The 142,821-nt window shown below is 32.1% G+C and overlaps 18 protein-coding genes across 25 annotated transcripts; 9 read left to right on the top strand and 9 right to left on the bottom strand.

Annotated features, from left to right (window-relative positions):
- Positions 1-5,220: 5,220 nt before the first annotated feature.
- Positions 5,221-6,517, top strand: LOC114423255. The gene is made up of 2 exons (XM_028389942.1): positions 5,221-5,325; positions 5,403-6,517. Exons 1-2 carry the CDS (start codon positions 5,272-5,274, stop codon positions 6,429-6,431), a joined length of 1,083 nt encoding a protein of 360 aa, XP_028245743.1. The 5' UTR covers positions 5,221-5,271; the 3' UTR covers positions 6,432-6,517.
- A 3,621-nt stretch (positions 6,518-10,138) lies between these two features.
- LOC114421318 lies at positions 10,139-13,381 on the bottom strand. Its single transcript, XM_028387189.1, has one exon. It carries the CDS (start codon positions 13,373-13,375, stop codon positions 10,139-10,141), a length of 3,237 nt encoding a protein of 1,078 aa, XP_028242990.1. The 5' UTR covers positions 13,376-13,381.
- A 1,242-nt stretch (positions 13,382-14,623) lies between these two features.
- Positions 14,624-15,661, top strand: LOC114421329 (aspartic proteinase CDR1-like). The gene has a single exon (XM_028387203.1). It carries the CDS (start codon positions 14,624-14,626, stop codon positions 15,659-15,661), a length of 1,038 nt encoding a protein of 345 aa, XP_028243004.1.
- A 3,625-nt stretch (positions 15,662-19,286) lies between these two features.
- On the top strand, positions 19,287-23,152 carry LOC114424545 (putative rRNA methylase YtqB). Of its 3 annotated transcripts, none has more exons than XR_003669013.1 (3): positions 19,287-19,941; positions 21,272-21,345; positions 22,341-23,152. XR_003669013.1 is itself a non-coding variant. In XM_028391402.1 (3 exons), the coding sequence occupies exons 1-3, from the start codon at positions 20,937-20,939 to the stop codon at positions 22,432-22,434; spliced, it is 285 nt and encodes a 94-aa protein (XP_028247203.1). In that variant the 5' UTR covers positions 19,952-20,936; the 3' UTR covers positions 22,435-23,152. The 3 variants fall into 3 exon arrangements, 1 of the variants encoding a protein (XP_028247203.1); XR_003669014.1 differs by having other exon boundaries at positions 22,373-23,152; XM_028391402.1 differs by lacking the exon at positions 19,287-19,941 and adding an exon at positions 19,952-21,053.
- Positions 23,153-30,892: 7,740 nt separating this feature from the next.
- On the bottom strand, positions 30,893-32,718 carry LOC114421338 (transcription factor bHLH52-like). Its single transcript, XM_028387218.1, has 2 exons — positions 32,008-32,718; positions 30,893-31,117 (listed from the first exon to the last, which is right to left on the bottom strand). Exons 1-2 carry the CDS (start codon positions 32,716-32,718, stop codon positions 30,893-30,895), a joined length of 936 nt encoding a protein of 311 aa, XP_028243019.1.
- A 2,439-nt stretch (positions 32,719-35,157) lies between these two features.
- Positions 35,158-36,998, top strand: LOC114421341 (transcription factor bHLH52-like). The gene is made up of 2 exons (XM_028387222.1): positions 35,158-35,858; positions 36,783-36,998. The coding sequence occupies exons 1-2, from the start codon at positions 35,163-35,165 to the stop codon at positions 36,996-36,998; spliced, it is 912 nt and encodes a 303-aa protein (XP_028243023.1). The 5' UTR covers positions 35,158-35,162.
- Positions 36,999-40,705: 3,707 nt separating this feature from the next.
- On the bottom strand, positions 40,706-48,881 carry LOC114422089 (thiosulfate/3-mercaptopyruvate sulfurtransferase 2-like). The gene is made up of 12 exons (XM_028388287.1): positions 48,619-48,881; positions 47,519-47,716; positions 46,810-46,869; positions 46,471-46,533; positions 45,506-45,630; positions 45,227-45,389; positions 45,021-45,080; positions 44,028-44,086; positions 42,755-42,836; positions 42,157-42,220; positions 41,994-42,061; positions 40,706-41,252 (listed from the first exon to the last, which is right to left on the bottom strand). The coding sequence occupies exons 1-12, from the start codon at positions 48,718-48,720 to the stop codon at positions 41,157-41,159; spliced, it is 1,140 nt and encodes a 379-aa protein (XP_028244088.1). The 5' UTR covers positions 48,721-48,881; the 3' UTR covers positions 40,706-41,156.
- Positions 48,882-50,928: 2,047 nt separating this feature from the next.
- On the bottom strand, positions 50,929-54,982 carry LOC114422626 (release factor glutamine methyltransferase-like). 4 transcript variants are annotated; one of them, XM_028389084.1, is made up of 3 exons: positions 53,992-54,982; positions 53,055-53,300; positions 50,929-51,200 (listed from the first exon to the last, which is right to left on the bottom strand). In XM_028389084.1, the coding sequence occupies exons 1-3, from the start codon at positions 54,697-54,699 to the stop codon at positions 51,069-51,071; spliced, it is 1,086 nt and encodes a 361-aa protein (XP_028244885.1). In that variant the 5' UTR covers positions 54,700-54,982; the 3' UTR covers positions 50,929-51,068. The 4 variants fall into 4 exon arrangements, with proteins under 4 accessions (XP_028244885.1, XP_028244884.1, XP_028244883.1 ...); XM_028389083.1 differs by lacking the exon at positions 50,929-51,200 and adding an exon at positions 51,826-52,660; XM_028389082.1 differs by lacking the exon at positions 50,929-51,200 and adding an exon at positions 51,826-52,663.
- Positions 54,983-55,997: 1,015 nt separating this feature from the next.
- On the bottom strand, positions 55,998-57,616 carry LOC114421353 (putative cysteine-rich receptor-like protein kinase 32). The gene is given in 5 exon segments (XM_028387235.1): positions 55,998-56,433; positions 56,547-56,688; positions 56,775-57,009; positions 57,304-57,352; positions 57,443-57,616. Coding segments are annotated over 5 exon segments (909 nt in total). The 3' UTR covers positions 55,998-56,124.
- A 641-nt stretch (positions 57,617-58,257) lies between these two features.
- LOC114423536 (G-type lectin S-receptor-like serine/threonine-protein kinase At1g67520) lies at positions 58,258-59,778 on the bottom strand. Its single transcript, XM_028390333.1, has one exon. The coding sequence runs from the start codon at positions 59,451-59,453 to the stop codon at positions 59,040-59,042; it is 414 nt and encodes a 137-aa protein (XP_028246134.1). The 5' UTR covers positions 59,454-59,778; the 3' UTR covers positions 58,258-59,039.
- A 2,831-nt stretch (positions 59,779-62,609) lies between these two features.
- On the top strand, positions 62,610-67,777 carry LOC114421359 (G-type lectin S-receptor-like serine/threonine-protein kinase At1g67520). Its single transcript, XM_028387241.1, has 8 exons — positions 62,610-63,233; positions 64,146-64,431; positions 65,134-65,250; positions 65,351-65,544; positions 65,859-66,069; positions 66,185-66,422; positions 66,515-66,665; positions 67,469-67,777. The coding sequence occupies exons 1-8, from the start codon at positions 62,610-62,612 to the stop codon at positions 67,775-67,777; spliced, it is 2,130 nt and encodes a 709-aa protein (XP_028243042.1).
- A 2,782-nt stretch (positions 67,778-70,559) lies between these two features.
- LOC114422090 (proteasome subunit alpha type-2-A) lies at positions 70,560-78,105 on the top strand. 3 transcript variants are annotated; one of them, XM_028388289.1, is made up of 12 exons: positions 70,560-70,706; positions 70,976-71,035; positions 71,140-71,216; positions 72,247-72,311; positions 73,261-73,307; positions 74,106-74,181; positions 74,991-75,058; positions 75,404-75,473; positions 76,007-76,092; positions 76,767-76,829; positions 77,401-77,466; positions 77,742-78,105. In XM_028388289.1, exons 1-12 carry the CDS (start codon positions 70,582-70,584, stop codon positions 77,788-77,790), a joined length of 852 nt encoding a protein of 283 aa, XP_028244090.1. In that variant the 5' UTR covers positions 70,560-70,581; the 3' UTR covers positions 77,791-78,105. The 3 variants fall into 3 exon arrangements, with proteins under 3 accessions (XP_028244090.1, XP_028244089.1, XP_028244091.1); XM_028388288.1 differs by having other exon boundaries at positions 70,641-70,706; positions 70,964-71,035; XM_028388290.1 differs by having other exon boundaries at positions 70,659-70,706; positions 70,959-71,035.
- Positions 78,106-80,443: 2,338 nt separating this feature from the next.
- Positions 80,444-83,684, top strand: LOC114422582 (triacylglycerol lipase 2-like). The gene is made up of 9 exons (XM_028389013.1): positions 80,444-80,741; positions 80,825-80,932; positions 81,268-81,408; positions 81,498-81,608; positions 81,929-82,072; positions 82,175-82,215; positions 82,348-82,427; positions 82,534-82,629; positions 83,298-83,684. Exons 1-9 carry the CDS (start codon positions 80,556-80,558, stop codon positions 83,615-83,617), a joined length of 1,227 nt encoding a protein of 408 aa, XP_028244814.1. The 5' UTR covers positions 80,444-80,555; the 3' UTR covers positions 83,618-83,684.
- A 1,149-nt stretch (positions 83,685-84,833) lies between these two features.
- Positions 84,834-89,909, bottom strand: LOC114422583 (style cell-cycle inhibitor 1-A-like). The gene is made up of 4 exons (XM_028389014.1): positions 89,802-89,909; positions 89,480-89,605; positions 86,038-86,090; positions 84,834-85,481 (listed from the first exon to the last, which is right to left on the bottom strand). Exons 1-4 carry the CDS (start codon positions 89,848-89,850, stop codon positions 85,254-85,256), a joined length of 456 nt encoding a protein of 151 aa, XP_028244815.1. The 5' UTR covers positions 89,851-89,909; the 3' UTR covers positions 84,834-85,253.
- A 2,505-nt stretch (positions 89,910-92,414) lies between these two features.
- Positions 92,415-96,136, top strand: LOC114422093 (transcription termination factor MTEF1, chloroplastic-like). The gene is made up of 2 exons (XM_028388295.1): positions 92,415-92,762; positions 95,200-96,136. Exons 1-2 carry the CDS (start codon positions 92,580-92,582, stop codon positions 96,031-96,033), a joined length of 1,017 nt encoding a protein of 338 aa, XP_028244096.1. The 5' UTR covers positions 92,415-92,579; the 3' UTR covers positions 96,034-96,136.
- Positions 96,137-98,768: 2,632 nt separating this feature from the next.
- On the top strand, positions 98,769-102,136 carry LOC114424469 (putative Peroxidase 48). The gene is made up of 4 exons (XM_028391325.1): positions 98,769-99,227; positions 99,754-99,951; positions 100,702-100,867; positions 101,317-102,136. The coding sequence occupies exons 1-4, from the start codon at positions 98,883-98,885 to the stop codon at positions 101,805-101,807; spliced, it is 1,200 nt and encodes a 399-aa protein (XP_028247126.1). The 5' UTR covers positions 98,769-98,882; the 3' UTR covers positions 101,808-102,136.
- A 4,696-nt stretch (positions 102,137-106,832) lies between these two features.
- LOC114424406 (transcription factor MYB63-like) lies at positions 106,833-109,830 on the bottom strand. Its single transcript, XM_028391245.1, has 3 exons — positions 109,434-109,830; positions 107,970-108,099; positions 106,833-107,847 (listed from the first exon to the last, which is right to left on the bottom strand). The coding sequence occupies exons 1-3, from the start codon at positions 109,570-109,572 to the stop codon at positions 106,956-106,958; spliced, it is 1,161 nt and encodes a 386-aa protein (XP_028247046.1). The 5' UTR covers positions 109,573-109,830; the 3' UTR covers positions 106,833-106,955.
- Positions 109,831-126,421: 16,591 nt separating this feature from the next.
- LOC114422094 (ubiquitin-NEDD8-like protein RUB2) lies at positions 126,422-130,615 on the bottom strand. The gene is made up of 3 exons (XM_028388296.1): positions 130,347-130,615; positions 128,495-128,754; positions 126,422-127,002 (listed from the first exon to the last, which is right to left on the bottom strand). Exons 1-3 carry the CDS (start codon positions 130,437-130,439, stop codon positions 126,891-126,893), a joined length of 465 nt encoding a protein of 154 aa, XP_028244097.1. The 5' UTR covers positions 130,440-130,615; the 3' UTR covers positions 126,422-126,890.
- Between the last annotated feature and the right edge of the window lie 12,206 nt (positions 130,616-142,821).

Here is a 142,821-nt window from a genome sequence, read left to right on the forward strand (position 1 = left end):
TGGGGGATATTATTAAAACTCCAATTCCAGTTCCATGTTTGTGTTTCGAACCATCGAAATACAAAATCCATGGCTCTGTATCGACATAGTCTTGCGACATTTCGACCACTGAGTGATCTACAATAAAATCTGCCACAATTTGACCCTTAACAGATTTCAAAGGCTTGTACGTTAAAGAATATTCTGTTAATGCTAAAGCCCATTTTCCAATTCTACTGTGTAAAATCGGTTTTGACAACATGTGCTTAATAACATCATAATGAGAATACACATAAACATCAACAGGCTTTATATATTGCTTAAGTTTTGCACAAGAGAAATACAGACAAAGACAGAGTTTTTCTATGGCAGTATATCTAGTTTCTGCATCATTTAGTACACGACTAAGATAATAAATTGCATGTTCTATGCCATCATCATCTTCCTGAGCCAACATGCTACCAATGGTCTTGTCAGACGCAGCAATATACAATTTCATAGACTTGTTTCGACTAGGAGGCATTAACACAGGAGGCTTGATCAGATATTCTTTAATTTCATCGAAAGCCTTTTGATGCTCTTCATTCCATTTGAATGGTTCATCTTTCTTGAGTCGAAGTAATGGCGAAAAAATCTGAGCTTTGCCACTTAGATTCGAAATGAATCGCCTCAAGAAGTTGATTTTTCCTAGCAAAGACTGAAGCTGTTTTTTAGTCGAAGGAGGCTTCGTCTCAAGAATAGCCTTTGTCTTATTTTGATTTATCTCAATGCCTTTTTTATGCACCACGAAACCAAGGAAATCTCCTGCACGCACACAAAAAGCACATTTTAATGGATTCATTTTAATCCATGTTTCCTCATTCGTTCGAAAGATTGCCTAAGATAATCCAAATGGCTATCTTCTGAGGAGGATTTGATGATTATATCATCAATATAAATTTGCATAAATGTGTCAATAAAATCATGAAACATGGAATTCATAGCCCTTTGATAAGTGGCCCCAGCATTTTTCAACCCAAAGGGCATAACCACCCATTCATAAGTGCTAAAGCACCAGGGCATCGAAATGCTGTTTTCGACACATCATTTTCAGCAATAAATATTTGGTTATAACCAGAATAACCATCTAACATGCTTAAAAACTCGAAACCAGCTGCCGAATCTACCAACATTTCCGCTACTGGCATAGCATATTCATCTTTAGGTGTAGCATTATTTAAATCCCTAAAATCTATGCATACTCTAAGAGTTCCATTCTTTTTAATGACAGGGACTATATTTGCTAACCATTCGACATACCTGGCAGCTCTGATGAATTTACACCTCAGCAGCCTTTCGATCTCTTCCTTGATCTTGGACATGATTTCTGGTGCGAATCTTCTTGGTAGTTGTTTTACTGGTCTTTTTCCCTCCTTGATAGGTAACTTCATTTCGACCAATTCTCTGCTTAACCCAGGCATTTCGTGGTAATCCCAAGCAAAACAGTCTTTAAACTCTCTAAGAAGAGGCACCAGCTTTTCTTTTAAACTTGAGGTGATATTGGCACTGATATAAGTTGGCCTTTTAATCGAGCCATCTCCCATATCGACCTCTTCCAAAGGATCTTGAGCCTGCATCTTTGGCACCTCACTTACGGGATTTTCTCGAAACCCGCGGCTCATCGTCATATATGCAATCCAGTCTTCGATCCTTTGTTTCTTTATTCTCATGATCTTCGATCTTGGCTTCAACTACCATATTTTGTTGAGACTCAGCCTCGAAGGCCGTATTTAGTCTATTTCGGCCATATAAGCCGTAATTCTGGCCCATGCAGCGGCCTCAGTCATATTAATCTTCATATATATTCCACCCAGTTGGTGGAATGACTCCATCTTCAGAGGGAACATCATTAATTTCCTCCCTCTCCCATATAAACCCATAAGTAGGATGGAGTTTGACAGAGTGGACAACATTGTCACTCGATTCGACAACAGCCTCCTTGTCACCACAAGGCGCTATGTTAGCCAACTTTTTGTCAAAGGTTTGTGCAGTAACATTATCGACCTCTGACTTATAGAAGCTTTGATCCGCCTCTATATTTTCCACAATCCCATCTTCCCTCCAGATAATGAGCTTCTGGTGAAGGGTAGATGGCACAGCTCCAACTCCATGAATCCAGAAGGCCTGAAGGCCTTTAGTGATCTCAACGTAGCAGATGAGGCGAGACATGGAGAGTGGCTGACCAGGTTTTAAGCAAAGAGATGGCCACCTTGAAGAAGCTATATGAGGATTTGATCAGACTAGTAGAATTTATGATTTTTTAATTTCGAATTCTGTATTTCCGATTCTACTCTTGATGTAATAGACACATGCCCTTTTCGTAGCAATTTATCTGTTATTGCCATTTTTAATGTTTCCAATCACTTGCTGTTTATTCTATGCTATTTTAACTTACGAGCAATGTGGTTTATATTTTTTCAAATATTTACATTTATCCAAGTACGTTTCGAGGGGTTAATTCCTCTAATTCATAAGCACCATTCGAATAGATCTGAATTATTTTAAACGGTCCTTCCAATTTGGGGACCATTTGCCAAGGCTCGATCCTTACTATCCATGGGCAGAGATAACCTTCCAAACTAAAATCTCCAACATTAAAAGTTTTCGACGTATCACTTTCTTATTATAAAGCTTTAGCAACCCTTTCTTTTTGTTTAGTCAGACTTCTATGCTCTTATCTCTCCTCGTCTAAATCAAACTAACTCATCTGACACATTTTCCAATAATGGTCGATCGAATGTCCATTTGTTTTTGTACCTAGCTGATTGCAATGTATTTCGACGGAAGTACAGCACTGGCCCATAAGTTAGCGAAATTGGGGTAGTATTAGTTGATGTCCTTAGGAGAATTTCTACATGCCCATAGAACTTGATCTAACGTTTTATTCCAATTTCTTGGCTTTTGGGCAATGTGTTTTTTAATCAAGTTAATTACAATCTTAATTGGCTGCTTCGACCTGACCATGTTGCTTGCGCGTATATGGTGTTGAGGTTAAACAATCGAAAGCCAGTTTTTTTGGGGCAAATTCTTTCATTTTCTCGTCCAGTAAAAATGAACCTTGAAATCAGTGGTAATTGTTTCGGGAATACCACACCTATAAATAATATAAATTCTTGAATAAACTAATTACTGCTTCCTGATCAACATTTGGCAAGGGACTGCCTTCGATCCATTTTGTAAAGTAATCGATACCAAACTAGATAATATAGACGCTGGTTCTTAGAAGAGGCAGGCTGATTTCACCAATTAAGTCAAAGCCATCTCTCTGAAAGGCCAAGGTTTGATTATGGAATTAACTACTCACTAGCAGGTACATGCTGTATCCCTGCATGCTTTTGGCATATCCTGACAGGCCTTTAGCGAATTCTATGCAGTCTTTTAACATCGAAGGCCAATACAAACCTTGTCGAAATAAAGCCATTTCATTTTATGGCCTGCTTGATGTGATCCACAAGCCCCACTGTGAACATGGGAAACTGCCAAGTATGCTTCTGATTCACTTAGACATTTTAACAACACTGCCTTCTGCAGTCTTTTTAAACAAATCATTTCCACATATCACGTAATTTAAAGCCCTATATTTGATCTTCGAGCCACATTGCCTATTGGATTTTCCAAATATTCAATATGGACTTTCTCCAATCATTTATCTAACATATTGTCATGGCCAAATATTTTGAATTTTTCCTGAAGAATCATTCATACTTTCATCTTCATTATTTTGTGGTATAACTTGCCCCCACAGTTTTGGCATTGGCAATTTAGTGCTAATGGCTCTGGTAACAGCTTGGTGAGGCATGCGATGACCTGAAGAAATCGAAGGATGGGTCTTCCTTCTAGTATCTGGGCCTATGTGGCTTCTCCAGTTGTGGCTTAATGCCACTTTCGAACAAGAAAATGGGATTAATAATCCCACAAGATTATGCTGAAGAAGTTGCCAATCGCTCGATCGAAGGCCAGAGAGCACTTCGATTAACACCCAAACCTTCGATCAAAACCCACAAAAGCTGTTCCTCAAGTACATGAAGATTTTTCTGAGTTTTGACAAGTTTCTTCCCCAACATGCTCCATTCATTAGTCGAGAGGTCGGCCCGGCCCTGGTTCACTGAGATTTTCCTGCTGTCGATCCGGACAATGAAGAAGAAGTGAATGAAATATGGTCATTTTATTTGAATCCACAGATCCTGTCCTGTCGTACAGGTGTTCAATCGAACTATTTAGGCCTGGTTGGATACCAGCCAAATTTGGTTTCAAGACAATTTGGCCTCTCACAGATCCGTCCCAAAAGCTTGTTCGAAGATCCTAGAGACGTCATAAGAGGGGCCAATCTTCAGAAAAGACTTTCAAGAAATTTTGAAGATTTCTCTTGATGAAAATTATAACCTGCATCCTTTTGAGTTCAACCATTCCCACTTCTGCACCATGGGATTTGTTACCTGGTGGGAGAAATATTATTCGGGCCGTTCGGTCGAGACACAACTATCATGATTTCCAGACTTGAGAGTGGTTTTACCCAACCAACGGTCGAAAATATCCGCTCAAACCTTCAAGCTCGAGGTATTAATATTACTTTTGACTTTCTAAATTGATATGTATTTTTTGCCTTTTCTAATATTCTTACTTTCAGGCAAAACAATCATGACAAAGAAAATTGTTGAAACGTCTCGAGCTGATGTGAGACCCAAGAAACCCACTGGGGTGAAGATCCAAGAATGGAAACAAGAAGAGAAGGTAACTCTTCTGAACTTATCTTTTACTCTTAACGTCTTTGCCTCATATTTCTTTATTTTTTCAGAGTCAAAAGAAAGATGATAGCACCGGAGACTACCACGACCTCAAAACGCTCGAAGCGTGTGGTCATCGAATTCGACGAAGAAAAAGATGCAAGTTTTATTTCTAATGTCAATATTATAACTCTCTTTCAAGTCTATATTCTGACATTTCTCTACCCTCATAACACAGGAAGAAGAGGAAAGACCTCTTGTAAGAAAGAGAAAATCACCTGAGACTTCGACCAAATCTGCTGTCCAAACAGAGGCAGGCGATTCCCAGGCTCAAATGCCTAAGAAGAAAAGAAAGTGAAGCAGATCGAGCCTGAACCTTCTGTGACGGTCGAGGGTGGTGAGCCAATCAGGAAGAAAAAGAAGAAGACAAGTCTTCAAAAGAACAAGGTGAGAATCAACCTGTTGACGTCCACCACCTTCGACTGATGTTGGCGGCGCTGAAACAGAAACTACTCCCTCTATTGCTGAGATGGGCAACCTTGTCGAACAACCGGACTTACCACAAGAACACCCTACCGTCGAGGTACCATTCTTAATATGATTTTAATCATAGCTAATACGAAACTATTTGTTAACCTTTTTCATGACAACTCGAATCAGGTACAACAAAATGTTTCTGTAGAAGAAATACCCTCATGTGCTCGAACCTCTCCTGCTCCTGAGACGGATGCAGTGAATGTTGAGGAACAGGGTGAAGGTCAAGGTATTGGACCCAGCAGTCCTCAGGGATCGAGTCAGAGAAGTTCATCTGAAGAACACTTTCCCGATGAAGAGGCCATACAAGAGGCTGAAGCTGGAGGTTCAGACATTTTCCCAGTGTCTTCGACATCTAAGCTTTCCGCTAGCATAGGGATCGCAGAGGATACATTCATTCAAATGCAAGACGAAGACCCTGCTGCAGCCCTTCGACTCCTGCTGAACACCAGTCAAGCCAACACCTCAAGTGAAAAGAATCCTGGTGCTTCGTCCTCATCTGATGCTGATATAACCTCTACAGTACGCCAAGATTGCCTGCTTTTGAAGTTATCAATGGAATACGCACGGGCAGACGTACTTAAATCCATTGAAGAGAACCCTTCTGCTGCTTTTGGGCACCTGAACTTTTTGAAGAAATTGCATAACCCCCTTACTTCTGATGAAATTCTGGGCAAAGTTATACAAATCGAGTCCATTATCGATCAATTTGCAAATACTGTGCAGAAAAAACGCGAAAATGGCGCCAGACTCGATGCCCAGAAACAGGCACATATCCTTCTGCTCGAGAAAGCCCGAGCGGCTCAACGTGAAGTCGAGCGTCTCACCAAAGAGGCGAAAGAAGGATCTTCTGAGATCAAAGCCTGTGATGATAATATCTCCTCCTGGGAGGCAACTATTACAAATTTGCTGTCTCAGGTCGATGATCTAAGGCAGAAAATTGTAACAGAGCAGGCTAAACGCAAAGAACTCCAGGAGAAGGCCGCTGATTCGATTCAGAAGCTGGTTGCCGAAAAAGGGAGGGAAGGCCTGAAGGCCTTTAGTGCATCTCAAGCGGTAGCAGATGAGGCGAGAGCTATGGAGAGTGCTGACCAGGTTTTAAGCAAAGAGATGGCCACCTTGAAGAAGCTATATGAGGATTTGATCATGACTTAGTAGAATTTATGATTTTTTATTTCGAATTCTGTATTTCGATTCTACTCTTGATGTAATAGACACATGCCCTTTCGTAGCAATTTTACTGTTATTGCCATTTTTATGTTTCCATCACTTCTGTTTATTCTATGCTTATTTTAACTTCGAGCAATGTTGGTTTATATTTTTTCAAATATTTACCATTTATCCTCAAAGTACGTTTCTGAGGGGTTAATTCCTCTAATTCATAAGCACCATTCGAATAGATCTGAATTATTTTAAACGGTCCTTCCCAATTTGGGGACCATTTGCCCAAGGCTCGATCCTTACTATCCATGGGCAGGATAACCTTCCAAACTAAATCTCCAACATTAAAAGTTTTCGACTTCACTTTCTTATTATAAGCTTTAGCAACCCTTTCTTTTTGTTTAGTCAAGACTTCTAATGCTCTTAATCTCTCCTCGTCTAAATCAACTAACTCATCTGACATCATTTTCCAATAATGGTCGATCGGAATGTCCATTTGTTTTTGTACTCTAGCTGATTGCAAATGTATTTCGACCGGAAGTACAGCATCGTGCCCATAAGTTAGTCGAAATGGGGTAGTATTAGTTGATTCCTTAGGAGAATTTCTACATGCCCATAGAACTTGATCTAACGTTTTATTCCAATTTCTTGGCTTTTGGGCAATGTGTTTTTTAATCAAGTTAATTACAATCTTATTGGCTGCTTCGACCTGACCATTTGCTTGCGCGTAATATGGTGTTGAGGTTAACAATCGAAAGCCAGTTTTTTGGGCAAATTCTTTCATTTTTCGTCCAGTAAAAACTGAACCTTGATCAGTGGTAATTGTTTCGGGAATACCACACCTATAAATAATATAATTTTGAATGAAACTAATTACTGCTTCCTGATCAACATTTGGCAAAGGGACTGCTTCGATCCATTTTGTAAAGTAATCGATACCAACTATAATATAACGCTGGTTCTTAGAAGAGGCAGGCTTGATTTCACCAATTAAGTCCAAAGCCCATCCTCTGAAAGGCCAAGGTTTGATTATGGAATGTAACTCACTAGCAGGTACATGCTGTATCCCTGCATGCTTTTGGCATTCCTGACAGCCTTTAGCGAATTCTATGCAGTCTTTTAACATCGAAGGCCAATACAAACCTTGTCGAAATAAAAGCCATTTCATTTTATGGCCTGCTTGATGTGATCCACAAGCCCCACTGTGAACATGGGAAACTGCCAAGTATGCTTCTGATTCACTTAGACATTTTAACAACACTCCTTCTGCAGTCTTTTTAAACAAATCATTTTCCACAATCACGTAATTTAAAGCCCTATATTTGATCTTTCGAGCCACATTGCCTATTGGATTTTCCAAATATTCAATAATGGACTTTCTCCAATCATTATCTAACATATTGTCAATGGCCAAAATTTGAATTTTTTCCTGAAGATCATTCATACTTTCATCTTCATTATTTTGTGGTATACTTGCCCCCACAAGTTTTGGCATTGGCAATTTAGTGCTTAATGGCTCTGGTAACACCAGTTTATCTTTTATTTCGATCAACTGAGTTAACTTTTCCTTCGACATTTTGTACCCTGAAGCTATTTGGGCTAAATCATTTGCTTCTCGGTTTTCTTGTCGAGGTACATGCTCAATGTTGATATAATCGAAATGATTCAGAAGAGAACTTGCTATAACAAAATATTTTGCTAAGTGTTCATTAACACATTTGTATTCTTGTGTTAATTGCCTCAACACTAATTCTGAATCACCTCTTATATTAACATTTCTTGCCCCCAGGCTAATTAAAATTTCAAGGCCTGTAATTAGAGCTTCATACTCAGCCTCATTATTAGAACAAAGCCCTTTGATTTTATATTTGAACTTAGTTGGAACTTTATTGGGGGATATTATTAAAACTCCAATTCCAGTTCCATGTTTGTGTTTCGAACCATCGAAATACAAAATCCATGGCTCTGTATCGACATAGTCTTGCGACATTTCGACCACTGAGTGATCTACAATAAAATCTGCCACAATTTGACCCTTAACAGATTTCAAAGGCTTGTACGTTAAAGAATATTCTGTTAATGCTAAAGCCCATTTTCCAATTCTACTGTGTAAAATCGGTTTTGACAACATGTGCTTAATAACATCATAATGAGAATACACATAAACATCAACAGGCTTTATATATTGCTTAAGTTTTGCACAAGAGAAATACAGACAAAGACAGAGTTTTTCTATGGCAGTATATCTAGTTTCTGCATCATTTAGTACACGACTAAGATAATAAATTGCATGTTCTATGCCATCATCATCTTCCTGAGCCAACATGCTACCAATGGTCTTGTCAGACGCAGCAATATACAATTTCATAGACTTGTTTCGACTAGGAGGCATTAACACAGGAGGCTTGATCAGATATTCTTTAATTTCATCGAAAGCCTTTTGATGCTCTTCATTCCATTTGAATGGTTCATCTTTCTTGAGTCGAAGTAATGGCGAAAAAATCTGAGCTTTGCCACTTAGATTCGAAATGAATCGCCTCAAGAAGTTGATTTTTCCTAGCAAAGACTGAAGCTGTTTTTTAGTCGAAGGAGGCTTCGTCTCAAGAATAGCCTTTGTCTTATTTTGATTTATCTCAATGCCTTTTTTATGCACCACGAAACCAAGGAAATCTCCTGCACGCACACAAAAAGCACATTTTAATGGATTCATTTTTAATCCATGTTTCCTCATTCGTTCGAAAGATTGCCTAAGATAATCCAAATGGCTATCTTCTGAGGAGGATTTGATGATTATATCATCAATATAAATTTGCATAAATGTGTCAATAAAATCATGAAACATGGAATTCATAGCCCTTTGATAAGTGGCCCCAGCATTTTTCAACCCAAAGGGCATAACCACCCATTCATAAGTGCCTAAAGCACCAGGGCATCGAAATGCTGTTTTCGACACATCATTTTCAGCAATAAATATTTGGTTATAACCAGAATAACCATCTAACATGCTTAAAAACTCGAAACCAGCTGCCGAATCTACCAACATTTCCGCTACTGGCATAGCATATTCATCTTTAGGTGTAGCATTATTTAAATCCCTAAAATCTATGCATACTCTAAGAGTTCCATTCTTTTTAATGACAGGGACTATATTTGCTAACCATTCGACATACCTGGCAGCTCTGATGAATTTACACCTCAGCAGCCTTTCGATCTCTTCCTTGATCTTGGACATGATTTCTGGTGCGAATCTTCTTGGTAGTTGTTTTACTGGTCTTTTTCCCTCCTTGATAGGTAACTTCATTTCGACCAATTCTCTGCTTAACCCAGGCATTTCGTGGTAATCCCAAGCAAAACAGTCTTTAAACTCTCTAAGAAGAGGCACCAGCTTTTCTTTTAAACTTGAGGTGATATTGGCACTGATATAAGTTGGCCTTTTAATCGAGCCATCTCCCATATCGACCTCTTCCAAAGGATCTTGAGCCTGCATCTTTGGCACCTCACTTACGGGATTTTTCTCGAAACCCAGCGGCTCATCGTCATATATGCAATCCAGTCTTCGATCCTTTGTTTCTTTATTCTCATGATCTTCGATCTTGGCTTCAACTACCATATTTTGTTGAGACTCAGCCTCGAAGGCCGTATTTAGTCTATTTTCGGCCATATAAGCCGTAATTCTGGCCCATGCAGCGGCCTCAGTCATATTAATCTTCATATATATTCCACCCAGTTGGTGGAATGACTCCATCTTCAGAGGGAACATCATTAATTTCCTCCCTCTCCCATATAAACCCATAAGTAGGATGGAGTTTGACAGAGTGGACAACATTGTCACTCGATTCGACAACAGCCTCCTTGTCACCACAAGGCGCTATGTTAGCCAACTTTTTGTCAAAGGTTTGTGCAGTAACATTATCGACCTCTGACTTATAGAAGCTTTGATCCGCCTCTATATTTTCCACAATCCCATCTTCCCTCCAGATAATGAGCTTCTGGTGAAGGGTAGATGGCACAGCTCCAACTCCATGAATCCACTCCCTTCCTAATAGCAAGTTAAAATTAGCCTTAGACTGTATCACCAGGAAAAGAGTTGGTCGAACTATACTGCCTACAGCAACATCTACTTGAATGGCTCCCAAAGAATAGCCAGTTTTACCCTCATAATTCGAAAGCACAATGTTGTGGGCAGATAGATCAGTGTCATGTTTCCCGATCTTGTAGAGCATAGATCGAGGCATTAAGTTGACAGCCGCTCCTCCATCAATGAGCACTTTGTTGATTCCAACATTCTCAACTTTTGCTCTGATGAAAAGAGGTTTGAGATGACTTTTCATCTGAAAATCTGGCTTTTCGAAATAAGCTACTTGCTCTTCCACACAGCCATTATTCATAACATAGTAACATACTGGCTTTGGGTCAGCCATATCAAAATGATCGAACTCACTTTCGATCTCAGTAACTTCAGATTGGACATCATATTCAGATGGCAAGATAGATACCACACAGATGACATCGAAATCTGGCTCAGAATCCAGTAGATCCTCATCCTCCATCTTATCTTCATCCACCGGAGGCAGGAGTCTCTCCTTTACTGGCCTCCTAAATACTTCTTTATATTGGCCCATTTGCGGGTTCTGCTGGGCCAATTTCTTCTGACGCTGGAACCTACGCCATTGGGTCCTCGTCATAGGATTCTTTCCTTTGTAATTGTTCCTATACGAGTACCTATTGGCCTCCTGTGGGCCAATTTGCTTCGTTCCACTCGAACCACCTACTTCCATAATCCCTTTGTTGAACCTTATGAGTCCCTGGTGCATCCATTTTTCGACCGGCACTGAACCAGGAGGAGCGAAAGTATTCCTTCGACCTGACTTCTGATTAGTATTCGACTGCACCATAACTCTTTTGCCTTTATCGAAACGTTGGTTCTGCCTTGCCCCCTTGTTAACAACTTGGTATTTCTTGAGGCCCTCAGTAGCCTCCTTATCACATACTGCACTGCAGCGAGGGCAGAGCATCACAATCTTATTTTCGAGTTTGCATCTGTTCAAGAAATCAATTAACTCCTCCTCAGCCTGAGGATAAACAACCTTCATCTGTTCGTTGTAATCCTCTTCAGATACATCCTGAACTTGCACATGGGACACCTCCATTGTTTCGACCATCATTATTTCTTGGGGCTCCGCATAGAGAGTTTCGGCAGCTTTGGATGTTTCAGCATTTGCCTGAACAACCTTTGGTTTCTCACCAAATTTTAGCCTTCCTTCGTCAAGAGCCTTTTGAACCAAATCCCTGAAAAGAACACAACGTGAGGTTTTATGGCCAAGGAAATTATGAAATTTACAATAACCCCTTTTTTTCTGTTGTTCGATTGGGGGTACTTTCAAGCCCTTAGGAACAACAATCTGGCCATCTGTGACTAATAAATCAAATATTTCATCACATTTAGTTATGTCAAATGTATAAGTTTTAGACACAAATTTATCATTTTTAGGTTCAACAGGGTTTTTTCCATTGGAAGGTCTAAGGAGTTTACAAACATAAGGAGGTCCAGGTTTTAATTCTGCTAAATCAACCTCACTGTCTTCGATATCTTCATAAATAATATCGAACTCCTGGTCACTGTCATTGGTTTCGACATATGCAACCTTTTCCTTCTTGTGGAATTTAGAATTTCTAGCCTTTTCGGCCTTCAACCGTTCGAGTTGTCGAACTCTATCAGCCAATTGAGCCATATCCCTTAAATACTGGGTATCTAATTTCTTTCTAATCGAATAGTCTAGGCCACCAGCAGCCATTTCGACTAATTCATGTTCAGGGACTTGGGTGAAACACCTTGCCTTTAAGAGTCTGAATCTGTTCAAATAATCATCAATTGATTCAAGTGCCTTGCGTCGAACGCTGGCTAACTCTTTAAGGCTGATCTTAGACTGTCCCATATAAAATTGCTCATGGAAAATCCTTTCCAATTGGTTCCAATTATGTATGGAATGAGGAGGAAGGGTTGTAAACCATGTAAAAGCATTTTTAGTCAAGGAACTAGGGAAAAATTTCATTCTTAAATTTTCATTATTAGCCAAATCCCCTGCTTCGACCAAATATCTAGCAACGTGTTCGACAGTGGACTCATTTGTCTCTCCCGCAAACTTGGTAAACTTAGGGATTTTCACACCCCTTGGTAATTCTGTCTGTAACACATACTCAGATAATGGAGACACAAAATTAGGCCTATGTAAGCCTAAGTTCAAACCATTCTGCACCAAAATCGTTTCGACCATTTGGGCTAGGTTATTCTGCATATCGAAACGGTTTTGTTGAATATTCCCTATTACTTCATCAGCATTTTGGTTCCTATTTACCAATACTATACCAGGGTTTGGTTCGACCTGTTGGACTGGTGGCTCTATGCGTGCCGCTGGTTGTGGTGCTTGAGCCATTTGCATCCCGGGGTTATTAGGCATCTGTATCTCTTGGACAGGCGCCTGTATTTGGATCTGTCGAATCGGTGGTTGCTGTATGGGTGGTGCCCCAAAAAAGTCAGCAATTCGACTTATTTGATTTGTTAACGTTTGGTAACTGTCATTTGTATTTTGAATTAAAGGGTTAATAACAGTTCCTATTTGTTGTGTTAACATGTTAACCATATCATGGTTACTTTCATCCATTTGTTGTCTGAGTGACAAAACGGATGTATTAGTTAAATGTTGCGGAATTACCCTACCTTGATTGCCCGCTACAGATCCTGATGGAGAGGCCATATTAAGATTCTCTATGTTTGGTTGAGAATTTTGCAACCCTACCATCAAAGATGTAGGCATGCCATATAGAGGATTTTGAGGCGGTCGAAAGGGACTTCCACTGGGATTCCCTAAACTAGGATTGTTCCAAGGGGCAAAAGCAGACGCTGACGTGGTCGAACTTGCCAACGTCATGTTGGTCATGGGAGAGGTTACCCCTGTCTGATTCATAACCGTCGAAGCGGTTGAACTAATTGTGCCAACAGTTTGGTCAGGAATTGCTCCTATACCAGAATTTATATTGGCATTACTGACAGATGTTTGCGTTGGTTGCCCCTCCATATTTGGAAGGTCATTGTTTCGATTGCTTGGGGGTGGTCTAGCCATCCTTGTACGAGTTTTGAATTCTGTTAAGTGTGGAACAGATTTCCCACTTCTTAAATGCATACAAAATCAAAACAATTAAGAAGGCAATAAACCAACTGCAACAAACAAAACTTTAAAAATAATTTAAAACCAAAACACACAATTGACCGGTCCCACTGGGCGTGCCAATTTGTTTACACTGGAATTTGGTAAACAACCGCTAGTCTAAGTTAATTGCTTGCGAGATCAACTAGTGAATCTCAGGAGCATGTCACTTGTGTATTTTGCGTTTAAATGTAAAGCTTTTGAATGTTCATCGTTGCAGCAAACACTTACTGGTTCGAAATTTGCAGAAAGTAAAATTGTTTAACAGAAATCGAAAGGCTGGAAATAACTAGGCAAGGAAAGGAAAATTGCAGAATGTAAAGGCTCAGCGAGTTCATTCGATCGAATGAACCATTTAAAATGCAGGAATTATAAAACGAAACGTAAATTGCATTCGAAATGTAAAGTTTACAGAAACTTAAAATGGTTCACAAACAAACATACATTCTCCTTGTGTACTCGTTTCTCTCTGCGCTGGATACTTTGAGTGTATAAGGATTCTGTAGAAATGATTTGCGACCCTCAAAAACTAACTAAAACTGCTATATATAGACATTCGAAAATAAACTGCCCTAACGGTCGAACATTATCCGAATGCCAAGTGTCCTGCCACGTACATCTTACATGCACATAACTGCCCCTTAGAACGGTTATCCATCTTGCTCGAAGTCGAACTGGTTTAGTGAAGATTTGTTCAGAAATTATGCTAAGTCCAGAACTCTTGCTGCCTCGACTTCGACTCGTCCATACACCAGTTCGAATTGCCCAATAACTCGAAGTCCTCTTTCTTGTCTTAGCTTTGTACTTCGTAAATACTCCTTTGAACCTGGGAATTCCTTCTTAAAGACTCTCCTCTCTTTTCGATTCGAGCAGGTCCTGGCCAGACTCTTGCTCTGTAATACGCTCCGAACCTCGAGACGACATCCAATGCATACTTAGAACATATTTTAGCTCGTCGAAAATATGGGCTAACAATACCTAATGAGATTTTACATCGGTACCCCTCCCGTGGAGCGTCTTGCTGTGGCAAACACAGCGAGTGATCTCATTTGGGTACAATGTTCCCCTTGCCTAAGTTGTTTCCCCCAAGACACCCCATTGTTTGAACCCCTCAAATCTTCCACGTTCAAGGGTGCCACATGTGACTCACAACCTTGCACATTACTCCATCCTAACAACCGTCATTGTGGAAAAGTAGGTCAGTGCATATATTCATACGAATACGGTGGCAAATTTGCAGAATCATTCACCGTTGGATTAGTAGGCACTGAAACCCTAAGTTTTGGTTCCACGGGTGGTGCACAAAACGTTTCATTTCCTAACTCTATTTTCGGGTGTGGGATGAGCAATGAAATCAAATTTCGTTTTAGCAACAAAGTCACGGGTGTAGTGGGTCTTGGGGCAGGGCCACTGTCACTAGTGTCACAACTAGGAGCTCAAATTGGTCACAAATTCTCCTATTGTTTAGTTCCTTACGATTCAACTTCCTCTAGCAAATTGAAATTTGGGAGTGAAGCAATCATAACCACAAATGGGGTTGTGTCCACTCCCCTCATAATCAAACCCAATTTGCCTACCTTCTACTTTCTCAACCTCGAAACCGTCACCATTGGACAAAAGGTGTTGCAAACGGGTCGAACCGATGGCAACATAATCATTGACTGCGGGACACCCTTGGTGCATCTTGAAGAGACCTTTTACAACAATTTTATGGCATTGGTGCAAGAGGCCCTTGATACTGCGTTAGTGACACATCATTCGATACCACTCAAGTGTTTTGGTAGAACTGGCCGTGAGGTTCTTCCTGATATTGAACTTCAATTTACCGGAGCTAGTGGTGCAGTGAGATCTAAGAACCTTTTTCTTCCAATAACCAACCTGTTTTGCTTGGCGGTGGTACCCAGCCAAGTAAGTGGAATTTCCATCTTTGGAAATATTGCACAGGTTGATTTTCAAGTGGGGTACGATCTCGAAGGGAGGAAAGTTTCTTTTGCTCCTACTGATTGTTCTAAATTTTAATTAATTATTATAAATTTAAATTTTATATATATGTATATATGAAAGAAAGTGCTTAAAGTGTGCTTTCTTTTCAATAAGAACCGATGTTGTGCTAGGTTTGAAAGGGGATATTTTGTTTTTTTATGATTGGTATGTGTATGCTTGTCCTTTAAAAAGCCTGAAACAATTAATATGTTGTATCAAATAGACTTTGAAGGCAGGGATTTGATGCAGGAGTATCGGTTAAAATACTCCTGGTATTTTTTAATAAAATTTGTCTTTTTGATTAAAACAAAATCTTAGTGCATAATTAGTACTTCAATCTGATCTGTCTATATATATATAATTTATGAGAGAATACTATCAATGATGATGATGGTGACAACGATAATAATGATAATGAATTAATAATAATTGAAATATTTTATGATGTTATAATTGACATTTTTTATATTTTTTTTGTGAATCTTTTAGATATTTGTATTAAATTTTAATTTAACTTTTTAATATTTTAATCTCAACAGTTTATTATTTTAAATCTTTATATGATAGTTGTTATTAATTGTCGTCATGTTTTCAAATATTAAAGTGTTCTCACAAGAATAAGAATAGTAATATATAAATATGATATATCATATGAGAATAACCATCTTATATGAGAATAAGAATGATCATTTTTAACTGTTAATTAAAATGGAAGACCTAAATTAAAAATCAATGTAAATAATATCAAGTAATATATATAGTTTTTATTTAGTTATAAGTTTAAAATATACTATGCATGTACCAACAAATCATTAGTTCGATACCAAACTAAGGTGGGCAATCAAGTCTAACAGAGATTAGTTATCGATAAAAACCAGTGAATATTTCATATCAATAGCATAACAAAAAAAAGTACTATGTATGTATTATTTGTTTGTATGAAGCTTCTTAGTCATTTCATTTGTAAAAATATGTATGAAGGTTCTATGTGTTCATTTACAACCAAAAAAAAATTAATGATGAAAATCTTTTTTCGTCTTCGATTTTGGGGTGACAAAATTTTAGTGATAATTTTTAAAACAATTAAGTTATATGTATTGTCCATGGTCAATTCTAGTTATTAAAAAAAGTTTTACCAACCTAAGTATTTTTTTTCACTATCAAATTACTTTTGACTCAAAAACAAATTAATAGATTTGTTTGAAGGTTTGATGCACACAAACTAAGTTATTGTCTTACAAATAGATCGATGTACAATATAAGTTCATTATCTTTTTCTCTCAGGATTTACAAAAGAGGTTTTGAAAATTTTACAACTTATCAAAATTTTGAATACAAAAAGAATGAAGACCAGAAAGAATATGCAATTCAAAATTCATAACTTGAGCTCTTTACATCTTTTAGTATTTATATATGGACTTCTTTAGCAAGTAACTGTTCTAAGTAAATGATCTTCTTTGCGTCTGTTGGATCTAACACTCAGGAAAGCTTATTCACCGTAAACCACATAGATTGTTAGTCAACCGTACAAAATCAAAATTTCACGAGACATTTTTTGGTCGAAAGAGTCTTTTATAATTTCTATATAATACACCCGACTTAATTTCTTGTTATTTACTGTCACATTAATTAATGCACCAAATTAAGTTATTTAACATTTGGGTCATTAACCAAGATGAGGCTCAGAAGAATCATTTTACTCCAAAATAAGACAACCGATGGAAGGATAATAGTTGTATGTCAAATAAAAATTTCCAAATACTTTCTAGTTATGCAAAAAAAGGCTAAATAACTTGGAGATATAAAATGAATTGTATGATTAAAAAAGAAAGAAGAAAATTTTGACAAGTTTATTTCCTTCTACTAACAAAACAATCATTACAACAAACTAATATTCGCAGGTGATGAAAAAAAATAAACAACTGGCGTTGGTTCCTTATTTTTATTTTAGGTTACAATTTAGTCATTTGTTTTATAAAATTACCAAATGGTTCTTTATTCATTAAAATATGTAAAATGGACCCTTAAGTAATGTATTTTTCAATTCTTTTGGGATATACATGCTATAAAAAAATGCCTAAATCATTTTAAAATTTTAATAAATAAGGGATTAGTTGTAACTTTTAAAATAAGCAAATTTGTATTTTTGATCTTCGTACTTGTCTTTAATTTTCGAATTTGGTTACCCTTTAAAATTATTCACGCATTTTGTTATCCTTTTTTATCTAATAACGCAATCTTGATTCTCAAGTCCAGATTTAGACGTTGACGGAATGTTGACAGTCACGTGTCACATTTTGATTGGACGATGACTATCACATATCATGTTTTGATTGTCATGGACCAATCATATAACATGATACGAGTTATCTATTGTTCAATCAAAACATGTCAACATTCTTTTGTAACAAGTCTAAATTTAGACATTTAAGGATCAAGACTGCGTGATTGAATAAAAAAAGAAGACGAAATGTGTGAATAATTTTAAAGGATGACCAAAATTGAAAATGAAAACAATTAGAAGACTAAATTTGTAATTTTACCTTTAAAATAATAAGGATTAAATTGTAACATAAAATAAAGATAAGGTATATATGAATAGTTTAGAAAAAAAGTAAATACAAAACTTAAAAAGCGAGATTAATAAATAAGGTGTTTCGTTAACTCCGAACAGAAGGGGCAAAAACACCAAAATGGGGCACTTTTACAAATTATTTATCAAAAATGGGCTCTTTTGCAATTATTTCCGGGGGAGGTCTGTTTTTTTATTGCAAAGCGCCCCCCAGAAAGACGCCTCCACTGTGCACGTGACACGTGGCATTGCACGATAAGATTGAAAAGACAAATAAATAACCATAATGTTAATGACATATAAACCAAAAGTGATCTCTATCGTAATTTAATGGCCAAATCAAAAAAGAATTGACCAAATCAAAAAACATTTTAAAACATTTTAGGAATTCAAAATGTATTTTAGGTGAAAATGTATTTTATTGAAAATGTACTTATATATACTTCAAAAAGAGAGATTAATAAAATATAAAAAAATAACAAATAATACTAATAATAAAAATGAAAAAAATTTAAATTTTTGATAAACAAATTAAAAAATATACAATTTAAAGTGTATAAAAAATAATCTTATTGAAATTTTGGGGTGGGGGGTGTGGGAATATAAAAAAATAACAAATAATACTAATAACAAAAATGAAACAAAATTTAAATTTTTGATAAACAATATAAAAAATATAAAATTTTGGGGTGGGGGGTGTGAGAAGAAGAGAGGCTGGGGGTGTGAGAAGAGACTGGAGGGTGTGAGAAGAAGAGGCTGGGGGGCAGGCGCCTGGCTGCCTGCGCTAACCGTAGCGCCTGCAGCAGGGGCGCCACCAATAGTGCCTGACCCCTGGGCGCTACCAAAGGCGCCCGCGTCAGGGTGCTACCTGCTGTGCCACGTGTCACGTGCACAGTGGAGGCGCCTGTCTGGAGAGCGCTTTGCAATAAAAAAACAGACCCTTCCCGGAATTAATTGTAAAAGAGCCTCTTTTTGGAAAATAATTTGTAAAAGTTCCCCCTTTTGCTGTTTTTGCCAACAGAAGGTGTATATCTGTTCATTGTATTTTATTCCTTTGGTTGGAAGTCAGTCAAATTAGCTGATTTTGTCCCTTAGGCTTTGGTTCTCTTATTTATCCACTCACAACACCCTTTCATGTTCTTTGCGAAGATCCTTGTTTTTGGTGCCTCCTCAAATACTGAACAACACCTCCAGAAACCTTAGTTGCAGCTATGAGAAACTCATCCAGCAAAATGTGGTTTTTTTGCAGTTACCAGTGACCTCCAATCTTCTTCTTCTTCTTCCTTCCCCAAACATTCTCCCTTTTCAGGTACCCATTTCCATTTAGGCTCCAAAAATGTTGTCTTTGTGGCACTGATATGAACCATGTGCATAATCTTCTAGTCATGCCCTTGCCATGTTTTTCAGGGTTGGATGATGCTTTGATGAGTTATCTCTTTGGGAAGAAGAGGGCAACTGACATTGCTCACATGATAGGTGCAAAAGGCTAAGCTACTGGTTTCGACGGTTCCAGCTCCACCAGAATGCTAAGATAAGAAGAGAAATTTGCTATTTTCATTCATGATTGGTGCTGTTATTACACTATGATATTTATACTGAAATTCTCATAACAGAATTTGTCCTTTTGTGATTACAGAATATCAGCAAAATCGTTATTCTTGTCTCCTGATTGCTAGCACCAAATCCTTGCAGCGCTACCGTATCATTTCCACACGAGCAAAAGGATTCAGACCAAATCCTTGAGGTAAGCGGGCCTTACAATCCTCCTTTTGGTTTTGCTTACTGTTTGCACCCCTGTATTTGCTTGGTGTGTAACTGCTAATGGCACCCCTGTATTACACTATGGTAAATTGTTGTTACTGCTGTATCTTGGTCTTTGCTTGTCATGATCTCCCCTGTATCTGTTAAGCTATCATCACATGTATGTACTCATTGAAAATTGAAATGCTTCTGTTTTCAAAATTTCTGCTTGCTTTTTCCAATTTTCGGGTTAGTATTTGGGGGATTAGTCAGTTTTGTTGTCCAGTACCTATGTTCTTAAGGCCTCAGTGGCTGAGTGTTCTGCTTTTGATTCTCTACAAATATAAAAAATGCACTCACATGTTTGCTGCCTTTAAGTTTTCAATTTTGAGTTGTTATTGTTTCTTCTAATAAAGGGGCAGATTAAAATTTCAGATTTTTGTACATGCTGTTTTTTCTCTCTCAACCATCAGCTTTATTTGTTGTCACAAATAATCATATAAATAATTTTCTATTTTTAATTTTAAGGTATGCATAGGCCGATGTTTTACGAGAACGTGATACTAGAAAATTACATTGTATATGATTGATTATGATTATTTACGCGAGTGTTAGACTTGGAATTGATCTTATGCTGCATTTGTATCACCCAGAGCCACTAAATGCTGAGCAATTTAACTTTTTGTAGTCTAAAATTCTAATAATTTGTGCCAAAATTCTCTTTGCTATATAATTTAGATGGCATCTGTTATATATCCATTTCAGTTTCCATGCTTATAAAAGGTGCATCGGTTGAGTTAAAAGTAAACATATTCCAAGGTTGTTACAGAACTCTATTTAGCCAGACTGCTACTTTTTATTATTCTCATATTTATCTATATAGATTTAGCCTTAATAATAGCTATATATCTTGTTCCTACCAGGGTATGAAAACATGTTGTCCAGAAAGGAGACACTGTCATTGATGCCACTTGTGGCAATGGTTTTGACACCTTAGCAATGCTTAATTTGGTTTCTGATGATTCTCATAATGGTTGTGTGTATGCATTGGACATTCAAAAAGATGCTTTAGATAACATTTCACTCTTGCTGGAAGAATCACTTAATCCCAATGAGGTCGGGACTATAATTGAGCAATTAGTTTCAACTTTTAATTGGTGAAAATATTGTATAAAATAGTCTGTGTTACATAGCCATAGACAAAGTTACTAGGATAACACTTGATCCTAGTCTTGGCACTTGAACTGGCCTTGAGCCTTTTAGTTTTGGTTTAGTTAATTTGGCAACAACTAAGAACTTCCATGTCCCCAACAATAATTTCAAAATACATGCAGAAACAACTTGTCAAGCTCTTCAATATCTGCCATAGTAAAATGGAGAATGCTGTTCCAAGGAATGCTTCAGTTAGGTACTTGCTTCATGTTCCCTTAACCTCATTCCCCTGTTCCTACTTCATGTTTAGAAGCTAATGATAATAAATAACTGGTGCAGTTAATTTCATTAGTAAACCCTCATTTGAGTCTCTGAAATTGTAAACATTTATCACTTTAGTCCTTGAATCTGTAAAATTATTGCTGTTGTCCCTAACTTTGCAAAACATCATTCACTTTAGTTCTTTATTTATATGAAGTGACAGTGAAAAATAAAAGGGAGAAAAGGACTCAAATAAATGACCTTTAGCAAAGTCAAGGATTATGTAAAGTTTGGAACTAAAGTGATTGATGCTTATCATGTTGGAGACTAGGACTGGGGTATACTCTTAATTTAATTATACTGTTCATTTAATAGATTTATTGAAAATAGAATTATAACTTGGTCTTTATGCCAACTTGGTCTCATCTGCATGCATCTTATTCAAGGCTAAACAGATATGTGTCAAAATTTGCAATGAATTAATATAAAATCTTCATATCATGCCATTCCACTTTCATGGCCAGGCTTTAAAGGCTGATTTGATTATAGATGTAGGTTGGTAAACTCACATTTGATAAGGTCCATATGGAGCTAGTTATATATTATTGTTGACTAATGATTGATTATGTCATTCTTATTAGATCAGTGGATTGCAATAACCATACAGGAATACAGGATACTACCAAAACAATTTTCAAAGAATAAGATAGCCCAAGAATTTTATTTTAAATTATAATTTTTCCATGTTTCCATCAATTGGATATGAATACAAAACAAGAAAAAAATAGTAATTTTGAATGTTGATTTACAAGCCTAACCATCAGTTTAGTGTCTACTTAAACATTACATTGATCCAAAAGATTATCAATATTAGCTGTAACCCTGAATATTTATGTATTTATTATTATAAAACTGCATATCATGGTGAGTTGCTGTGTATACAATTTCCTGATCATTTAAAGCTTGTTTCTATCATAATATTCTGCATAGGCTTGTTGCATTCAACTTAGGTTGTCTTCCAGGTGGTGACAAAGAGATAATAACAAGATCAGAAACAACATTACTAGCATTGGAAGCTGCATAGAGAATTCTAATGCCAGGTGGGCTTATCAGCATAGTGGTTTATGTTGGGCACCCTGGAGGACGGTGATAATTCTAATGCTTTACTTTGTGTCATTAATATATTAGTAGGTCCTTGAACTATTTGAGAATTTTTAATAAGGTCTGTCTTTAAACTAAAAAGTTTGTAATTGGGTCCTTGATCTTCATTTTTTGTAACTGGGTCCTTGGAGTTAGTAAAACCATGACAAATTGTTATTTTTCAGGTGATTGCAAACCATCATAAACCAATTCCTGGGGCTCAATTACTAAAATTGTACAAGATCAAGGACCTAATTACAACTTTTTTAGTTTAGGGAGGGACCTAATTACAAATTTTCAAAAAGTTCAGGGACCTATTGATGCATTAAACCAAGTTTTAGTGACTTTTTTTTACTGTAGTATATTAAAGGGAAATACTCCCTAAATGTTTTTGTACATTATTTGGTCAGTTTTGTATAATAATGGAAAATACTTCCTAAACAATAATGTTTTGGCTTGTTTCCATAGAAGAGTTGGAAGTTGTTGAATGTTTTGCTGGTAGATTGTGTGTTGAGAATTGGATCTGCTGCAAGCTCCACATGTTTAACCGGCCATGTGCTCCAATACCAATTTTCTTATACAAAAGATAATGTAAATTAATACCTGCTCTGATTTCTTGGTTGCAATTCATTAACGTTCCTAATCCTTATAAAACAATAAATTCTATTTTTTGTCAGATTTTTTTTTATCCATAAGAATCAAAGACAGTTGTATTAAGGGGTTTATAATACTTACGTATCCAGCTCAACCAATTGAGTTAGACCTCCCTTGGTTTTGTCAGATTTATTTAACCAAAGTTATTGTCTTTATCAGAGACTCCACTTGAATTCTTCCCTCCTTGCACTTCTATGAAACTTGCTTTTAGGCCTCGAACTACAACTTTGATCAAATTTGGTACATTGAACTACAAGCTCTTTGCAGGACCTTATTTTTCTTTGAATGTTCCAGAAAATTTGAGCTTCAATTTCAGTATTATCTTTACTTGAATACCATTCAAGATTGGAAACTCTAAAATTAAAGCCTCAGAAATGGTCTGGGATATACATATGATTTGTGACCCACTGTCCATTAGCCTAATTTCTCTGCTACTTTTAGTTGAACTACATGCAGCATCAAACAACTGCTCTGTTAGGGAAAAAGCCAACAACTTGAGCTCCCTGGGCTCTGCTGATTTGATTTATTTTTGCAAATCTTCTAAACATGTCCAAGTTGATTACAAGCTCTATATTTAACTCATGACCCAAACCAACCAAAGTTTTCTGTATGGTTGCTCTTTTTATAATGGAGACAAACTTATTTTTCTAGCCTCCCCTTTGTTGTCTTCTTCCTCCTTTTTTTCTAACCAACCAAAGTTCCAATGGATATTTGAGAAAAAAAAAAATTCTTCAAGAGAGGATTTTTTTTTTACTTAAACCTATTTGGAAGGCACATCAAGATTTTTTTCTACAAACCCGTTGATCACCAAGCAATCTGATGTGTAACCACCTTTAAAAGTCTATCTGTAAAATCTTTGATGTATTCACTTTCTTTCATTTTCACAGCTTCAAACTCTCGTTAAGTTCAACACTTGCATTCTTTTTGTTCTTTCACTCCTTTGGAACTTCTTCAACTTATCCCATGCCTCTTTTGTAGTCTCAAGAGTCAGGATCTTGATAAAAACATTATCGTGCAGTGCTAACTGTATAATGGAAAGTGCTCTTCCTTCCTTTGTCATTATGATTTCTCATTTGAGCTAATGGTGGCGGATTACTTTCATTTTCCACCACATCCCACAAACTTTGAGCTCTAAGATAAGTCCTCATTTTTGCAGCCCACAAATGATAATGCTCACATGCAAATATAAGAGGTGGAGGTAAAGATCTACCGCTGGAAGCCGTTTTTTGGTGTTTGGAGGTTTTTTGTGAGTTTTCTTATTGGTTTCTTCTCACTCCGTTTTTCATGCTTTTCTCTCCTTCAATAAATCTGTATTCTCTCTCTTGTAGACCCTTAAAGATCAAAGAAACTCTTGATACCATGTTATAAAAACATAAACATATAAAAACTAACATATGCAAACATGTAAGGAGTAAATTAGACTGATATATTTCACATTTTTCACACAGCTTAACTGTTACAACCAGTGATTTAAATATAAAAAAAACTAACGAGTCTTTCATTGGGTAAAACAAGCAATAAATCATGGCTAATTAAAAATTGGCATCATTAGCCCACAGCTACTAAATCAAATTAAAATATGCTTAAAAAGTAATCAGTTGTAGGGATATTTTAAAAGACAATTGGGAAAGTCTCAGATTTTAACAATTTACAATGCCTGGTTTCAAAGAGATTTAGTAGCACTTGAGTACATACTTTAATACAATATTTATTTAAGATCTAAATAACATTTTGGTCCCTATACAATATGGTGTTTTCTATTTTAGTTTTTTAAAGTTTTTTTTAGTCCTTTAAAGATTTAATTTTTTTTTATTTTAATCTCTATTATCAAGTAACAACAATAACAAATAACATATTGACGATGTTAGTAGTCTATTAATTTGTCACAACATTAAGGAATTAGATAAGACAAACACGTATAATTCTTTTTGGTGAATTATATTTTAAAATCAATCATCAACTGTTTTGAATATATGGACGTGACTGTGGACATTAAAACCAAAACAAAAAACTTTAAAGAACTAAAATAAATAAATAAAGTCCTATAAAGATCAAAAATATATTTTCGTCTTTATTTAATAATAAGTTGTTGTACAAAAGTTATTTATACACTTGATTATGAAATTTATTAAAAAAAAAAGCTTATTTCAACATTTTTTTGTAAAATTTATAGAAACATATTTTAATATGATTTATAAAATTATCATAATTCACTTTTACAGACACGAATAAGGTAAAGAAATATTTTTTGACTCAATTTTTAAAAATTTGTTTCTCTTAAAAGAAAAAGTGGGCCCAACACATTTTTAAAAAATTTAAAATCTTAAAAAATTAAGCAACTAAAGCCAGCTTGGAGTACTTTTAAGTTTTATATTTTCTTAAAACTAAAACTAGTTTTTGGTTTTTTTTTTTAAAAAATTCATCTTTGTTCTTCTCAAATGCACAAGGTGGCCTCAGCTGATTGCCGACCAGCACTCACAAAATCTTTGTTGTGTTTTGAGGCTCACCGTTCAGCGGAAGTGTTACACTTTTTAATTACTCGAATGTTGTCCAATAAAATGTAGAAATTAATTTTACAGATAAAATAAAAGGAGGTAAAAACAGTGAATATTAAAAAAAAAGGAAAATTCCTTGAGAGCGCAGTTACGTAAATTATTAATGTATTATTCTTGTACTGAAAGTCTCTCTTATGTTGACCAAAAGTTCATACGCTCAAAGTATTAAACCGGTTTATAAGAGGGTGGTCTACCCAACTATATAAGCACTTATCATGTTCATGAATTACCCGATGTGGGACTATTCTTAACATGCCCCCTCGAGCCAGGGCACCCACTGGACAGAAGCAGAATATGACTCTAATATCATATTAAATTTTATAGTGCAGCAAAGACATTCGAAAGGTACCCTTAAAAATCGGTTCATAAGAGGGTGGTCTACCCAGCTATATAAGTACTTATCATGTTCATGAATTACCCGATGTAAGACTATTCTTAACAAATGTAAACACCTTAAAACTTCAATCACATATTACTAGAGTTAATTTGTCATAGAAAACAATTTGCCCAAGTCAAGCATACAAGAGTTTGGTCTATGTATTTCAACACTTAAAAACATATTTGAAAACTCAGTTATTTGATAATGAAAATAGAACAAAATGCAATGATGATAATGTGTCATCAAGTCCTTTCCTATCAATTCAATTTGGAGAATTGCTTTGCTGCAAACTGCATTTTATCAGACAGACAAGCAAACCAAATTGGTTGAAGCCTATTTTCTAGTTAACAACAATACTTACACATTGTGATAGTGGCTTCCTCCCCTGCTAATATCCAACCTCGATACATCGAAGAGACAAGCTGTTAGCATAGCAGTGTGTGTTTCACTATTTGGGTTTGCTCTTTTAGATTCAAACTAAAAAGTCTTTTTATTTTTCTTTCTTTCAGTTTATATTATTTTATATTTTATAATCACGTGACATTTTTTATTGGATGTGTCTAACACATCAGATTTAGGCAAGAATCTATCCAAGACTTTTTCCTCACAAGATGTATAGGTTTTAGTGAGTGTCGTGAATATTTTTTTTAATAATCCTTTCAACCAAATCTAACATTAGTGTGCACTTCCTCTGTCCTTTCTCTTAAACCATAAAAAATAACCTTATTATAACTTTGTTTAAAGTTGATTGATTATGTGAAAATAAAAAGGAAAAATTCTCTTAAAAATGTGAAAATAAAATAAAATTCAACCTGTATTTTTCAAATGTTTCAATATTTTTCGTAAAATGTTAGCATTACTCTATTGGTAATCAATAAAAGAAAGAACAAATTACAGCAATACTCTCTCTCCCTGAGGTTTTGTGTAATATATAACATAAACATTTTTTTTTGTTTTTTTAACCATTATATCCATCTCTCTTGTAAAGGATGTTAGTGTAAGATTTGAGGGAATATATTTTTTTTACACTCAAGATTTGAGGAAGTGATAGTGTAATATTTTCAAACATACAAGAGAATGCTAGTATAATGTTTTCAATTTTATTAATAATACATTTCAATTTTACGAGAATGAAAAATATATAAAAAATTTTGTAACGATGATTTTCAAATTTTTTGATATTTTTAAGGAAAAAAACATATTTTAGGCTTAAAAAAATTTAATTGGCTATTGATTTAACTATTGCCTTTGTTGCTCTTAACCTGTTGTAACATACAAAAACTGTTAATATCCTTAAAAAAGTAACAGCTGTTACAAAGTATAGATTTTGTTCCATGCATGTGGCTTGGTTTCCTTGAGATAAGGGTTGGTGAGATAATATATTATTCTGATGGCCACAAAGTCTCACATTAAGTAGGAGTTGAGACCATAAATCATTTATAAATATTTTTTCCTTTCAATCCAATGAGACACTTTTTATTAGGATAAAACCATGACGCATCATTGATTGTCATATCTAAGCAGATAATACCTCAAATATGAAAACCCTAATGATATATGTGGATTTGAGGTTAAAATATTGATCCTAGAAGGAAGGTTTAAGTCACTCTTGCCTCTTAATCTCGACTAGGAGACTTGTTTTGATAATCACAAAATCTCACATCACTTAAGAGTGGAGGTTAGGGATCATTTATAAGCATCTTCTCTCAACCACCCAGGTACCTTTTACCAAGATAAATGAAAAAAAAATCACTGGAATAGATGCACTAAAAGTTATGATATTGGGTTTTATTGGGTTTATTTTATATAACAAGTCAGGTGAGTTTTTTCTGTCAAAAAAAAAAGTAACATGAGTTTTAAATGAAACCTTAATGGAGTGTTTTTAATCTAAGTTTATTTATGAACTTTTTTTTAATTAAATCACATGTATCCTTAATTTTACAATAGGTAATGTTGTTCACAACAAACTTGTTCAAATTGATAAAATTATTATGAACACAAAAGTCTTTCTCCACCCTTAAAAGATACAGACTTATCTTCAACAAAAGTTATATAAAAATTAAATATCAATAAAACAATTACGTTATTATTGTCATTCGTTAATTCCTGTGATAATTATATGATCGGAAAATCTAAAAAAGATGAATAAATGGTTTAACTTAAAAAGTTGTCATATTATGCCTCTAAAATCAAAATTTGTCTGCAATCGTTTACTGAATTAAGTGCTCTCATTACTTACATGTCACCCTTTAATTCTCCTCTCAGTCTTTCACTACCATCAAAATTTAATCAAATTTATTTCAAAATGAAAAACCACCCCAACAAAATCAGAAAACCAAATCAAAGAAAGGAAATGTTTATTAAATGATCATTGATCTCAATTTATAAGCAATGTGAGACTTTTAGAAGGATGAACCAAAAGTTTTTTTTGCCAAAGAAACAAAAACAAAAGGATGTTTAATTTATAAAACTACTAAAGTTTCCAGGCAACATTTGGTATAAGTGCAACTAAAAAGCTGATACTGCTTACTCAAGTAATAAGTATATAGATATATTGCTAATCAATAGAGAACTGAAAAATATAATGAAATATAGAGCTACATTGTAGACTATAGAGATTAATACCTTTATAAATAAACTATTTAGTATGACTCAATATAAAGGTTTGGCCATTTTTGTCAAAGGCTTATGCAAAGAAATTGGAAAAAAGGCTCAGCCTGATTAATATGCTATTTTGATGAAAGGACTATATATGTTTATAAATTTTGATGCATGCATTAGCTTAGGCAAAGATGAAGTGCTCTAAATTTTATAAATGGGACTCATACAATTGAAATGCCTGATATGTTAATTTTGCTAGTATACTGCTATTATGCAATATGATGGGCATTATGATATTTAATTACTGAAATGTTATCCTGCTGATATACATATGATAATTAAGCATGAAGTGTTGTCATACAAATTAATATCAATTATTTACATTTAGAGGGTCCCACGAGCAACATGTCAAGTAGATGGACTAGCTAGTTACCAATACTATTGTACCGTCTAATTTGGGATGCCACATCTAGCCTCTATTAAGATTTGCTCTTTGACTGTGCAAAGTAAACATTATTTGGTGCACATTAAGGGTCCGTTCCATAGAGTGAAAATAAGAAACAAAGTGAATTAAGATATGAAAGTTTTTGAAGAAGACTTAATCATATATGAACCTGAAAGAGACCTAATCATATGACGATTAAAAATTCCAATTAACAGAAATACTTGATTTTTTGTTGACGCAAATTAAAGAAACTTCAAATTGAGCCTAATCCATGGCTCAGCGGGAGCATTATTTACAGAATAAAAAAAAAGAAGGAAATAATTAAAGCGGGGAAAAAGAATACAAACAATCATGAAAAGTTTATGAGGATTTATTCTGTGCTTTGCTTTCTTCTCAATTTCTCTTCAAGTAGGTCTTGATTGAACACTGTCATGATTCGTCAAAGTGATGTTAACAAATTCTTCTGGAACAAATTAAGCACCTTTTCATCCGTGTACCACTTGTCTTGAACAATGGGAAAAACAACCGGGGGTATAGATTCTTAGAAGGAGGAGGTGATTTATCTTCCTGCGACAGATAGCATGCAAATATATAAGATATGCGTTTGAGCATTAAGAACAAAACATTTAAAGATGAAAAATTCAAAGTATATATTGATTTGATAATTTCTTCTTTTTTTTTTTTGAAAAATTATTTGATTAATTCTAGCTACTCTTTTTTTAATTCCTCCTAATGTTGTCAAATAAGATGTAGAAATTAATTTTACAGATAAAGTAAAAGGAAATAATTAAAACAATGAATATTATAAAAGGAAAAAAAAAACTGAAAGCAGTTATGTAAACTCAGTTATATATTAATGTGTTATTCTTTTACCGAAAATCTCTCTTATGTTGACCATATCCTCGTCGATCTTAATTACTAACTGCTTCCTTAGATCTCTATCTCATTGTTTTGTTTCTTTATGTTTTATTTTTTTAATAAAGCTACATATGTGTATGAACAAAGAAAAAAAAAATACAAATATTGACATATCTCACAAGGTACGAGGTTTTAGTAAGTGTCGTAAATAAAATTTTAATAATTTTTCAACCAAATCTAATATTAGTTTGCACTTTCTGTGCCTAATTTAAAACCATCAACAATAACCTTAAGATAGCTTTGCTTAAAGTTGACTGCCTTTGTAATAATAATAATAATAATAATAATAATAATAATAATAATAATAATAATAATAATAATAATAAAGACCTCTAGCGTAATCTTTTTCTTTTTTATGTTCATTCTACCTATAGCTTAATTGTTTACCTACTTACACAATCAAAACTTGACTTTGCTTAGGTTAACTTATGTTTTAATAACGAATCAGTAAAATTGGGATGGCATGTCTACCTTAATTTGCTACAATTTGTTGTTTCACGGAGTGATGATAACATTATTTGGTTTATTGAAGGATCCTTAAGAAACTTAGCAATTTGATGATAAAAAAAAAAATCAAAACTAAAAACACTGGTTCTTCATATATGCAAAATGAATTTATAATTAATCTAATCTAAACTTGGAAAACAATGGTTCTCTCTTACATGCAAAATGAATCTAATCTAATTTAATCTAAGCATGGCTCTTTGTACATGCAAAATGCACTAGGGACTGAATCTAATCTTAGGCTCAGAAGAGGGCACTAATTGCAGAATAACAACAACATAGAAAATAAAATAAAATAAAGCAGCGAAAAAAATGCAAACAACAACGCATCATGAACATGTTCAGCTTATGAAGATTTAGTCTTGCTTTGCTTCTTCTCAATGTCTGTCCCAATCAGCTGTTTAAGATCCTCAAGGATGGTAGGTCTTGAGTGAACATCCTCGTGATTTGTCAAAGTAGTGACAATTCCGTTTGGAACAAAGCACCTTTCCTCCGTGTACAACTTCTCTTGAACAAGGGGAGAAACAACTAGAGCGTGTATATTTTCAGGAGGAGGTTCAGCTTTATCTTCCTGAGACAATTAACAAAATAATTTAAGGAGATACGAAATGAATTTGAATATTAAGAAAAAAAAAAGTAAGATGAAAAATTGAAAGCATTGATTTGATAATTTCTAGCTCATTTTAAGGGTGGTAAATCACGGATGGCCCTATTTTTCAATTCTTCCAAATTTTGTCCAGTAAAATGAAGTAAAATGAAGAAATGCATTTTATAACTATTATAAAAGAAAGTAAAACATGGAATATTAATAATAATAATAAAGGAAAAACAAGTGGAGAATTTCATGTAAAGCAGTTACATAACAAACACGGTTTTTAAGCATATTTCTTGCTCTGGTGGAAGTCTCTTAATTATATAGATCCTGTCCTCCTCTTGTAACTGTTTTCCTTAACTTTCTTTAACCAAAGGAATGAAAAACAACATGGATACAACAGTGGGTCATAGTTTAGTAAATTGCATATAACTAACCAACTGGGGCAATTCAGCAATTTCAACTTGTATTTACAAAGAAGCAACATGGAGTCACGGAAGACATGCAATGGACTAAACCTTAATTACATTACAGCTTAGAAAACGTTTCTACGTGAACAATAATAGCATACTCTAACTAATTCTAATTAAGCAAGTGTTCACACTTACTAGATGACCAAATATGCAATGACCCAGCACATGCATTCGGATTGTTAAAGCAAATATTGAGGCATCGTCACATATGAACTAATTAAAAACATTAAAAAGAGACTCTATTAAGCATTTGTCACCAAAAAAATAAAATTAAAAGAATGAAAAGATTGACATTAAAAGCAATTAAAATTCAAGTGAAATAGAGAAGTTTCATAACTTAACATCATTTGCGACCCACATGGTTGAAAATATGGCAAGAAATTAACAGTTACATACCTCAAGTATGTTCATGAGTTCAAGCATCCCAACTTGGGCTTGAAGGAACTTAACATACTTTGCAGCTGCATGAAGCATCTCAGCTGTGTTCATCTTGGGTCCACCAGGAACCAACTTCCCAAGCTCTTGAGTCTTCTCAGTGATCTTTCTTCTCCTTTCTCTCGGCGGAGATATTGGTCTCTTGGTACCTCTCTTCTCACACTGAAGATCCACACAAGGGTCTCCATATTGTGTAACCTCGTAGAAGACTGGTTGTTGGAGTTCCTCTGCTTGGAAGGAGGAGCAATTTTCATAAGGCACAACAAATCCATCTATTAAATTGGATAGTAGGGTTGGTGTGGTAATCTCTTGCAGTGAAGAGTACACGTGTTCTTGATGTTGTTGTTTTTCCTCGTAGCAGCATTTTTTGCGTTTTGGGCATGGGAGAAGATTGTAATCTTCATGAGTCGGGAAAATGTCATCACGACTAGTGAGTGAAGTGAAGGGATCATAAGGATGGTTGATCCCTGGAGGATAGAGAAAACCGAAAGTTGGGTCAATGTAGTTCTCAAGAAGCGTGTTTGAAAGGAAGAAGCTTTCATCTAAGTAGGAAAAAAAGTGTTGGAGGTTTGGTGCTGCTACTTCTTCTTCTGGCATGGCTTCATGGAAAGTGTTTGTTTCTAAGTTGGAAATTTGAAGAGTGTCACAGTTGGAGTACGTGCTTAGTGCCATCATCACAAAACAACCTGCAAATATTAAAAAAAAATAACAATTTAGTGGATACTTAAACCAACATATATAGAATAGAAGAAATTGTGCATTAATTCGTAATTCTATATATATACAATGCACATGCATTCGAGCCTAGTGTAACGGTTAAAATTAAAGCTCAAGTGATGTAGAAACAGGAAGAAGAAGAAGATAACAACTAAGAAGAGACAAGACTTGAGATTTTAGTAATGTATATGGCACGCACAAGCACAAGAATCTTTGCTTTAGATATTTGTAGCAAGTAGTAGAGTATTTGTGTGCGAGACCTGAGAGATACGACGATGTTGTTGTAGATTTGAGTGTGAGAGATTAAGGAAAAGACTGTGTGAAGACTTCTATGCATGGAAGCTATGAAAAGAAAACTGACTCTATCCTCACTCGGCCCTCTTTGTGGGTTCAGATAATTTAGGGGAAGTTGCTGGCAGTTATGGAGAATGGATTATTAGCATTTTTTTTCTTTTCTTTTCTTTTCCTAGGTGATCGAGAGAGACAAGAAAATAACACAAAATTTTAGCCCTTGTTTTTATTTTAACTGCTATAATTTCAGGGCATGGTTGTGATATTTTGGACCTTTTATGTAAAATTGATTTTTATTTTTATCTATTTTTGTCAAAAGTACTGATATTTTAGCTCGTTTTTTTATGTAGTTTCTTTCTGCTTTAGGGATTTTATCCTCTACTTACTTTGGTATAATAACGCTAAATTTTAAGTCATGAACTATTTTTAAAATATAATTAACAAGTTTAAGTGAAAGTAGAGAATGTTAATTATGCAAATTAAATAACTTTTCATATAATATAAAGTGATAATTTGAATGAGTTTCACTAAACTTAGTTTTGTTAGGTAAGGTGTAGTCTAGTTATAATTCATAAATTGTTATAAATATCATGATACTGACTTCCATTCTTTGGGATAAAAAAAAAGTTATGTTTTGTTAATTATAAGACATGAATCGAATTAAATACAACATATGTGTTTGAGCATATAATTAAAAAACATATTTGAAATACAACCACTTTCAAAATACATCATCTTCTCTATATAGTGACATATTTGACATATTTTTATTTTAGAAGCACATATATGATGTATCTCAAGGGGTAGGGGTTCAGGTATTTGGTATTCCAGCTGGTGTAGGAATCCCATTGAAAATATCAGAAATCAGAATCAGCCTGACAAAGCCATGATATGATATACGCTATTATATATATCTGTTATTCTCCTTCTGCATAAATCGTGACAGGGATAGTCAAGTTTAGTTTTTAAGTTTAAAACTCAAGTTTTTTTAATTTTGAAATTCTTTAGTAAACGCTTGCGCATCTTTGTGATTGGTGAGAAAAATACCTTGTAGCACATCATTTTGGTAGTGGCATCTGATAAGATGGTTCGGCCAATAAAATTGTCAGATTCCAATTTTACTTTCAATCAATAAAATAATTTTAAATTGTTCTTAACATGTTCTCCTCAATACCACAATTTGTAATTTTGTATGGTAGAAATTAATATTCCTGTCATAAAATATATTTTCAATACAATTTTACCCAAAATTTGAAGACAACTTATGCCGAAAAGTATGAATATGCTTATGCGCAATTATGCTTAATAGTTTTTCAGTACGGTTATATTCATGGTATTTTTTTTTTTGGTCAAAGTAAATGCAACTGGCAATTTCAGATTTAAAATCTACAAAGCAGTGTGAAGCTACACAAAATCCCAGCTAAATTAATGTCACAACCATGCACTGAAATTGTATATATTGTATAGCAAAATGAAAAAAATAAAATGGGGACTGAAATGTTTTGTGCCATAATTTTTCTATAGGTACCAAAGAAAAATCATAAATGTAATGTGAATTTTATTTTAATTATAAAAAATAAATAATTCTCATAATTCATTCTCCGTAACTGCCTACAACTTCCCCTAAATTGTCTCCACTCACAAAGCAGCAAGAGGCAGAGTGAGGATAGAATCAGTTTTCATAGCTTCCATACATAAAAGTCTTCACACTGTCTTTTCCTTTTCTCTCACACTCAAATCTACAGCATCGTATTTCTCTCTCTCTCAGGTCTCTCTCTATTTCTCCCTCAAAGATGCTCTAGCTATATGCTAGAATTATCTAAAGCAAAGATTCTTGTGTCTTGTGGCATGCACAAGCATGACTTAAACTTCATGTCTTGTCTCTTATTATTTTCTTCTTCCTTCCTCTACATATGCATTAGACCATTACACTAGGCAAGCTTGCATGTGCATGTTTATATCTAGAATTATTAATTAATGCACCATTTCTTCTATTCTATGGTGGTTATAGAATCATCAATTAATGCACCATTTCTTCTATTTCTATGTTGGTTTAAGTTTCCACTAAATAGAACTTGTTTTTCCATGTTGCAGGTTGTTTTGTTACAATGGCACTAAGCACATACTTCAACTTTGAAACTCTTCAAATTCCCAACTTAGAAACAAACACTTTCCATGAAGCCATGCCAGAAGAAGTAGCAGCACCAAACCTCCAACAGCTTTTTCCCTATTCAGATGAAAGCTTCTTTCTTTCAGACGCGCTTTTTGAGAACTATATTGACCCAACTGGTGGTTTTCTCTATCCTCCAGACGTAAACCCTCCTTATGATGGGGACATTTTCCCAACTCATAAAGATTACAAACTTCTCCCATGTTCAAAACGCCAAAAGTGCTGCTATGAGGAACAACAACGACAACAAGAACACGTGTACTCTTCTTCATTGCAAGAGTTTACTACACCCACACTACCATCCAGTTTCTTAGATGGCTTTGTTATTCCTTATGATAATTGCTGCTCCTTGCAAGCAGAGGAACTGCAACAGAAACTCTTCTCCGAGACACAATATGGTGATACTTGTGTTGATCTTCCATGTGAGAAGAAAGGCAATGAGAGAACCATATCTCCACAGAGTGTAGCGGCGAGAGAAAGGAGAAGAAAGATCACTAAGAAGACTCAAGAGCTTGGGAAGTTGGTCCCTGGTGGACCAAAGATGAACACAGCTGAGATGCTTCATGCAGCTGGAAAGTATGTTATGTACCTTCAGGCCCAAGTTGGGATGCTTGAACTCATGAACACACTCGAGGTACGTGACTGTTGATTTCTTGCCATAATTTTTAATCATGTGTGTCACAAATTATGTTAGCTATGAAACTGCTTAATTTCACTTGAATTTTAACTATTTTAGTAACTTTAGTGAATTCACAGTGGAAATGTCACTCTTGTTTTTTCCTTTTAATGTTTTTAATTGGTTTTTATTATGTGTTGCTTCCTCAATATATATTTACTTTAACAATCCGAATGGTGAATGTATGTGCTAATTTGCTAATTGCTGAGTATTTTGTCATCTAGTACGTGTGAGGACCTCCTTAAATTAGAGCGTTATTATTGTACAATAGATATATAAGGATGATTGTCTTCTGTTTTGCTCGATCATTAATTGGTAAATACGAAAGTTGAAATTGCTTATTATTGCCAGATATTTGGTTAGTTATGTGTAGTTCACTAATGTATATGACCCACTTTTGTATCAATATCACTTTTCGTTCCTTTTACTAGAGAGACTTAATATATCAAAAAAATTAAAAAAAAAAAAAGAGAGAGTTTTAAGGAAACGGTTACAAGAGGAGGACATGGTCAACATGACAAATGATAACATAAGAGTGACGTTCAGAACAAGAAATATACAAATGAGTTTTTGTTATGTAACTGCTTTGTGTGTAATTTTCCAGTTTTTTTATATAATATTTCATGGTTTACTTTCTTTTGTTTTCGTTATAAAATTAATGTCTACATGTCTACACTTTATTGAACAACATTCCGAAGAATTAAAAAAAGAGTCATCCCATCCCATGATTTAACACCATTGAAATTAATGAAGTTAGTAACTTACTCCAAAATTATCTGGAAAGTATCAAGTCAATCTTTGAATTTTTCTTCTTAATTTATTTCTTATATTTTTAATTAAGCTAGCTCAAACTCATATCTTATATTTTTCTAATTGTAGCAGGAAGATAAAGCTGAACCTCCTCCTGAAAATCTACACGCTCTGGTTGCTTCTCCCTTTGTTCAAGAGAAGTTGTACACGGAGGAAAGGTGCTTTGTTCCAAAAGAAGTTGTCACTACTTTGACAAATCACAAGGATGTTCAATCGAGACCTACCATTCTTAAGGATCTTAAACAGCTGATTGGGACAGACATTGAGAAGAAAGCAAAGCAAGAATGAATTAATCTTTACAAACTGTTCATGATCTGTTTGCATTTTTCCATTGTTTCATTTCAATTCCTTTTTTTTCTTTCTTTCTATTTTATTGTTTTCTGGTAAATATTGCCCTCTTGTGAGCCAAGTTTAGATTAGATTAGATTCATTTCGTAGTTCATTTTCCATGTTGAATGTAGAGCCAAGTTTAGATTAGATTGGATTCATTTTGCATGTAAAGAAGAACCAAGTTTAGAGTAAATCAGATTCATTTTGCAGGTAATTAAGAACCACCAAGTATTTCAGTTTTTTGGATGTATTTTTTTTATCATCTAATGGTTAAGTCTCTTAAGGATCCTTCAATGTATACCAAATAATGTTACCTGCATTCTGCACAGTGAAACAACAAATCTTAACAAATGGTAGATATGTCTTCGCAAATTTATAGACTAGTGATTTTAAGTGAGTGTGATAAGACAAGAAAAAAAATTGTTACAAACAATGAGGTGTGTACAATTTTTGTTGTTAAGTATACTAAACTATATCTGCTTTTAATTTGACCTTAACACCTTAATTTGATATATACAAAGAGGATCTTGTATCTTCCAACAACATCTTCTCCATACACATAGTTAGGAATTGTGGCCCTCTCATCAAAACATGCTGATTAGTTTTTTTTTCTGAGGTAGTATCAAAGATCAAATATGTCCACCTCCACATCTTTTACTTTTCTGGTACAGATACAGTTGAAGAAGGTTTCAACTCAAGTCACTTTGTATAAATTCTCTCTATTTTACTTTATGTGTCACCTTGACTTTAGAACGAGTAGCATGCTGCAGGAAACCTGTTTGATCTTATATCCACTACCTTAATTAGTACGGCTTCTAGTAAACAATAAACAACACAGTTCCAGCATGTTTGGAAAATGTAAAACACAATGATACCATTGTACATTTCAATTGCGTAAATGTAAGATCTTCAAGAGATCACTAGTTTGTTCTTAATAAAATGCTGATTTGTTGATGATTGAAGGTTGAAACCGTGAATTTTCCTCAAATGCTTTTGCTGGTTACTACTTATACAAATTACGGCAAATCAATTGAACTTAAAACAAAAGTGATTGGTCACTAAAATTATTTATCTGCACAACAAATTGAAATAGACAACTTCAAGATATTAAGAAATGATTTCATTCCACAAACAGAGAAGTTAAAATTACAACAAGAAAACAAAAACATGGATTCCTACACATATAGCACCCACAGATAAAACAGAACCATATTAAACTAATTCATTCCTCTACAATTTGCAGGGGTTCGGCTGTTTATTCTTTTCAGTCTCACTTCTCAAGCCATTGGGGTTTCCCGGTCAAGAATACACGGCCCAAGAGCATTCCAAATAGCGCCACACAACACACGCGTATATTTGCCTTTACAAAAAAAACATTTCGATTAAAAGAATTGTCTTTTAATTACTGTCGACCCTGCGCATGGACTTAGTTGTTATTAATTGCTTCATTGCTAGAGTTTAATTAATTAATCTCTCCCTTTCAAAATGACATTCTTTTAAAAAGTTATGATATACTAATTAACAAATACTCAACTTATACAAATTTGACAAAAATATTCTCAGATTTTTTATCTACGATACACAGGATGCCCATGTAGTCAAACTTACATTCTAACACGATCTATGATCAAAATAGACTCATGTGAGACTCATCATGAAAATAAGTTTGTAAAAGTGATCCAAAAAGGTTAATCGGTCGAGAAACTGGCAGCAAAAGGGCATAATAAAGAACATTTGGATCCTTTATGCAAAGCCATTATTTAGGGCCAAATGCCTACACAGTACAACACAACTTTGATATTTTTTTCCCTAATGGAATGTTACGTACGAACCCGCATTTAAGAGTCTCAAAGAAATGATCCTCACACGTGAAGCTTTGATAAAAAAAAAAAAAAAAAAACATCTTTCAATCCATGCATATACATCTATATATTGTTTCTTTTTTTTTTATGTGAGGGATGGGATTTGATATTGTAGATAGGAGAATCTCATACATGAAAGAGTCATTATACGCCCAATATTTGTTTACTACTATAGCAAGTGCAGCACAAAAGGCAACCACCATGAACACAACAGACAGAAAAAGGAAGAAAAGGCCCGAGAGTAACTTCCACGGCAACATTCTTTGGAATTCTTTTTCAGCATAACGCGATGTGAGGATCCCAATGAATATCAACACTGAAGTGGCAGAAGTGAAGAGAGGCACTGCATGCATCTGCTAAAATATTTGTTTGTCATGCCTAATTGGAATGGTGACGTCTAATTGTCACAATTATTTGTTAAATGTCATACAGTGAAGGCAAAATGTTTTTAAATGCTAAAATAAAAATCAATTCAAATAAATAAACATTTAGGTATAACATTCAGATATAAATTATCCATTACATTATCAATGACAAAAACTAAAGTACGATAAATGTTCAACAATGATCTAAATCTAAAACACTACGCGAATTTACTATAGAACTACTTGCAAGCACTAATCTGGAGCTAAGAACAAGCCAATGGATCTTGCACAATATTTCTTCCTTAATCACGTATCACTTATGACTTCTAAGAGTTCCAAAAAATCCGTCAAAAAAAAAAAAACTTAGGAAGCCTATAGGAACCATTATGCATGGGCAATCGATCCTTGCGAAGCAAGAGTAACAATCCCTTGGCTAATAGCTTCTACGGTGTCACTCAGTGGAGGGATAAGTTCTACTTTTAACTCTGTATTTCTGAAAAAGAAAGAAGAAAAATAATAATATTTTGTCAACAAAACATCTACTTTATAAAGGTTGCTCATATCTAAAAACATACCACAAAAATATTTCCAGTAAGTGATGTGGCTACTTGTTAAGTTTTTCTAAATTTATTATATATATTTTTATAATTATATCATGGAATAACAAACCATTTTAAATTGTCAGCTTTGCAGTATAATAATAAGGTAGAGACTTTTGTGTTATTCAGTTTTGAGGGGAAAAAATTAGACAAAAAAAAAAACATAACAAAACAAAACAATACAACACGATGGCAAGCAAAAAGATAAAAGCGGTTAAGTTGTTTATTACCAAAGAGAGTGTGCGAATTGAAACTGATACGTGTATCCATGATCATGGGCTAAAATTTATTAAAAGATAAATTTGATAGGCCTCACGTCATATTTAATATATTTAATGCCTCTCTTTCTTCTTGATTATTGATTTGTAATTTTTAATAAATTTTAAAGTTAGAGAATCTATTTGAAGGTATGTTAAAAAAGTGTGTTCCGAATACTTTTAGTTGGCATAATTTATTAATTAAATCTTAAAACTACTAAATTATTATATTATAACTATTCATTTCTGAATTTTATTTTTTTTGCTATCACATTTCTGAATAATTTACATATTATAATTTTTTATTATGAAATATTTTTATTATGGTGAAGTAATCAACTTATACATTATTTGTTTATACTTTTTTCTATTTATTTTTACAATTTTATCGCGGTCAAATATAGTTCTATTTGCTTATCTGTATATTATTTAGCTATATTTACATGTAGCATTATACTACATTTTTTTAAGATACCATACCGATACTCATCCATTTAATCCATGCAACATATCTTTTTGCGTAATTTTTTCACACTTACACAATCTAAATTTTCTGAAAGAATAATAGATTTTATAGTCAAATCAGACTATAACAAGAACTTTTCATTGAGTAACAATTGTCTCATTCAAATTTCTATCAAGATGGCACGTGTGGATTAAGTTTCCACGGGTAAACACACCCCAAAACAGTGTCCCAACAGCACTGATTAATCATTAGTGCATAAGTGTGTGTGGTATGATCGTAAATTTTATTTTGTAATTTTTAACAAACCCAACCATTTCCCATTTCTATGAGACATTTTTTAACAACCCTATCATTATTTTTATAAGCCACATGATAGGATTTAATATTAGTAACATTTGACATGGAACATATTTGCGATTCTCAAGAATCTCAACCACAACTAAACCAGAACAACAAACAAACAGTAAAGCATAGAAAAATTGGTGTCTTCAAAATGTTTGACAAATGGATACAGCCCCTTCACTTGCAGATACTTTCTGGTGGCATGCAAATTTAGCTGTATTGAATTCATGAAGTGTCAACAAGTGTATCAGATTGTGCTCCCCATTCAGTCCAAGATCCATCATAAACTGCAACATCAGACTTTCCAAGACGATGAAGACCCTGAAAAAGAAGGTTATAATCAAAAGTAAGGAAAAGAGATTTCTTCTGGATCAAGGCTCTAACACAGACCAGCCAGCAAGTTCCAATTTTCCATGTCATGAAGATACATAATCACATGTTTTTACTGCTTCTGAATGAAGCTTCTACTTCTCTCAGCAGAAGATTAAATTAAATATATTGCAATTTATATTTTGAATGAAACAAAATTTCAGTCCTGACCATTATTACCCGTAGAAAAGCTATGCGTATGTGTCTTTAAAAATTTAAAACCCTAGGTCATATCAGCCTATTTTTATACTTTCAGACTTCCCGTTCGAGATATTCAAGTGTAACTGAATATAGGTATATCCCATCTAATGAAGATAAGTGTCAACACTCCTAAGGAGAGGATGCGAAATCAGAATTAAATATGGAAATGCAATGAAAGAATGTTAATTGGAAAAGCTACCTCTGCTTATTAATCAGGAGGGGAAAAAATATACAAGATAAAAAAAAATATCTGTCAAGTAAAAAGTGAAGCATAGGAAGGTTCTGACTTCTGAATATCCTTTCTAAGCAAATGAAAAGTGGAAGAAAAGGAAGGGAGTGACTTATGAAAATCCTTTCTAAGCAATTTTTCCTCTTTTATAACCATGGAGAGAAATAGGGATTATTTCATCCATAAATTAAGTAATTTTATCCATTCCCTTTCCCAAAGCAACAGATATCAATATATTCATCCAAATAGAGGGAGGGATGTACCAATGCAAGAATGCAAGCAGTTACGCCCGTTCCACATGAAGTCACAGCTGGGCTTTCCACAGAGATGCCTGCAGATCAATAGAAATGTCGACATTAGAGTTAACAAGATCAAAGAAATGCAAGAGATTTAGCATTACAAATATCCATCAGAAGACATTCACACCTTCTTGTTCAAATCGCTTCTTCAACTCATCTGCTGGTAACAATGTCTGTGAACTATCTAACAACTGCAAATAAACACAATTAACATTGATTGAATAGTCTGCAAATGCATACATACATAGTACATGCATATATACGCCAACCAGATCTTAAAATAAGATTAGTCAGTATAACAGAACTAGATCAGAATTTAGGGAAGCATATAATCTTTATTGATTGAACCAACAACCTACAAATTTATATCAAGATCATACTGGCAAATGACAATAGAAGTATGGAAGATACTGATATAGAGAACTGTACTCTCCCAATCTACTAACAGAGCCTCCCACAAGCTTTTTCAGTTTATTTCTCTAGCTCTCGCAATTACAACAACTCCATTCAATACACACGTTCTCATGTTATAAGCAGCCCTTATTGAATACATGCTTAATTAAAATGTTTATACAAATTTGCCCTAAATTTAAGAAGTCAAAGCTAGATGCAAGACAAAGAAGGCATAAACCTAAGACTGGTTAGCAAAAACAGTGCTATAGATAGAAAATCTAAAATGTTTCTCTGGGTAATCAAGACACAACAGAGTAGACCATATGCTGCACCTGGGCAAAAGGGATGCATTTGCTACCAGGTACATGACCACTTCTGATTCCCTTTCGAGGCTCTTGTACAGCTCCATCAAACCTGCCAAAGGATTAAAATCAACATAAACCCAAGAAATGCACTTTTAAAAAAAAACTCAAGAAACATTTTTTTATATTACAAGAAAAAAGTAAATACATGGAAAATAAAGTAACTTGGAAAAGAAATCTACTGACATATAGAAACAACTACCAAAGTCTTCTCCCACTAGGTGAGGTAAGATGTCTACCACTAAGAAAAGGATAAAATGAAATATCCATATGGAGGAATGCCAAGGTATCAGTTTTCATTAGCCATGGAAGTAATTGCATATTATAGCACTGTTGGGTCAGAGAAGGTGGCTACTACATGCCTTTTGGGGGTGTTTTAGAACTGTGGCTGTCATGCCCAAAATCGCAGCATAATGGGGTTGTGAAGCCACTACGGTGTACAGGTACAAAATACCCTTTTTTGCCCTCCTTTTCTGTGTTTTCCGAGCCTCTTTTTTATATTCTTGTGAATTATGATTTCTCCTGTGTTTTGTCATTAGAAACATTAGAGTTTGAAATCCTTCACCAATGATGCACACAAAAACATTTAAACTTGAACTCTGTTTCAAACTCTGACACTCCAGACCCACTGCTCATCAACAACATTTTTGCTCAAGGCTGCATCGTCTGCTGGTCTGCTCAATCATGCACATCCTTCATGCAGGTCGCTGTTGTCTGCTCACACCCTTCACAGTTTGCATCCTATCTCTCTGCTACATATCTTTGTTCTCTTTTTGAGTTCTGTAGAGTGCAAACTCTTCACAGTTCACACACTTAAATTGTTCACAGTCCTCTTTTTCAATGCTTTTAACAAATCACAGTCCTCTTTTCCTATGCTTTTCACAAATCACATTTTCCTATGTATTTCTTTTTATATTAATTCCATCATCTTCCTTTTTGCTATTAACTCCATCAACTTGCTTAAAATTTGGTGCAGTACTACTTTTCACACCTTATGTTCTTTGAATTTTGTTGTTGTCATCTTGAAAACAATGCCTTAGATTAATGGTGATTTTGTATTTAGATTATTACTTGTGATTGTTAGTTATGGATATGCCTTTGATTTACAGTAATTTTTATTTTTAAGCATTTATGTGTATAATAAAATTATTTAGCATGTATCTATAAAAGGATTGATAAGTATGTTAAATTGATATAATGTGAGGATATGAAAATATAAAAGGAATTAAGGAAAGCAAAATACCTAGGCTTTGATCGAGCATCTATGTGTTGGTGAGTTTTGTCCTCTATATTTTTCTTTACCTGAAAGGAGAAATAAACACAAAATAAGGAAACATTTAACTTAAAATATACTTACAGGCGTCCAACTTACATTTGATACCTCTTCTAGTATTAGTTAATTTTTATATCTGATAGACCGAGCATTTCCAAAGAATATATCATATTGCCAAACAGTACCAAGAACCATATTGCATAAATGTGTTCAACTTTTCTAGTGATTGTAACATGAATTAGGAAGATTTCAAGTAGATTTATCTGCAGTTACCAAGTTTCAAATTTTCAATTCAAGTTATATGATTATAATTCTTATTACACAAAGATGTCAAACCTATGATCATCATCAGACTCTTTCTCTGATATATAGGGCTCAATTCCATAAATAGCCCAATTAAGTTTTTTGAGTTGTACAAATATAAAAGATTATCAAAGTATGAGTATCAAGACTTTGGTTGAGACTAGCAAGAAACACCACTTTCTATATACAACTTTACCAGATATATCATGAATGTCTTGTAAACGGTATCATGTTTAAGCTAAATATTTCTTAAAGATAATGGCTCCACATGATCTTGTCACAATTTCATATTGTTTCTTTAAATTGTCAGAGATCATATTTTCTAGACTCAATTATTGATAGCATAGTAATTAAATTGTTAGAAAAATGAAGTGAGACAAAAGCAGGAAAATGGTTCATAATGAAATTGGGCTCAGTTTCAAGCTACTTAAGTCTTTCTCAAATTGCAGCTGCTACTTCAAACCTAACCTCATCCTTGTGGAAACTAATTATGGACTCTCCAGCAAGAAACTTTTTGATACTTTTACAACTATCAACATTCTAAACATTCATTTTTCTGAAATTTTGTTCTCCTATCACAATACATTTATTTCTTTCAGCAATCAAGATATGCATATTCAGAATTGCATTTGATATGACACTAATAATAAAGCAACCAACCTGATCAATGTTCCAAACAAGATGTGGCTGAAATTTAGTCTGAAATGTGAGTGGGCCAACCTAGCAAGAAAAAAGTACATTAGAGAATCAATGCACTAAAACAAAAACAAAAAATGTCAAATTCAACCAATTAATCAAGGAAAAACAATAGAAATTCAAAAGAATAAGAAATCATATTAAAATAGATGGAAAGATTCCAAACTCACTGTCTGTCCCTTATATACTTTCTCTATAGCCTCACTAGCAGCACTGGCCTTAAGAATAGCATCACTTGAAGCACTGGATTCAACATCATAACCTGATGCACGCCATCTCGGCAGGCCACCATCTAATACCCAAACTCTGTCATGCCCAAATACTCGGAACATCCTTTTAAGCAGAAGGAAAAGAAAGGTGTTAGTTAAAATAAATAGCAAATTCCAATCCATGATTCCATAATCCACACAATATACTTATATTCTTTTTTGTACAACACCAAGGCTTACCACCAAACACGAGCTGCACTAAATAACCCTTTTCCATCATAAACAACCAAATCATCTTTGTTCTCAATGCCAAGAGCAGAAACAGCAGCAGCAAAAGCTTCCTCTGATGGCAGCATATGTGGTAACTGATCAATGAATACAAGTTAGCATTCACATATGATAAAACCTTTACCCGGCATCTATAGAAGGAGGAAAAGCCAGAAATGTGGCCTATCCTCCATTGAAATAAATGGGCCATGGGAGCAAATTAGGCCATGTGATTGACCAGAACAAAAGCAGTTCCAACCAAAAACAAACTATAAATAATCATGTAACCTATAAGACTACTCATATAACAAGACTCCAAACAAATGAATAACCTTAATATTCTAACCCAAAAAAACATTTAAAATTTTATAACCAGCAGAGAAAGAGTCCCAAGAATCCAAATAGTAAACTAGTATAATCAAGAATTAGAAATATCAGCCAGTCATCATTCTAAGGTCTCTGAAATTGCCAAATATCCTTTGGTAGTTGGCACTAACATGCTTGCTAGGAAGGACATTTCTCTTTCTTCATCCAATTTCTGTAATTTATAATTTACTACTGCAAGATCATAAGTTTACTGACTAGATATGTAAACCAAAGTATGATATAAGAACAGCTCTAACATAAATGTATATATCGTATAAAATTGTCAAAAAGAATGAAATATAATATAAAAATCTCAGAGAGAGAAAATATCACTAACAGAGTTGAGGTGAAGTGAAATATTATTCAACCTAATGAGAGAAAGGTTACACCTCAGTTTATATAGGCAGTTACACAAAGGTAACTTCCACTAACTCTAACTGTCAACTGACTCTAGTCAGTTAACTATATCAGTACAATAAACTGTAGCCAATCCTATACATAGAAGCTAAGAAAGGAAAAACAGTCTATCGATTAAATATACTCCTATATATAATAAAAAGAGATTGGCTTACTTTTGTAGTCCGATCTGCTATTCCATCTACGTCAAAGAAAAGGGCACCAGGAATGTGAGCAACCTGTTGTATATGGTGTTATACAAAGTACACATTAATTGAAGATGGTAGACAGAAAAATAAATTTAAAATTATATAATAAGGTTGGTTGGACGGTTAAGGGAGAAGGGAAGTGGGGAAAGGTCGCAGGTTCGATCCCCTTTGCTAACATAAAATAACAATTAACATTTGCCAATAAAAAAAAAAAAAAAAACATATTCAAGTGATATCATATATCATTCAATTGTTCAAAACTCTGAAGTCCTGAGAATGTGATTCCCAACAAAATCACATTGATACCTGATATTCTTGAATTGGATTCCTCTGCTCATCCGGCATGTACCACGAAGCATCTAGTACCTGAATAGAAATTATAGAATAGCTAAGATAAGTTTTAGTACTTAAATGAATATTCAAATTCAATAGTAAATTAGGATACCATATATAAAGGCATTTTTTTTCAGACCATGCATATGTAGTAAGGAGTTTCAAAGAATTGGAGATAATTTCAAATTTTTAATTGTTGGCAATTACAGCAGATTGACCAGATAGCTTTGTTATCACCTAAATAAGTGATTGAGTGATTCAGGAACAAGTTGAAGGAAGTTGTGGCCATAAGTACAGTCTTTGCTAATTTTACTAGATATCATTCATAAAAATATACTCATGAAACAATGTGATTCTCCAACCAGACATACAGTGATTGCATCAGTACCCAGATCATTAATTACAAAGTAAGTGATCAAAAGAACAGGGAGTTTTAGTTAAATCATATACATACTGCATAGTTTGACAATAGCTGTCGCAACTGAGATCTATGGTTTGGCACGACAGTAGCAGAGTTCAATAAGTAATTAAAGGGATCAAGAGGAATTTCATTTTCCTGAACCTAATTAATTTAGTAAACCTGGAACTTTCAGTGAAGGCTGTTTACTTAATTTCAGCTTCTACCCTATCATTAATGTAAAGGAAACTGCAACCAGAATTGAATAAATAATTTTCAACATACCTTGATATCTGGCTCCTTCAGGTTATCATAAAGCCAATCTACAGATACAACTGGCTCATTTGTTGATACAGATTGTGTTGAATATGTAGCCCTTCTACCAACTGAGGAAGAAGCCATACAAGGAGCCCAACCAGTTGTTTTGATGTTTTGGGATGTATAGGCTGAGACTGGGACAGCTCGTATACAAAACAGCCGTTTCTGCAAGTAAAAGAGGAATTATATAATAAGATCTTGGAAAAATAACAAACAAAGATCAAGGGGAATCTTGAGGTCAATAAGACAATGCAGAAATAAATTAATGGGTAATATTGATCAAGATTGGCTTTTTAAGTGAAATAGAAGAACAAGTCTTCCTACTGTCGTTAATATATAATTGAATTTCTTTTTTAATTGCTTCTATCAACTTTTATACATAACAGTAGCACCAGATCCTGTTTTAAGCATTTATATATAAATGCATAAATCTGTATTTCAAAGACTAGCTGCCATTTATATCAAATTATCAGTGATTCACTCATATTCATAATATTACTAATTCAAAAAATGCACCTACAAAAATTAATACTTCTTCCATTCCAGTTGATGACAAATTGGTACCATCTCTTTTAATCCATTTCGTAAGAACAAAAATTAAAATTAATCCCCGCCAGATAGTGTTCACTTCAAAAGGAACATGCAAACACCCAGCCAGCCATACCAATGTGTTATGAACATGTAGATGGTGCTTCAGTTGATACACTTACTTCAACACCAAACACTGAAAAATTGAAGTTTTATGAAACATATGCCATGGGAAATTATGCAAATATATCACTCTACTGATCAACAAAAAAGAACAACAAAACAGGAAAAAAAATGAACTAACGCATACCCCAATTCCGACACTCAAAGTCAAAACTTAAATGAGAAAAACCGAAAACTCAATACCCACAAATCGAAACAACCGAAGGATCACACAAAGACCAAATTTTCAAAGGCACAAAACGTCCATTCTCATATGGGGGAAATCAACACAGGAATTAAAAAACACACACACACACAAATTGTAGGGTGAAAAGGGATACCCAGATGAAATTTCACACAGAAAAGGTGAAGCTTACACTGAATAGAGAAGAGAGAATCTGTGGCTGGTGAGTGAGGAACGAATAAGGATGGATCAATCGTTGGCCCAAAAGCATCTTTGTGAAAAGGGTCGAAGCCATTTTTATTAACGACCATATAAAAGAGGGGCCTCGGATAACTCGAACAGTCACAGATTGTGACAAAATGTAAAACAAAAATAACAATGACAAGTGAGTGAGAGAGTGTGCTGTTTCTCAACTTTGGGAATCTTTGTGCAGCTGAAGGTGCCACTGCCACTACTCATCAATGTTGAAGCTACATTTTATATAACTGATTAAATTGTGGTTTTAATTTTCAAGGGCTATTTGTTCATTTTAAGTTATTGAATTTCAAAGCTTTTTGGGTGTTTAATATTTTATTTTTATTTATAAAATTAAATTTAAGAGTTTGTTTGAAGGAAAATAAATATCTCATCTCTTAGATAATTATATTAATAACTAATAAGTATGGATAAAATGTATGAATATCAATATTATTTTTTTAACCAAGATATCTCTCTTCTCTCATTTGAAATCCAATGATTAATTATAAAAAGTATTAAGATCCACTTAATAGGAGACATTTCCTATAATTATTAATATTTTAGTATTTACACAATAATTTATCTTTTCTCATTTTTACTTGTGTTTGACGTGCTAACACCGCAACTAATAAAAAAAACATCTTACAATTATATTAAAGTGTCTTTCTTATCTCTATTTGAGTATTTATATATTTAATATCTTTCTAAGTTTCAATAATTGTTAAAATTATCGATATTTAAAAATAATTTTATATCACAATTTAAATTATTTTTTCAATCTAGAATATAACTAGTCATTTAGCTTGATAAATGTTTATTTTTATATAATTAAAAATAATATTAAACTAGCTATTTTTAATATATAAATTATATTATAATTAAAAATATAATTGAATATATATAAATTATACTTTGAATTTATAGTGAATAATTTAAAATTATGATATAAAATTATTTTTAACTGATATCAATTTTTTAATTAAATAAAATTTAATTTAAAAATAAAGATAAAAGATTATAGATTTTTAAAAATAAATCAATATATCATTGGTTTGAATGAAATTAAACTCATTCCCCTAAAAAGGGTTTTGGATTTCAAATATTGTAGATGAAACAAATATGATTGGAAGAAAAGATCATATCAACATAAATAATCATGTTTCTAAATAGAATTTAATCATCAATAAAATTGATGATGATTTACATCAATGTCATCGTTACCCAAGAAATAAGATTAAAAGAGATAAATATGTAATTAAAAAATTTAAGTATACAAATAAAGATAAAAGGAAAATATACGTTTTTTTTTTGTTAGTTGTGGGAATGATGTATGAAAGACATCTTTTTTCAAAATGAGATTGTTGTGCCAGTCTATTTGAGAGTGTAAGGAGAGAAAAGTTTCATTTTTCAAAATGTGTATCATAATTTAAAAATTCATAATAAATAAATATCTTGATCAATATATAAATTATATTTCAGAACTATATTAGACTTTAATAACCTTTTGGTCCCTATAAAAACAAAAAAATTCAAAAGACTAAAATAAATAAATAAAATATCATGATTTATAAAGATCAAAATATTATTTATGTCTTCAAATTATTATATAAGATTATTTTTAATTATCGATAAATTATTTTAAAAAATTATTAAAATCCACATTAGACATAAAGAAAAAAGAATAAACGTTATGAAGATGAAGTATACCAATAAGGATAAAAGAAGGGTAATTTGATATGGTTGAGTGAGAGATTTTTGTTATTTGAGGGAAAGAGTGAGAGATTTTTTATTTATTTATAGAATAATGTATGAAATGTATATCTCAAAAAGCAAAAAAGAATCGTACTAAAAAGACTTAAATATGTTTTTTCATACTTGTAATATAATATATTTGATTTTATTATCTAAACTTCACTTTTTGTTTATTTTACTACCTAAAAATTTATGTTTAACGTCAGTTAGAGTTAGAGTCCGTTGAGTGATTATGTCATACTAAGAAATGTATAAAGATTGGAAGGGGTGTATGTGTAATTAAACTACAATTGAGGGGGTCATCGTAATTTACTTAAGTTTTACATATAGGGATGAAATTGAAAATCCATAGAGACTAAATTATATGTTTAACAAAAAGTTTTATATTATCATTCAATCTCAAAATTACCATTTATAGGAAATTTTTACACTGACAAAGCAAATAAATCAAACTCTTACTAGTAACAATGTGTTCAAAAGTTAGCTGAGATGAGAAGAGTGAAAATAAACTAAGAGCCAAAGAGGAAACAATTGACTTTTATTACCTTTTAATGCATTTTGCTGGGTCTCTGCTCCAATTTCAAGTAGAACAATTGGAGACTTATACACCCAAAAGAATAAATAAAATAAACTTGTATCCGTAACTCAAATTGCCTATTGATGGAAACCCATCACAAATCTTTGAATACCAGCAAAATCAGCACGTATTTCTAAATTGCAGAAGCTTCCACTTCTATTATTTTCCATGTAATCAACCAGAGCCCTGCACTGGTGCTCTCCATTTGTCTATTAAGTAAAGTTAGGAAAGGAATAATCAGAAGCAAACATAAAATGAATGTGATACAGTATAATAGCATAAAAAAATGCTAAAGTTGAAGAATAAAATATTTTCCATTTTCTGAGCTACTGGTATCATGAAATATTTTTGTGTTTACTAGCACAGAGTATCATTCTTCTTTGGACTAGGATTCTATAACTAATTGTTAAAGAGTACAAGTATCAGACTATCAGAAGAACGTTTTAAACGATTTGTAACGCACTTTCTTCTTGAACATGGGATCATATTAACATATCATGGCTTCATGTTTCTCTTGTGTGATGCTAGAGGGACAAACCTAGGTTTCCCTATCTTCTACTCATTTTCACTTGCTATACTTCATCTCAACTAGTTGATCAGTCCTTTAATTTGGCTAAAGCCTACCAAACTAAAACACTAATCCCACAGGTATTGTTCAGTTAGCAGCAACATAAGCAGTTGTCAATCTAACCATAAACTATTATTGCCTTCAGTTCTTCCTTATCATCAATTATTCAGTCCACCAGTTTCTACCCTAGATTATGATCCATTAAACCCTTTCACTGTCTTAAATATCATGTCAGCTTCATAAACATTGGTCTATTGCTAAAAGAATACATTTTTTTTTATCAGCAAAACTATGTATATATTATATAATATCAAAGAGTACCAAAGGTACTTACAGATAAACATCCCAAACTTACTGACCACAAACCTGCTAAGGTAATTAAATATATATCAGTCATCGTGATATATATTGACATTACCAAAGCTGATTGCAATCATGCAAGTGGATAAGCCAACAACAACAACAAAAATCATTATCCCCCCCCCCCCCATAGTGAGACCAGCTCTAGTATTGCTGGTCCAAATGTGGTATGGTAATTCAAAGTCTTTTTCTAAATTTCTAAGCCACAACCAAGCAAAAAATATTGCCTCCTCCAGTAGTTGCTGACACTCAAAATCATGGTTAGAGAAGCAAACTCTATTCCTATGATTCCATATACACCAAGTTAAAGCAGTCCATATAGTGTTCCATCTTTCCTGAAAAATTCCATCCATGTTGCCATACGAAATTTGGAGAAAATTTCCTTTCGGTGTCGCTGGTAGTGCAGTGGACACCTCCAGCCAGGAAAGACACTCCCACCACAAAGGCACCACCTTTTGACACCCAAAAAAATAAGTGTGATGCATCCTCTTCCCATTCTGCACAAAGAAGACATCGGCAGTCATCTAAGGTGATGTTCCTTCTCCGGAGATTGCACCTGGTAGGTAATCTGTATCTAATTAGCCTCCATAAGAAATGTGCAACCTTGCTAGGAATATTGGTTTTCCACAGTTTACTGAACGCACCATAACCATTCTGATCATTCAAATCCTCCCACATAGAGTAATAAGCACTAGTGACCGTGCATTCACCACTAGAGACTCCAAGCCACATCCACCTGTCCTGCTGATGCGGTGCAATATGAAAACATTGGTACATTTGATGGCAAGTATATAAGGGACTTTTTATCATCATAGATTTCAGCTTGGTCCACAAATAACATTGGTACATTGCTTTAAGATGACATAAAGAAACATGTAATCACTACCATAACTATTTAGCTTCAAATCCATTCTACAAAAGGGACTGATCATAAAAATCATTCTCAATTTTTCCCACTTTGATCAGATGTGCAAAACTGGCAACTTATTGAGGATTACTGGTCACCAAATTGTCATCAAATTAGGCTAGATGGTACCATTTTGATAAAATTTTATGTGTACCTAACCAAGGACAAGCACAATAAGAAACATAAAAGAAATTCGGTACAAATTTGTAGAAAGCAGAAGATCCATACCTCAAAAGCAAAAAATCCACCAGGTTTCAACATTAAACCAGCCCCATCACAAAGATGAAGAAGAGCATCCATGCCATCAGTACCTCCATCTAATGCAACTCTAGGTTCATGCCTACCAACTTCAGCTTGTAGACCAGAGATGTCTTTACTTGGTATATAAGGTGGGTTACTTACAAGACCCACTAGCTTTCCTTCCATATCTTTTAATGGTTCAAACCAAGATCCTTCCCTTAATTCAATTTTGTCCTGTAAAGAACAACAAAGTGGTTCAAATGAGGGTCACAAAAATCAAAAGTGGAAACAGTAAGATATATTAAGAAAATATATTTTAAGGGGGACAGGTGAAATAGATAAACAACAAAAAGGAAAATACATGAAAATCAACAATTTTAATTTTTTTTCAGTTCTTTTTGTTGATATGCTTCTCTATAATATCTATTTCAGTAAAAAGGCTGGATATCCATCCCCAGCAACATTTAAACTGATTGCATGCCCCCACCTAAATAAAGCAAGCTTGTGTTAGTGTTGCAGTTCAAACACATTCTGATGCACATTTTTTCCAATTCATGGGTCTAGTCTCATTGACATGAACGGATTTTCAGAGCTTCTAAACAGCCTAAAACAGTGACTTTCTTCAGTCTTGCCTTTATTTCTAGTTAAATTTTCTGCTTTGACTTGAAAACAATACAAAACAAAAACAAACACACTGACACACAGCACCATGCAAGATACAATGAATGAATGGAATATAAAAGTCCAACAAAAACATATTGGCCAAAAGAAATTGAAGTCATATGGCAGTTGGAAATATATGCTTCAAACTTTCGGCATATTCATAAAAAACCAGTGGAGGCAAAACCATGGTGGGGAAAAGGGGCAGCAAAAAGGAATTGTCTGGAAAACATGGAGATTGAAAAAAACTTGAAAAATCGCTAACCTGCAAGCAATATCTCTGCACATTGTAAGCTGCAACAGCAACAGCCACAGGGCTTAAATCTGTAGCAACAACCCTCCCTCCTTCACTCCGCAAAACCCTACCAATACCTATAGCAAGAGCACCACTTCCAGTCCCCAAATCAGCCCAAACACCACTTTTCAAATCCTCATTCTCTGACACCACATCATACACAAAATCAACAATAAGTTCAGTTTCAGGCCTTGGAATCAAGACCCCTTCTTGGACACTTAACACCAAGTCCCTCCAATGCTCACACCCAACCACATACTGAAAGGGTCTCCTCTCATGGATCCTTTGCTTCCACAAGCAGTATAGCTCATCTATTCCAATCCTCATTTTCACCCTCTCATCATCCACAATCATTGAATGGTCTTCAACAGCATCCTCCATGAGCCACTTCATCTCCCTGAACAAAATGCTTGAGTCTCGCCCATTATCTGAGTGCACAAAAGTTGACCCAATTGAAAAGGCAACACCTTTGGCCCAATCATGCCATTTTTTGAGCTCACACAACTTGGTTGAGTAAATGGGTGGTCTTAAAAAGAGGGGAACTTGGGGTTTCACACATGTGGGGGGAGATGATAGTGCTGAAGAACAAAAGGGTCTACTCAGAGTGCTGAAAGAAGAGGATTTGAGGAGTGTGGGGAAGCTATAGGGACGGTATACACTGCTTAAGGTTAGATTCATTTCAAGAGAATGAAAAAGGAAGAAACTTTTGTGCTTCTATAACGCATAATCTGTTATCAACTTCAACACTCTTGCATTATCCAATAAAGATTAAAACTGAGAAAGGGTTGCGGAAAAATTCAAGTTTAGAGTTACCCATCATGTTTTTCAGTTGAAATTAAAGCCCCAACGAGTTCAATTTGCTCGCAGAGCACCGATTTTGATGTAGATTTTCCGTTTACTGAATGATGACGAAGAAAATATACTCTGAAACGAGGAAGGCAATAGAAAAAACTCGGAAAATGTGGCAGTGAATGGGATAATCTCAGTTTAAAATTATTTTAGATATAAAAAAAAAGAATAAGTAAATAATATGATTACGTATCAATTTTTCTTGTATATCTCACATATATTTTAGAATTTAAATCAAATTTAAAATGTAAATATATTAAATTATAAATAATTGTAATATTGAGAAAATAACCAAATTTAAAGTAAAATATGTGAATTTAATATAAATCAATTTGATATTGTAAAATAATTTTTTGAAGAGTTAAAATCTGAGGAAAGAAGAAACGTTAATGTAAAATTATCTAATTTTTTTTAACCATGTTTTATCTGCCAAATATCATTGTGTTTGTGGACTACTAATTTCTTTTAGAAAACCTTGTTAGCTACTATAACGAGGTCTCCTTCTATGTTCTAACCGCATGCCCAAACCCGAGACATGCTTAAGAGATGTAAGCTCAAACCCACTTGATCCAATAACTTATCATCTTAATTTGTATAAAACTTTTAAAATGTAAAGTAAAAAAATTATAAGACATAGTAAGGAAAATTCAGGTTCGAAGTTCATATACCAAGTGGCCTCATTTATTCTCAGTTCATAATTATTTTTTTTTTTACTTGTGGGGGGTAGGAAAAGCCATTTTGTCCTTTGTTTGCATGTAGTTTGCTTGGAGGATCAATAACCAATTTTGAAAATAGTAATACCCAACTGCTTTGTTTATGTAGTAATCAGATTTGCACTTCAGAATTAAATATCTATGAATTCATGTCAAGAACATTAGCAATAGCAATAGCAAACCGTTTGGATGCTGATTTCAGTGCCACATAGATAAGCAGATATCAATTCTTTTACAAGATTTTGGCACACACATTTTCTCATAGATTGTTGATATTTCATTCACTGTATCACACATCCAAAAGGGTTGGTGGAAGAAGCTCAGGAAATAGCCAGCGTAATGAGGACTTAATTTTTCTTCTGAGGTAAAGATTTTGAGATGGTAAGCAGTTTGATTAAATGCTTGAACTGCCAGTAATTTAAACTGCATTTAGATGATTGAAGAATGCTAATTAGACAACGAAATATTTGGGATACATTTGCAAACATGAAATGGTAAAAAATACACCACCATTTTCCAATCTATGCATTTAATAATAGATTTATCTTCCACCTATGTTGGAAATAGTTAAACCATTCACTGAATGGATTTCATTATCAATAAAAGAGTCATATTCCTCAACCAGCTTTTTTCCGCGGTAAAATGCTGGTCTTCTAGGCAATGGAAATGTTGCAATTTCACTGTTTAACATGGGTATCATTTCTGAAATATTGGGGCGATCAGCTGCACATTCTTCTACACATAAAAGACCAACATGAATGCATCTTAATACTTCATTTTGAATGAAAGATTCTATTAAAGTTGGATCTAAGAGGTCTAGTGCATGGCCTTGTTTCCATAGCTCCCAAGCCTAGGTCATATGTAGAAAACAAAACATATTAGATGAAAAATACAATATAAGAGAATTCCTAATTTAATTTGGTTACATGGTAGTAATAATCAAACAGCCTTGGGAGAACATACATGTCCTACTAGATTGAGTGGCCCTTCAGCAGTATTGTTTTTTCTGCCACTAATAATTTCTAGCAGCAAGACTCCAAAAGCATAGACATCAGATTCGAAAGAGAAAATTCCCTCCATTGCATATTCCGGTGACATGTAACCACTGCATAATATCACATAGGACATAATATCTGTTATATCAGAAAGCACCTAGTAGAAGTAACAATAGGATACTTTAAGCCTACTCACTATGTCCCAACAATCCTTTTAGTGTTTATATCTGACTCTTGAGTGAAAATTCTAGCCATGCCAAAATCTGAAATTTTGGGATTCATGTTTTCATCAATTAGAATGTTACTTGCTTTCAGATCTCTGTGAACTACTCTTAATCTTCAATACTAATGTAGATACAGCAGTCCTTGAGCAATCCCATCAATTATGTTGAAATGTTTTCTCCAATCTAATTTTTCACCTTGAGTCGAATCTTCCCATTAGTAGCATGAACATTGTTAGTGTTTCAGAAGAAAATAAAGTAAATAATAATAATAATAATAATAATAAAAAATAAAGCTGATATATGCAAGTTCTTGCTTTACTCAGCAAAATAATTCCTCTCCAAATAAAAAATAGTCCAAGCTTTTGCTAGGCATATACTCATATATTAACATTCTCTCATCTCCATGAATGCAGCAGCCCAACAACTGAACAAGATTCATGTGTTAGAGTTCAGATATGAGAGTTAATTCATTTTTAAATTCAATGTCTCCTTGCTCTGAACCTTCCGAAAGTCTTTTGATTGCTATTTCTTCTCCCTGTGGTAACAATCCCTGAAATGATGTTCAACAAATATTATTAATTTATTTTCAAGAAGTAATCTTGAAAAAATGTTTAGGATTTGAAGCAATGACCTTATATACTGGTCCGAAGCCCCCTTCTCCTAACTTGTTGTCTATTGAGAACTTGTTCGTAGCTGCAATGATTGATGCGTAGCTGAAAATTCTTAAAGCATTGCCATTGTTCACTTCATTTTGAAGCTCAACTAAATTGTTAAATGTGTCAGACACTACCAAATTAAGCGTGTCATTCCCCATTTTGCTTCTCTTCTCTGATTTGGCAAGAATGTGAAAAAACAAGGTTATTTATGACCGAAGTAAAATAAGGTGCTTGAAATATAACTCAGAGATGGAACTGTAAAAACTTTGATAAGTACCTTGATGTGCATCTTTTCTTCTCTTCATCCTTAGACAGAAAATGCCAAGGCTGATTATGAGTAAAGCAGTTCCTACCAGAGCACCAATTTTAATCCACTTCTTTATATCTGTATTACCAACCATAAAGTACTCTCTGTTATATATCATAAGTAGTTTTATTTATAGTTTAGGATCTTGAATTACATTTTCTGTAGCAAAGTACTCTATGTTATATATCATATGTGGTTTTGTTTAGAGTTTGGGATCTTGAATTACATTTTTTTTAGCAAATATAATACTGCAATGCTTTTACTTCCCACATCATGCGCATGTTTCAATGTAATTTTGTTACTGAGATAAGTTGGACAGACTCTTATTTACTTTCAACGGTTCAAAATCTATTTCTATTAAAATCAATCATATCTAACTTTTAAATAAACAAGCACTCAAACAGTAAGTTTTGGTGATTAAGTCTTCGGTACCCAAAGACAAAGTACAGTTTGTATTTGACTAGTAGAATAACTACACAGAGGCTAGAAGTGATACCTTTGTGATCTCGTTGGTCTTTACAAGAATGCTGACACTCAATCCAGCATACTTCACATAAGTAGGCACCCATCCTCCACAATAATATTTACACCCTGTCTGATTGGGAAAATAAGTTGTGAATCCAACACAGTTGCAATTTCTCCAACAAAAAATCTTGCAACCAGTTTCAGTTAGTGTGTTCTTGTCTTCGGCAGAAGAATTATTATTTTGAGAAGAAGGGCGATCAAAGTATCCCTATTGTATTTCAAATATATTATCAGAATGCCTACAAATGGGTTGGTCTTCCCATATCTCACAACCTTCCTTGGTCTTGTAGCCATAACAATTTTAAGCTTGAGCTATATCTCCAATTTGTGTATCCTGCAAGTTTCCATTGCTAAACAGCACCAACTGTGAGTAATCATTGTGACTTGCTTTAACTTGGTGTATATGGAATCATAGGAATAGAGTTTGCTTCTCTAACCATGATTTTGAGTGTCAGCAACTACTGGAGGAGGCAATATTTTTTGCTTGGTTGTGGCTTAGAAATTTAGAAAAAGACTTTGCAACCTTCCTTGGTCTTGTAGCCATAACAATTTTAAGCTTGAGCTATATCTCCAATTTGTGTATCCTGCAAGTTTCCATTGCTAAACAGCACCAACTGTGAGTAATCATTGTGACTTGCATAACTAAAAGACTCCTCATCCTTGTTTGAGACAATTTTGTACTCATACATGAGCTGCATATGCCGTGGAACATTCTCAAACCTATTGTTTCTCAGAACCCCACTTGTCCACTATATCTTCCCTCCCATCTTTATGACCAATTCTCCTTTCCTTGGCTCCCATTCAAGTGCAAAGGAACCTGAAGATGGGTTGTTGGTAGAAAATGATGACGCAACCGACCATGACCGATTTGTCTTGTGATTAACACCTAGTTTCATACCAGGTAGCAAAACATCTGAAGGATGATCAAAGCTTTGCCACATCGCATGCTTCATAGATCCACTATCATCATATTCTCCAAGGACCAAGTTTCCAGAATCCAAAAGGGTGACAACAACATTTTTCTTGGTAGGTAGAACAGGTGAGTAGAGAGTTATGGGGTTCCCACCTTGACTAGTGATGGTCAAAGCACCTGAATTTTTCAATGTCAGAAGCACCCCAGAATTGTTGCCAATAGTCATTTCTGTTGCCAATCCAATCAGCATATCCGGTAGGAGTTCGTGTGTTACGAATGACTAAGTAGGTGTGAGTAGGGTCAAACTGAAGAGGAGCAAATTTCAAACAGAACTGATGCATTGGTGAGAATAGTGTAGATGAGTGATCAAACGTCTCCCCTTGCCTTAATAAACTGTTACTCGACAATGCATAAGTGCTGATCTGCAGACACAACCATGGCAAAATAACTACGATGGCTATCTTAACATCATCCTCATAAAACATCATTGTAGACTTAGGATTTGTTAAAGATAGAAACTAGCAAATATGAGATATTGCAGAGAACATTAGCCAAGGATTACTCTCTATGAAGGCCTATATATTTAAATACCACCTTGGTGGAACATCATTGCATGCTAGCAAGATTATCCACTTTATGCTGTGGTTGTATTATATTGTGTGTGATAACGAAGCAGAGGAAGTGGAGCACTAAGATGTATAAATTTGTTGGAGAAAGTGACGTAAAGTAACTCAAGTCGATCTTTTCTTTCTTTTTCTACTGATTTAGTCTTCTAGCTCTCATAACACTATCTAATCGACCACTCCTATCCATGAGACCAAAAAGTGGTGGGGTTTGAGATTGATGCAGATATCGCTGACTTTGTTGTTTGAGGGATGGGACAAAGAAGTCTTTTGCCCTTTACTTGTGTTCCCTTTTTACATTGTTCTATGAACATTTTAGAAATCAAATAAAGAATAATAATTTATATGTTTTTGTATTCCTTTAATTATTTTATTTCAAATCAATTCCAAGAGTATAAGGTAACCAAATCTCTTGCTTTATTTTTTTTAATTATTTATATTCTCTCCTCACAAAAATAAAATAAAAAACTAATTCCATACATAGGATATAATTGGCTCAACTCATTTTTAACTTAATTTCTCCTTACAAGAAAAAGTTGGGCCGAACGCCAATCAAAAGCTCTTAAAAATAAAAAGTTATTTTTTTTAATGAAGAAAAATTATAAATAAGGAGCTACTCCAAGCTAAATGTGCGGAGCTTAGTTTTTTTTATTCAACCTGTTTCGTTTAAGGAATTATAAAAAAAAAAATACTCTGTAAATTCGTGACTGATTTTTTTTTGTTTTTTTTTTAAAAAATGCTTTTGACGGCAGTGTACTAAACTTTGATTATATGATAATCCGTTAAACATTTTGGTGTTACTGTATTTGATATATATGAGAATATAGGCCAAATGAGGCAGGATGTTAAATTATATTATCTTACTGTTGTATTTTGTTAAAGTAAGACCTATAATGCTTTCTTCTTATGTTGTTGTTGAGGCACAATAGACTATGGAGGTCTCTTCCATATAGTGTTTTTTATCTCTGTATAATGAGTCTTTTATATATACAAATGAATTTGCTCAGTGTGACTTAAGCATTGTAGCAATGTAATATGTTTCTTTGTCATAGTCTGTCGGTGCTTGTTGTCAACCATATTTATCAAGGGCAGTACCCAAGTGGTTTCAGGTCCAAATTCTAACGTGCAAATCATGTGATGAGTGTGTAGCTCATCGGAGCTTACTTGGCCTATTCCAAATATTTTCCGGTCAAGGAAGAGTGGTTCTCTTTTGATACATATTTTAATCAAAATCTAATATCATTAATCCTTATATCAGACCATACATTATCAGTTCAGCCTTAGAGTAGATATAAACTTTTGATACTGATATCAATTGCATTTTTCACTTGTTATTTTTTTTATCCATCTGTTTAATTGATATGATCTATTTATTAACTTAAAAAAACATTTAGAAATAATTGTTTTTCATAATTATTTTAGAGTAATGTTATTTTTACAATTTCTATACATGAGAGATAAGAGACAGAAAAAAGTATGAGATAAGAGGAATAATGATGTCGTGAAAAGAGATAAAAACAAATAAATTATAAAAAAAAATGTTCGTAAAAATGACAAAAAAAAAATAATATTACTCATTAATATACTCCTAAAGATACACTAACTGACTAACACTATATTTGAAAGAGGTGAAAAGAAGAAGGAAAGGAAAATATTGGTTTCTCAGTAAGACATGGAAGAAAAGAATAAAATCTATGAGGTCTATTTTATTTTTCATTTTCTGTTTCTCTCCGATTTGAGAAGAAAAAGAGAGAGAAAATGTTTGGTTACATTTAAAAGATCAAATTATATATCCTTAATTTTATATATTTAATTTTTTTTATCAAAGATATTTATGTCATTTTAATTATCTACATCCATTTGCTTTCCTTTTTAGTTTCTATAAAATTAAACAAAACGAAAGAAAAATATAATTTTCTTTATTTTACTTTCTCTCGGCCAAACTACTTAAATAGTCATCTCATTTTTTGGTCCTTTTCTTTTTTATTCTTATTTTTTTCTAAAATAGAAAAACATAAAGGTCCAGTGGCCCAGTATTCTTCCGGCCAGGTACACAATAACTGTTAAATCATAGGAAAGAACCTGTAACTAACCTAAATTTTCTCATTTTCCTTCTTTTCTATTAGTACATTATTACCTTCTATTTTTTTCCACTTCATATATTCTTGTCAAGTCTCACTTTTGTTCCTTCATAAAAAATTCTCTTTTAAATTTTTCAGAAAGTCAACGACCTCAACAGCCTAGCACAGAATTTCAAGCTCAGCATGTTTCAATTTTCCTTTCCAGTACTTACACAGACATGTGTTGCGTATTTGATTGAAGCGAAAAAATTCACACTGCATGCATATGATTCACGTACCTACGTACGAATTCTTTTCAACTATTTCAACATACATGTAACATATATATCATTCAGTGTTGACATTACTTCAATTCACAGGAGCCATCACTTCTAAGTTCTAAAACAATATGAACATATATAAAGCCATTACATTAACTGACACAAGGAAATAAACAGCTGTTTTTTTCAAGGAAATATGAACATATATAAAGCCATTACATTAACTGCGCAGAAATTCTTTCGTCTCATTTTCTTACTTTCCACACATACATACTTGTCTGTTTTTTTCTATTTACACAACAAAAAAAATGTTAATAAAAAAAGTTCAACGTTGTAAGTCAACTATGACGGCTATTATGAGGGTCTTTATTATAACAATTCAATTTGTTATAGTTAAAGCCATATCATAACTTGGTTTTTAGAACACAACAATGGTGACAAAATGAAACTTTCTCCTTTCCTTATTTTTGCATGGTTGTGTTTGCGAACAACAACACATGCAACAACAGCAAGAGACAGTTTGAGGCCAGGTGAAATGCTTAATAACTCAAGCATTTTAACATCAGCACAAAAAAAATTCTCTCTAAAATTCGCCACAATTGAAATACCCAACACCTCCCTCAACACCTACTTGGTTATAGACCGCGCAAACACCACTGGCAATGTTGATTGGATTGGCAACAGAAACGACCCTCTTGCGTACAATTCTTGTGCACTAACACTGAACCATTCTGGTGCTTTGATCATCACACGCCACAACGGGGACTCCATTGTCCTCTATTCTCCTGCTGAGGCCACCAACAGAACCATTGCCACACTTTTGGATTCAGGGAACTTTGTTTTAAAAGAAATTGATGGCAATGGTTCTACTAAGAATGTGCTGTGGCAGAGTTTTGACCACCCTGAATTTGTTTTGTTGCCAGGAATGAAGTTAGGTGTCAACAAAAAAAGTGGCATGTCTTGGCTTGTTAAGGCATCAATTTCTAGAGCCAAGCCTGCTTCAGGTTCGTTTACTCTTGAATGGGAACCAAGGGAAGGGCAACTGGTCATAAAGAGGCAAGGGCAGGTATGTTGATGTTTTATGCAAATTTTCTAGGATAGTCTAAACTCTAAAAATATTTAGGATTTAAATGGAGGCAATAGTTAGTAGAATATAGAAGTTATTCAAAAAAAATGTTAGTAGAACATAGAAGTTAGAAAGGTTATGTAGGAAGCCTTTAGAAAATCTCTTGAAACAATATAAAGCTCTGCATATTATAATTGCAAAAGGAGTTTAAAATATCTAAAAAAAGAGGTGGAAAATGTTGATAAATAGATAATGTTTATCACTTCAGAGAGTATGCATATCTTCAACTCACACTTCCAGCCCACCAACTTATCTTTAACAATAAAAATGCTAAATATGTTTTGGTTTTCATAAACAGAGAAAAATTCTGTTCTAGTTTTTAAAAAGAAAAACATTGATTTAGGTCATCAAAACTTTTTTAAAATGGTATCTACTACTATTTAATGATTATGTGATATGCATCTAGATATATCATTTCAACAACCACCATGTAAACAAGGCAAGTGACATGACATATCTAGATCCATGTTACATTATTACTAGATAGCTAGTAACAAAAGTTATTTTTAAAATTCTTAAAATTTATAAGAACCAAAATAATAAAAAAAAAGAATTGAATGAATAAAATCAAAATTCATCCAGAAACATATTTAAGCTTAAAAACAAATACCGTGCTCCATTATACAAAGACTTCTGGCTATATGAATGTATGGGGGACAGTCATTGTACACAATCTTACTCTTGCATATGTAAAGAGGCAATTTTTCGATTTGAACTCATGACCAGCTGATCACCAAGGCACAACTTCACAATTGTACTAGAGCTCGCACTCAAAAACACATTTAAGCTTGAATAAAATGATATCACTATTTTAAATATACTAGTATTTTTTTCCTTAAAAATTTCTAACAGGTATATTGGGCAAGTGGGTTGCTGAGAAATAAGAGATTTGAGCACATTCCAGAGGAAGTTCAGCTCATGTATGAATACAACATTGTGTCCAATGAGGAAGAAGAGTCATTCAGCTACACAACCCCAAATGGTGTATCACAATGGGTGTTATTTCACAATGGTCAGCTAAAGGACACAACTAGGGGAAGTGAGATTGCTAGAGCTGACACATGTTATGGCTACAACACCGATGGTGGTTGCCAGAGATGGGAACAACCCACATGTAGGAAGAAATCAGATCAAAGAGGTACTGCAACAACTCAAGCAAAATCTTAAATCTCTTTTTCTCTTTCACATCTTTGTATGGAGTGATTTGACACTTTACATGAAGTGTAAAGAAAAATAATTTAAACTAATGTATCCTAGTGCCCCAAGGTTCCTCGCTATGCGAAGCTACGAGAGAGGGTCATTGTAGGCAGTCTTAGTTTTGCATATGCAAAGAGATTGTTTCTGGATTTGAACCCATGACCAACTGGTCACCAAGGCCCAACTTAAATATTTTCTTTTTATTACTTTCTCACTTTATTAAGCGACTTTGGCATTTTATAAAAGTGTAATGGGTATAAAGAAAAGAATTATGAAATAAACATGCATACTAGTCACATTTAAAACAAAATTTTCTAGGTGAGTGATTCAAGTGTTGTTTTCATTACTATTAGTTGTCACATTTCAAACAAAATTTTGAAGGCGAATGATTTGGTGAATTCAAATAACTTTGAATATGTAGGTCCAACAACTTAGTGGAATAAGGCTTTGTTGTTGTGTAGATCCTACAAATTTTAGGCCTCATAGTCATATGGAAGTGATTCCTTAGTAATTTTCCACCCGACATATTTCTACATACAAAATCTTAATTTTTGTGTTGAAGAATAATGTTTTGGTACACTTATCTCACTCCCTCTCTTCTAATCTATACACCAAATATCAATCAACTGGTAACACGATGCAGATATGAAGAAGTCGATTCGTGTTCATTTTGCTGCAGCAGTAGCGTCACTTGTAATTGTCATTACCTCCATTGGCATTTTCTACATAATATTAAGGAGAAGAAAATCTGCACTGAAAGGTAAATGTTTCACTATTTTTATGGAGCAATATCTCTAAGCTAAGTATCACTATATTTTTCTTCAGAGTTAAGACCTCATTTCATCATATATTTTAAACAGATAACACAACCAGAACTGAAAATAAAATGCTGAAATTAGTGGCTTTGGATAGATATGCTGTTAGTAAACATCATTGTGAAGTAAAGAAGAGGAGTGATTCAAGAGTCTTCAGCTATGCATCAATCATTGCCATGACAAACAGGTTCTCTGTAGAAAACAAGTTAGGAGAAGGGGGTTTTGGACTAGTATACAAGGTGCTTACTTGAAAGCCTTAAGCTGTGTTTGAATAAACTTTTCTATAATTATTTATAGGAGAAGAAAACAAGTAAAATGAATTGAGTTTCTCCTATAAGCTAAAATCAACTTGTGCACTTAATTTTTGTAGAAGCTTTCGTATCTAACTTCTTCAAAATCTGAGATGCATAAGTTGATCTTAGCTTATGGGGGAAGTTTAATTGATTTTTTCTTTATGGAGAAATTTATCCAAATAGAGCCTTACTTATGAGCTTTTTCTTTTGACTAGTATGCAAGTGACAAGAAACTGATAGCTAATGGAATGTTATTTCAGGGAAAATTGCCAACAGGAGAAGATGTGGCAATAAAAAGACTATCAAAAGGTTCAAGGCAAGGAGTTATAGAGTTCAAAAATGAGTTAAACCTCATATCTCAACTCCAACACATGAATGTTATTCAGATATTGGGTTGTTGCATCCATGGAGAAGAGAGGATGTTAATCTATGAGTACATGGCTAACAAGAGCTTGGACTTTTTTTTATTTGGTAAGGAAGGAAAAATAGTTTTGACTTAAAGAATACCACATCTTCCCAATATCATACTTCTGATTTGTTTTTCCTTCTTTTAATTGACATTGATGATCATGTTTACATTGTAAAGATCGAACTAGAAAAATGCTACTAGATTGGAAGAGACGTTTCAATATAATTGAAGGAATTGCTCAAGGATTGCTCTATCTCCATAAGTATTCAAGATTGAAAGTAGTTCACAGAGATTTGAAAGCTAGTAACATACTTCTTGATGAAAACATGAATCCTAAAATTTCAGATTTTGGCACGGCAAGAATTTTCAGCCCTCAAGAATCAGAAATAAATACTGAACGAATTGTTGGAACATAGTGAGTACAATTTCACAGCCAATTATTTTTCCTAGATGAATTTCCATGCTAACTTGAGTTATAAGACATAATGTTCCTTGTGGTTTATGCAGTGGTTACATGTCGCCTGAGTATGTCACGAGGGGAATTTTCTCAATCAAATCAGATGTCTATAGTTTTGGAGTCTTAATACTTGAAATTGTTAGTGGTGGAAGAACCAACAGCTTCTACAGTGGTGAACGCCAATGCAATCTAATAGGACATGTATGTTCTTTTGTGGCAGCTTCATTAACTTTTTAGCCAAATTAAAGCTACGAACCCTGATATTTTAAATTAGTTTTTACACCAAGACAACCTGTTTTGACATTTTCCCAAGGGAGTAAAAGGTAATGTGAAACAAACATTATTATAAATATTCACCCACCTGCTTCTAGGACAAAATCTAGTTTCCTTGAGACAGATAGGTTGTCTAATGATTTAAAGGGTTAATATATTTTTAATCTCTACAAATTAATGACTTTTTATTTTGGTTCCTATATAAAAAAAAAAAAAATCATTGGTTTTCATTCTTCCAAAATCTAAAATCATTGTTTAAAGTAAGCAAATTTTGGTTGGTCCTTGTAAAAAAATCACGGTTTTTAGTCTTTAACATTCATTTAAGACAGATAAAAAACATTCATTTTTTAAGAATTTGAAAAACATTTAGAAGTTTCACATGTTGACATGGTATCACATATACTAGTAGGTGAGGGATAATCACTTAACCTTCCGTTGAACACATAAGGAGTTAATAGGTGTCATATGACAATTGACAGTCGGTACCAAAAACAACAATTTCAGATTTTTAAAGGATGAAAACCAAAATGAAAATTACACAATGCAAAATTAAAATTTACTTATTTGGAACCAAAAATATATTCAACTGTATTTTAAAAGAGATAGAGAAACGTATTGATTTAGTTAAGTTTCTAAAGTCACGTATGGATTAAAGTGGATTATATCATAAACTGGAATTTAACCTCATTTTTATCTTTTAACATGTGATGTGTTTTCTGCTGATGCCTCAGGCTTGGGAACTTTGGCAACAAGGCAAAGGACTAGAACTAGTGGATCCAACTATAAGGGATTCATGCATTGAAGACCAAGCATTAAGGTGCATTCATGTTGGTCTTCTATGTGCAGAAGATAATGCAGTTGATAGGCCAACCATATCAGACATCATAAACATGTTGACAAGTGAATATGCACCTTTTCCTCTTCCTAGAAGACCAGCATTTTACAGTAGAAGAATGCCTAATGAGGAATGCAGATGTACCAAAGGTTCTGAATGTTATTCAGTGAATGGTTTGTCTATTTCCAACGTAGTAGCAAGATAACTCCAAAAATTTATAGTTGTGCTCCTTCCATCTCAAAAAAGTTTTATTTTGTTTCAAATTGTATGGAAATTTAACAAGTCAAGAATGTATTAACTATTTTTCAATGTTTTTTTCATTAATATTTCTGCTAGGTGAAATAAGAAAATATTGATAAAGCAAGAGGATTTTTGTCAATAAATAAATAAAGCAAGAGGATAATATAACCAAATAAACTTATATTTTCTTAAAAATTGATATTATTTAATAACTTCTGTAAACTACAATTACTCTTCTCTCTTTGGATTTACTCAATCTCTCTTTTAATAGGAGGCTTCTCTTCATCTAGCCTCGATTAACTCTTCATTAGATTGTGAAAAAATGTATGTTCATTTTTCGACCATCATGGCTACAAAATTTGCTTCCTCCATGTTTTACCAATCTTTCACTTCATTGAGTTCAATATCAACTCAGTGAATTTCAAAATTAAGTTTGCTACTATTTTTTTATTTAAATATATTTAAAAACACTCTGTTGAGCTACAAATTTAAACCTAATTCGTTAAATCAAAAAGACACAACTAATATAAATCTCAATACAAACTCATTTAGCTTGAACTTAACCAAATCCAACTCAACTCTGTTTCTATCCTAAATAATGAAATTTGGACCGACAATCACTTTTATAGGCATGTTCCATCAGGAATAATAATAATAATAATAATAATTCTATTCTGTATATTAATCCGTTAATAATACTACTATTCTATTTAACATTAAAAAACTCTATTATGTATATTAATTTTGAACTATTCACAAAGTTCTAACTTATGTAAAAAGATGTAGGGCTATTTGACAATCATTTGAACTAGTGAAACAGCTTGAAGTTTGGCACTCAAGCAATAAATTACTTAGTAAGTTTCTTGTCCACTATATGAACTTCATTTGCTTGTTAAAGGAAATCAATTTTTCCCACCACATACCTCAAACTTTTGTGTCTGCCAATGCTTTTCCAGAATTTCAGGCACTGAACCATCTGCTTGCACATCATATTCTGAAGCCAGCATTTCCTAGGATTGATTTAAAAATTATTTGTCCACTATGCAGTGATATTTCCATTCTGAAAATGGCGTTTCTCTTTTCCCTTCTTCCACTGACTAGCTTCCTCCAGCAGTTCTGTCATGCAATGACCTGGCTGAACAACTGCATCTGAAGCACCGGGCAAGCGCAAAAAGACACTAGTTCTTTCATGCTTCTGTTGTGTAACACTTATCATCTTTTCACATTCTTCATGATTTTCTGAAGCAGCATACTTTGAAGAAAGACTTAAGCACGAAAACACACTAGCTCTTGGTTTGGATTTATCAGAGTACATACCCTTGGAAGGCACATGTATCTGATAAGGGGAGAGCAGTATTGCTAGAGTCATCTAATCTGTAGCGAGAACTAGCATGTGTAGAAGCAAATGGGTGCTCCATTTTCATCGCATTGTATCCTTTATTACTCAAGATGTATACCCATGTGCAAAGGGATACCTAACTATATGTTTTTCATTACTGAACAGTGAACACTCACTGAAATCAAGCTCCTCTTCTTCAGAGTCAGACTGATCAGATGGAAACAATGGTATATAATCCTGAGATTCTTCAGTAGAAGTATGGGAGTTTCCTTCCTTCTGTTGTAATGAAACAAGTTCATGTGATTCATGGCGTGGAAGTTAAATTGCGTGTGCAAAAGGAAGTTCATGATTCAACAAGGTTAATCTGTTGAAATTAAATCAGATTTTATTTATTGAATCAGAGGATTAAAAAAAAGGAATTTTACCATTTTTATTATATGTATGATGAAAGGGTGATAGAGTAAATTAAGTATGTAACTTTGTAATGAAGAAATTTTACAACAGTTTATATAAACTAAATTCTTTTAATTTATCCATTGCTTTTAGATGTGTATGAAAAATTTGTTTATTTTTATAATAATAATTTTAAAAGTCATATAAAAAATTGTTAACTTTTGTAATAAAAGAAAACTGAGACTTACAACTTGAGTACATTGTAAAAAATGAGACTTACAATTAAATCATTTGATTTAATGGTAAATAATGTAATCAAAAGAATGACCGCACAACAAGTCTCATTGTAAAAAAGATTCGAAGAGCCTCACCCTTAAAGTAAGAAATATTGGAAGTGTATTGGATTAGAATTTTAAAAAAATATTTTATTATAAAAAAAATCTTATAAATTTTAAAAATTATGTAAAAATGTTATAGAGTTTATCATATTTCTTTATAAAAATATTATAATAGTTTGAATTTTAATAAATTTATATTATAAGAATTTAAATAATTTAAAATTACTTTATAAATTTATAAGATTTGAAAGAATTTTTAAAAATATATTTAAAATTATAAAAGTTAATAAAATAATAATAAGAAATGATGAGATTTTAATAAAAAAACTAATATAATTTTTAATCTTTTAATAGTTAAATTGATTATAATTTTAAGTCTTCTTATATTAACTTTTTTTACAATAACATAGATTTAAAATTATAATTGATTTTCTATTTTGTTTTTAATTATTACAATGATAATTCCAATACGTTTAAATAGGTGAAAATTATAATAATAAACCTATATTAGAAGAAAAATTAAGAATGACAGTCGAAAATTATATCAAACGTCTGAATAGACATATCAGTACAAGGAAAATAGATTAACCTTGGTGTTTATATTGAGCAGGTAATAGGCATATCAATAATGAGGGTCAATGATTATGTTGAATATCTTAAGAACTCCATTATGTTTTCTTGGGCCATCATAGATCCAACATGCCCAAGAAGAGGCCCAAATTCAAGACTTGCTCTCTACTCCTCCTTTCTTTCTCTCACTCTATTACAGACGCTTCTTTAGAACAAGCAAACACAACTCTGCTACCCTCTTCTCTCTCTCTCGGGTTAGTTTTTTCTCACTCTTTTCCCTTATTTTCTTTGCTCCTTACGGATCACGTCTTTTCTTTTTTCTCACGCCTTTCAATTCAATTTATCCATCACACAAACTCTACGATTTTTTTTAATTTTATTTTTATCTTTTTTACTAGGGCTGGTATGAAGATAAAAAACCCTCTTTCAAGTGTTTTTAATTTTCTATAAATATAGTAAACTGATTATTTTTGGTTTGTTTTGTGCTGTGATTGTAACTTGCAAAGTGAAGTTGTGAGTGCAGATTTCTTGCGCGGTTTATCATGGGGGATAGTCAGTATTCGTTTTCTCTCACCACATTTAGGTATTGTTATTGCTCTTAACTTTCAATTTGGTTTAATTTTTTGTTTATATTAAAGAGAAGGGTATGGTTTGTGTTTCAACTGATTTCGTTGTGTTGTGGAACAGCCCTTCTGGAAAGCTTGTTCAGATTGAGCATGCTTTGACGGCTGTCGGGTCTGGACAAACGTCTTTGGGAATTAAAGGTGATTGATTGGTTGATTATCTCTGCCTCTGGACTGGATCTGTTTATAACCCACCTCACTTTCAGCTTTTCAATTTGAAATAGATTATTTTGGAGAACCTCATGCACTTCATGTTGTTAATTTTGTAATGGGGTTTGGGAGCAATGTAAATAAATGACATTTTGTTGTGTTAAGTTGTTTTTCTTGAATTTCTAATTGTTTTTGATAACTAAAATTAAACTGTGTGTGTTCTGGGATATATGGAACTTGGATTTGTTCACTCAGGTACCTGAGATTAGGATGCTGAAGCAACTTTAGGTTTCAAATTTCACGCCTAAGTTTACAGTAGTGTTCTGGGATTTCCGATTAAGTTTAGTGGGATTGAGGTGGCTGAGGGTGCTGGTAAATAGACAGAAACTGGAGTGGTGATGTATGCGGCTATGATATATTGAGTTTGACCCTTGTTTATATAAATAGGCTGGTGGTGTGTGGAAAGATCACTGAAAAAAATTGTATGTGCTGGATAAGTATTATGGTGGTGTGTGGAACGATCACTAAATACAATATCATCTTAGTGTTAGATTATCATAAGAAAGAAAAATGACAGTTTTTTTTCCCACCAAATGTTGAAAGAATGAGCTTGTATGGGTTGTTTTCTAATAGATCGGCAGAAGATTGAATCGGTGCAGAAAGGATTACAGTTCTTTGTTATAGGCCATTTAAGTGGCTTTGACATGATGGGAAGTTCAGTTCTGTTTTGGGAAAACAGTGCTCTCTGAAATGTAGAATTTCTTCGGTTGAGTATGCTTTAGACTTTAGAGGAGGCTAGAGTTAGAGATTTCTTAGTTTGTGATTTAATTGTGTGTTTTGGTGTAACTTATTTTACATTTTGGGGGTTCATTTTGTTTGCTAAAATCTATGTCTGCAATTGTTTGTACTATTTACTTTCTGATTCATTGGGTTCTTTTGTCCTCTAGATGATTGTGATCCTGTAACGTAAGCTTTAGCTTTTGCTAGTTCTTATTATACATTTGATATTTGATTCATGCAGCTGCAAATGGAGTTGTCATTGCTACCGAGAAGAAATTGCCATCTATATTGGTTGATGAAGCATCAGTGAGTTTATTTTCCATTATTAGATTGCTTTTTAACTGTGCTGAAGGGCTTCGTTTGATCCATGTAGCCAACCTCACCTAGTGGGATAAGACTTTGTTGGTGTTGCTGTTGTTGTTGTTGTTGTATTAGATTGCTTCTTGCTCATTATTCATGTAATTTTTTTTTAAAAAATTGTCCTATCCGTGTGTGTTTGTACATGGTTCTAACACCTTCAGTTATACATAACCTTGATGGTCCCAATTATAAGCTACATTGCTATAACAGTTTTGTCCATTTAACTCGAACCCTGACCCCAATACACCCATCATTAATACTCCCTGTCGTGTGTGTTTGTACATGGTTCTAACTCCTTCAGTTACACATAGCCTTGATGGTCCCAATTATAAGCTACATTGCTATAACAGTTTTGTCCATTTAAATCGAACCCTGACCCCAATACACCCATCATTAATACTCCCTGACTCCCTCTGTTGCAAATTCCTTGTGTTGCTAGGCTGGATTTCCAGGTTGGGTCACCTTTGTGTATGCTGTAAATAATATATAATTGCTCATATATACAAGTCTATATCTTCATTTAGATACAACTGTGTACAATATTGTTTTCAAATTTATGCTGACTGATAATCTACCAATGGATATTTGACGATATTAGTACCTTACAACAATCTGATGCATGCTTCATGTGGAGCAATTCATTCTGTTAATACTGCCTTATCTTCCTCGTAATCTAAAGTATAATATATAGCATTGTTTTGCTTTACTTTTTAAAAAAAATATTTGCTAAGTGGGATGATGTGCCTGTTATATTTTGATTGATAATTAAGGATATTTCAAAGTCTCTTTTTTGTAGTTTTTGCAAGCGGATTGTCAATATACTATTAAATTTTTTTGTAGTCAGTTAATTCATGATGCATTTTGTGTATTTATTCTTTGTTATATTTGATTGCAGGTCCAGAAAATTCAGTTATTAACACCAAATATAGGTGTCGTATATAGGTTTGTTTCTATATACATATTTAAATCATTTTAAGTTAAATATATTTTATTACATCATTAATTCATTGTATATTGATAGTGGTTACGCATAATGGCAATTGATGGTTTAGCTTTGAATGTCTTCTTAATCATGAGATGCCCTACTTAAGTTATCTTTACACACATATCAACAACTGAGGTGGAAGGCATTAGGAATGTCACACAACTATTTTTGGGGAAACATTTTCTTAAAGTATGAAATAGAAATTAACATGGCACACTTAAAACTGATTAATGACTTACTAGATGGAAAATATTTATCAGTCAAAATACAAGAAAAAGCTCTGTCGAGTATACTGATGTAAACAGACAGAAGTGTACTAAAAGCATACTTGCAGGTGGCAGACTGTTAAATTTGCATTGTTTTCAATATAAATAGATCATCACTGGCTGCTTTAGGAATTCAATAGATTCCCTAATGAAAGATTTACTGGATTCAACCTGCATTTGACTATTGACCCTTTCTAAGGGAGGAGAGGAGTTGTTTGTCTCTGAATCTAGACTTTTTAATGTCTATTTTGAAACATTAAAAATGCAATATAGAAAACAGAAAATTTTCACTTTTTATTCACTTTTTGCTCTTTGTAAGATAAAATTGTTGAAATAACTTATGTTCTGATCTTTAATTTGTGTTTGAAACTTCATAACCAGGCTTAGTCTACCCTTGTTCATGTCTGTTAAGCTTTTGGTAAATGGAGACAATTATTTGTCCTTAACTCGTCTGGCAAATTTGACCTAAATTTGGTCTTTGTTGTTCAGTGGCATGGGTCCTGATTTTCGAGTTTTGGTTCGGAAAAGCAGGAAACAAGCCGAGCAGTATCACCGTTTATATAAAGTATGGTATACCGAATTCTATTCCAACACATTTTCATACTACTGAGTTATTGTTCTGCTTAGCTAAGATGATTCAGTTATAATGTCTGCTTCACTATGGAACTTGGTATTGTAATGAATTATATTGTCTCAATGATTGCTACTTGGTTAGACATTGTGTCTATAGTAGTTTGGTGACACTTTTTGCCCAATAGTTAGTTATTTAGAACCTGGATGAGCACTAGAGAGAGAGAGTCACTTAAGCATTTTATATGCTCAAGTATACTATATTTTTCCAGAAAGTCATTTTGTTGCTTATTTGAAGGGATAAAGAAAATACTTTGTAAGTACAAGTAGTTGTAGATTTAATATCTTTGATAAAGTATTGGCCGTGAAAGTGCTATTTATGCTGACCAGTTTTTAACGGGATCAAATGGAAGAATCTCATTATTGCTTTCTTAAACTGAGTTTTACAACTCATGCAGTATTTAATTTTGAGAGAATAGTTACAATTCTCTATCATATTGTTAATGAGACATTTCCTTTTTCCATCAGTGAATTTGGTAATTCTTGTCTGTAGGTTTTGTTGCCTGTTAATGTTGATTGTCATATATTAATTAGATTTTCCCTTGTTTTTCTTTTTCTCGAGAGTTTTGGTACTTAATTATTAATGAAAGTTTGTTATAATTAAAAAATATATGAATTAGCACTACTTGTAATCTATATGAATATGCTCTTCTTTTTCTTGTTCTTTCTGTTTCATTTTGGTGTTCTATGTTGGGTCATTTGTGAACTGTAGGTTATATCTGATAATATAACTGAAATGTGCAGGAACCAATTCCTGTCACTCAACTTGTCAGGGAAGTTGCCGCCGTAATGCAGGAATTTACTCAATCTGGGTAAATATTTCTTTGAAAACTGTCCTCTCTGAGATATGTTTTGACCCCTGAAATTTAGCTCGTCAACTGAAAAGAACCAGCCTGAATTAATATTTATAGAGTTGTTTCTCTAATTGTTTCCTTTTCCTCTTAAGGTATATAGTTAGATAAATTGGTAACATTGTGATCCGTATAGAAGTTCCATGTCAAAATTAGACAGATTTTTATAGTAGATAAATCCTTAATAAGCAGCTAACTAAATGCACTAAACTTAGTTTGATATTTATGTGTACACCCAACTACGTTTACTTTCCATTTTTACTCTATCTTTTTTGAATTCTGACATTTCTGTTTTGGTCCTAATAGTGGTGTTAGGCCTTTTGGAGTGTCCCTGCTAGTTGCTGGGTTTGATGATAACGGGCCACAATTATATCAGGTGTGTTTATATTCTTTTCTGATGTAGCTCTTGACATGGTTGCTTTAAACCTTGGTAAATGAGCATCACTTGCAATCCTAATTTCTGATTACATTACATTGTCTAACCCTTTGTTGTGAGAACTTGAACTCTTTATGTATGTTTAGCTGTCACATGTACAAGCTGTACATGTAACAAGTCTAGACTTCAGAACCTCATTCATCAGTGAAATACTGAAATGAATAAGTGCTCCTCAGATTCTCTGAAGATTTTATAATTTAATTTAATTACATTAGTTTTAGGCTATCTTGTTTTGCTTCACCTGAATTAGTTTTGCATCTAATTGAAATTTTCTCATTGATTATGTGTTCAAATTCAAATGTGTGCTCAGAGAATTGGTTGTCTATATCACTGCGCATCTAGACATTTGTGTATTCAATGCTTTTGTACTGGCCTACTGGGATCTCTTTGTTGTTGCATTTGAAGCTACTGCTTTGAATTTTAAAGAGAGGGAATTGAAGGTTGTGATTTGATGCAATTTGCTTTTTCTGTAGGTGGATCCATCAGGTTCATATTTTTCTTGGAAAGCTTCTGCTATGGGGAAAAATGTTTCTAATGCAAAGACGTTTCTTGAGAAGAGGTAAGCTTTTCATCAGTAACAGTTCTTCAAGCAAAAACATGTGGAGTGCATCAAAATTTGTTGTGTTGTATCCATTAAGTACTGATGAAATCTGTCTGTGCTGAACATCAATATATGATATGATAACACAATAATACCTGTTAAGATACTCAAAAGTCACTTAATCAGAGCTTAAAAATCCTTTAAATATGCTGAGATGGCTCAGATGGTAGCTAATGATACATTGATGTTTTGATCTCAAGAGTAATTGTAAACCATAATAGCTGAAGTGACAGATTCATGAATGCACACTTCAGAAGTTATTTTATATATTATTATGTACTATAAGAGGGCAAGCCTTGGCGCAGTGGTAAAGTTGTGCCTTAGTGACTGGTTGGTCATGTTTTTGTTCCGGAAACAACCTCTTTGCATATACAAGAGTAAGGTTGTGTACAATGACCCTCCCCCATATCGCTGCATAGTGAGGAGCCTTCCGGCACTGGGGTACTTTTTTTGTTTTTTATGTATTATAAGTAAATTTGTCTGCTGTGTCTATTTTAATGCATCTCTTCAGTTGTTAATTTTGTGGTTTGGAACTTTCTTTCTTTGGAGATAATTGTGATTATGTTGAGTTTCATTAGTTACACCTCATTTTCCTTATCATTTCTATGGTTGACTTGATTGTCCACTTACAGGTACACAGATGATATGGAGCTTGATGATGCAGTCCACACAGCAATATTGACTCTGAAGGAAGGGTAGGACTAGGAGCATGCCATTTCAAGTTTATGCACTAAATAATTATAAAACTATAATGAAAATGACATGTTTAACTATTACGGTCCATTAGGAGGCCCAAAAGTTATTTTATATTATTTGGCTATTTTCATCTGTTTTTGGCCAAATGTTATTCTCCTACCATAAGTAGTAATGCATGATAGCTTGTGTTTCACAATTATAATTTGGGGAGGAAAATGCATCTAAGATTGGCTTATTGGGTTCAAATGAGAATCTTACGGTTGTGTTTCATCTAGTGTATTTAAGCAAATTTTGTAGTATTGATTTTGACTATTACCTACGGCACAACCCTCCAAACCATCTATACATCAGTTGGCTTTATTCTTGCTGGTTTTAAATCAAGCTTATTACATTAACTTTGATAATGACAAGGAGTTATGACCGTTCTCATTTCCCTTATTGACAGTTTTTATGTAATTGTATTTTATCCTCATCTGCTACTGTATTTTTGGAACCCATGTGGTATTTGTTCCGTCTTTTGAAATGTTTCTCAAATTTTCTCTTCTGTTTTCTTTTGTGAGTGTTTCCCAGGTTTGAGGGACAGATCTCAGGAAAAAACATTGAAATTGGCATAATTGGAGCTGATAAAAAGTTCAGGTGCATATCCGTATACTTAAAATATACCTAGTTTGCTTGACCTGGTTTCTGTCATCAGTCTAATTGAGTTGATTTTTGGGTTGTCCAATCTGAAATAATAAATAATAAATTTAGAGTATTTCAAAGTACAACAGAATTTCATCACTAAAACGAGACTTTCAAGTTATCTGCATCTAAATTCTAAACCAATCTAGACTTCAAACTTCAAAGCCATCCTTATATATTTAGATTGTTTAACTGGGTGATTTAATAATAGCATGTTAATGATGTTGCAGGGTATTGACACCAGCTGAAATTGACGACTATTTGGCTGAAGTAGAATAATCTGCAATGAAGAACTCTTGTGTTCCTGAAGTTGTTTGTTTCACAGTTGGGTTTAATTGGTAGCTTAATTATTGACATTGTGATGGCAATAGTGAATTTGCGAGCTACTCGTTGTGATGACCAGCAAGCCTTCAGATAAACCCTTTTCCAAAGTCATCAACATTTTCAAACAAACCTAGTTTGTTTAGACGGTGCGGAATGACTTAATGACTATTGCTAATTTATTATTTTCACCCTTTTAGAATCTGATTGTTCCTTATCTCTGTTATTTTTATATTTCCAGTTAAGTTCAATGCATTATTAATTGCACTGCGATCTCAAATTCCTTATCATGTTCATTTACTTCTGTAGAAATAGGCTTTTTTTTTCCTTGAGATTTTGTTAAGTGAACAAGGTTCACGCTAGATAGAGAGTATCAAGTGATATTGTTATAAATTCAACTGATCCGTTGGGCATTGTAAATTTATATAATGCCAATAATTTAACCAATCAAAAGGTTAGTCAGGGATATAAAACAAACTCCAATAAAATCCACCACTACACAATGTATAACAGAACAAATAATCACTTGTGTACTCACATTTGTGGGACAAGCAATAACAGCAAATAATTGCACTTGTGGCATTCGAGAAATGTTTCAAACACGGATGATACTGATGAGAGTAATTTTCCAGCAGGATGAGACACAGGGGGTTTGTTTTTATCGTTTAACTGAGAAATTTAGAACCATTTTGGTTAAGATTTGGTGTGAAATTTAATGCCTTACCTTTTTTCAGACAAATCATGATATGCATCTGATATATTCCCTTCATTTCTTTTTATAAGTGTCAAAATTTTAGAAACTTTTGTTTCTATTTATTTTTCATTTGTAAAATTCAAGATCACACGTTAATTATTTTTTTATCAATTATACTTTTACTTGTTTTTTAATATTTAATTATTTTATATATGCATTTATTGTGGAGTGAGAAGAAAAAGAAGTAAAAAAAAAAAAAAAAAGAAATCCCATGACTATTTTATTAGAATTAAGAAGTTTTATTATTTTTCTTGATTTGCATGCAATAACCTTAAATGGCACATAAAAAGAAACAAAGAGAATAATAAAATATGAATCCTTATTTATAAGGATATTCTGTTTATTTATGTTAAATTCTTAATTTTCTTTTGAAAAAATTTCTTTCAAGAAGCATATCTACATTGATAAAAAAATATTGATTTATGTTAAATTCTTAATTTTCTATTAAATAAATTTCTTTCAAGAAGCACATCTCCGTTGATAAAAATACATATATTTATTTTTGTTAAATACTTTCTCCCTTCCTAATTATAAAACTTAAATTTAAGATGGTGTTTGTTTCTTTTTATAAAATCTGTAATGTTTTCTTTATTAATTATTTTTAGATTAAAAATACCCCTCATTAAAAGAAGTAAAATAATGTATTGACAAATAATTAAAAGAGAGATAAGTATTAATGACAAGAACAATTTTTAAAAAAATTATATATTTGAGATAAATTTAATTATAAATTATTTTTCTTAATCTTGATGAATTAGATAATTAAATCTTATATAGTAAGAAAGAGTATTTAATTTTCTATTAAATAAATTTATTTTAAGTAATGATAATTTTTTATTATTAATTTTTTATTGATTTTTATATTCTGATATTAATGACAACACTGTGCTCGAGATAAGTATTTCGATAAGGAACGCAATTTGTTGCTATCCAATGATTTATTTCCAACTAATTTATTCATTTCCATTGATACAAACAAAATATGAATCAATGATCACACTAGTCCCAATTTCACTCACCGTAAAAGACCTTTTGTTTTGAACGCAATTCCGTTAGCCAAAAAAGTTTAGTTATATGTTTGATTTTACGTATATGCAATTGTCCATATGAAGATAACGTTACTTCATCAATAAGTATCAACACTTTCAAGGAGAAAAATATTCTCCAACAAGTATGGCTGTTTCGTCATCCCATACAAATCACATTAATTGTAATAGAAATAAGGTACTGTATCTTATCTCAAATATAAATATAATTTTTTTTAAATATAAATAAATCTCAATTAAGAAAGCTTTATTTAATGATACCATCATCAAAACATCCATAAGACCAATTTTTTTTTTGGAGAATACAAACGGGTGCCCTAAGGGCACTATTTAAAGAACTTTAAGTAAAAAAAAAAATATATTGAAAGATGTAAAATTACAATATCCATAGGTTTTTTTTTTTTTTTGCACTCTACTATAATTTCTACATTAAATATTTTCTTCTTTTAATTCTTTAATCAATTTCCTAAGGATTTGGTCAGTGAGACCCAAATTTTTATGTTAGACATCCACTGCCATTGATTAAGGTATTTTGGGAAAAAATTATTTCATAATCAAAAATTATTTTATAATTGAAAATTATTTTTTTAATAGAAAATTCATTTCAAGAAGCATATCTATATAGGAAAAAGATTATTTTTTAATTGAAAATGACAATTTAATGAAATTAACTAATTTTTGAGGAAACATGTTTTTTATTTCTTCTTACAATTAAGACGAGAGTAATGATTAATCCATCCATACCAATACCTTGGTTTGAACGCTGAGTTAACAATTATTATTGAAGATATGTTCTTAGAACATGACCATAAAAAAAAAAAAAAAAAATACTATGTTGCAACCATTCTTCAACTTTGTCTATGCACCGCAAAATGCTATAAAAAATGTGAGCTGTTAATTTAAGGAATGTAAACACATTGGCTATGGCCAGCACTGTGGTTAGCCTATCCTCAATAGTCTTGCTTTGCACGATAACAGCAGTTCAAGGGAGGAAAACACTTCATCACCTAAACAATGAATGGCTAACATCTTATTCAGTTATTAATGACATTGATGGTATTTGTAAAACAATGGTAGAGACACAAGGTTACACATGTGAGGAACATCAGGTAAATATTACTATATATCTTGTTGCATCCACCTGCCATTGATTAAGGCATTTTGGGGAATTGATTTCTTAATGTGGATCCAGGTTACAACAGAGGATGGCTACATCTTGAGCCTGCAGAGGATTCCGGTAGGGCGGTCCAGTAACAACACTGACAAGCCGCCGGTGCTGTTACAACATGGTATCTTTTGTGTAAGTTGTGTTATTGCATATATATATTTATATATACACATAAGAGAAAGCAAACATGTTGGTCTGCTAAGATTTTAAAAGGATAAAACTTAGATACATTTTTATATGTGCTTTTAGTTTTAGTATTATTTTTCAATCAGAATTGGAGTTTCACCTTGGTGATCTACGTTAACCTTTAACACAAACCTTTATTATGTGTATTACTAAAGTGAAACTTCAATTGTGATTAGAGAATAGCACAAAAAACACCTATGAAACTACAAGTTTTGTCCTTTTAAAAATAGAGGCAGCAGTGTGAGTATTGAACTAAGATAACTAGTGTTGTCTGGTTTCAGGATGCTCTAACATGGCTGGTCAATTCTCCAGATGAATCATTAGGGTTTATCTTAGCAGACAATGGATATGATGTGTGGCTTGCCAATACTCGTGGGACGAAATATAGTAACAGGCACATATCACTTGATCCTGATGACATGGTTCTTTTCCTTATGCATTTCAGTTTTCAGACTTTTCGTAAACCAATTGATAGCTGCTATAATGGATAATTGATTTATGTTATGTGCAGGCTTATTGGGATTGGTCATGGGATGAATTGGCTAGTTATGATCTTCCTGCCTTTGTCCAATATGTGTACAACCATACTGGTCAGAGAATACACTATGCAGGTCATTCCTTGGTGAGTTCTTAATTTCGTTCTGGTTGTGTTTTTAGATTTTGTCATATTAAATATATTTATAGATTCTATATATTACTTTTTCAATTTTAGTTTTGGTTCTTACACTTTAAAAGTTTGGTTTTTGGTTTAGGGACCAAAACCAAAATGTACACAGGATGGCTAAGACCAACCCTAGTGATTTTGAAATTATAGGGACTGAAAATTAAACTTTTAAAGTAAGATGATTAAAACCAAAACTGAAAAGCTATAGTGACAAAAAATGTGGTTAAACCTTTTACATTTCTAGTGAGTGTATATTTAACAATAACTTGAAATTTCAGGGAACTTTAATGGCTTTAGCTTCTTTCTGTCAAGGGCAAGTGGTGAACATGTTGAGATCAGCTGCATTACTTAGCCCAATTGCTCATATGAATCAAATTACATCACTACTAACAAAAATTGCTGCTGACGCATTTCTAGCTAATGTGAGAGATGATGGGAGAAGATCAATTATATGAGCATTAAATATCTATTGAAGACAATTTGATTTGATGAAAAATATTTTTTCCTTTTTCTTAATTTAACAGGACATATACTGGTTAGGACTCCGGGAATTTGTTCCAAACGGGTAACAGAAAAACCTTAACCTTGGAAATTTACAATCTCTTTCTGCAATGTGTTTGAGTGCACAAAAGTTAACTTCATATATAAAAGAAGCTTAAAAGAAATTCCAATAGTAGCAATGTTTCCTAATGAGCAGGGATGTTGCAGCAAAATTTGCAAAAGACTTATGCCATATTCTAAACTTCGACTGCTCAAACCTAATGTCACTTTTCGCAGGTGCTATGCTATAAATATTACTAAATTTTCACTTATATATATATATATCAAAACAGTTCCTGCAGATATTGACATTGTTTTAATATTGCTTACGCTGAAACTTTAGGTCCAAATTGCTGCATAAATTCGTCCACAATAGATGTCTTTCTTGATCATGAACCACCGCCAACAGCAACTAAGAATTTGGTCCATCTATCCCAAAGTAAGTCCACTAGTAAGCAACATTTTTGGTGTGTGTGTGTGACCAAATGCCATTTGATTTTGAAGTATGCATTTCTGATTGGGAGTACTAGTTTGTACATAACTAGATTTAGGGCATGTTTGGGTAAACTTCTCTAGAAATACTTCTAGGAGAAAAAATAAGAAGAAAAAAAGGAGATAATTCCATAAGCTAAAATGAGTTCTCCATTACTTAATTTGTAGATGTTCTATCATCTTTTATAGAAGTTATATGAGAGAGCTTCTACAAATTAACTAATAGAGAGCTCATTTTAGTTTATGAAGAAGCTCATTTTCTTATTTCTCTTCTTATTTTTTTTCTTAGAAGTGCTTTTAGAAAAATGCATCCAAACAGACCCTTAGTTGCACAGGGATATAAAGAGGGTATAAATGAGTATATTAGTGATATATTTTTGTTAACTTAAGAAAATAAATTTAAATTACCATTAAAAGCAATTTGATGTCAAACTGGAGACCTTTATATTGTGTATGCTATAAATAAATGTCAGCATGAAATGCTTTCATTCTGCATAAAAATAGATGTAAAAGTACTTAAACCTATCATAAAGTGGGATTTGAAACATCTTAATCCAAATAATTGTATATACTATAGATTTCTTGTTGATGTTCCTTGCTATGGATTTGGAGTAGTGATCAGAACAGGAACAATAGCACAGTATGATTATGGCAATCAAGAACAAAACATGCAACACTATGGACAACCACTTCCTCCTCTTTATGACATGACCGGAATTCTGAATGAATTCCCTCTTTTCATCAGCTATGGAGGGCAAGATACTCTATCTGATGTAAAGGATGTGCAGGTTTTGCTCAATGACCTCAAAGATCATGATTGGAACAAGCTCGTGGTATTGTTGAACGAAGACTATGCTCATGTTGATTTTGTTATGGGTGTTAATGCTAATCAAATGATCTATGATCCTATGATGGATTTCTTCAAGGTTAATTGATTTTATACTATTGCTAGTCGTACTTTAAATAATGTAAATATTTTTGCATCAAGTTAGATCAATAGAATATGCTACATTTCCTCTCTAATCAATCACAAATTTTGATTTCTGTTCTCAGTCATAATTTAACACCTTAATAGGGTGTACTGTATTATAATCCTTCGTCAAATTTTGCATCATATTCGCATTCAAATCTCATAAAAAAAATGTTAGCATTCAAATACACAAGAATTCCAGTCATTAATAGTTTAAAATAGGTTTCTGTACACCCTTGATTTTAATTAAAATAGTGCTTATGAATCGACTTTAAACGAAGGATAAATATATCCTTATTTTCTAACTTTACACATCAAATTTATGTTATTATGTAATTAAGTCAAATGTATTGGATAGATAGTTTTGTACGAGTAGTATGATTATATCACGCCATCTTACATGGTGCATTTTATATCCTAAAAGAAGAAAAAAATCTTACAGGTTCCAAAAGCAGTGGTACATATTTGATATTCTTTATGCATACTTTGAGAGGTGGATTTCATGGGTAGAAACAGAAGATAAGCTTTCCTTTTAGCCAAACAAGATTATGAATCCCAGGTTTAAACAAGATTATGTATAGAATATTAGGCATGTACATCTATTGTTCTACTAGCATCAGTTTAGTTTGCTATAAGCCTTTTTTTAATCATATTATCGGTACGAAGTATCCACTGACTTTGCCGATGACTAATCTCCGTCGAAAAATCTGACTGACCACCTTTAATGAGATTCTCTCCTTTCAACCACATTTTTTCCATTCATAAGACTCAAATCCGAGATCTTACTTAAGGAAACCGAATTCAGTACCACTCGGACTAAGAACATATTGTTTAAGCCTTTACTTACAGGAACAGATAGATAATAAGAAAAAAAATGAAGAGAAAAAACAAATCCTTCTTGTGGATAAAGAGAAGAGAAAAATAAAAATAAAGATCACATATTGTGATTATGCTCGAGACAATTTTTCGTATTTCGTAAGTCATTTTTAACACAGATTACATGTTTGGTTAACTGTTCTGAACATACTTTTGGGTGGATGCTAAACTGAATGTATTTTTGGAAAGGACGCAACAATTATCCAAACATGCACTAAGGAGTGTGCGGGTTGGGGGTTCACAAATCTCAGATTGAGTATACGGTAGTAAAATATGTAAGGAAAATAATAGTCGGGTAATAGAGATTATAGGAAAAAATTGTACCCTCATTACCATGATGCACAACAGGTATATATGATCATAAATGATCTGGTATAAATCTTTCAGTAACAAGAAAAAACTGCCCTACTTTTATCCATCATCCAGAATCAGTCACATTGAGTCACGGAAACACAGCCAGGGAAAGTGGCATGCCTATCCGCCACTGCAAACAATCCCCTAAGCTTTTTGTTTTAACTCATCTGTTCTCTGTTCTAGTACCATTTTTCCTTTTAGCACCACAAACAACTAATTCTTGAAGATTGATGCAGATTCTCATTTACACACATAAAAAAAGAAAACAAAAAAAACATCAATACTTACTGTTTCAAGCTTGTGGTTAGAAAGGAAGGCTAATCAAAAGCTCTATAGAGATCGGATCCAGATGACTGCTCTTATGTCTAAAGCTACTTCTTGATATTCCAGTTATGGGATGTGCGAGGTCCGGTTGCAATGCCTTCGTAGTAATGTGAATCGAGCTTTCCTTTGTTCCAGGCTTTGATGAAATCAGAAAACAACTCGCGTGCTGACTCAGCCAAAAGATCCGAGAAAAACACATTCTTCTCTTCTTTTAGCCAGGTAGCAAACTCGTTGTTCTTTGCAAAGTAGTCATCATTTGACAATTCTTGGAAATCCTACATCCAAAATAACCAAGATGAACAGTAAATATCAACAAACCAATCGACAAATAATATCAACAATCACTTCTAACAACTAAAAGTACATAACTATATCAATATATATCAACAAGATATCGGTTATAGCCTTTTAAAGGAATGATGTGGCATGACTAGATGGGAATGGTCCATCTTAAAAGTTTTAAATTATTTTGATAATTATACAGTAGCAACAAAATTAAGTCTTCAAAATATGGGAAACAAACATTATTGGGCTGTTGAACATTGCAGCATAAACTATTCGTTTTATTTTTTCTACAGTATTTTTCTGTCTAGTAAAATAAAAGCATTCCTCGCCCATATCAATGAATTTTGTAGAAAAAACAATGCTGTTAAATGTGGGGGTGAAGAAAAAAATAAAAAAAATTAATAGATGCAATTGTTGAAGAGAAAAGCATGAATGCAAAAAAGAAAGAAAAAAGAAAGGAAAAAGATCTGACCCAGATACAGCATGACAGTAATACAAGATTATTTTGCATGTAGCATAATAAATAATATTATATATATAACTTACCATATGGCCTTCAACTTTGCTATGTTTGCTTCTGTGCTTATCTTTCAACTTCCCTGAAATAACAACAGAATGTAGATTTATTTTTGCATGAAAAGAATCCCATTTGATAGAAGAGAGTAAATTAACCAGAACTCTAGTTCAATGAACAACAAACAACACTAAACAAAGTTAATGCTCGTCAAATATAATATTAAGCAATGATGAGTAGAAAATTCCTAATAGAGAGGAAGCACATGAACATCTCTACTTCACTTGTGTTACAAAAGTAAGTATCGGACTAATTTAGAAAGAAAATCTTTCAAAGGAAAATTTCTAGTTTTCTTGCTATTCACCAAGAGAGCAATTGTTATATGGAAAATTACCCAGCTATGAGAAAAAATTTAACCAAAATTTGTATTTTTAAAAATTGAAGCATTTTCAAGAAAAGATGGTGAAGTACCATGCAATAATCAGCATAGCCATTGATAACAGCAGTTCATGAGTTGTGATAGAAGACAGTAAAATGTTTAAATTGTAAGCAACAGTAGCGGGTAATTAGTATTTTGAGTTTGCTTGGCTTTTGCATTTTGAAGAGCATTTTCAGTAGACAATCACACCAAATAATGGAAGTTGTAGATAGACTTTCCACAACAAGTTTCCCTCAAAAGAAGAACATTCAAGGATTATCCATTACTAAGTGAATTTGACAACTTAACCTCAAACACTTACAATATTGATGTAGGACAAACCAAACAGAATATGGTAGGAAGAAAGATCTTGGAGAGGCTTAGAAATTATAAAGATATGATTTGTAATTAGGAAATATCTACAGCTGATTATTAGGGATTATGATCATTATTAGGGAATATTATAGGGAATATGGAACAAGGGGAGAGAGGGAGAAGAGAGGGATAAAAGGAGAATCAACCAACAATTTCAATCATAAATTCAGTTTTTAAAACTATTTCCCTAAGAGCAATGGTTAATAGATCGATAAATAGAAAATTTCTATTTGAAACCATGTCAGTTAATGCATTGATAACATTAAATGTTACACTTTTAAAAAAGACTTTTCACTTTAGATTTCTTAAGCACTGCCCTGAGGATAATGTTATATGTTATAGATTTACCAATTACAGAGAAAATCCAAATTTATGTCTAAGTAATCCTAATTATTAAACATTCTAGAAAAAAATGTATTCCACTATGAATGATTGATTTCAAAATTCAAAGAAGAGAGATAAAAAGGGATTTAGATCAATAGTTGTACACTAATCTAGGCTTAAAAATCAGGGGAGATATTCTCCTCTTAACTGGCAGTGAACTAAAAGAAGGAAAAATATACAAGAGATCCTTACACAATAAAAAGCATATTCTCCTAACTATACAAATCAGAATCAATCTGATAATTCTGTTTAATGCTATAAATCTGGAGTTAATCTCCAAAAACTACGAAGACACAATCACCAACAAACTTCAATATTGGGAAAATGGAAAATCTACCAATCCTATAATGCTACCCTACTTACAATGTATCCCTAACACATAAAAATATGACATTCCATAATCCTAATAATATTGTCAACATCCCATCATTATGGCTATTAATTATATGAGAAAAAAGATTATGCACTGACAGTGTAAAAAGTTTTACACAGTCATCCAATCACAACCCACCATGTATATTAAGTTTGTTGACTTTTAAAATAATTATCTTAAAATAATTCAAATGGTAATTTGTGATTGGATGACGGTGTAAAACTGTTTTACACCGTCATTGCATAGAAATTAAACTCTAATTATATAGTCAATAAAAAAAACATCATCAACATTGCCAAAGAGAAAGATAGAAAAAAGTAGCCAATAGAATCTGTTGTGAAATGGCATAGGATAGTGGGCCTGGGGAGATTATCAACATCCAGGGGAGAGATGCATGGTTATGAGCTGATCAGCAGGAGCTCTCATGATATGAGAATTCCCTATTTCCACCTTGAGGGCAAGGTGGAATTTCAAGGGGGAAGTATTGTTAGGATGTATATAGTATAATGAGGAGGATTGAATAAAGACAACTGTTAGTTAGTCCATTAGTTATATAGCGAGACTAGCTAGCTAGTTAGTTAGAGGAGTTTGGTTAGATAAATAGGGAAATCAGATGGGGGAGGGTATTCGGTAAATCAGATTGGGGAGTGGGAGGAAAGATCCTTATTCAATTCTCCACTTTAGGTCCTATTTCCAATAATAAAGTTCTACTCACTTTATTCTTTCCACCTAGTTTCCATCTTATTTTCTGAGTTCCTATCAGGTAGTGATGTGTAATGCCTATACATTGCCCTATTACTGTAGGAAATCAAACATGTTGAGGGGTAGACATGATCATAAGAAATACTGACATTGTCCAAGACCCCAAGAAGTAAGCCTAAATGAATTCACATTCATTTAAATTGGGTCTCCTTTGAACTTATGTTACAGAACTGGAGAATTAGTGAGACAACTTTTCCCATTCATGCACCTAAGTATAAGAAAAGAAAGATGCCTAAAATTGATTTTAAATTCAAATTACATACAAAATATTGGCATGCCTTCTGGACTAGAACATCGAAGATTTTAGCAAATAAAGAATTAATCTCCATATCCTCTTGCTCCTAATCGAACTGGCTTAGTTTACAATCTCTCTCAATACCCTCCAAATCATGTTGACAACAGATAAACCCTTACTTTTCCTTGTTCCGCATTCTGTAAAGTAGAGATACGGTACTAATCTCTTAGATAGACTATCACATCCTAAGGCACTTTGAAAGCAACATCACTTACACAATAACACAAGGTTAATAATGTTACCATTCTTTGAATGTCTAGGTTTCATATGCTTATAATCTTATCATATTCAGTTCATTCAAGATTTAAAACTAATAGTCCCACCAAGGTTGAACTTGGTTGTCCAATCCAGACAATAGCACCTAAATATGCATGTATCATGTCCTGCAGACACTACAGTTAAGCAACAAAAATAAAAGCCTTATTCCACTAGATGAGGTTGGCTACATAGATCACACAATGCTATTTGTCTAAGCTTAAGACCAAATTGTCAAAGATATTATTTACCATAAGATTCCTCTTAACAACTTCCCCCAGATGTCCTTCTTGGTCTCTCACTCTGTATTTCCATATGACAAAAAACCATGCCGCCTACTCTTCTCGTTGGGCTTCCATTCACCTTCTTTGCATGTATCCAATCCAAACCATCTTAACTTATTCTCTATCATTTTTTCCTCAATCAGTGCAACACCAATATCTCCTTGTATACAATCATTTCATATCCTATCTTTTCTTGTGCCGCCATACATTCATCTCAACATTCTCATTTCTACCTTTTTTATCTCTCTTATTCTGCCTTGAAAGCCCAACATTGACAACCCTAAAATTAAGCAAATATTAACAACTAAAAGATACAAAACCCACTCACCCTTCTCAGAATTTTCTTTGGAATGCTCGTGAGATTTTTTGTCCTTCCTTTTCTCCTTCTTTTCCCTCTTCCGTTGCTTCCTTTCCTCATCCTCTACCGTTCTCCGCCTCTTGCTTCTCTTCTCATCTATCAATTAACCCCACAATTAGTAACAGACAATAAAGTTCCCACACAGAAAAATGGGTACAAAATACAATTGTTTTTTTCTTCTTCTTCTTCACTATTACGCAGAACCCATGAATCAAATTTTGTTCCAAAATCGAAACTTAGTTTGGATTTAGTGTTAGTCACAGATTTTGCATAGCGAGGGAAAGTGAAGTACCTTCGCGTTGGGAGGGTGAAGCTCGTTTCGATTTTCTATCGCTTCCCATGATTGATGATTGCTTTTGCAAACCAAAATGCTCACAGTGAAAGATGAACGTAATTTAAAAAATTAACGCGAATTTATGTTGGTTTATTTTGAGAAAATGTTTTTTAACGTGTTTTTTAAGATTTTTTTATAAAAAAAAATTAGTAATTGTTTTTCAATATGTAGTAAATTTTAGGTAAGTATTTAATTTTAAATAATATCTTTAATTTTATAAAAAAAATTTACTCCAACTTTATAATTTTTTAATGTTAATTTTATTTAAAATTAAAATAAATTCAATAACAATATAATTATATTGTTTGTTCGGCTTTAACATATGGGATATCGGATAATTGTTGTAAAAAAAAACTAAAATATAATTTTCAGTCTCTGTAAAGTTATCTAAGCTCGTGTTTTGTTCCTACAAAAATTTTGATCTATTTTTTCATCTCGTAAAAAAGAATTATAAAGTTAAAGATATTATTTAAAATTAACATATCCTCAGCATGGTCACTGAAGCATTGGACATCAGTCCCATTAGGAGGGTGTTCGTTTTGGATATTTGTAAGTTCCATTGGGCTATCCAGATGCAAGAATAATTGTTATTAGCTATTTTAACAGTTAAAGGTAGTGGGTGGTTATAGGCTATTTACTATGCATCATGTTCATAAATAAGTTGTAACCAATTCACTTTTTTGTTGGGTATATTATACCTTCTTAACAGAGGATGGCTTATATCTTTATACTTGTAATTTCTTTGGCATTTCTGATGCCAGTTTACATATATATAATATTTTCATTGGTTATATGAAGTCAACATCCGTAGAGAAGGCCTAGTCTTCCTTGACAGCAGTGGTGGAGATTGGAGAAGGCTGTGGGAGGGAGAGGGACTTATGGAGAATGAAGGGGAGTGTATTTTCAGGGTTATTTTTGGAAAATAAAATCAAAATGAGAGTGCACTAGTAAAAAGGGGAGAGGGGAAGTGTATATAACAATTCTCAAAATTGTATGCTATTGACTCATTTTTAGCCCAGCCAGCACTTTCTTTAGCTGGGCTAGAATTCCTTCAAGAGAATGGTGATTTCTATATTGTGCTTAGCTAGTTGACACTCTTTGTTAGTAGGGTCAATGGAAATTTTCTATCATGACCTAAATCCTCATATTCTCTAAAACCCAACTTCAATTTGAATATATTAAAAGACTAAAACAAATAACACTAAAATTCAAATTTACAAAATAAATAAATGTCTAAAAACTAAATTTACTTGAACTAAAAAAGATGTAAAAACTAGAATTTAAATAAGGATAAGAATAAATTGTACTTATGTGTACCAAAAAGGTAAATATAAGTTGTAGCTATAAGCTATCCTTCTTAGGAATTAAAACAATGAAGGAGCTGCATAGAAAAACACAATGAAGGAGCTATTAGTTCTCTTAATAGCTTGCCATATTCATGGGATTTCTATGAAAAAGAAATAAAGTCAGCTTTTACATTCGCTCAAAACTCCTTAATAAATCCAAATTTTACTTCATCTTTGGCCCTACACTCTTCTCTCCTTCACATACTCAAACCTCCTATTTGATTTTCTCCCCAGAGAAAGGTACAATTAGACTCTTGTTGTCATCATCATATATTTTCCTGAATTGCATGCTTTCAAGACACATTTGTTGTCTTTGTCATTTCTCGTAATGTTTCCTTAAAAACTTTGCTAGCCCGTTCAGTTGTTCCACCCCCTCAACTTTGACACCCCCAATCTCTAGACTTAACTTTGGATAGACATATGATATCACTAATAAAAACATCCAAAAAAATAATTAAATCTGTGAGCAAAAACATTTGTAAAACTTAAATTAGCCACATATACAAGACTAAAACCATTTAAAACTTGTCATTATGCTTCAACTTTAAAGTACTATTTTAATTCCTTATGTTTTGTCATTTTCCTATTTTCATCCTTAATGTTTTAAAAGTCTCATTTTAATATTTACGTTTATATATGAACCCAAAATAGTCTTTGTGTCCATTAAATGACAATGAAATGTTCAATTTATTATTATTTAGTATGTTTTCTGGCAATTTAGTTTTTTACAGTTCAAAACAATTAGAAATTTGTCAGAAATGGCTAGTTTGAAACATTTAACAGCTATCGAAAATAATTTCTATTCTCGCTGTTAAAAACATCAGAAATTATAATATCTGAAATTTAATTAAATTATTTAATACCTATTAAATGTTTTAAACAAACAATTATTAATAATTTTAAACCACAAAAAATATAATAAAATAATAATAAAATTAACATCACTTCATCGTTTACTAAAAAAATAAGACTTTTAAAACATAAAAATCAAAATAGAAAAATGAAAAATATATAATACACTAAATGAAATTTTTATCCTTTGTTCAATATTAAAAAAAATAATGAAATTGATACAGTAAAGACTAAAAATGTTGAAGAACACTTAATAAAAAAAAATGGTGAAGAACATGTCGTTTGTGTAAGACAATGATTTTTCCAAATGTATGGATGTAGAAGTTTACAGAAAAGATAGGACCCACAAGAGGGTTACACGCAAGATTTCTCTCTATCTTCTCATCCACCATTTCTCCAATTGGAAGCACACGCCATCGATCCTATTGCTCTATTATTTTCACCACTACTCAGAGTTGTTCATAGCCATACCACACCACAACACAACTCTTGTTCTTCCTTGTTTCTCTTTCTCCCATTATCCATTTAGAGACCCCAAATGGCCTCTGCCACCACTCTCTTCACCCCTAACCCCATGTTTTCAACTGAACACCACTCTCTCTCTCCATCTCCAACCATTCCCAAATCCTTCACTGGCCTCTGCAAGCCCTTCCATTCAAGGGTCCCCACTTCCATCCCCTCCTTCCATTGCAGAAGACCCAAATTCTTTGTCAGGGCCACTGTGAGTGTTTCTGCCTCACCCTGTTCTCCCAATGCTACAAAGTTTTCTTCTTTTTTTTCTGGGTTTATTAGGAGTTGCCAAATTGTACCGACAAGACTCAAGTTTTGATTTTTGTTGCTGGGTCTATGCTCAATGATGCTCAAGTTTTATTTTTTTCTTTCTGGGTCTATGCTTATTTGTGCAATGAACTTGCCGGTTGTCCTTGGTATGGTTGGGAGGTTTTTTTAAATTTGGGTGATGCCCTTTACTGATGAATGAATTCAATGGATATGATTTTTGTTTTAATTGGGGTTTTTTGTTTGTGCAAACTTTTGTTGCCTTTTACTTTCTCAAGGTGTGATACCAAAGTAGAAATTGCTGGTAATGTTATATGAAGTTCAGAATAGTATTCAGCTGAGGGAAAGTTCTGTAATATCTAGGATTTAGCTGTGTTTCGATTGAAAATTTAGTTGAAGTTTTTACATGGTTATTGGCTATATTTTGGACAACAGTGTTGCTTGTTACTTCAAAAGACGTGAAGTACTGAGTGTTGTCTATTTTGTGTGCATTTGATAGTTGTTGTTGAAGACCTTCTCATTTTAATATGCTTGACAATTCTTTCCCTTCAGGATACATGGTACCTACGGTCTTTTGTGAATTCACTGAATTGGTATTGTGTCATGGCGTGTTTGGTTAAGATTTTAACTAGCAAAATGGGGAAAAGTTGGAATTCCAATTTACCTTTCATGCTTTTGGATATTGTTTATAGGAAGTTTATTCATCCTTTTTTGCTCAATCTCTGTTCAAATCGAACAGCATCTAATACAATCAAGCTCTTAGTTTTCTACATGGTACTCTTAGCCACAGTGGTCAAACTCAAGACTCAAGAGTTTATGTTAACTCGTAGAGGGTTGGTAAACTCAACTTGTAAATTCAAAAGGGTTTTACCCTTTACTGAAATAATATTAAAAATACATAATCATAGTATACAAATCAAATATAATACTTTAAAATAATACAAAAACTAGCATTTCAACTTCATAATAAAGCATACCTTACTAACAAATTATGATAGTACAGACATTCTCAATGATCTAAGTTATGAAGTTCTCAAATTTCCGTCCAAAACATTCTACTTTTAATAATAAAAAATAACAAAAACTAATTATTAATTCACAGACAAAATATAATAACAGAGAAGAGGGTTGCTGGCCTTTTGGTTTGGACATACAGATTTCAGTTTTAATAATGTATGAAGGCAGTCATGGGTTTCAAGGCACACCTCCTCTAGCTTTCATTTACATGCAGGTTGGAAGGGTGCGGTTGGTTCTTTTGCCAGTTGCTGGCTTCTGTTTGTGGCTGGCTGGGTCCTTTCATAGGTTGCTGGCTTCCTGTTGTGGGCTTTGCAGATGTGGGTGTCACAGATGGTTGTCTTTTTGTAAAGTGAGGGTGTTATAGATCTCGGTCATGGTTGGTTGCCGGTTAAAGAAGAATGTTTGGTGCTGCAAGGTGGTTGATGGTGGCCAAGGTCATTCATTGGAAGAATGGTTGATGGGCTGGGCAACACTTGAATGCAATTGCAGGTCACAATGGATGTCGTGGATTTTGACTTTAGAGTGACTTAGGTTTTAGAACAAATCAAAAAGGAAGCTACACTTAAACACAGTTGTTTGGTGGGGTTGAGTGATGTTTTGCTGCATTGCTATGAACTTGTGAACTTGCCCCTGAACTCGCAAGTTTATGAGTTCTTCCAAGTTCATCTGAGTTTGCAGCCAAGCAAGTTTACAAGCATTCTGGTTGATAGGAAAAAACATAAACTCGTACAAGTATACGATTTAAAACTGAGTTTAACTGCCACAATTCTCCTTAGAATGGGGGATGGTTTTTTATGTGCACTGTTTTGTTCAACTTGTTTTTCTTTTCTACTTTCGATTGCCTTTAAAAGACTTTGCAAAGATTGTTATAGAAAGTGGAATTTACTGATGGAATTGAGGATAGGAAATAAATGTAGCTTTAGCATTAAGACTAAAAATTTATAGGGGAATAAAAATCTTGATCAATGGTTCAATTAGGGAATTGGTTGTCTAATTTTGCATTCATAGAACATCCTATCGATATTTGCAAATCATAATCTTGATCAATGTTTAGTGATACTACTATCATAGTGTTGAATTTGGGAAAACTTACCCCTGGTTTAACCTCTAATATGCATAATATTTCCATCCTATCTTTCATATAGTTATAGTGAGATTCATTTGAATGGAGAAACAAATTTTGACATGTGCTGTTTTTTCATTGGGTGTCTGTATGGTACACTTTTTTTGGTCTTTTTGTCTTCTGTACATGCACATTAATTTCATCTTCAGTTAGAGAATGGACTATTAGCTTGCATATCAAATTGTTGATTAATGAATAATATCATCATCTTGAAAATTCATGTGCTTCTGCTGTACTACAGGTTATAAAGTGGAGATGTCCAAAGCAAACTATCCCTCCCGATGATACCGGTTTCCAAAAGAAACTCCTGTATCTGGAATCAATCGGTATTGACTCTTTCTCGCTTATTGAAAACCATCCAACAGTGATCACAACTTCTCTTGCTGACATAAAATCCACCGTGGAATACATTACCTCCTTGGATTTCACCGCAATTGAGTTTCGGCGTATGGTTGGCATGTGCCCTGATATTCTGACCACCCAAGTCTCAGACCTCATACCTGTCTTCACCTTCCTTCATCGCGAGGTTCATGTGCCTGGCTCGCATATTAAGCGGGTAATAAATCGCCGTCCCAGGTTGCTTGTCTGCAGTGTTAGTAAGCGACTTCGTCCTACCCTATACTTCCTCCAAAGTATTGGCATAGAAGAGGTAAACAAGCACACTGACTTGCTATCATGTAGTGTTGAAGAAAAGTTCATGCCCAGGATTGATTACTTTGAGAATATCGGGTTTTCTCGCCGTGATGCAACTTCAATGTTCCGAAGATTTCCTCAGCTGTTTTGTTATAGTATTAAAAATAACTTGGAGCCTAAATACAGTTACTTTGTGGTGGAGATGGGGAGAGATCTGAAGGAGCTGAAAGAATTCCCACAGTATTTCTCATTTAGCCTAGAGAATAGGATTGAGCCTAGGCATAAACAGTGTGTAGAAATGGGGGTGTGTTTTCCTCTCCCTGCCTTGTTAAAAACAAGTGAAGTTAAATTTCAAAGTAGATTAGACGTATGTGTAAATTCTTCAACCCCTTTGAAAACATCCCCTCTGTGGTCTGCTGGCTGTGATGTTTATGACGTATAGAATAACAATTGCATTGTATATTTAATTGCTTTTGTGAATTTCTACAACAGCCATTAGGTGCTTTTGGCCTTTCACTATGGAAAAGTTAATCAGTCATGAGCCATCCCTTCTAAGCCCTTGTTTTTTTGTGTGAAACGAAGTTTTGCATGATTTCCAAACCAAACAAATTTTGCTTTGGCCATAACTCGTTTCTAATGAGATAGTAGTACAAACGGACTCTAAACTTGAAATCTTGGATGCTAAACTTGAAATCTTGAATAGCAATTTTCTTTAAATTTCCTGATAACTGTTGCAATTTTTCAGGAACAGTAATGACAGCTCTTGACTATCCACATAATATATGAACTTTCATATTCGTGCATCTGTTTCAAAACAATGTCCGCTGTCTCTGCTTTGCTTTGGTATTGTGACATGCCAAGTTTAAGAAGAGGGATCAATTAAAGTGATCTCAAATAGAAGTAGTTAAGCTTGCACTCAATAGCTATCATTGGTTGCTAATGGTGCTGCCAATTTTGGTACATAAAAATGACTATTGGCATTTAGAAGCGGGAGATGGACATTACTAGATCAAGAAAATAGATGTGGTCCATGAACATTGAGATAGTGAGGTAATATTTCACCTTGACTTTTGATGTTCCAAAGATGATTTTCAAATACAATTGTTAATATAAACTAGTTTAATAATCCGTGTTGTATTAAATTTTTTTATTTATTATTATTTTATGAATAAATTATTTTTAATTTTTATTATTAAATTCATTCCACCTTTGCAAATGATCCTAAACAACATCATTACTAGGCCCATGAAACCCCTCATCTGAACAAGGGAGTTGTTATTGGTCCCTCTCAAGGGGTTGATCCCCATTTTTGTTCCAAAATTTTCCTTCTCGCAGAGTCATGATTTTATTGAATAAAATGTACAATAGAAACATGATTTTGTTGCTTAACCAATTTTGTATTCCCTCATCACAACAAAATCGAGATTTCATTATTTTTTTCCACAACACAACAGAATCGTTCCATTATGGCATTGTACTGCTTTTCAAAAAATTGAAAAAATATATTTGGTGTTTTTTATTGATTGAACATTGCATTTATTGATTGAACATTGCTTTTTAGACGTATTGACTTAATATTGTTTTTTCTGATACACATATCAATTGTATTAAATATAGACAAAATCTAAACCGTTTATATTGTTGGGACAATCTCAACCATTGGTATGACTCATGAGAGAATAACATATCATCTAATATAAACAACAGTTGGGTTTGATGCAACTCAACACATTTGCTTGATATTCACCATATTGTTTAAAACATGGAAAATGTATTTGTTGTTGTGTATTGCAATGGTGACATAATTTCATCATTTGAAGAGATATTATTGAATGTTCTAGTGATTCTAAAGTCGTCACAATAAGTGAAAACATGTCGTTTGATACTTTAAGAAAACAATTATGGATGTCATTAGAGGTTGTATAATTTTAGTTGATCTTTTTTATCATCAACCTGTTTATGTTGGTGATGGTTGTGTTGAATATGAGTGCATGAAGCTTAAACTCGACGATGATGTGAGAAAAATATTTTTCATTTTTTTGAAATTTAGTAGCAAAGGTCTGATTAAGTTAAATGCAACTTTTGAACGATCTTCGGATAAAACCTTGTCGTGCTACACAAACCAAGGAAAGCAAGATTTGCTAATGAGATCATTGCTCTGATACGTGATAAATATGTGCAGTCATGTTTTTACTTTATAACTACTTTTTTAAAGAAAAATTTGTATTATTAGTGTTTCTTTAGTTGTTGGTGTTTGTTATATGGATCAATTGAAGAGATCATTGTTGTTACTAGGTGTATGTTGTTTAAAGAATTGATGTACACGAAAAAAGAAGTAATTCAACAACAATATAAACTAAAAAAAGTATGTCAAAACAACAAAAATTGTGCATACTACATCAAAAGATAATAATACAAAAAATCAACCGCCTTTATCCTTGTCAGGCCTCTTCTTGCGTCTCTATGTGTCTGAGTTCCACCAAGCTACTAAGTCCTCCTCCAACAATTGCAAAGCTTGTTGTATAACCTAATGATTATTTGTGCCCTCTAGCACAACTCTGAGGTCTAGCAAGCTCTACATAGCTCCCAACGTCATCTGAAATCGACTCTGCAATAACAATTACAATTAGTAACTATTATTTCAGTGGCAATTTAGAAAAAAAAATCAACAAAATCCAATTTGCATTACTTGACAAGAGTAGTCTCCCCTGATACATATAAACGCAACAAAATCGTGATTTTATTGTCTTATATTTTCAATAACACAACAAAATTACAACTCCGTTGTTTTTTGTGGAAAAAAAATAAATAATTGGATTGTAATTCTGTTGAACAAGAAATAGAGGAAAAAAACCCACCTCAGACGCGAGTTGGGAAGGAGAGAGAGACGGGTGGGGCAAGGAGAAGTATTGGTTGAGGAGAAGAAATTGGTTCGAAAGGGAAGGAGAATGGGAAGAGAAGGGAAGGGAAGGCTGGGAGATGGGGGACAGAAGGTGGGGAGAGCGGGGAAGAAGGAAGAGGAAGGGGTGGAGAAATTTGAAGTTGAGGACAGAAAGGTATTTTCGCACAATGATAGGGGCCAATAACAATATTGATAGAAGCCAATAGTAGCCCCTTCGGAACAAAGGGTCAAAGCCCAACACAGACCAAATACTTAAACCCAATGCCCCTCTCGGCTTATAACACATCACTTCACAACAACCAATCAGCAACTAACATAACTTCCTTCCTTCCTTCCCGCGTCTTTTCCCTCTCTTCTCTGCACCAAAGATTCTGAAGAAACCAACCAAAATGCGAAGCTGCATCATCAACCTCTGGATCGTGGCGGCACTCGTCGTCCCCGTGCTCCTCTCTCTCAGAAGCCCTCGAGGCGAAACCCAAACCCAAACCACTTCTTCTTTCTCCGATTCTTCTACCTTTTCTTTGAAGCTTGCAAATGGATTTGGCTTCTATGCTGTCTCTTTCCCTTTCAACCAAAGGATACGTGATGGGTCCAATCTCGAATACGATTTCTATAGGGACACGTGTCCCCAAGCGGAGGGTGTTGTTCGTTCGGCGCTCACTCGCATATACTTCGACCACAGGGACGTTGCACCTGCTCTGCTTCGTCTCTTCTTCCACGATTGCTTCATCGAGGTCCTTCTTTTTTTTTTGTGGGGTTGCTTTTTTTGTTTTTTTTTGTTTTTATAAAGTTTTGTGCTTTGTGTTGAAACCGAAATGGGGCGTCTTTTGTTTTTCCCTTTCTTGCGTCCAAGACCATGAATTTGGAGTATTTGTTGTGTTTATTCAAATGTGTGTTTCTTGATTACTTGCTTTTTTTCCCTTAAGATTTTCTTGATTCCTTCTTCTGACTATGCTGTTTGTGCTTTGAATAATGAATAATGAATATCCTGAATATTGATCATGATCTTGTGCTATTATGTAGATCGTTGATTTTCACTTTTTCTTTATAGAGTTTAATTTTTATGTGTAGAAACCCTTATACCGTCAATTAATTAGAAATTACGACTGATATGAATTTTAAAGTAATTATTAAGAAGGTTAATAATCTTACGGTTCATGTTAATTTATGATTGAATTACATTTTAATTAAATTGTTTTTTATGCATGTAAACAATCTCTTAATATACTTTTTGTTGCATTTGGGGTGTTGCTGAATCAGGGGTGTGATGCTTCTTTGCTGTTGGATGAGAACAATGGTGATAGAAACCGTTCGGTGGAGAAGCAGGCTGTGCCAAATCAGACATTGAGAGGTTTTGACAAAATTGAGCTGATAAAAGAAGAGGTGGAACAAGCATGTCCCGGGATTGTGTCTTGTGCTGACATACTTGCTCTTGCAGCAAGAGATTCCATTCTTCTGGTACATATTTCTTTGTTTCCAATTGACTTGGATTGGGACTATACTGTATCTTGAGTTTCAGTTTACGTTGATAGTTTAGGATTTGTTGTTCTGATTGTAGTAAGGATGGCAGATGGAGAGTTTGGGTGTTAAATTGAAGATCTGAATTCTGATGCATTTTGACTTCAATTGCAAGTTTGGAACCTGTAAATGCTACATGGCTTGGTCCTGTTTCTCTGTCCTGAAACTTATTAGCCATCAAAATAATATAACAAAAAGTAAAACAATAATGATGTTTTGATAATATTTCTGGACTGGTTTATTGCTTCATTTGTTTTTTTTTTAAAACTGAAATACCATCTTTTACTAGCCAAGTAGTGATGCCTAGTTCATTTTCATGCTATCATTCTCACATGAATATTTCACGGGGAAAGCCAGTTAGAAACAAGTTTACTAAATCATTTGAATTCAACTTTGTTCTGATTCTCTTTCCAGCAACTGCTTGTTGGTTTGTTGCAAGTTTGTCTTGACTCATTTGTTTCGTCTCTCTTTATGTTACTTTTGTCCTTGTTCAATCATGTGTCTATATATTATTCATGCATGTCCTTGATAAGATAAGCAAGTGCATAATTTTTCCTTGAACTTGACATATTGATATTATGATTTGAGGTAGCAAAGTTTTCAAGAATATCTACTTTTGCTGTTATATTACACTTCTTAGAAGTTCAGCATCATTGTACCTATGATATGTTTTGTGGATCTCCATGGCAGGCTGGTGGACCTTTCTATCCAGTTTTAACAGGAAGAAGGGATAGCCATCAATCATTTTTTGAGGAAGCAACTGATCAGATTCCCAGACCTGATGATAACGTTACACGCACACTAAATCTCTTCAATCTCAGAGGATTCAATGCAAGAGAAACAGTCAGCCTTCTTGGTACTTACTCTACATTTCTTGTATCAGTCTAAATATATGTAATTTTCGGTCCCCATTCTTAATAAGTTGTAATCTAGTTCTCATCATTTTTTTTTGTTTCTTTCTTTATATAGTTTGGCAGTCTCACTATTAGTTTTTTGTTTATTTTGTCCACTAAGTGTGTGTCTTGCTTGCATTTTGGTCACTCTAAATATTATTAGGATACCAAATGAAAACCTATGATTAGTAGGATCAAAAAGTAAGTAAAGCCAACACTTATTGTCATGTGATCCATAGAGTCTTTAACCAAACCAGACGACATTGCACGATTTATGTAGCCAATCTGACCTAGTGGATTAACACTTTTGTTGTTGTTATCGTTGTTTTCTGGTTTTTATTGGTTTTCAGCGTCATCCATGAATAGAATCTGACTAACAAGGTGCATTGGTTTGTCTGTTGATGATGTGCAGGAGGACACAACATTGGCAAAATCGGCTGCGACTTCATTCAGCAAAGGCTGTACAACTTTCAAGGCACAGGACAACCAGACCCCAGCATCCCCCTCGATTTCCTTCGCCAGATGAGGCTAAACTGCCCAGACAGCAAGAACAGCAGCACCAGCATAGACGAGTTTACGATCTCAAAGCCAGTGAGCAGTGATTTCCACTCCAAAATGGGGATGTCATACATGCAGGCACTGTCATCTTCAGTGTCATCAGGAGCATCATTTGACACTCACTACTACCAGAGCCTGCTAAGAGGAAGAGGGCTTCTTTTCGCGGATCAGCAGCTGATGGCCGAGCAGAAAACCGCCAGATTGGTCTCTGCTTATGCTTCAGATGATGGATCAACCTTTCGAATGGACTTTGCTAGGGTCATGTTGAAAATGTCTAACCTTGATGTTCTAACTGGACTTCAAGGTCAGGTTCGAGTCAATTGCTCACTACCTGTGTCTTCTTAAGAGTGAGTATGTATGTTCCTTCTGGCAGCAGTCAGATATCTCATTGTTTTGTACAGTTTGGTATACCATACCAAATTTGATTCCCAACAGGATATACATTTGAGGCTAGTTTTGGTTATGTAAAGTGGCTGTGAGTTTCAAAACTTGGCTAGTCTTGGTCAAGTTGCATAAAATGTTTAGCTTGTGGAAATGTGTTCTTTCATTTCCTACTATATACAAAAAAAAAAAAAAAAAGTAAAAGAAATCCATACTATCATAGGTTCATCTCGATGATGTATGAGTTTTTTGTTGCATGGATATTATTAGTCCATCAAATCAAATATATATAAAATTAAGAGGTATGACTTTGATTCATATATACCAATTCACGAGATTTATTTGGGACATAAAATATTAGTATTACACTTTCTAATATATTTTATTGAACATACTCTATTATATTATTAATTAAAATTTATTAAAATTACGAAATTCCATACGCTTTCACTTCTAATCTAACAAATCTTACTCATGATTTTTATAAATTTCACCAAATTTTAACAAATAAAAAGATGTGTTGGAATGAATGTATCATGACACTTCTCATAAAATCAAACCAACTTATTAAGTAAAATTAAATTCTAAAGTGGGATCATTCAAAAGTTAACGATAGCTAAATTTACTACAATCAATCGCCGGAATACTTGATAAATAGCAACATAGACGAAGTATGCGCCATCTGTCAAGATTATAACAACTAAATAAATTCTTGGATTTCTAGCAAGAACTAAGAAAGGTCATAATGGCCACGTATTATTCTTCTTGGTACCTTGCAATTTTGTTTATGGTAGTGGTTTCTAGTTGCACTTTTGCATTGCCATTTCGTTCAGTTTTATTAGCCAGTGAAAGTGAAGCGTTGGATTTTGGCTCAAATTAAAGAGCACAACCCCATCATCTTCATGTTGGAGCCATTGGCATATAGTGATAAGGTTATTAAGGTGCATTATTCTCATCGTGCATTATTATCAACAAGAACTTTATTAGTTCTATTTGATCAGATATACCTCTGTTATGTACATCAATAAAAAATAAAAATAAAAAGATATACATGTTAGACATAGCAAAAAGCCGTATGCGTTCCTAGAAGGAATCATTGTTCAAATAATTGAACTTGATTTGTTAATATATAATAAATATATATTGTCCATGATATTATCCTCTATTTGTTTGTTACTCACTAATGATCAGTCATTAAATTTACTTATTATTTTTTAAAATGTTAAAATATATTAACAGTTGTCACTGACAGTAAAATATTAACATTTGGCTGATTGGACGATCGAAATATTAATGGGGTTAGATATAGTAAAAGAGGTTAGTCCACGTATTTAGTGCTTAATGTTTTGAACAGAATTTGACTAATTGGACGTAAGTAGTTAAAACTATAAGAATTAAACTCGTAAACTAATCAAATTCATATATAATCAAAGTCCAAAATGGATTAATTTTAGAATTAATAATATCATTGCCTTTTCGATCTCTCTCTTTGTGCATGTTAAAGACCCAGTTTTTATTTATTTATTTATCTGTATCTAAATCTTCCCGACAATTTTTTTTAAAATATTTCATCAATAATTACCAACAGAGAGGATTCTAGTTTATTCGAGGTTTAATTCATAAGAGATATATTTCAGTTGGCATCAATTATTTTTATTGAACATTAATGGCTTTAATAGTATTAATGAGTAAAAAAAATGGGCCAACTAGCCAACCCAAATAGTAAATTTATATTTTAAAATGGATTTTTTAAAATACAATAAAATATACTGAATTTAATATTGAAAATGTAAGAAATAAATATCTATTTTTGCACAACTCATAAGTCTCATTGTCTGAATAGGGCTGACTAGCCACAATTGACACCCCAAAGTGACAGTGATCGATCAGGAGTTTACTTGACAGTGATAAGACTAAAACTTCTTGTATCCTATTATATTTTGAAAATTTTATTTCAAAATGGAAATTTGTATTTCATTTGGGTTTTTTGGAATGGAAGGGAGCGCATGAAGCAATAATTGCAGGAATCAACAGCCCAATGGTAAGCATGAATCAAGTATATGGTTCAAAAAGATAACGTTGACAGTAAAATTTGATGTTATAAAAATCAATATTATCTAAATATTTATTTTTCAAAAAAATATATTAAATTTTTATATTCTAAATTTATAAATCAAATGTGTGTCAATAAAATATATATTTTTAAAAATTAATAAACTATACATTTAAAATATTAAAATTAAATTTTGATAGTTATATTTAGTTAACTAGAATATAATTTCTCATTACATATTTGTTATACATAAATCTATTATAATTTTAATATTAATTATGAATACCCAACAAAAATTTCTAATTAAAAGTAAAATATGTACCTTAATTAAAGAAAATATAAAAAGCTAGAAGTTAGTATTTTTAAAAAATAACACTTCAAGTATATTTTAACAATACAATATCTTATACTATTGTATCGGGGCTAAAGATGAGTCGAAGTGAGCCGAGCTCAATTCAACATAAATAGTTCAGCTTGAAGTTCAATTTAAATTTGATATGAACCTTTATTTTTAGTTCAACTTAACTAAATTTAAACTCGTGCAAAAATTGATTCAACTCGTTAGCTCAACTCAATTTAAAATTATAACTATTGTACTTGTTTTTATTTATTCATTTCATACAAAAATTACTATTAAATTAACTTAAAAAATTATAAGAATTCAATAATATATAATATTTAATATATGCATAGATTTATATATAGATAGGTCTAGATATAAATAGATAGATGAAGAATGCTAGTGACACTTTCTTTAACATTCTCTTTTGAATACTCTCTTTAAAATGTGTTAGAATTTATTGAAAATAACGAATTTTGTAAATTTTATTTCTCATTTAATATAAATTAGGAGAAAAAAAAACAGTAATTGAGAAACACAACCTATCAAAATTAGTGATTTTTAATAAATTTTGAACAAGAGTATTCAAAAAAGAGTGTCGCTAGCATTCCTCATGGATAGATTTATATATCGAACTAGTTTATGATTCAATTGAATCCAGTTAGTTCAAGTTCTACTTAGGTATTTAATGAACTCAACTTTAAACTTAAATTTAACTTATTTGATTCATGAATCAAGTTTAACGAGTCAATTATTGAATTATGTTTTAAGTTGATTTGGTTCATTCTTCGCTTTTATGATATATATATTGTTGAATAAGATTTTCTGAGATATAGTATTCTTCAATATATCTTATATTATCACACTTTACCTTACAATCTGTGCCCAAATGTGCCCTGTCATCACCGAGTCCCTGACAACACATTTCCTCACAATTATTATGGTTGATGTACCAGCATGATTTAATTCGATTATTTTATGTTCTTAAGCATTTTTAAATATTAATAGCTGATTACAAATTGGTGAATTTTATTTGATTGAAATTTCGGGTAGTGTTCACTCTTGGTGTCAATACATGCAGTAATACAGGTAGGATCTCATAAATAAGCAAGAATTTTCCATGGATAAAAAGATACTACAAGTCTACACAAGTTTGATTCTTTAGCCGCATCCCAAATAAACCATTTCCCATGCGTTACTACGTCAACATGTGTATGCAGTCAACGTCGTCGGTGGTAACTCCCGGATATGGTACAACAACGAAATATGCTAATAGAGTCTATCATAGGCCATTGCTTAATTAGATGATCAAATCAACATCTATCTTTGATATCAAATCAACGCTTTACTTCTAAGATTTGTAAAGGCAAATCAAATCAAACACCTCTTTTATCTCACTGTTTACTGAAGTTCACTGCTCACCCTCATGATTGATTACAATACTCAACCTGAATGAATGAATTCAACATCCCCCATTGGCATTTGGTAGACTAATTGTAAGGAACTCAATGAGAAAGCAGCAAGTGATGACCACACCCACTAGGTAGCTCTTGTTTGGTAAGATCTTGTCCCAATCATTACTTGATCCTATGCATGACATCCACCAATTCACTTCTTTTTTCTCCTTACAATTTATGGCTTAGACTATTTTCCCCTTTTTCTTTCATAATTTTGTGATTTGGCTTCTCATTTACATGTTTAATTGAAATAAATAAAAATTAATGGATAGAAATTTTTGTGGTTTATGCCGGTGCAATAATATTTTAGGATTTTTTTTATCCATTATAATAAAAAACATATAAAAAAAAAGTTTATAACAACTAATCCAATTTAGACTTTCTTGTATAACGTTTTGTTTTATGTTAATAATATCTCAGGCTCTCTCCTAATAATCTCGACATATCATTAGCTTCCTATTGAACAATTTTGAGAGTGTCTTATTATTCTATCACTTTTTGTTATAAAAAAATCAAGGACAAAACTTAAACACAATTCTATACGTGTTGTTTGCATTATTCTTCAATCAGAAAATTGGAGTTTTATCTCGACAATCTACATTATTAATAAAATCCTTCATTACAAGAATTATTGAGGTAAAATTTCTATTCTGGTTGGAAAAAAGTACCAACAATACTTATGGAGCTGCATCTATGTTTGGTCTAAAAATAAACTTGAGTAAAAATTAATGGTTTTTAAGAAGTTAATTACCCTTAAATAAGAATAAAATTTCAAGTTTGAATCTTATAAAAAGAAAGTATACCGAGAGAAGCTATTTCCTCAAAATGAGTTCACTTGACTGAAAGTTGGATACCAATGGGAAATTGACTTGGTAAAATACAGCATTTGTGGCTAACTTATATACCTGCTACAGAGCTAGTATCATACTTGCAGTTTTCAATTCTTCAAAGGTGTGGGGACATGAAGAAAAACTGTCACACTAGTGGCAGTATGTTGAGAATATCACCTACCCACTTTCAACGTGTATGATAGTTGTTGTTTACCAACAATTTATTCAATACATTACACTGCATATTTGTGCTTCAATCTACAACCTGTTCCAACTTGATTTTGTGGGGGGAGTACATAAAACCCATCATACATCAAACGGACCTAATCTGCTTGATTAATTTACTAGTCAGTATACCTACTAAATAAAATCACAATTTTCATGATTTTCAAATGAGACTTGTTTTTCCCAACTACTGGTTTGTATATTAAACTAAAGACTATTATTATTATTATTATTATTATTTTGAGGCCAAGAGGACCATAATTGGATATAACCCAAGTCTAATTCAGATTCTGGCCTTGCCATGTCAATGTCATCAAAATCAAATGCTTGAGTGTGGTCCATTTCTGGCTCAACTGCATAGTTCTTTGGTAGGAAATGATCCTTGTTTGACTCCTTCATCTCACCAACTACTCCAAACTCATTCTCAAAGTCTTGGGACCACTTCTTGGCTTCAGCATCATGAACACTCTCTTCTCCAAGAATGATGTTTTGGATGGCTGGGAACTCACCTAATTGGACTTCATTTGATTGAAAAGATTCAAGGCTGTTATCATCATCTAACAACTTCCAAAAATCATAATCTGGCTCCCATGGAATTTCAATCAGTTGGTTTGGTTTATCCACCTCTTCTAACATGCTTCCAACATCATAATGTCCTAAGTAGGGTAATGGAGAGGCCAATTGTTCTTCTTCTGGTTTGTGTTCAACAATCTGGCTTGTGTTTACTATGTTTGACTCATCAGAAGACAATGAAACTGATGACCCTTTTGGATCCTCAGTGATGTTAGCAAGTTCATTGGACACTTGTTTTTCTGAATCCTGCTCCATTTTATCTTCAATTGATAATTTCTCTGCTTGGTCATTAAATTGATCATTGTTACAAGGTGTTGTGGTCTTTGGTGAATTTGGTCTCTCATAAGAGAAAAACGATTCAGATGATGAGGAAGAGGCGGAAGTGATTGATGATTCTGGCTTGGATTCATCAGCACTTGATTCTGAACCTTTTTTTGGAGCCAATCTTTTCTTCAAGTGGGTGTTCCACACATTCTTGATCTCATTGTCAGTCCTACCAGGCAAACGTGATGCAATCTTCGACCACCTGAAACCAATTTGTGTACAAACCATAAGATTAGATAAATTCATGACACAATTCAAGAAAACAAAGCCAAAATTAACATTACAAGAAAATTATCTTTATGATTTGAGACATAAAAAACTTACTTGTTTCCCAAGGCTTTGTGTAGCCTTATTATGTTTTCCTCTTCCTCTAGTGTAAAATTGCCTCTCTTCACATCAGGCCTGAGATAATTGATCCATCTCAAGCGACAACTTTTCCCACATCGCAGAAGCCCTGAATAACATGCAAATATTAAGTGTAAGGGAGAGAAAAGTTTGATAAAATCTATACTAGTATTAACAGTCATATTAATACTTCAATTTTCTGACATCTTGGTTTAGAAGGTATGCAAAGTGCGTACTCTTTTATTTACCCAATATTCTTTTAAGATAAAGAATGCTTCCAAGTTCCAAACATAAATAAAATTACAATGGTACTGAATAATATTTATATTGCTGTTGTACATATAGTGTATATTGTATAGGAAGGTGGTGCTTGTTTATTTCCTTATTGAATTTTACAGTTTTTGGTCATGTGGTTTCTCTTTGCCCACTTGTCTATTTTTAATTTTATTTTGATTTGCCCTTTCTCTTATTTCAGAGACTAATTAAAACCAATGAACAAAGTGAAATCATTATAGACACCAAAGCCTGAATGGCTACTTCTGGGATAATCCAATGCAGGAAACATCAAATTTGGAACGTAGTACCTTTCTTTTAAGGAACAGGAATCAAAGATTTTAACTGGCATGGAATCTAATACCCTTATGTCAGAGTTTCAAGTGAGGTAATAATGGTGATTTTACATATATAGCATATAAATCATGATGGCTGAGCCTCATTAATGGTTGGTGGACATGCATTATCAAAATTGAGTTGTTTAAAATGTGTCATATTTTCATTAAAACTGTAGGTAAAAGGAGGGCCCACAATTACAGATAAGAGACCAATGTCTCGAATATCTTACTAACGAGAGGGAAGTCAAATGTTTCTGATTTCAGAAATTATTTGATAATCTTTTGAATCATTACGTGTGTAAAGTACCGATTGATATCTATGTTACATGTATTTAACTGTTTAATTTACGAAAAAAAATATTTATTTGTGTATCATGAAAATTAGTTGGGACTATAATGGTTGTAGATTGTGTACCAAATAATTTCACCACCAATTTCTGCCAAACTATTCTTTTTACTATTATGAATTAATCAATTTATTTAATTTGTACAGAGCAGGTAGCAGAAAATTACCGTTGAATGAGACAAACAGTGGGTGAAATAATGCAAATGCAGAAACTGGATTTATCACAAACTGCAGTTACCATAGAAGCAATAATGCAGATGCAAAATTTCTATGGCTATACAAAGAATAATGCAAATTAAAGAATGAAAAGATGAAAATTGCAATTCTTTAAGTTATACAAAATGAATGAGATCAAACACAAAAAGGGGTTGAAACTTGAAACTAATGTCTCTTCTTAAAAGACTACCATTCCAAGACAAGAAGACATTTTTAGAATCAACACACATACACGCACGCACACACATCTGACAAGGGATGTAATATTACCTGCTTGTTTTGGGAGAGCACGCCAGTTTTCGTGGCCATATTTCTGGATGAAGGCTATGAGTTTAAGGTCTTCTGCAGGGCTCCAAGGACCTCTCTTCACTTGAGTCTTATCACAGCATGGTGCTCTTCCTTTCCCCATGATAACAATAATCTCTTATCACAGTTCACAACCCATTTATTTCCTATTTGTTATAATATATATATATATATATATATATATATATATATGGACTCTTCCACTGTCAATGGCCTAAGCTATGTGGTTTTTTCTCTTCTCTCTCTCAAACTATCAATTCAATTATGCCTCACTCATGTGTCTCCCTCGCCTATATATACTAGCTGGTGCAGAAAGGGAATGCTAGCTCTCAATGAAATGAACCCACAAGGGTCATGTCACAAGTTAGTATACATGCTGAGATGCTATGCAATAAATAGAATGAAATCTAGAGATCAGTATTTTAATATAATATCTATCATGCAGGTGTTCTAATTATAAATAAATATCTGCTACTTATTTAAAATGAAATCTCCTTAACTTAGTAATTTTTTAATTTGTTTTTACACAGATGACTTAGGATTTGAGCTGTTTTTCTTTTTTGGAGGTTTACTACTATACGCGTTAGACTACATATGGAATTGAGATCAGGGCCACCAACTTTCTGAAAATTGATATCACTTGCCTTCTTTATGATGTCAACATTCTCCTAATTAAGTTCTAACAGACCCAACTATACTATGGTTGACCTTTAAAAAAGTTTTGTAAAAATTAAATTTTTATCAGTTTTTTTTTGGCTGAATATTTCTACAAAGTTAAAGGTAGTAGTTAAGTAAAGTTCTCCCTAAATTTATGACTTCAAGATTCGAACTCATGTCATTATAACCCTAAAGCTTTTTTTCTGAGATTATAATTCACTTCCACTAATTAATCAATGTTGATTAATAATTTACCTATTCTACAAATATAGTATTGTTCTTTTGTTGGGGGCAATAAACAAATACATGTACAGTCATGTTTATATAAAAGATATATAGTTTATTGAAATCGATGAAGCATGCATATTAAAATGATGTATCACTTTGTGTCTAATTATGTATAAAATTTAATGCTAATAATGAACACGACTCATTTCTTGCTTTCATCCTTAAGTTCAAAATTGGCATCAATTCTCAATCCAATATTTCTAAATTTGTTTTAAAATTCTCTCTATCCTTCTTTTCCATTTTTTTCTGTTTGTGTTGCTAATATTCTATCATTATCTTTTGGTAAGGAAAATCCTAAGATATCTGCCCAATTAATTGTAGATATTGATAGAAAAAATATATCGTAATTTTGAAATGGCTGATTTTCTTCCTAAAGTTGTCATTTTTGGTGAGCCAAAATTTAATTTTGGATTCAAATTGATTTGTACTTCGCATATGCGGGATATTTTTTCTATATATCATAATAAAAATTAAGATGCAAAAAAAGATTATCTAATGGAATAAGATAATAGCCTATGCTTAAGTATTAATTAAATAAATCAAACACGTATTATAATGAGTAATAACTCGATTGCTTATGTATTTTTTTAATGAGTTTCACATTTATTGTTTAATTACTTGCATAATTCTTCACTCTAATTAGATTTGTAGTTATAAGATTTTAGTATTTAACTCCTTAAAAGTAAGTGATTTAATTTTTAAAAAAAAAGTATTCTCTCGTTTTTAATTATAAGACTTATGATTCAAATGATGTTTGTTTCTTTTTATAAAACGTAATTTATAATTTTATATATATTAGTTATTTTTAGACTAAAAATAGTCCTCATTAAAGATGACAGAATGTATTGACAAATAATTAAAAAAGATATGAGTATTAATAATAAAGATAATTTAAAAAATATATAAATTTTAAAAAAAATTATTGTTCTCAATTAAATTCTTGATCTTGATTTATTAAGTAATAAATAGTTATAGCTATCAATTAATTAATTAACCGTAGATATTGCATTAAGTTTAAGCGCACATTTATAATAAATTGTAAGTTAGCTAAATTTATTTTCTTGATTTTCTCATCTAAAAATATAAGTATAACTCTTCATTTTTTTCTATTTAAAATAAATCTCTTATTTAGAGAATTTAAACTTAAGATATCAATATTTTTCTATATTTAAGTATGATGATTGTCCTGTTATGTATGTTCATTTCCTTGTAAAAAAAATGTTCATTTCAGTTTAAAAATATCTTATCTTAATAAATAAAAAAAGTGCTTCCTTTTCTTCTCTCTTTTGACAAAGAGAGTTGAAAGATATATATACTCTATTAATTTGTTGGAGGTAATTTTTTTGGTGGGTCATAATTTCCTGTAGAAGTAACTTTCTTGGTTCAATATCTAAGGTTTATACATATATGACACTTTTTTTATTTTTTATGCATAAATATTAAATATATATCAAGAAGTTTATAATACTTACATGTTATCTCAACGTCTTAACCAACTTAGTTAAATAAACCTCTTTTTATCATTTAAAAAAGAGTAGACTACTTGTTTGATTACTCTAATTAACAGATAATCAAGAATCAACACAAAATGCACATATAGCTGTGTTCAATGTCCAAAAGGATCATGAAATTTATAACGTATAAAACTATAAAATAATATATATATATATATATATATATATATATATTAAGAATTAAAGAGAAAATTAAGAATAAAATTGTTCAACGGATAAGGATAATTCTTTGGTTTTGTTCGGTACTTGTTAAATAAATAAGAGAGCAGCTAAAAATCAAGTAACCTCTTTTTAATGGCTAAAATTTTATAGGGTTAGATACATTTTTTATTCTCAATTTTTTAATATTTGCTAATTTTAGTTCAAAATTTTAATTTGATATATTTTACCCTCAATTTTTAAGAAACTTGTGAATTTTACTTTAATGGTTTTTCATTAATAAACACAAAAATTAGATAAAATTTACCAAAAAAAATAAAAGGTTGGGATAAAATTTACAAAAAAAATAAAAAATTGGAAGTAAAATATACCAAAAAAATAAAAAAAATTGGAAGTAAAATATACCAAAAAAATAAAAAATGGAAGTAAAATATACCAAAAAAAATTGAGATAAAAAGAACAATTATGTTAAAAGTAGAATGACAGAGAATAAAATTTATAAGTTTCTTAAAGTTAAAAGTAAAATAGGTCAAATTAATTTATTGAGAATAAAATTTATCAAAAATTAAAAAATTGAGAGTAAAAAATACCATTAAATCAAACTTATATAAATTTAATAAAGTTGTTTAATGGGAAACAATTTTTTATATAGTCACGAGAGCAGGCATGTATTTTTAAGGAGACATGTGTGGCTCAGCAAATCACATGAGTCATCTAACAACAGCTGAATGGTGTGTTTGATAACTGAATCTTGTGTTTGATTGAGAGAAAAGAAATAATATTGAAAAAAAATTGGAATTATAATTTTTATATTTTAATTTTAAAAAAATTATGTGATTTCATCCTTTAAATCAAACATAAGTAAGTTTTTTTTTAAAGAAAAAAAGAGTAAGTGTTGTGAGTTGCTCAAAATAATTTTATAGTGGATTTTAAATTCGTTCCTTGTACGAGGTGTTTAAATTATATATTTTTATATTTATATTTATTTAATTTTTAAAAATATATCTATAGTGTACAATTATTAATTTTTAAATAATATTATAGTAAATTGAGCAAGATGATTAATTATATTTTTAAATAAATAAATATTAATTTTATGAATTTTTTAATAATTTATTCTTCTACTAACTAAATAATGATGATGCAATACTTACATAAAAATATAAATGTAAAAAATTATAAACATAAAAAATAAGAATATATAATACACCATTATTTAAATTTAGGTGCTATATTTTTTTATTGTGGATATTATGATAACATGTATTTGATTTTTTTTGTTTATAATTAATAATTTTAAGTTTATAGTAGAAGGAAAAATTTATTTTAAATTTGTTGAAATTATGTGATTTTGGCTTAAATATGTTTTTAATGGAGGTAAAATAACTTTTTTAAAATTACTATCTAAACTGATTGCAGTCCCTGAAACCAGCCTGGGAGGAATGCAAGGTTCCCTGGGGCTTCATGGGAGGCAGATGGCACTTTTTCCGAACAACTCACTTGCTACGACGAGCTGTACCAAAAAACTAAGTTTCAGGGAAGAAATTTCAATCACTGGTTCTTGTGCTCTTGGGATAATTCATTTGGTCCTCAAGCTACGTGTCTATCACTTAGTTTCTTAGTATTTGATTTTTTTTTTCATATTTGTATTTATGATATACGAACTGTTACGTCATATTTAAGTTTTTTTCACGTTATTAATCACTTTAAGAAAGAATTATTTTACAGGCATGAAAATATATAGTTGTTAATTGTTTTAAAATAATATTGTTAGTATTTGTTACTTAATTTTAATTTCATTAATTGTTACTTTTTAAAGTTATTTTTCTATAAGAATTATTTGATAATTTTTAAGTAATTCTCTGAACTTTTTTTAAAATTGTTCTCTAAACTTCTATTTATTTTTAATTAGGTTATCGACAAAGAAAAAGTTATTATAATTTTGGTTTTTAGACTATGTAGATTCAATTTCCTTTTTTCCTCATATGGAAAGAGAGAAGCCTATTATCAGAACCTAGGAAAAACTCTTTCTTAGAACCACCAGTGAAACGTACCTTGGATTTCACAAACAAGAAATTCAAAACACTCTCAATAATGGAGATTAACACAAATTAAAGTTCGACTGACTCACAATACTCAAAGCTTTGACTCAAGAGAAAACACCAAAACCCAAATTAATATAGTTTTCTTGATGATTTGCAATGAACTATTTATATATGTTCTTATATAGGGTTTAATCAAATAAAGTCCATTGCAATTAACAATAATAAGATTTGATTTGAAAAAAAAAATGAGCTAAGATAAAAATTAAATTTTCTATCATCAATTTTGATTATGTGTCTCCAAAGTAATTCCAACAAAGAGAATCAATTCTTTTGCTAGGAATCAATTCTCCTAACTTGGATTGATTTCATGCAAATTTTTTGTATTCAAAGTGATTACAAGAAATTACTTTCAATTTTTATTTTATGGGAATCGATTTTGTCGGTAAGGACTTCATTAGACTCTCAATTCCCACTTTAAATGATTTTTTTTATTAATGATTGAATTTAGCTTTTCCTTTCTATCCCTTGAGCCAAATTTAGCTATAATTGATTATTTTACATAAAAACCTAAATATTGAACATTTGTCTTCATAGACGCTCTTCTCTTAGGCTTTTTCAATTATTCCTTTTGCTTTGAACCATCTTTTCTTGAAATCTTTTGTCTTTGATTTTATATTTATCAAAAGTCTTTTGCTCTTAAAGTTTTAATGCCAAGAGGTGATGTTCAATAATACAAGTTAAGGTTTATATAATACAATTATAAATATGTGTTTGTTTAGCCTCAAGGATTAATTTACTTAAAAGAGTAACTCTTTTAATATATAATAGGTTGTAGCATGCATGCTCTATCATCATCAAGAGCTAAAGAGAAAAAATAAGACTAAAATCTGTTATAGCCACATCACATGAAATATGAAGCTTTTAACAAGCATTTCATAAATGATCCAATCCATTTAAATTAGTAATCTTCAAAATATATATTTAAATTGTAATTTTGTCAACTAATATTCAAATTTTGCATTTAAATTAGTAATTTTCATATTTTATATATTGAATAATTTAAAAATTAGGTTTAAATATCTTTTTTAGTCCTTGTAATTTAATATTTTTTTATTTTTGTCCTTGCAGAATTATTTTTTGTTTTTAATCCTTACAAATTATGTTTCTTTTTTTAGTCCTTAAATCATTTTATATAGCTGATAACTGCGAAATTTGAGTTTAATTTATGGTCCATTTTGACTAAGAATGATTTAAATTTCTTTACTTTATTGTTGTTTTTAATGAAATAATAAAAAATTTAATATCATGTTAATTTTTTACCATCAGAATTTAAAAGAAGAAAACTACAAGTGCTTTGGAGGAAAATTGATGCAAAAACTTGATGAAAAAATCTTGAAGAAAAAGTTAAAAATTGGGACAACTAACTTAGCGCACAAGACAGGTCCAGCGCGCCGTCTCAATAGGTCTATAAAAGGAGTAGGAAGCAATGGAGAAATATACATCGAGATTACGAGCTTTCTAATGAATACATCTCAAAGCCTGAGCATCTCTAATAAGAGAAACCCTCCTTCTATAACCATTCTCCCATTCTCTTCCTTTATACATCCTTCTTCTTCTTCTATCCGCATCAATCCCTAAAGTGTAAAGCATCTCATGACTATGAGAGACTAAACCTTCATGAGTCTGGAAGGTCAACCTCTCTAATGAATATATCTCAAAGCCTGAACATCTCTAATAAGGGAATCTCTCCTTCTATAACCATTCCCCCCTTCTCTTCCTTTATACATCATTCTTCTTCTTCTTCTATCTACATTAATCCCTAAAGTGTAAAGTCTCTCATGACTATGAGAGACTAAACCTCCATTGTTAGGAGTCTGGTAAGACAACCTCTTGTAATATAACTTACTATCTATTTAATGTAATTCCAATTTTTATTGTTCTTTTCTGTATTTTATTATTATTGATTGTAGTCTGATCACCTATACTCATGCATTGTTTAGGAAGTAATGCATTAGAAAATGGTTATTTTTTAAAGAACTGGGAAATGACATCTAAATGAAATTATTGCTAGCAATAAAATGGTGTTTGTTTAGCCTATTACATGCATCTTTAATCTCAATGCAATTTACTATTTTATCTTTGCAAAGGAATTTGAGAGAAAAAATAGATAAATTAGATTTTTCATGCGGGGAATCAAAGATAGAGTATTATAGTAGATGTAGGTGGAAACTAAGATAACATTAGATAGAGAAAAATGATTAACATTGCATCACAAGTAATTTTGGCCTGCTAGACCCCAACACATTTGCATTTTGAAGTCATCTTTTACATTCAACTTATTGTTTATTTTTCTTATCTTCTTGCCTTTTACTTTTCCCTTTAATTTCACATTTATAATTCATTATCTCTTCTACTCTATAAATTGTTTAAAAATTGGGTTTGCACCAATCTAAGTACAAATAATGTTCCTATAAACTCGACACTCAGACTTCTATTTTACTTTACTACTTGTAATAAATTGATACACTTGTCAACGAGTTAACAATAACACTTTGAATAGTAAAAAAAATATTATCTAAAATGTTATAAGGATGAAAAATAAAACGAATATAATTTGTGATGACTAAAAAAACAAATTTATAAGGACAAAACTGATGGTTGATTCACGAACAATCTCCTTTAACTACAAAACTGATGGTTGATTCACGAACTATCTCCATATATATATATACATCCATTTGATGGTTGATTCACGAACTATCTCCCTTTAACTACAAAACTGATCTATGTATTCGGCCAACTAACGAAGTTTCTCTATAGTTTACAACAACAAAATGTATAAAATCTTGATCATTAATTTTCTTACATAAAATATTATATAAATATGAAATAAAAGAACATATGGGCCATAACATTGATCTGTACTTAGGTGATCCGTTTACATCGGTATCTCTTGATTATGAATCTTCTATGTCTTTGATTTCGTGGAATCTCAATGTGTGTGATTGTTAAATGCGTGGTATATTTAATTGAAACCTAGCTTCAAGATTAAGCTACCATATACATAACACTATTGATTAGTGATGTGATGATGATATATTACCACAGTACTAAAATTTTCAACCCCAAATGACAGAGATTACGTATCAGTGTAATTAACTAATTAATTAATTAGTGCCTTGGTCACAAAGGTTTTCCTGTTTTGTTTCTTTTGATGCCTTAAATTAGATATAATCTTATTTTCAATTTGACAAATTTAATTTACGTTAATATTTTTTTGGTTGAATTTTGAGTTGTTTTAATTTGACTTTTTTTCGTATATATAAAATCCCCAAATTAACAAATAAAATTTGCAGAAGCTCAATTTTTCAAAATTAGAAATAAGCGAACTATATGGAAAAATGTTGTACCCCTATGAAACGAAAAGGTGAAATGTTCCATTTTTTCAGCTTTTTTATTACCATTATCTCACTTAAATCAATACGAGGGTTTTGTGTAATCTAGATGGTTTTTTCATGCTTTTTGAAATTTTTGTCACTAAGAGAATTCAAAGAGAGTTTTATTAACGATATGAAAATTGTAGGAATCGGTCTATTCTCGAATTCCGTATGTAGGTGAGTGTACCCAAACTCTATGGCTGCTTTTGACTCATATATAATATTGTGAGCAATGTTTCTATCACTCCCATGCAAACAATATCTCAATGCAGCATATAACTATACCGCAACATTATGGAAGTCATATTAATATTAATCTCAGACTTATTCAACGCATCCATATTCACACATTATGATCATTAAAAAAAATTAGAAGTATCATAAAATATATTTTATGACATTGGTTACAAGGAACATTTGAAATCATGTTGACTTCATGATTTAGAGGGATGAAAACAGCTGTTCAAATTAAAGTATAGGCTTTATTTTTTAGTTCTAAGTTTAAAAATAAGAATTTAAAATTTAAAATTAAACTGTTTGATGATTTTATAATTATTTAAGATTAAATATACTTTTAAGTTAATTATTTTGGGTACTTTGTTAAAAAGAAGAAGTAAAACAACTCATAATTAGTTTTTTTAGTTTCTTTATTAAAAGTGATTATTTTGAAATTTCCTATTAAAAAAAAGCTAAATTATAATTTTGGCCCTTTATCTTATCTTTAAGATTCATTTTAGTTTACTATTGTCTTTTTTAAAATCATTTTGATCTTTTATATTTTAAATTTGAGTCAATTTTGGTGCTTCCAAAATATTGATTTTTTTTTATTATTTTGAGAGAAGATTTTGAACATTTTTATTCATTAAGACATGAAACTAACTCAATTAGATTTACCTACATGGAACTATTGAGAGCACAACTTATGTTCAAACTAAAAAAAAATCATAAATATGATAAAAATTGTGTGAAAAGTAAATCTAACAAGCAAAACAAAACATTAAAAATGTTTTGTGGCTGTTCATAGGACTCATTTTTAAGTGATTTTTATCTTATTTATTCTTTTTTTCACAAAAAAGGTTCAAAATTATGTCCAAGAATTAAAAATGACCTCTATTGTGGAAGGACCAATTTCACACAAATTTAAAAGAAAAGATTAAAATAATTTTGAACCTTTTTTTGGAAGAAAAAAAAACAACCCATACCACTTATAACTGTATAATTTTCGGAGAGTTATATGTGAGAGAAACTTAACTTTTGTTTTCTGGGAACTAGGCAAGGACAAAATGACAGAGACCTTTCCTCCCTTTGTACATAGAGACTTTCATTTTAAAGCACGTTTATTAGCTTCTCATTAAATAAGAATAACAGTAATACTCATAAACACACTAATAAGAAATCTTTTCTTATACGCATTACTTCGTGTCGTTTTCAGCTTATTTTTTGAACATTAATAACACAGCAAATATCCGAGTCCCATGCCCAACCAAAGTTACTTTTCCTTAAAGAAAACTCCAAAGCATAAACAGGACACAGCCATGCAGCGTCTGCTTTTCAATCACTATTTAGTATAGGAGAAAAAGTATGCACCTTGAAATTTATTTTGAGGATTGTATTTGATTCAATTTTGCAATTCGATACGAATTCCTAATGAATAATTTTATTGTTTGATTCGAAATATTTATGTTTACAATATCCAATCTTCTTAAAATTCTAGATAGCCAGCAATTTAACTTTCAATTGAAGATATGTATAATTTGTTTATGATTTTGATTTGCAAACAGTTATCAATAATCAATTTAGATCTAGTAATCAAATAATCGAATGAGACTAGCCAAGTAATTTTATAAAGTTTTAACATCATTTTCATTTTATCTGGAGATAAATCAGATTAAAAATATTGTTTATGCTTGACTTGGGTATCCTCGGGTTTAGCTTAATAACATCATTATATTCAGTTTAGTTCCTTTTTAAGAAAGAAAAAGTTGTGTCTCATTATCTTTTAAATTGTTCACATTTCTTATCAACAATTATAAAGTTGTTCCTACAATATAGAATATACAATACTTTCATATTGTTGATACTATTCTTGTCAATTGTTGTAAAATTGTTCCCAAAAATATCTTTAGTAAAAGGGAGAATTGGGAAGCTTATGTTTTGTAACATTTTTAGTAGTCATTATCTTTATATTATGTTTCTGCTAACAAATATATGTAGAGCATTGATTAAGAAATTTTTAAAAAAATTATTTTGAAGATTACACGAGAACATAAAAATATTACGAGTATCACAATTTTACACATCCTAATAAAAATATTTTTTTTCTTTTAATTTATTGACCAGTGTTTCAATAACAATGATTATGATTTATCTTATATTATTAATGACATTAATTTTAAATAGATAGAAGAAGTATTTTAAATCTTTTTAAAAACATAAGAATAAAATATTTTTTAAAGAAAATAAAGTACAAAGTGGAAAATAAAATAAAATTGACATATATATATATATATATATATATCCTATGCGAAAACTATTCCCATGCAATCGTATATATTTCAGTCCAATAAGTCTACCGGCATGAAAATGACAATAAGAGAACGCAACATTAAACTAATAAGTAAATACCATTTAGTCTCTGTTAGGGAAACTAACATTAGAAGGCTTTTGTAAACATTGGTACCTAATTTTGACATCTTTCTATTTGGGTTAGTAAGGTTTTACTTACCATTAATGACTTTAAATGACTACCGAACTTAAAAAATCCAAGGAGAGAAGGAGAAAATTCAAGAAATTTGAATAAACTAGAAGAAAGAAAATTAAAGAAAGTTCAAAATGAATAGAATGATATTGCATATGAATGACGTATGACCTATGTGTTAACCCACGTGGGATGCACTCAACCTGTTTGGTAGTTCTGAACACAAACCCGCAAAGGTCTATTTCCTACACGAGTGCTTGGATTTTTCAGGCAACAAAATTAAGAGTTTAAGTTTGACAAGACGTTTATTGAGCAAAGCAAACGACAATTTTTTCATCGATAATGAAACTAATTAAGGACCCTATTAGATTTAACTTCTCTTTCCATACGAGGTTTTCCATTTTTTGATTGTTTTTGCATTTCAAAAATAGAAAAAGAAACCAGGTTTGTACATTTCTTAAAACGGGCAAGAAAATGAATTACATTTAACTTCTTTGAAATAAAAAAATTAATTCATTAAAAACAAAGTAAAAATCATAACATCGGTTAAAAAATATATAAAATTTATATTGTTGGCATAAAACTTTTTTTACTGACATTTAACAAGAATTTACTTTCTTGTTATACCATGTTAATAAATAGAGCGATCTGGTAAAATAATTGAATCTTCTTGGATGTTTATATATAAAAAAAAGTTTTTTATCAATAGTGTAAATAAATTAAATGAGTTTCATAGGCTTATAGCCTTTTTTTACGGCAATTAATAAGGCTTATAGCCTTATACTATCCGTTAATAAAAAATCATTCTTCATATATAACTTCTATGATATTTATTATAAAAATTAGAAAACTTATATTTATTTATATAACAACTATAGTAAAAAGATGAGAACTTATTAGTTTTATAAATTACTTTCCATTTCAACTTTGGTCCTATTTGGATAAATTTTTCTTTTAGTACTTATAAGAAGAAGAAAAAAGAAGATAAAGTAAATAGAATTTTTTCCATAAATTAAAATTAGTTTATCACCATAGTTTTTTAAAAAGTTAGATAAGATCGGACTTTATAAAAGTTAAATTATATAAGTTAATTTTAATTTATAATAGAAACTCAATTTATCATATCTTATTTTCTTTTCTTCTTGTATAAATGTTTATGAAGAAATTTATTTAAATTGGATCTTTCTCTTTATATTTTTGTGAATGAAATAGATGAATAGACATATCCCTTCACATATCAATTATTTACACTCAATCTATTTTTTTTCAACCAAATCTTATATGTGAAAATTATTTGAGAAAAGGTTTATGTATAGTGCTAGCACCACACTTTTTCATATATACTTTTTATTAAACTGTATTGAAAACTATAAAATCAGAAGAAAGAGTCATTAAATAAAATGATGAAAATTATTTTTGTGATTTTTAATCAATTTTAACTAGTAAGAGATGATGTGTTCAAAAGAGTGTGTGACTATTAACATTTCCCCATTTGTAAATGTTCAACTTTTATTTTAAAAAATTTAAACGATGACCAGTGCGATGCTTGTTAAGTTTTCAAATTAACGAATCGACAAATCAATTAATATTCTGAAGAAGGATGACATAATTGACAATAATTGAGTACCTAAATGACTCCGAAGTATTTATCAAAATTAATATAGTTGTGAGGTATGGTTTAAGTTAGCCACAAAAACTGTGTCTAGGACAAGTTGCTTCCTTTAATAACTTAACAGCGTGCTGCATGAACACCTAACTTGCGGCAGAAGATGGCAAATGTAAGGCAATGCATGAATTAAGCATTGGAACTTTAATATAGTTTAGATCATCACCAGGGGCAAAGAAAAATAAGACATTTGCATGAACACCGCCAAATTCTTTGTTTTTCTTTTCCTTCCTTTCAATAAATGCCAACAAGAAATCCGGGTGAGTATGAGAAAGAAATAAGAAATAGGATTAGAAAAAAGCTGGATAATTAATAATGATGATACGAAATTCGAGCACAAAATATGCAATTTCATTCAATAGCCAAATGAAAATTTTTGTTATCCTTAATTATCATATTCGCCTTAAGTATAATTGTTTTTTTTTTATGTTAAGGATGAAAAAGAATCCTCTCTAGAAATTCAAAATTTCCAGTTGGTGGTTGGAGAGAAAATGATACAAAAGATGTGGGTTCCACAATTTCCTTATGTCTTTCTCTCCCCAGAGTTATCTAAGAGATCCCAAATCCGTTAAGGATGTCTCATGTATATTTTTTGTAAAAAAAAAAAAGCTTGGTTATAAATTTAACATATTAACGTTATTTAATTAGTTACAAACTTTAATTTAATAACATTATTAAAGAATTAAGGCATTTTTAAATTTGTTTCATTTAAATACACAAAATTCAGTGTTATATAGTTAATTTTGTGTAAATATGTTAACATGAAAGCAACATACATCAAGCTAAGTGAAGCATCAAAATATAATATACTATTCTTAAGGTCTTTAATATTTAGAAATTTTTTACTTGTTAAATAGGTGAACCCATGGATTAGTGCTTGATGAATTCATTTGTTAAAACAAAGTCAAACTCTAGCCTAAAGTCAACGTACACTTGACTAATCGAGCTGACTTACCCCCCTACACAACAAACTAACGTTGAAACATGCAAGCAAGATTAAACATTCATAAACAATTCAACATATATAATGTAATACGAAACAATAAAAGCGTCCCCTATGAGATTTATCGTCACCCTTTCGTTTATTGGAGGAATAAATAAAGGAAATGAACTTATATATGATATTAATTGGATCAAGTAGAACGAAAGATTATGTAGGTCCTAAACAAGAAAATAGTTCATAGAGTTATTAAAAATATATATGTAGGAGGAAATCACAACTAAGGTGAGAACACAAAGTAGGGTCACTTAAGAATTTCTTATATCATAGTATTATAGAATTTCTGATATCATACATATATAGGACTGCACCAAGTGTTAGCTGAGTCTTTTATCTTTTTTAATTGTCCTTATGTGTCATATCTAATAGCTAGTGTCACAATGTATGCTTTCTGCTTGCACATCATATATGTTTAGTTAGAAAATCAAGAGAAAAAATGGAAAAGTGGAGACGAGTTTTGGAAGAGCAGGACTTTCGTTTAAATAAAAGTAAGATAAAATATACAAAATGTTAGTAAGAGGAACAATAATTCTAGCTGAGGTAAAACTTGGAAAACAGAGCTTACCATGGTTCATAATACAAGATGACGGAAAAATAGTAGGAAATATAAACTACGAGATTAAAGTTAGATAGATGAAATGGAGGAGTACATCAAGTATTATCTATGATGAAAACAAAAGGTGTTGTTTTAACATAAAGGAAGCCATAGATTAGAGAATAAACACAATGTAACAAAGAATAAGTGGGTGTTTGATTAACCGTTAGAACGAGGCAAACAGGTATTTAACATTAATAATACAAAACCTTGCTTCCTAATTTCATACTTTGAAAACTGTGAACTTCTCTGATTACAGTTATGCAAATGGGTTCTCAAATGCATCCTAAGGAAACATTGAAACATTGAATGATTTCTCAAATACACTCTAAGAAAATATTGGATGATTTTTTTATCAATAAATATTGATAATATGTTATATTAGTAGAGGGATTCAAACTCATGATCTTTTTATCACTCCAACCTTATCATTCCAATCCTTATGTTTCTTTTCTCACCCACTGAAACACCTTATAGCTTCCTAAAACATAGAATCAGTGAATGTATTTGATAAGACTAAAAATAAATGCATTATCTAGGGGTGTTAAAATTTAATCCAAATAACTTCAAATCCTTAAGCCAATCAAGAGGATTGAAAAACAACCAAATTGTTGATTGAAAAATCTTAAAACTAAAAAAAAAATATTGGTTTGGATTGATTTCCTTGTCTTTTTTAACTAATATAAATTGAACTAAATTGCATTTTCATTATACTTTTCACCTTCAAAGCTCGTGCATCGAACTCAGAGTTATTCTAAATTAAGCAATGCTTTGGAGTTAGAACATTTTAGTATATAATTACATTAAGAGGACAAATTTTGCCAACTATTATACATGTCATAGGTAGAGTCATCTTCACCAGTTTCTTCTTCAGCATTTTTTAATTACTTTTTTGGTTATTATAGTCGCAACAATTTTTTCTTTTTCTATAGTTTAAAACATTTCATTTTGGTCTCTACACTTATAATTACCCTTTTGTAACTTCAAAGAGTTTAAGATACGGAGAACCAAGAGTTTAAAAATTACACTTACAAGGATCTAAACGGAATGTTTTAAACTATAAAGACTAAAATAAAAAAAAAATATTAGGGACCAAAAAAAATCTTTTTTTTGGCATAATCTTCAACAATTTGTTTGATAAATTAGAATATATCCAAATTAGAACATATCCAAATTTGATAAATTTGTTTGATCCACACACTGGAAAGGACTAGTGACAAACTAATTTGATAAATTTGTTTTTTACTGCAATTTCTTTTGAGATGGACTACCAGATAGTAGTAGATAGAGTTAATAGAAATTCCTTTCAACATAATGAGTTAGGAATGATTCTTTAGTCTTAGTTTCTTTCCAAACTTTCGGTTAAATTTTATTAGGAGACAAGCTAATTATGTTGTTCATTCTTTAGAAAGGACGGCATATTTGTATGCTAGTCACCACATCTTCCAGTATATTCCACCATGTATTGAGGTTCTTGTTGATATAGAGATGCAATGAGAGTACATTCTAGTAAAAAAAAAAAAAAGAATGGACTACGTGTTAGAAGTAAAAATCACTTAAGGTTGTTGCTTCTAGAACCCCCTTTCTAACTTCCAAAATTGTCAATCTAAAATGTATAATTACATTCGGAAACACACCCCTTTTATTACTTCTCAAATGACCATTCCAAAAGGTAAAAAAACATTCTAAAAAGGGTTCAGGAAAAAACTTGGAGGTACAAAAAGCAATAGCCATCACTTAAGTAGATTTGGAATGGGCATAAAACAACATGGAACCACATGGACATAGGCCATGTCATGTCGCAAGCAAGAGGTAATTCAACCCACATAGCATAAAAATATAGGAGCTTCTTTTTGCACCAATTTTTCTCTTCGCTACCCCTCTTGTTTTTAGGGTTTTCAAAATATCATTAGTTTCCAATTTTTATTTTCTTTCACTTTCAAATACAAAATTATCACTTTATTTTTATCTATTTCCTATTTTTTAATATTTATTCAAGAAAAAAAATACCATTATCAAAACAAAAATGATTTAAAAACAGCTAAAAAAATTGAAAACAAAAAATGTTTTATGTGCTGCACCTCCCCCTCCCTCTCATTGCATCCTCTTGTTTCTTCTTAGTTCTTACCCTTTGCTTTCTCTTAGGCATGCAAATAATCCCGTACCCGATATGACTGGATATGGGTTTTACCCAAATTATTTAAGCGAGAACGACAATAGATGTCAAATTATATCTATATCCGTCACTATTACATTAAAAAAAAAAATTTGTCACAACATATATATTAAAGATTTTATAGTTATATTTTTTGAAAATATAAATCAATTAGCTTAATAGTTAAATAATTAAATAAAAAACTTAAAAATATACATAAAAATAAATATAATTGAATTCTTAATTTTTAACTTTAATTTCTTTGTTATTCATTATATTTATATGAATTAAAAACTTAATATACAATTTATTTAAAATGTACAGGTAAAATAAAAAGCAAGTGCAATGGATTACCTGCGAATCCAATATAACTCAAAGAAAATGAATATTAAAATTTTAAAAACGCTTCTTTTATACGCGTACTGGTACCCGTCCTGTCTTTTTCGGGGAACATCCCTACTTTCTCTCAATATTTCCTTTCTCGTTCCCTTCTCCCTCCCTCAATCTTCTTTGTCATCGTCATTTCCTTCAGTGGTGTTTTCACCGGTCACTTTTTTCAGGTCGCAAACATTTTAAAAGCTAATATTCGGAATACATTGTATAGAGTAAAAATTAAATTCCAAAAATAGTTTCCCAAATTCTTCTTTCAGTAATATTTCAGAAACTAATTTTCAATAAGGATAATTTTGTTATAAAAAAAAAAACGAGCAATTCCAAGAGAAAAGGAAGGTGCGAAAGTAAGCCTCCTAAAACCAAACATTAAAAATTTTAAAATCAACTACAATGCCCCGATGACCTCAATCCGATCCATCATTTTGACAACATTCCATTCCAAAATGGCTTAAAACACGAACAATCAACCTTCCATTTCCCTCTTTTCAAGCGGAAGACACCCACAAACAAGGCTACAGAAGATAAACTTCTCTGACACTGACAGAAGCGTTTGAAGGTTAACATTGGTGCTCCCTTGAAAAGCAGAAGAAAGCAAAATATGTACCTAAACTATGGTTTTAAATCATTGGTTTTCAGATATTCTTTATAAAGGCCAACTTCGGGTTTCAAATAGCATACAACTTAAAGATACTGAGTTACTGACCACCAATAGCAGCCTCAATTACAACCAAGCACATAAGAACAATGATGTCTTCAGAGACGGGACAGGTATAGAGCTTCCTTTCATGTCTTTGGGTTCTGATATGCATCTACACTAATAAGTACCACCCCTCAATGCAAGCACCAAGTGAAGTACAGAACCACCCTCAATGTTGTACTCTTTAGCTGTTTTGTCATCAGCAAGCTGCTTACCGGCATATATGAGTCTGCAGCAGGATGCAACAGTCGTAAGATTCTAATGATTCCACTAGAATAAATACATCAAATGAAAATCAAAATTCATTGCTACTCTTGAATATCAAGCAAGTCAAATACAACTGTACTAATTAGGAATTCTTCAGAAGATTCTCCATTATCAATTCGAGTATGCAATACAATTTGATGAGATTAATATATCAATGACAAGCAAATAATGCGTACCAGTAGTTTTCTAATTCGGGCATAAATTTATGCATGAATGTGGATAAGCATTCCAAACCTTTTTAGATTATATGCTAACCTAGACTAAGGTATGTTTGTAGCCTAACTTTTTTTGGGCTTCTCTTTATTGCAAAAGGAAAAGCCAAGCCAAATACAATCTTAGAGAAGTTCTTGGCAAGAACCTTGGGAGAACCACACACAAAAGCTAGTCATTGTAGTTGAAGAGTCCCAGTCCTCACAAGACCCACACTAGAATCCCATAATTCCAATGAGACTTGAATTAGATACCTTGGAATTGGATTCTAACATCTCATCATGCCTTGAAGCGTTGATGCCCAAGGCTGTATAAATCCCACACCAAAATTTCATACTTCCAATGAATGTACAAAAGCCCAAATAAAACAAGACCTCTGTATAAGCTGATTGAAGAAGCTTCTACTTCATGGAAAAGTTCAAAAATCTAGACCTACTTAACACTAGTATCCAGAAATCATATTGTAAGAATATAGACACACAAAAATTACGCTATATTTGAATTTTATTTATAAAAAAAAAAAAAAGAACAAGGCAATATTTTTTTTATATTTTCTATCATTTTTTCACTGACAAGATTGCATATAACTCTAGTTCACTAGTACTTGTGCTATGTGATCATCAATTAAGGCCCTACAAGATGATGCAAGTGCTGGTGGAAAGCAGTATTCTAGATGGAAGTGCTGGTGGGTGGCCCTAACCTAGTCTATTTGGCAGCACAGAAATCGAAATGTCTTCCTAAATGAACCTTTTAATGGAAGCAAGCTGCTGGAAGATGCAATATTTCTAATCTGGTCATGGCTTAGAGGGTTTGAGAAAGATTTTGTTGACTCATATACCTACTGGTCTAGTAATCTACCAGTAGCTTTTTGTATATAGGATAGAAATGATGGGTATTTCACTGTAGTAATATATCAGGTCTGCAATCTGGATCTTCACACTAGTGGATCCAGCAGCATACCTAGCACTAATATTGTACTTATAGTACCTCTGGTACTTTCATTCATTTATAATATAATATATTTTGGCTGATAAAAAAAAAAGGCCCTACAAGATGATGCATGTAACTTGTCTATGTTCATGTAACAAAATAATAGATGAAGATAAATACGCAAATATATGATAAAAAAACACAAGCTTTTTGCAGTTAACAAGTGACATGCACATTTCCATGTAAGAGTTAAATCATGTGGAATTGAATTAGCAAAGACTGCCAAGTCCAATTAGTAAAAGAAAAGAGAAAACCTCTGCTGCACAGGTGGAATTCCCTCTTTTTCTTCTACACGTTCCTTGATCCGGTCGATTGTATCAGTTGGTTCAATGTCAATTTCAATTTCTTTCCCAGTTAAAGTCTTCACTTTAATCATGGTACCTCCCCTTAGCCTCAAGACCAAGTGAAGTGTTGATTCCTTTTGTATGTTATAATCAGCAAGAGTGCGACCATCTTCCAGCTGCTTACCAGCAAAAATCAACCTCTGCTGGTCAGGAGGGATACCTTCCTTGTCCTAAAAACACATTCCACCAGTTGTTAGAAATTAATGCTGCAACTCAGATATGGCAAGTGCTATCATTGATACATCAAGCTCCAATTCAGCAGGCCTCGCCATATAATGAAAAACCCCATGTAAAATTATATTAATATCTAAATCATAGAATAAATATTTATATGTAAGCATTTCATTATACAAATCATGGGATTAATTACTAAATACATGTAAACAACTTTTTTAAAATGAAAGCATAGTACTAGTAGTATATACATCATAGACTAACTATTTATGATACACAAAGATAAAAGCATTGAATAAAAATGTTAATAGTTAAGCTACAAAAATGATATTTATATTTCATGTCATATAGGTTATATTTATATTCATTTTCCATGAGTTAATTACGTTAAAACAAATGTACAGCTCATGCATTGCACGGGCTTAAAACAAATACAACTCATTTATTTTGAGACTGTGAAACCTTAATTGAAAAACTGTCCAACTTCATAAATAAAATACTCTGTTTACACTCCTTCGTTTTAGATATTTAGAATGTTTCTGTGGTAACACTCATTGTTTAATAGTAAATGACTAAATGTTCACAGAAACGTAATCCTCGTATAAAGCAGTGCTGACAGCTTTAAAAGAGATAAATGAACATAATCCTAGTAGGCAGTACATAACCTCAATTAAGGAACTATGAACAGGGAAGGGAAGCAGCTTTGCAAGGTGTCTGATGAAACAACGAAAGTACATAAATGCAATAGGGGAATAATGTGAAGGTTTGTATATAACTATATAGTGTATTTAGTATACTACAGTTTTTGTTATGAACTGAATGGCTAGAAACTAGAAAGAAGTCAAAGAATAAGTTTTAAAAGGCTGATTGATGTCTGACAGTTACTTATAAGTAACGACTAACGACCACCTAGGAAACTAGTTGATTTATATTTGTAGTGCAGAAATACCCCCACCCCACCCCACCCCATTTTTTTCTTATAGTTGGTTATAGTGACTAATGAAACTTGTGATATTTTCTAGGAATATAATCCATTGTTACCATGTACTGTTTTTTGTATTTATATCTGCTGAATTTTTAGTTTTTTTTCTTCATTTATATACTGTTTTATAGTGTATGCGTAGTAGTTTATACTTTCAGAGTTGGAGAATAGCTACAGACTACTTGCACCGTTTTTGTGGGTTTTGCACACATAAAACCAGATCACAGGTTAAAAACTGGTTCTGAAACCACTCTGAACTGACTTTAAACCCAGTTCATAGAATAAAAACCAAAATAACTGGTTTTGAATTGGTTTGAAGCCCATCTTGATTGGGAAATTTATTTTTTTTTGTTAGAGGCTCTTGCAGGTTGTGATTCAGAAGCCATATGCATCTGTGACCACGACCACGTCTCATATTTACTATCAATTCTTTTAGATTCATAACTCATAAGTAAAGAACGAGGTCATAAACAAAAACAAGCAGCTGAACAAAATCCAAAACCAATTCGCCAACCATTAATCCGGTTGAGTTTTGAAAAGCAAACGCGTTAAACCCTAACTGGATGAGATTAGAAGCGCTTATTAAAGAGAAGGAAGAGAGAGAACCTGGATCTTGGCCTTGACGTTGTCGATGGTGTCGCTGCTCTCGACCTCGAGGGTGATGGTCTTGCCGGTCAAAGTCTTGACGAAGATCTGCATGTTGTTGATGAGAGAAGGAAGAAGCGAGCTTGTTTGTGTTTTGAGCGAGGGAGAAGGGTATTTGTATTTGTAAAATTGTAGATCGTAAGTTCTAAGCTATGTGGGACTGGGAATTGGGGGAAAACAACAGTGAAGGGATTGGATGCGCAACTGCGCACAACTCTATTTCTTTTCTCTTTTTTACTTGCGTTTTATAGGGATGAAGTTTTTTATGTCACTAAATTATTATTCTTGGAAATTAGTGTTTAGTTCACCTTCGACAATATTTAAATAATTTTTTAACATTTAAAAATTATGTGATATTTTTATTTATTATTTTAATTATTTATTATATTAATAAAAATATGATATTTTTAATGTAATAATAGAAAAATTAAATTTTAAAAAATAAGAGATGAAAAAAATTTCATGAAAAACTTGTTAAAAAAATTTCCAAAAAATATTATTTTTCAAAAATCTTATTTTTTTAAATAAATACCAAACAAGTTATTCTTATGCCAAATTAAAATATGAATTTCAACATTATAATCAAATTTAAACTTAATTATTATGTAATTTTTTCATTGATTGAGTCAAGTTATTTGAATCAGCATGTATTAAAAGGTGTTTGGTATACAATTTTTTTTTCGTTCCCAAAAATCATATTTCTTAGGAATGTTATAAATTGACCCTATATATTTATGAATAGTGATTAATTAAAAAAATATTTATGAATAGTGATCCCTACAAATATTGTCTATCTTTGCAATAGCAACAAGAAGTATTTGATATTTTAAATTCAAGTTTTCTCTTGACTATCTAAAGTGTGTTGAAAGTGAGAAAATCTTTTTTTCAAAATTGGAACAAGTACTTCCATTCTTGTTTATAAGATGCAATTTATTAGGATAAGAAAAAGTGATTAATTTAGTTTATAACAATAAATATGTCCTAAATTTTATATATTTTTTTAAATTATCATTGTCATTAATTTTTTTTCTCACTTTCTAAACGTTTAGTCAATACAGCATCTTTCTTTTTTATAATTAGGGGTAATTTAATCTAAAAATAATTAATGCAAGAAACATTATGGATGATGTCTTAGAAAAAGGAATAAATATCACTTCTAAGGTAGGTCTTATAAATGAAAAGGAATGTAGTAAATTAATAAAACACACATTGAGTTTCTCTTAGCACTAAGAGTGGAACTAAAGCATCATGTTCCATGCTTTTGTGCCCACGTGTCTTCTATCTCCAATAACATTGACCCTCTCGATTATGGTCCGACCAATTGATAGAATCTAGGTTTAAGAGAAACCAAAATTATGTTATTGGTAGAAAAAAAAAGGTAAGAAATATTACAAGGGGACCGTTGTATTCAATAAAATCATGTTTCGATTGTATACACTTTTTCACCCTAAAATACACAACGAAAACACAATTTAGTTGAATAAGTATACAACGAAATTGTGTTTTTGTTGTGTATTTTGTTTTTTTTTATAAAAGTTATTTAATGAAAAATGAAAATTTATTGTTTTACATTATAACCATTGATTGCCACTTGAACAACTAATCTGTATAAATCGATGTTATGTGAGTCTTTAATATTTTAGGGTGAATATGGACTACTACTTTTCATGCTAAATAAAACCAAAACATACTAATGATTATCTGACAAGCAAATAGTACATATGTAAAGCTTGATGCAATCTAAATCGTATATTCAATCGATGCAATCTTAACCATTACTTTTTGTTAAACACAATACAAATATTGTGATAATAAACTCACGAGTTAACAATACACCATCTAATACAAAACAACAATGGTGGTCTGATTTTTTGCATTCCATTGTTTTCACATTCACCATATTGCTTAAAAGCTGAAAGGAGTCCTTGTTGTGTATTATGATGGTGACATGATATCAACTTCAAAAGAGGTATTGTTTAAATGTCCTCATGTCCTAGGTTCATTAGAATAAGTGATAACATGTCGCTTATTGCTTTAAGGAAAACAAGTACGAATGTTATCGAAGAATGCATAATGTTATTTGACATTTATTACCATCAACTTGTACATATAGATGATGATTGTGTTGAATATGACTACATGAAACTTAAATGGAAAAAATGTTACTTGCTCTAGTGCGTGAACTAAGACCTATTGAAGAGATATTTGCTCTAATGTGTGAAACAATGATGACAACAAACTTGAATGAAGATAAATTTATGTAGTCATGTTTTTAATTTATCAAATTTATGTTTATCGTTGTTCTTGTTTCTTTTTATGAAGGATAAAATATGTCTAAATTAAAAAAAAAAAAAGGACCGAAGCTATAAATATAGTTGTTGTTGGTGGAGGCTTAACGCGGAGAAGTGAGAGTCCAATCATCATCATCTTTAATAGCAGTTTAGCCCAACATGTTGTCCAAGCCCATGTCATGGATGTGGAAGTGTGCATCCACATGCTTGGTGTGGGTCGGGTCATGACTCCAGGGAAGTTTGATAGGTGGGAGAGAAACTTAAACATTTTGGCTTCTGAAAGAAAGTAGGGATCTAGATCTTGTGACTTTGATGGTAGCCCAGGCGGTGTGTGGGTGGGTCACAGTAGTTATGGTGGCAGCAAGGTCGAGAGGCATGATGCTGTTTCTTTAAATTTGAAATCAGTTGTTTTGTTTTTATGCAAATTTTGGGGTTTCTTTAAATTTGATATGAGTTAAGCTAACAACTAAAGTTGGTGTTTATTTGGAAAATGAAAAATGCCTAAAGAGATAAAGTGTGTAGAGGATTTGAATTTGTAGTTGAGATATCGATATTTTGTCGGTGCAGGTAAGCGAACCATTTTTTTTTCTTACTTTTGTGTGTTTGATGATTGGTGCAGGATGCATCATTGGACCAATTGGGCACAATTTGGAGAAAAGGATGCAATTTTTGGCGATTTTTAATCGCCAAAAAATGGTTAAGTACTTTTTAAAATATTACAAAACAATTTGTGGTTGTTATTAACTACCACAAAAAAAACTACCCAGAATATTATAAAATAAAATAAAAATTAATTGCTACAATTTAGCCAACCATGTCATCAGGCCTAGGTCTTAGATATGGGAGTGTGCACCCTTGTGCTTGATGCGGGTCAGGTTGTGACTCTAAAAGAGTTTCATGGGTGGAAGAGAAACTTAAACACTTTGGCTTTTCAAATAAACTGAGAGTCTATATATTTTGACTTTGATGGGTCACAGAAGAAAAACACACACAACAAATAGAAAACACAACAAAAATGTGTTTCTATTTTGCTATAAAACGGAATCACATTTCTGTTGAACTAAAAAACATGAAAAATAACACCTCCTTGGACATTGACAAAGTAGATAGAGAAAAGCTTCAAAATAAAAGGAAATGGGAGTAGAGGGCGCACAAGGACAATGGAATTGGAGTGGAGGGAGGAGGGTTCGAAGGAGAAGGAAATGGAGGTTTAGGTGTGAAGAAAAGGAAGAGGGGACAAGCAAATGGGAAGTGGGAAGTGGGAAGGGGAAGGGTTGTGGTGTAGGAAAATGCCCTTAGGGACAGTTTTGCCCTTTCAATGTAATTTTAGAAAAGGGATGTGAATAGCAATATTGGTGTGAAAATAGCAACTTCAATCCAATTTGACAAAAACTACTTTTTAGGTCCAACTCTATCATATATATATATATATATGATCTAGACATTTCATGGAAGTTCATATTCTCACCTCTCTTTTTGCCTTTTGCATCCCATGATAAAAAAAATATATATTTTTTTGTTTTTTGTGAAAATACCCTTTCTAAAAACTCATTCTCAAAACATATTTTTTGAAAACGTACGACCTAGAATATATTTGTTTCATAGATTAATAGTTCGTTACTCATAATGTGAATACTAGAATGTAATATTTTCATCTTTGTTATGAGTTTTGTAAAAATATTCCTAAGTATTGTTTATTCATAGGAAAATAATAACATCATATTTTGGTGCATTCTTATTTTCATGCTAAAGGGAGAGAAAGTTACATTCTCATGAGAATGTGACAAGTTATTTTCTAATCCCACTATAACTTCCATTTTTATTTAAAAATTAAAAGTATTCTTATAAATATTACAAGTTAACTTGACGTAATTTTAGATAAGAATAACATTCCTAGTTATGATAATTTTGAAAACATGATTCTTAGAAATGCAACATCATATCTTTAAACAAATGTCTCTTACTATTGTTGAATACATTACAGAAATTAATTTATGTATTTTTTTTTATCAAAAACTAGTTTCTATAATGTACTTTTATTCACTACAAAAACTAATTTTTGTCAAATTTTTGAAGAAAAAAAAAGAAATATAAAGATGGTCTAAGAGAAAGAAGTGATAGGGTGCAGATAGGGCCGACAAAATGGACAAGTCAGACCAACTTGTGAGCTGGATTTTTACGCCCAATTTGATCCTTTAGCAACCTTATTCAAACTAATTTAGAAATGAATTTAAAAAGTAAGAAATTTGATTCTATATAAAAAATATTATAAAAAATTCAAAAGGCAAAAACTTTGGCACACCATGCATCCCTTAAAAGCATGTTAGAAACAAAGAAATAAAGAAAATGAATGAAGGAGCAAACAAGAAAATAAACAACAATGCAATTGTATAGAAACATAATTTGAATTAGTGTGGACAGTCAATCACTCACAACTTTCACGCATACTATTAGTGGCTATAATGCATTATACAAATTCAGAAACAAGTAATGTTAGAGACGTGCTTTTATCAATGATTGCATTAATACATAGGGATGAAAAAAAAATTCATGCTTGTGAATATGAATAGTGTAAATGAATATTCGATAACTGTAAATATGAGTATTTTATTTATCTGTTAGTTAATAGGATGGACGAATATTATAGTATCCACACCTATGAGTACCTGCTACTCGTAGAATTATCAAAAAAAAAAATAAAAAAAAAAAAAAAAAAATATATATATATATATATATATATATATATATATATATATATATATAAGTTGTTTTTATTATTACTTAGACTTAAAGGAATTGAAAATATGTTATGCAATGAATATGTCTTAAATAGTATAATTCTCGTGGAGTTGTTGAGTATTATATATTTTTCTTTGTTTTGCTAAAAATATTTTGAGTTTTTATTTTATTTTTTAAATATTCATGGATATCCACATATTTACAAATATCTGTAGATAATTGCATATGCGGGTACCCGTGGGTTCTTGGGGCGAGCACAAACCGGTATTTTAGCTAGTGGGGTGGGTAGCAGTTAGACACTACCAATGCTAGCTTGTGCCCATTGTCATTCCTATTAATATACTAGTTGTAGCTGCTTTAATAAAGTCTTGATAACAGTGAATAGAAATAGAGAATATATTCAATGGTCAACATAAAACACAATATTTAACGGTTAACATCCATTTTTGTGACCTTGGAAGGGTAAAAAAAAATACTCAGTAGAAGGGGAAACAACAAAATGCATCTTAGGGTGTAATCTTGGAAAACGAAATTCGATGGAGAGGACTTCTCTGTTGAGGGTCAGCCCAGCTCAAGTCCATTTGTCCTATTGGGCTATATGGACTGGGCCAAAAAGATTCATCTCTATTTGGACTATAGTTTTAAGAGCCCAATTCAGCCCTAATTGTGGACTGGTCAAGTCAACCCATTGGACTCGATCTATTTTGTCAACTCTAGGTACAGAAAGGGGAGGGGGGGGGGGGGGGGGACAAGACACCAAGGGGTGAAGGTGAGGAACACTTTTAGAATAGGAAAAGAAAAACAAAAAAAATGTAGGGGTTTGGAAAGGAAAAAAAGGTATTACAATTCCCACGTTTTATTCATCTAAGGTATTTAAACGGGTCCCCTTGTTAAAAGGCAGTTGGACTAGGTAACTTTTATTTGCTAGTTAAAATTGAATTGGCCCAGTGTTTAATACCTTAACAGATTTACTGTTGACATTTCTTTTGCTTTTTTTAACCAAATTATCTATAAGTGGAAGTGAATGACTAATCTTTGGAATAGATTAATCTCTCTTAACAAATATTATTTTTCATATACACAAGTTAATAATAAAACTCATAATTACATAATCAAACTCATAATTATATAATTTAAAAGATAAAATTATCTATCAATTATATTATCCGCGATGTTAGTTTTATATTTGTCATTACCTTAACATAATAGCAAATTTTCCTTAAAATAAAATTACATTTTTTACATTTAATAAAGAATCGAACAAATCAACTGGGTGGTGAGTTTAGATAAGATCATGCGTATAATTTACTCAAAAATTAATCTCAAGAGATTCATTTAGATACATTATAATGACTGACGCATGAATCTAACGACCTTACCATGATGAGAAGGATTTGATGGAATTAAATGCACAGTTTGGTATTTTTATGGTTCATCTTAAATACCTCACCTCACCCCAATCTATGAAAGCAAGGTACACCCAGAAAAAGGCCTATCCGTTGCCTTTAATTTTTTTTTTTTATTTAAAAAAACGTATATACAAAATCATAAAAGACATTAAATTTGATAATTTAATGTTTACCAAAGCAAGAAGGAACGCATTAAGTTTGTAACATAAATGTTACCCAACCACATTAAGACCCTTTATGTATTTTTTTTCTTCTTTTCTTTGTGTTCCTCATTTCCTCTATCCCAAGCGCAATTATTTTTCTCGATATTAAATGTTGCATTTAAAACTTGAAGGTTCATCTTAAATACTTACACCTTCCTGGGCATGAAGGCACCAAATACACGAGACTATTTTATTTTTTATTTTTTAAATATCTTTTCTTCCTATTCTTCTGTTTCAGCAGTAAATTTGTGTTTAAAGCCATTAATTGTATACTACCTTTGATTTCTCTGTGCACATTTCAGCTCGCGCATTCAGTGTTTTATCCTTTAAATATAAACGCCTCTTTTTTTCTCAGGAGGCATTTAATAAACAATTTGACCAGGAAAACTAAAAATAGGTTGGAAAATGTTGAGGGGCATTAAAAAACTAGCAGTACTTTAGTATACATAACTTTTAAGATATTATTTGAAAGTGAAATTTTGGAGAGAGAAAAAAGATTTTTTTAATGAAGAGAATTATCTAATATTTATAAATAAAAAAAATCAGAAAATAAGGTTATATAAAATTATTCTTTTATTTTTTATTTTTAAAATTATAGAAATAAAGAATATTTGTTTGAATGAAAAATAAGTCCTCTATCTAAAAATCAATAAATAAAAAAATTAATGAAAATTACCGGAGAGATATATTAAAAGTTTACAACTTTTTCACTTTTAATATATATTTTTTATTCCTTAATCGTTGGTAGAAAGCAAAATTAGTAGATAAGTCGGACTAAAAATGAGTTTAATCAAGTCCAACTTAACTTAATTCGACATAAGTTGATTTGACTTAAAACTTGAATCAGAGTATGATAGGAATTTTCCTTTTTGACTCATTCAAGTTTGTAATAGCTTATTTTTATTGTTAGTTTGACTTAATCTAAAATTACGGTCATGTTACATATTTTTATTTATTATTTCATAAAAATATATGAAATTAATTATAAAACTATATAAATATAAGGAAAATGTTAGACACTGGTTAAAAAAATAGTAGAAATATTTTATTAATTTCTAAAGCAATGAAGGTGCGAAAGAAAGAAAGAAAGAAAACATGAGAACTCTAGTATCGAAATTGAATGTCCCAAGAGATTCAATACAAGAAATTGGAAGGGCAATCATGGTGCAGCCAATTGAAGGTTTTTATATCAAAATGTCACTTGAAATGGGAATACAAATTTATAAATTTATTTAGTCAATAACTTTTTTATTCAAACAGAAAGCATGTCTTCTTTTCTATTCCATATAGATTTGTCGAAATCATAAATGCTTTAGATCAAGTACAGCTTTTGGCCTAGCTTGTGCTTCTGCCCAACCAGTTTTTTTAAAAAATAAAAATTTGCATCCAAACTTGTTCATTAAAACAATCTCAATGTCACACCTTATTGTTTAAGGCCGCTTGGTTTGGTAAAGACAAGCAAGAGTATTTTTGTTTTATTTCTTACTTCTTTAATGGCCTTTTATAGTTTGAAATATTTATTGAATTGCAACCTCCTACAATAATATAACGTGGTCATTCACGCTTTAATTTTAGTAACATATGCAACCAATTAATGTCGCTAATTCATCGTATGGATTTAATATTTGAAAGTTTTGTGCTCTAATGAGCTTGAACGTTTTTTTTTAAGCAATTAGCTAGCTTGAACTTAAAAAACAATTGATCTGGTTGGTTGAATTTGGGTTGTAGGTTGGATTGAGATAGGTAATTTAGGGAAAACTTTGATTTAAATGAAGTTGAACTTTTTTTTTTGAAATTTTTTATACCCAATTTAAATTGCATGATATTCAATCGAAAACTCGAATTAGATTGGGTTCATCAAGTCACATATATATTTATTTTTTGAAAACATCTATTGAAAAAACATTAAAAATAAATGAGTTTTTTTTTTTTTTCGAATTAAAATTTAGGTGAATTATGTCTTGGAGGCTTTCCAAGGTTAGAAAAGACCTTAAGACTCAATAATTGCTTACAGAAGTAGTTACATGTTACTCACCAATAAAATTTTCACATTGAAAATAAGATAGTTTATTTTGAGATGGGTTTATTTGTTATCAATTAGACTAACATCTGTTTGTTAGAAAAAATATGAGTTTAGACTTGATGAAATGTAGAATTTATACTATCTTTGTTGTATTTTATACTATGCTTAAAATTTTGACTCATGTATTAAAACAATATAATTAATATTTTAAATTTTATAAAAATATTATGTAACTTTTTATTATATTCTTTATCTCTCTAATTAATGAGATTTTTTCTCTTTTACTACTTAGTAGCAATTACTTCTATTCACCAAAAATAATTAATCCTACTAAGGTTACTTCATGTAAACAACATAAATGTTTCATCAATTTTGTAAAACGGCACCTAATTTATAACTTTTTTTTAACCATCAAGATAAAGTGAAACAGAAGTATATCAACCTGACTTGAATCATTTTGGTTTGAGAAAATTTCACTAAATATACATGGACATTTGACTCAATCTAACTTTTAAACTATATTTAATATTTAGGATTATCAAAGAAACTGGTATTTTAATCTCTATATAATATGAGAAAAATGTTTATTTTCATAAAAGTTGACATAACTCATTCTTTGGAGAATCACACAAGACATTTACTTAAGCCTTTGGGATCAAATTTTTTTTATTTGTTTTTCCAAATCACCCACTTCTTTACTATATCTCGATAAATGTTAATTTTTTCAGCATTCCATTGACGTGGAGTATCATTAGCAAACTAATCTTCACCAGAATATTTTAGCTGACCACTTTTAAAAAAATATTTTCTTTCAATGATGTATTTTTTTATCCACAAGATTTCAATATGAGATCTTGCTTAAGAAAATTAAATCTAATACCATTTAGACTAACAACTTGGTAATAAATGTTTTCTTTTAAAATAAGTATCATACTAAAAGTACTGGTTAATTAAAAATATCAATAATAAAGCTTTTTATTTTAAATAACAATGAAAATGTATTGAAAATTACACTAGAATGCAATATTAACATTTTTAAAAAAATATTCTTTACATTAATCTAAAAAAAGATAGTATAAAGATTTTTTTATAATGCTATATAATTATGAATTGTCATGTAAATACAAATTGTTGACTTTATAATAATTATTTTAGACTTAAGCATGTTCTTAGTTTCTTTAAAACATTAGAAGTTCAATTTTAGTCTTTCTAATATTTTTTGTCATTCCTCTAATTTTGAAATACATCAATTTTTGTCCTTTAAGCACTATCTAAATAATTCTCCATCTCTTTAAAAAGCTCTATCTAAATCAATTGGAGAACTAAAAATGATGCATTTTAAAATTAGAGGACTAGAAATAGACAATTATTTTTAAAGAAACTAAAATCGAACTTTAAATTTTTTAGAGGAACCAAAAATATATTTTATCCATTATTTTAATATATATATATATATATATAATATTAAAATTATAAAAGAAAAAGTCTTTAAACATCCAAGATTAAATAAAACCTTCAGAGAGATATAGAGAGAATATAGAAAAATATTAATATGATAGATGATGAAATGTGTTAGGAAGAAACAAATAGAGAGAAATTAAGATTGTTGAAAAAGTATTTAATATTTTGAGGTGTTAAAATATAAAAATTCATGATAAAATCAGTAAATATTGGACAAAATTTGATTCACAGTACGTATGTCAATTAAATTCAATTAAATATATTTAATACAACATTATTTTCACTCTTTTTTTTCTTAAGAAGAAAAATTCATATAATGTATTTGTCATTTTCCTTATTATTGACATAATGGACATTTTTGTATATTGTTGAAACTTAAGAGCTAAGTTTTATATAGGCTTAATTATTAATTTATTTTTTAAATTATTTTAAATTGTTTAATTTGATCTCCAAATTTTTAAAAGGTTCAATTTTCTTCTCAAGTTCTTAAAAAATGAATCAATTTGGTACCCATATTTTTAAAAGTTTCAGTTTGATTATTAAATTCTTAAAATGAATCAATTTGATCCCCATATTTTTAAGAACTTGAGGATTAAATTGAACCATTTTAAAAAATTTAGGATCAAATTGATTCATTTTTAAAAACTTGAGGTTCAAATTGAATCTTTTAAAAATTTGGGGACCAAATTAATTCATTTTTAAGAACTTGAGGATCAAAATGAACCTTTTAAAAATTTTGAAGACCAAATTGAATAATTTAAAATAATTTGGAGATCGAATTGTAAGTCTTTTATATATAGTATATTTGATTGGTACTCCCTGTGTCCCTAATCATAAGACACTTTTCAATAATTTGTTTGTTCTTTTTTATAAGATCATTTTCTAATTTGTAAATACATTAATTATTTTTTCTTTACATACTCTTATTTAATTATTCTTTCTCCAAACATTAATGAAAAACCATTAAGTGAATAGAAAAATAAGAAATGATAATTTTGGAATTATAGTACAAATAATTGACATATTTAAAAACTAGTTGCTAAAGTAGCGGGAAAATGTAAAACTAGTTTATTAAATTAAAAATAATTGTTAAAGTAGCAGAAAAATGTAAAATGATATATTTAAAAAGGATAATAAGAAAAATGAATAAATATTTTAAGGTTAAAAAAGAATGAAATATAAAAAGTTAAAAAAAGCTAGAAACTAGTGTTTTAAAAAATATTACTTGTATTGTTTCAAAAAACGATAAAAGCTACTTAAAAAAGATTGTTTACCAAACAATCAAACAAACATTTTAACTAAACTGACTACTTTTTTCAATAGTCGTGAATTAGTTGAAAGAGTATTATAATTAGGGATGAAGAGAATATTTTTTTGTAAACACATCCTTGAAAGTTGAAAAAATATTTTGAAAGTCAAAAGCCAACATTTCCCTTTCATGCTTGTTAAGGTAGAGCTTGAGAAAATTTGAGGTTAAGTATCAAAATATAGTAAAGTGTCTTTGCTTGTTGTCAACCCGAGGCTAATCATGAGAAGCCTTATCTTGAGCATGAGGACCTTTGAATTTCACCCCTAATGGTCATTTTGTCAAGCTATGCATTGGAAGACTTGAGTCTAAGCGTGTGAGCGATAATATGGCTTAAATGAGCAAGAAACAAAGATATTTAAGAGGAAACGAAGGACAATTTTAAGTCATTTGTAACATCATAGTTCTCTTAATTGCATGATTGAGTGAATGAATTAAAAATTCAAGGTGAAAGTAAGTTTAATATTAAGTTACTTGATATAATAATTAATTAAAAAAATTTGTTTTTGGTGTTTGATGTGTTAGTTGGCTTAGATGAGGTTGGACCTAAGTTTTGGGTCTTGGCAATTGTAGAAATGGAAATGTGATAGAGGAAATGGATGGTAATTTAGGAAAAGCCCAAAAATCTTCCTAAAAACACTCTTAAAGTTGTTAAAAAGTTGAATTTCTCTTCCCTCCATCATTTCTCTCATATCTTTATCCTTTCTTCCCCTCTAAGTTCTCCTTCTCGAATTTTGGGGGTTCGTGCATCCAAAGGAGACCATTACTCTTCTTCTCAATGTCTTTTTTTTGGATTGGAGAGATAATAAAGATGGATTTCATTTTAAATCTTAAGCACTAACCTGTGGATTAAGCGATAATGGTTATGACTTAAGCCGTGATTTGTGATCCTATATGTTTTCTTGAGTGGTTCCAAATGAGATCCAAATGAAAATGCACTTTATTTATGGGATTTTTTTAATGGGATTAAGATGTCAAATACAGAGTGTCATATCTAGCACTGC

This window comes from Glycine soja, chromosome 8 (assembly GCF_004193775.1).
Source record: "Glycine soja cultivar W05 chromosome 8, ASM419377v2, whole genome shotgun sequence".
NCBI lineage: Eukaryota > Viridiplantae > Streptophyta > Magnoliopsida > Fabales > Fabaceae > Glycine > Glycine soja.

Coding starts and splice junctions, on each gene's coding strand:
- LOC114423536 (XM_028390333.1), bottom strand. CDS start 59,453: ATGCTGATTGGATTGGCAACAGAAATGACTATTGGCAACAATTCTGGG.
- LOC114422583 (XM_028389014.1), bottom strand. CDS start 89,850: ATGGGAAGCGATAGAAAATCGAAACGAGCTTCACCCTCCCAACGCGAA. Junction 86,091..89,479: donor CAAAGAAAATTCTGAGAAGG/GTGAGTGGGTTT, acceptor TTGTTATTTCAG/GGAAGTTGAAAGATAAGCAC. Junction 85,482..86,037: donor GCAAAGTTGAAGGCCATATG/GTAAGTTATATA, acceptor TTTTGGATGTAG/GATTTCCAAGAATTGTCAAA.
- LOC114424469 (XM_028391325.1), top strand. CDS start 98,883: ATGCGAAGCTGCATCATCAACCTCTGGATCGTGGCGGCACTCGTCGTC. Junction 99,952..100,701: donor CAAGAGATTCCATTCTTCTG/GTACATATTTCT, acceptor TCTCCATGGCAG/GCTGGTGGACCTTTCTATCC. Junction 100,868..101,316: donor AGAAACAGTCAGCCTTCTTG/GTACTTACTCTA, acceptor GATGATGTGCAG/GAGGACACAACATTGGCAAA.
- LOC114421329 (XM_028387203.1), top strand. CDS start 14,624: ATGAGATTTTACATCGGTACCCCTCCCGTGGAGCGTCTTGCTGTGGCA.
- LOC114424406 (XM_028391245.1), bottom strand. CDS start 109,572: ATGGGGAAAGGAAGAGCACCATGCTGTGATAAGACTCAAGTGAAGAGA. Junction 108,100..109,433: donor TGCTCTCCCAAAACAAGCAG/GTAATATTACAT, acceptor CATGTTATTCAG/GGCTTCTGCGATGTGGGAAA. Junction 107,848..107,969: donor CACAAAGCCTTGGGAAACAA/GTAAGTTTTTTA, acceptor AATTGGTTTCAG/GTGGTCGAAGATTGCATCAC.
- LOC114422582 (XM_028389013.1), top strand. CDS start 80,556: ATGGCCAGCACTGTGGTTAGCCTATCCTCAATAGTCTTGCTTTGCACG. Junction 81,409..81,497: donor CACTTGATCCTGATGACATG/GTTCTTTTCCTT, acceptor TGTTATGTGCAG/GCTTATTGGGATTGGTCATG. Junction 82,073..82,174: donor CTGACGCATTTCTAGCTAAT/GTGAGAGATGAT, acceptor TTAATTTAACAG/GACATATACTGGTTAGGACT.
- LOC114423255 (XM_028389942.1), top strand. CDS start 5,272: ATGGGCAACCTTGTCGAACAACCGGACTTACCACAAGAACACCCTACC. Junction 5,326..5,402: donor AAGAACACCCTACCGTCGAG/GTACCATTCTTA, acceptor AACTCGAATCAG/GTACAACAAAATGTTTCTGT.
- LOC114422089 (XM_028388287.1), bottom strand. CDS start 48,720: ATGGCTTCGACCCTTTTCACAAAGATGCTTTTGGGCCAACGATTGATC. Junction 46,870..47,518: donor TGAAGGAGCCAGATATCAAG/GTATGTTGAAAA, acceptor ATTTCTATTCAG/GTACTAGATGCTTCGTGGTA. Junction 45,081..45,226: donor AAGTATATAAGGGACAGACA/GTGAGTTTGGAA, acceptor TTTTCTTGCTAG/GTTGGCCCACTCACATTTCA.
- LOC114421318 (XM_028387189.1), bottom strand. CDS start 13,375: ATGACCAACATGACGTTGGCAAGTTCGACCACGTCAGCGTCTGCTTTT.
- LOC114421359 (XM_028387241.1), top strand. CDS start 62,610: ATGAAACTTTCTCCTTTCCTTATTTTTGCATGGTTGTGTTTGCGAACA. Junction 63,234..64,145: donor TCATAAAGAGGCAAGGGCAG/GTATGTTGATGT, acceptor AATTTCTAACAG/GTATATTGGGCAAGTGGGTT. Junction 66,423..66,514: donor GAACGAATTGTTGGAACATA/GTGAGTACAATT, acceptor TGGTTTATGCAG/TGGTTACATGTCGCCTGAGT.
- LOC114422090 (XM_028388289.1), top strand. CDS start 70,582: ATGCCCAAGAAGAGGCCCAAATTCAAGACTTGCTCTCTACTCCTCCTT. Junction 70,707..70,975: donor CCCTCTTCTCTCTCTCTCGG/GTTAGTTTTTTC, acceptor TTGTGAGTGCAG/ATTTCTTGCGCGGTTTATCA. Junction 76,830..77,400: donor ATATTGACTCTGAAGGAAGG/GTAGGACTAGGA, acceptor AGTGTTTCCCAG/GTTTGAGGGACAGATCTCAG.
- LOC114422093 (XM_028388295.1), top strand. CDS start 92,580: ATGGCCTCTGCCACCACTCTCTTCACCCCTAACCCCATGTTTTCAACT. Junction 92,763..95,199: donor AATTCTTTGTCAGGGCCACT/GTGAGTGTTTCT, acceptor GCTGTACTACAG/GTTATAAAGTGGAGATGTCC.
- LOC114422626 (XM_028389082.1), bottom strand. CDS start 54,699: ATGAATCTAACCTTAAGCAGTGTATACCGTCCCTATAGCTTCCCCACA. Junction 53,301..53,991: donor TGCAGAGATATTGCTTGCAG/GTTAGCGATTTT, acceptor TGTTCTTTACAG/GACAAAATTGAATTAAGGGA. Junction 52,664..53,054: donor GTGGATTTTTTGCTTTTGAG/GTATGGATCTTC, acceptor GCACCGCATCAG/CAGGACAGGTGGATGTGGCT.
- LOC114421341 (XM_028387222.1), top strand. CDS start 35,163: ATGGCACTAAGCACATACTTCAACTTTGAAACTCTTCAAATTCCCAAC. Junction 35,859..36,782: donor AACTCATGAACACACTCGAG/GTACGTGACTGT, acceptor TAATTGTAGCAG/GAAGATAAAGCTGAACCTCC.
- LOC114421338 (XM_028387218.1), bottom strand. CDS start 32,718: ATGGCACTAAGCACGTACTCCAACTGTGACACTCTTCAAATTTCCAAC. Junction 31,118..32,007: donor AACTCATGAACATACTTGAG/GTATGTAACTGT, acceptor TAATTGTCTCAG/GAAGATAAAGCTGAACCTCC.
- LOC114424545 (XM_028391402.1), top strand. CDS start 20,937: ATGCTTAATTTGGTTTCTGATGATTCTCATAATGGTTGTGTGTATGCA. Junction 21,054..21,271: donor AATCACTTAATCCCAATGAG/GTCGGGACTATA, acceptor AAATACATGCAG/AAACAACTTGTCAAGCTCTT. Junction 21,346..22,340: donor CCAAGGAATGCTTCAGTTAG/GTACTTGCTTCA, acceptor TATTCTGCATAG/GCTTGTTGCATTCAACTTAG.
- LOC114422094 (XM_028388296.1), bottom strand. CDS start 130,439: ATGCAGATCTTCGTCAAGACTTTGACCGGCAAGACCATCACCCTCGAG. Junction 128,755..130,346: donor ACGTCAAGGCCAAGATCCAG/GTTCTCTCTCTT, acceptor ATGTGTTTTTAG/GACAAGGAAGGTATCCCTCC. Junction 127,003..128,494: donor ATTCCACCTGTGCAGCAGAG/GTTTTCTCTTTT, acceptor ATCCTGCTGCAG/ACTCATATATGCCGGTAAGC.